The sequence below is a fragment of the Desmodus rotundus genome, chromosome 12, assembly GCF_022682495.2.
Source record: "Desmodus rotundus isolate HL8 chromosome 12, HLdesRot8A.1, whole genome shotgun sequence".
Taxonomy (NCBI): Eukaryota; Metazoa; Chordata; class Mammalia; order Chiroptera; family Phyllostomidae; genus Desmodus; species Desmodus rotundus.
The window spans coordinates 46,603,031-46,724,926 of record NC_071398.1 but is presented as its reverse complement, the minus strand read 5'-3'; the positions used below and the strand labels follow the sequence as shown (position 1 = coordinate 46,724,926).

The following is a 121,896-nucleotide window of genomic DNA, read 5'->3' as shown; positions in this document are numbered from 1 at the left end:
CGCCCCCCTACTGGGTACCTGGCCTGCAACCCAGGCATGTGACCTGACTGGGAATCCAACCAGTTACCCTTTGGTTCGCAGGCTCCCGCTCCATCCACTGAGCTACATCAGCCAGGGCTGATGTTGACTCATTTGTACACATTCCTACTTCGCTCTGAAGCTATCGAAACACCGTTTCACTTAAATTTCACCCAAATTCCTCTCTTTCCCCAAATCCTATAGCTCCATCACAGCTCCTCCGCTGGAATGTGATCTCCTCCACTGCAATGGGTCCGTAAACCTGGCTGTAGTTTGTCTGTGGTGATTGGGTTAGGGTGGGTGAGTGGGTGGATGGATGGATAGATTGGTAGATATAAAACAGTGGAGGTCAACTGCTAACAATAGATAAATCTGGGGAAAGGATGGTGTATAAAATACAACATACTACTTGTATTTGTGTAAGTTATCTGTAAGTTCAAAATTATTTACAAATAAAAAGATTTTTTATTTTTAAAAGTTATGCTGGTTCGGACCAGCGCTCAGCAAATTTTTGCAGGCAAAGGAAAAATTTTTACTTAATAATTTAGTACTTAGGCGCTCCATTTTTTTTGATAAATATTTCTAACCATTTTCTATGAACTTATTTCACTTATTTTGAAAATGGTTATGATGTACCTATAGGAATTCACCTGTACTTTGAAAAACTTTTTGTGGGAAAGATCTGAGCGCTGGTTACAATTCTAAGCCGAAACAAATGATAGACCCTGCGGCTTTGTGTTTTTCTACTGGTTGATACGTGACCGGACTACATTTCCCATAGTACCTCGGGGCGAAGCCCGATTGGGGGCGGGGGATGAGAAGGGAGTGTGAACCCTGATTGGAGACTGCTGAGCTCTGAAACCTCAGATGGGCGTGGTCCTAAGCTTGCGGGGGAATTGTGGGCTATCCCCACGTGAAAGGAGGGGGCAGGGAGTGCGGAAGGACCTGCGTGAGGCGCCCCATGGCTGCCGGGAAACGTGGTTCTGAGAAGGCTTGAGGGGGGGCTGTCGCTCAGCCTCCTGGGATTTGTAGTCCTGACAAGCCCGTGCGGCTACCAGGATTTCTTCCCCCAGCTGAAACATCTCCGGCCTTGCGTCTTTCCTCCAACACTTCCCTAGGATCCATTAACGAATCGATCCCAATCAGTTGCTGAGGCTTTCTCTGGTCCGCGGCTCCGAGCTGTCAACGCAGGTGCTCCGCGGAGAGCCAGGGAGGGGGCATTGGCGAATGTTGCCCCTTGACTGGTCTGGGAGGGCTTCTCGGAGGAGTGGTAAGGGTCTCGTACACAGACCTGAGTCAGAAATCAAATCAGAATGCTGCGTACAGGAGCGCTGATCTGATGCATAAACAGTCCTAGCAAATGCCCTCCACTCACCGCCTCTGACCTCTCTATGTGCCCCCACAACTCTGTCTCTGGGCTGGTGTGACAGTCATGCACCACACAGTAGCATCTAGAGTGACGGAGGGTGTGATGGGGAAAGCCTCAGACCCTGTGGGAGCCCGGGGGAGAGAAGCAGTTAGAGATTCGACTCATCTCGGGGTCCGGGACCTGGCCCCACACAGCCATCTCCCATTCAACGGGCTCCCATGTGCCAGGGTGTGCTGAGCACACGGAGTTGGTCATACCCAGCTCCGCCCCACAGCGGTCCCCCCTGAGTCGGGCTGATCAGTGCAGACTCAGGAGAGAAATCTCCCTCGAGTTTGCCCAGTAGGAAATGGCCTAGGTAGGACTAGAACTCGGGCCATCCGGCTCCAGAGTCCAGGCAGATATAACCGTGGAACTGCCCAATCCACTTAGTTTCCAAAATGTCCAATCTGTAAGGACAGACCCGTCCTGGGCAGTAGCAGATACTCATCGATGTCCTCTGGTCGCCTCACCCCCACCCTGGCACACAAGCTCAGGGGAAGAATTTAGAGCAAGGCCTTCAGTCCCCTGACTGAGGTCTTCCTGACCAGAGGCCACGCCCTCACCCTCCAGCCTCTCATTCCGCACCTCCTAGGGGAGCTGTGGGGCTGAGAAATGCCTCCTGAAGGGAGGGTTTGTGTGGTGCTCACCCCCTTTTTGGAAACAACAGGGGTGACTGTCACTGGTTGACTCAATGGTGACACTGTATCAGGGTGAGGACCATGATGCCAGTATTGAAGGAGACACTGGGGAGGTTTCTGGATGTCTTCTCTGCCCCAGTGAAAAAAGGTATGGAAAATGGTGGGGAAGGAAAGGTATCGCGTGGCTCATGTTCCTGGGGTCACCTGAACATCCCAAGAGTCATACAAAGTAGGGGTTAGGATTGTGCCTATGTTCAGATGAGGAAACTGAAGCTCGGGGCAGGGAAGAGACTGGCTGATGGCCTCACAGGCAGGGAGAGGGGGAGGGAACATGGGGAGAGAGGCTACACTTCCAGGCTGGTAGGTCTTCAGGTTTGTGTCCAACACAGGCTGCTGGGGGTGACGGAAGGGGAAGGGAAAGGGAGCGGAGGGGTGCCTGATACAGTTTCAGTACCATCTGGTGAAACAAGTGAGACCGACTAAACAATATTCAATGGGAAATTCCTGCAAAACTTGTCAGAGCCTTTAGCTCCTTTGTGATTCCAATATCTTTGATCAGTACCAAGACCTGGGACAATGACTGACAGGCCCCCGGGCCCCAAGGCCCTGAGTGGAAGGGACAATGCGGATAAAGGTGTCAGCAGCGTGTGCACTTATGTACTCCCGACATCTGTGTGCAGGAGTGGATGACTGTGTGTACATATGCACAAATGTTCTCCATCACTCTGATTCTGGGGCATCCAAAGGCCAGGTTCTTGCCTTTCCCGTCCTGCCACGAGGCGAGATAAATGCCCAGTGCTTTCCACTGCCCGCTCAAGTCAGATTCCACAAGGCTTTATTGTCGCCGGACCTAAGCCCGGTGCTCACTGCTCCCAGGAAAAACACAGGCTCCCGGGAAAAAGAGAGGGAGGAAGGGAAGGGCATTTTCGGAAGGTGCAAGGCCTCGGCAAAGGGCGGGCGGCGGGATGGAAAGGCGAGGCGGGGACCGGCCCCGCTAGAAGGGGAACTCGCAGACGTAGTAGAGGCGCCTCTCGCAGTCGTGGTCCCACCAGGAGCCGTCGTCCGAGGCCTGCGCCACGCAGTTCTCCAGCGCGCCGCCGTTGGGCTGATTGGGGCTGAGCGGGTGTGGCGCGGCGCTGGGCTCGGCGCCGGGCTCGGGGCGGGGCGCTTGGTGCCAGGCGAAGAAGGACACACGCTGGCCGTTCTCGAAGAGGTAGAGGCCCTCGGCGCGCCGGTCGTGCACGCCCAGCCACACCGGCCAGTTGTAGGGAGCCAGCGCCGCACGCAGATAGCGAGACAGCGCTTCCATCTGCTGGCGGTCCACCGGCTGTGCCAGGCTCCCGCCCCGCGCCACGCACCGCGCTTGCGCCGCCGCCTGCGCCTCGAAGTCGCGCGAGAGCAGGAAGCACTTGTGGCCAAGGCGCAGCCCCTTCAGGCAGCCTGCGGGCGGGGCGGGGTCAGGTCCGCGGAGGGCGGGGTGGGGCGGGGTCAGAAACCAGCAGGAAGGCGGAGTCAGGGCCGCCCGGGGCGGTACCAGACTGTAGGGACCGGACTGTAGGGGGCGTGGCGCGTGTAGAGTATGTTCCGCTCTACTGCCTAGTGGTGAGTGTGCCTCCGCCCGCCGCCTGCCTGCCCTCGGCATTCACCCTCCCCGCCACTCTAACCTCCGCAGTAGCCAACACACCCCAAGTCTCCAGGAACCCCGTCAGCCGTGATGCCCAGGGACCCCAGACCTCTCCGGGCCCCCTCCTCCCGCCAGTCCCCCGCCAGACCCGGATCTTCCCGCTTTCCCAGCCCCGCGCGCTGCGGACTCACCCTCTAAGCGGCCATGCTCGCGCTCGGCACGGCTCTGCGCCTCCTGCAGAGATTGCACGGCGTCGCGGGTGTCACCCACCGCCTCCCGCAGCTGCCGCAGCCCCTTGGTCAGCTCGACCACACGGTTGTCCAACACGTGCAGACGAACGTGCACCTGGTGCAGGCCTGCGTCCAGGCCGGCCAGGCGTCCCACTGCGGACGGACAGGGAGCATGTTGGACGGGGACCTTGGGAGAGAAATCGGGGGACCGGAGGCCCTGGGGGGGGGGGGACAAACTCTAAGGCCTCAGAGTTTGTGGGGGTGGGGGACCTCGGGGGTCCTAGAAGGTCTGTGGCCCTGGGCTTTTGGGAGGCAAGGCTGAGACCTCATGGGGGTGTGGGTGCGACAAACTGGGCAGTGAGCAATCGAAAGGTTACCGGGCAGTAACAGGACAGTTCCTTTTGCTAAAAATGATGGCGGAGGCCTGGGGGACAGGGCGGAGCTAATGATAACTCACAGATGTAAGTGACAGTGTCCTCCGGGGTGGGAGTGGGGCTGGGGCTTGGGCTGGAGGAGGGGATTGGCGTTGCTTCCTCTTCTTCCTCCCCCTGATGATCCTCCTCAATCTCCAGGGTCCCATTGTCTTCAGCTGTTCCCTCAGGATTATCGTCTCCCCTGGCAGCGTCCCCCCTCGCTGTGGGCAGTCCCAAGGCCTCCTGTAAATGCTGAGGCAAGGCAGGGAAAGTGGGGGACAGCCTGACCCCCCAGATGCTCCAAGCATCCTTCTCCAGCTGCAAGCTGGCTCACTGCTCTCAGGTCCCTTCTGTGAACCAATCACCCCCATCCTCTGAGCCTGTCCCATCACGACCTCTTCCCCATTTCCCTGACCCTGGAATGCCCCCTCCCAAGCCCACAGTCGTGATGTACTCCCCTGCCACCATCCCCCCCCCCCCCCCCCCCGCGCCACTTTCCAACTCACCTTAAGCATCAGGGCCTCCCTCTCCCGCTCCTCCTCCTGGGCGCCTCCCCAGCCCCCCTCCCACTCCCTCTCAGCTCCCCGAGCCCCGTGGCTGAAGCCCAGGAGCTGGGGGACCACCAGGGCCCCAAGGAGCCAGGCTGCCTGCATCAGGGTGAGCTCACAACACCCAAGGCGGCGGGCAAATGTCTCTGGGGAGGGGGTGCCTCTGGGGACTGGCGCGTGTGCAGATCACTAGCCCCTGGTCCCCACCTCTCCCAGCTCCTCCCTGGTCCCTCTCTTCCCAACTCCTGTCTCTGTTCCTCGATGTGTGTTTCTCTCCGCCTCTCTTGGCTCCCCTGAGGCCCTGCCTCTGTGGCCGGAAACCTCCAACGTTCCAAAGCCTGGATCCCGCCCTGGGTCTCCCCCCACACCCCCCTCTTCCCACTTTCCAGAGCTGGCTTCCGCCCCGTTCTTTCCTTCTGCCCAGGCCAAAGCTCGGATAGTCAGGAAGAGCATGGAGCTAGCTAGCTCTCCAAGGGATCCTGGCGACACAGCCTATGCCCTGGAACCCCCTCGGGGTTGTTGGGACTTGACCCTGCTCCCCTCTGTTCCCTGGCCACTCCTCAGCAGGGTATCTCCAAGGGTTGTTATTACCCTGTGGCCACCGCTGCCCACTGCAACTCTGCTGGAAGAGGCTTTCCCACCATTTTCAGGCTCTAGGGCGCCTTCTGCCCCCAGGTCTCTCATCCCGCCCTCCAGGCTCCTGCCCCAAGATGCAGGTGAGTGTGTGGGGCACATAGGAAGAGCATGCATGTGACTGTATCTGCAGGCCTAGGAGGCTAGCCTCTGGGATTCATTTGTCATACTTTTCTGGAAACCTGCAGGCCAGGCCTTTCATGGGGACTCCAGACAGGCAGAGAGACCATCCCACTGAGTGAGGGGCTAGGGCAGAGTGGAGGGAGGAGGCTGCGGGGTGGGGGCGGTTGGGGAAGCTTTCAGAGTAGACTGATGCTGCGCTGGGTGCACACAGAGCTCTGAGCAGCCAGTGAGGTTCTTCCTCTCCAGCCTGGACCACTGCAGTCGCTCTCCCCCTCCCCCCTCCCCAGCCCCTCCAATCCATGCTGCTTGCCGCAGCCAGAGCAATGCTTCCAAACTGTAAATCAGATCGCGTCACTCCCCACGCCCCTGCTCCCTCAGCTTCCCAAACCCTGGTCTGAACGGGCCTGGCCTGCCCTGCCGGGGGCTGGCAAGGGTAGGCCCTATGCATCTCTGCAAACTCATCACCCCACTCCCCTGCCCCGCCACGATCAAGCCACACTGGAGTGTGGGTAGCCTCTTGGCTATTTCCTGAATGCAAAGCTTCCCACCTCATAGCTTTTGCACTAGTGTCTTCCTCCTTCTAGAATAAGGCTTTGTGGCCCGGCCTCTTCTCATTTCTGAAGTCTCAGCTCCAAGAGGCCTTTCACCCAGACTGTTTTATCTGAAGAAGCTTCGCTTCCACCGGTTACTTTATTAAGACACCCCATTGTATCGCTTTGGTGTGCTCAAGACTGGCATCATCTAGTTTGTTCGCTTACGTGTTTGTGGTCTGTCACCGGCCAACGAAGGCAGGGATTGTTCTTGTTCATTGCTGTATCCCCAGAGCCAGAGCAGGGCCAACCTAGCACATAGTAGGTGCTCAGTCAGTCTGCTGAATGACAAAGGACCTAGCCATTCATGGCGGGGTAACAGCTTAGCCAAAAGACTGCAGGTTTGACTGTTGTGTATAGAGGGCACCCCAAGTTCCTGAGGCAGGGGCACAGGCAAAGGTTGCGGCAGCCAGGGTGGAGGTGGTGAAGGCAGTGGGAGGGAGACTGCACAGGCAAGAGAAGCAAGAGGCCACGCCATGCCCACGCTATGCCAGCTCCGTGACTCATGCAGGGCTTTCCCAGATTTGGCCTGGCTGGTTGCGCCAGCAAGCATGGAGCTCACTGGCCAAGGACAGAGGGCCCACTCTTCAAGGGAGGAAACCAAGGCTCCGAGAGGGGACAGCACGGCCTGCCGGAGGTCACCAGCAGGCAGGCAGCTAGCCAAGGCTTCTGGCTCCAAGCAAGAGCAGGCAACTGCCCTCAGCTGCTGGGAACCCCAGGAGGGGCCTTGGAAATCAGTGCTTCCAGGCTTCTGTTTTCCAAGAAAGCAAAGGGCAGCATGACCTTGGCCAGGCTGCTTACCACGTCAGAGCCTGGACCTCTCAGGTGCCCATTAGGGTTCTGGGGACCCCCTCACCAGCAGCTAGAGGCCTGCGACATCATGCACAGGCGGGGAAAGGCCTTGTAAACTGCAGGGCGGTGCACAGCCTCTCACTGCCGACACCAACACGGGCAGCTGTTGTCTGCCAGGGCCCAGCTGCTAACCACCTGGGCTGGTGGGTGTGCATCCAGAGGGGGGCCTCCCAGAGCTCAGCTGGCACCTGCTCCAGCTCAAACAGCAGTACCCCAGAGCCTGCCTCCGGAGGTGCAACCAGAGGCTATGTAGAGGCACCTGTGCCGGGGCTGGTGGCCCTGCAGGTGCTGGGAGAGCTGGGAGAAGGGTAAGAGTCTGAGCTATGGGAATGCTTTTCTCACCAAAGTCCTGTGGGATCTGCCCTGTCCCTGTGGGTGAATCCGAGCACCAGCAAGCTGAGCTCTGAAGGAGGATATACACCCATGGTGTTCCCCATACCAAACCACAGTGGTGTGACCACCTTCAGCCAGCCTACCTGACCCTGATCCCTGGCCCCCCCGGGTGACCTTGGGCAAGTTGCTTAGCCTCTCTGAACCCCCACCTAGCCCTTGGATTGGTGGGAGACGTTGATGAGTAAACTCAGAACAGAGCCTGGCACCAGGAGACGCTGGAGAAATGTCAGTGATAATCATGGTGGAGGGGAGCTGTGGCCCGCGTTGTGCATCTAAATGGGCCTGTGCACACCTGTGTGAGGGCTGGTGCGCTGCGGGAGTGTCATGGGGATGCACACACACGTCTCCCTACAGTGCGTGTGTTTCGGGGTTGTATGTGAGCTGGAGATCTGAGCGTGCACACTGGGGTGCACACTGGGGGGGGGGGTGCATAAATGCACGTGCTGTGCTGCCTGTATGCTCTGGTGCACAGGTGTGGTATGTGCATGCTGTAGCTGAGTGCGTTTTTGCAGATGTACGCTCAGGTAGGGCGGTCGTGCGTGGCCTGGGGTGTACAGGGGAGTACGTATAGGTGGGGATGTCTGCAGGGCCAGCCAGGGACTCTCTGCACCTGTGCTTTGGGGGAAGGGGTGCGTGTATGTTGGGGAGACAGCGCAGGAATCTATAGCTCTCAGAATCCGATTTGGGGGTGTAGAGTTCAGCATCAAATACTGCTTGCACCCCACTGTGTGTAGAGAAGGTGGGAGGCGGTCTGGAAAGGGCGTTCCTGGGGTCTGAGTGTGGAGCAGGGTACCCTTAGGGGGGCGGGGCCCCCATCGTCGGGGTTTGGAAGCAAGCAGGGGTGTCGTCCGTGTTTGGGATCGGGTGTCAAAAGGGAGTGGTGGGGGAGGGCAGGGGGAGGGGGCGGAGCCGGTGGGGGGATGGGCGAGGTTTGGGGGCGCGGGGAGGGGCGAAGTCTCCACCGCCGGCTCCCGGAGGGAGGGGAGAGGGCGGAGGGAGGGGAGGGAGGGAAAGAGGGAGGGAGGAAGAGAGAGAGAGAGAGACAGGGTGAGGGAGAGACAGCGAGAGCGAGAGAACGAGAAGGGAGACAGAGGAGGTGCGGAGCGGGCGGCGGCGCGGCGGCCTGAGGAAGAGGAGGAGGAAGAGCCGGTGGAGCCGCGCCGCCGGGAGCCTGCCGGACGGAGCCTGGGGCAGGCTAGCCAGGAGGGGCGCGGCGGCCGCGGCTAAAGGGGGGCGCTCTGCGGATGGCCAGGCCCGGTCCGCGGGGGGGGTGAGGCCCGCGTCCCCCCCGCCCTCCCCCCCCTGGCCCCCGCCCGCCCCCTCCCCGGGCCCGCTCGCCCCCCGGGGCGGTGGGGCATGGCCTGAGGGTCCTCCGTCTCCGGGGGGGAGGGGGGTGGGGGGGGAGGGGGGAGGGGCTGCGGGCGCCGCCGACCGGGACTCTGCAGCCCCGCCAGGCAGGTAAGGGGGCCGAGAAGCTGGGGGTTTGGGGGTGCCGCGGGGCGCGAGCCGCGGGAGGGGGCGGGGGCGCCCGGACGTCCTTGGCCGCGCGCCGGGCTCCGGGCCGGGGCATGCGATGGGGGGTGGGGGCCAGGAGGGGAGCATCCCCCAGGCAACATCAAATTGGGTTACACTCCAGTCCCCGGTGCCGGGTCCCAGATCGCAGACTGGATGGAAGGATGCGCCCCCCATGCCCCGCGAGCCCCCAGCCCGAACTCGCCTGCCCCGCGCTCCACGCCCAGGGCTCGGTCGCCGCACCCGCCTCCGGGCCCTGCCCCGCCACTCCCCCGCCTCGCTCCCCCACTCGGCCAGCCGAGCCCCGGACCCCTGCAGCGGCCATGCCGCGCGAGGCGGCTCCCCGGGTCACCCCGGCGCCCACCCCAGCCTGCGGGGTTCTGGGCCTCGGCCTCCTCCGCCCCCTTCGACCCCCTTCGAGCTCCTGCTTCTCCTTTCAGGCCCCTGCAATTCGCTCCCACCCCCTTCACAAGCCCCCCCCTCCCCATCCGCACCCCGTCGCTCTCCCTCTCCGGCGGCCGGCGCGCCCCCTCGGCTCCCGCCCCCAGTCCCGCTCCTGGGTGCCTCCGCCCTCTCTCCCGGCCCGGGGCTCCCCCCCACCCCGGCTCCGCGTTCCCAGCCCTGGCTCCCTCTCCCCGCCTCGCCGCCTCCTTTCGTTCTCCCGGGTCCCGCTCTCAGCCACGCCGGCCGCCCCCCGGCCCCCGCATCTTCCCAGGGCACCCCCTCTCTCCCCTCATCCCCCCCGTCGCCGATTCCTCAGCGCGTCTCAGTGCCAGCTGCGTGCCAGCTATTCTTAGCCGCGGAGCGTTTGATTCATGCCGCCCCGGCGGAGTGTGCCCGCTCCCTCCTTCGGGGCCGGAGGGGGAGGGGCCGGGGCTGGTCCTGGGGGTTGGGGGCAGCTGCGGGCGCGGGGGTGCAGGGGGTGCCCGGCCAGTTTTGCTTTCATCCCAATGGCCACCCGTTTAGTGCCCAGTGTAGGCTGGGGGTCAGCTAGGGTCAGCCGAGGGGGAGTGGCTGCGGGGCCCCCCCAGAAGGGAGGTGTGAGGTGGAGCCCAGCGGAGAGGAGGAGGCCGGGGGTTCCGCAAGGGCGAGGTGGGGCAGCGCAGCCCAGTACCTGGAGGGGGAGGGGGCTTGGTAGCCCTGGGCACGCTCGGGGGAGGGGTTGGCCGGCCGGTAGTGATGCTGGCTCACCCACAGCTCTTGGAAGTCTCCTTCTCATACACACATTTCCAACCCCCCAGCCCATCCCCACTCCCCCAAAGTCAGCAGTACCCTCCACTGCTTCCCATCTCCATGGCAACGGCGCGGGAGCTGGGCCTGGTGTTGGGGGGAGGGACCAGACCAGACATTCTGTTTTCTGGTCCTGGGGGGTAGGAGTCGGGGAGAAGATGAGCCAGGCGGACCCCATGGGGGACCCAGCTTCCTAAGGGCTACCTCGTTGGAGAAGAGGAGGGATCGCGAGACGACTTCCCATCCCAGTCCCCCAGACCCTCACCCCATTCCTTGTCTCTCCCAGCACCCCCAGTCTCCCTCAGAGTGGGGCTGCCTGTCCCAAGCAAGGCTGATGTACCCACCCTGAAGACGCAGTCCCCCAATGTGCCCAGGGGTCATCATCCACCCCACACGGCCACAGGCCACCACGCCACAGTCACGAGCTGGGCACTCCCAGGTCCAGCCTCTCCGGCCACCCACACGCCCTCTTCAGATGCCCCCAACAACCTGCACAGGCCACCTCTGGTGGTTCCGTCTCAGGGACACCCCATGCATGATGATGCTCTGTCCAATGGCGTCCCCACCCCGGTGCCGGCACCCCCGGGACACAGGCTCTCCAGCCCTCTGCCCACATTGTCGGGCACACTTCGCTCAAGTCACCAGCTCCGCCAGCTCCACCCGCTCACTGGCTCGGGCACCACGCGGCCTCCTGCTCCTGCTGCCCTGGGTTCATGGCCCCCCCTCCCCATTACTACATCTCAGCACCCCTTCTCCAGCTGTCCAGGAAGAGGATGGGAGGGCTTTGGGTGAGAGGCCAGGCTGGGGCCAGGAGGGCAGGGTGCCGGTGGGTCGTCCACCTGTCTGTCCTCGGCTAATTTTAGCTGCATTTTCTGTGGCCTGGCAAAGTGGGCCAGTAGCTCCCGCGGTGATTCTGCGGTTTCTGGGACACTGCCACACTGGGTCAGCGGCAAAGTGGGGCGCAGGAGGGGCGGGGGCTGCAAGCAGGGCCAAGGGCAGGGAAGGAGACGTGTGCTGGCAGCGTGGCAGGGATGGGGGTGTGTGCACCAGGCGGCAGGAGTGTGCAGGGGTGTGTCTGGCCTCCTTCCTGCCTACCTCTGGCAGTGCAGGCAGGGCCTCTGCCCTGGACCACGGGGCCACCGAGTATGCCTGTGGCCTTTGAGGGGTTGGGTGGGGCTTCCAGCCTGACAGCCGCCCTTGGCCCCCCACCACAGCGACCTGTGATGCTGCCGTCCCCCATCGCCCCGTGGCCCCACGATGACCCACAGCCCCGCCTCAAGCGAGGACGAGGAACGCCACAGTGCCAGCGAGTGTCCCGAGGGGGGCTCAGAGTCCGACAGCTCCCCAGACGGGCCCGGGAGAGGCCTCCGGGGGACCCGGGGCCAGGGCAGTGGGGCACCTGGTAACCTGGCCTCCTCGGCGGGAGGCCTGCAGGGCCGCTCCATGTCTGTCCCGGACGACGCCCACTTCAGCATGATGGTCTTCAGGATCGGCATTCCGGACCTGCACCAGACAGTGAGTGAGCCTGCCGCCAGGCAGCAGGGCCACAGGGCCCGGCCCCGACCGACCGGGAGGCCTCTGCTGCTGGGCCTTGCTCCCAGACCTGCACACACCTGCTTTCCCAAATCCTCCCCCCCACCTGCTCCCAGAGCCACCCCCACGCCCTCCCCCAACCACCTGAGACTCCTTCCCGTCACCTCCCCCCCAGAAATGCCTGCGCTTCAACCCCGATGCCACCATCTGGACAGCCAAGCAGCAGGTGCTCTGCGCCCTGAGCGAGAGCCTGCAGGATGTGCTCAACTACGGCCTGTTCCAGCCCGCCACCTCGGGCCGCGACGCCAACTTCCTGGAGGAGGAGCGGCTGCTGCGGGAGTACCCCCAGTCCTTCGAGAAGGGGGTGCCCTACCTGGAGGTGAGGCCTGGGGCCTGCCCAGAGGACAAGACAAGGCGCGTCCCGCCACGCAACTGGCCACGCCCGTTTTTTTCTCCCAGCCAACGCCTTAGCCAGGGATCTTCCAGATCTCCAGGCCCAAGAGTCAGAATGAGTCAGGGGGGCCTGAGGTCAAAGTACTGTCCGTTCTCTGGCCAGCAGAGTGGCCTTGGGAGAGTCACTTCCCCCATTGCAAGTTTCTCCTCGCCTGTGAAATTGGAGGATTCCTAGTTATAGCAGGTGTTCCAGAACATTCCCTGTGGGATCCAGACTCCCTCTCCTTCACGTTAGGGATCACAGTCTGCATACCAGCATCACCACCCCGCCCCCAGCAGGCCTGCACCCCACTGCCCACCCAGCCGAGGCTGGGGCTGTTTCCCCACCCCCCCCCCCCCCGACCCCGGCTCAGGAGAGCGTCCGGCCTCCTCCACAGCCTGACTCTCAGTCTCGGTCTCTCCCCTCACCCCACCCCTCGCCTCAGTTCCGGTACAAGACCCGAGTTTACAAACAGACCAACCTGGACGAGAAGCAGCTGGCCAAGCTGCACACAAAGGTGAGCGAGCCTGCTGGCACCTACGGCCCCCTGCCCCGTCCTCCACCCAGAACCCCCTCCCCAGCCACTTCCTCTCCCACCTCTTCCTAACGGCCCTCCACCGCATTCCTCAACCCTTCTGTTCCTCTGCCAGGGTCCCCATTTGGGGACATGTGGGATAGCCCCAAATCCCCCCTCTACCATAACTCCCTCTTAACCTCCCTTTTTGCTCTTCATTCCTTTGCCCAGGCTCCCACTCTCTTTCTTTTTGTTATTGTTAGAGAGAGAGAGAGAGAGAGAGAGAGATTTGTTCCACTTACTTATACATTCATTGGCTGATTCTTGTATGTGCCTGGACCGAGGATCGAACCCACAACCCTGGTGTATCAGGATGCCGCTCTAACCAACAGAGCTACCCGGTCAGGTCCTGGCTCCCACTTTCTTCATCCTTAGACTCTCCCGTCTCATCTCCTGGTCCCTCATACTCACGCAGGGCCCCTTATCCCCCTCAGCCTGGACTCCGACGTCCAGTGTCCCTCTGCCTGGGGCCATTTCATAGATGCCCTGCAGTCCCCCAGTCCTGTGGCCTCAATCTCTAGCAGATCCAAGGGTGACCCCTGCCTAGCCACACCTATCCTCCAGCCACCTTGCCTTCCAGTCCTTGGACCGTACATCTGCATATCTCTCCTGGTCCCCTAAGAGCTAGGAGGAAGCCTGGGGGCTCTTTTGTTCAGTATCGAAGTGAAGGATTCTTGTCACATGGGGTAAAAGCCCCCCATCCCGTTCCTCCTCATCTCCCACCGCGCATTCACCCTCGTCCTCCCCCAAATGCCCCATCCCTCCACGCTTGCGCTGTCCACTGCAGGAGCCACTGGCCACATTCAGTTCCCGAGCACTGGCAGTGTGGCCGGTCCCCAAGCTTAGCCCGAGTGTGAAACGCACGCCAGGTTTCAAAGACTCTGGATACCTCCCCAAAAGTAAAATATCAGCCTAATAAATGTTATACGTATTACGTGCTGAGATGGTGGATATAGTAGGTTAAAAGAGGGGTGTCGTTCAGGGGGATTTCAACACCGTTGATAGTCCCTCTTCTTTCTTTCTTTCTTTCTTTCTTTATTTATTTATTTATTTATTTATTTACTTTGACGTTTTTACTGAATTTATCAGGCTGACATTGGCTAATAAAATAATATAGGTTTCAGGTGTACAAGTTTACAGTACATCTTCTGTATATTCTGTTGTGTGTTCACCATCCAAAGTCAGGTCTCTTTCCATCACCATTTATCCCCCGTCTATCCTCTTCTACCTCCCGCACCCCCAGTTTCCCTTCCTTTCTGTTAAAGATTGTATTTGTTGGTTTATTTATTTTAGAGAGAGGGGTAAGGTGGGAGAAAGAGAGGGAGAGAAACGTCCAGCGGCTGAACCGACCCAGCGGCCTTTGGGTTTGCAGGGTGACGCTCAACCCACTGAGCCACACCAGCCAGGGCCCCTTCCTTTAACAACAACAAAAAAAGTAGCTACAAGAGACTGACTTGTTGATGTCACAGCGGCTCGCTGTGTATTTCACTGGACAGCGCAGAGCTCGAGGCCTCATCTTTTCTTTTCTCGCTCCCCGGTCGGCCTGTCCTCTGTCTCTCCTCCACGTCTCAGACCGGCCTGAAGAAATTCCTGGAGTACGTGCAGCTCGGCACGTCCGACAAGGTGGCGCGACTGCTGGACAAGGGGCTGGACCCCAATTATCATGACTCGGATTCAGGAGGTAGGGAGTGGGGTGGGGGGGCTCGGGGAAGGGGGGCGCCCAGCATGAGGCCTGGGTGCTGCACATGACTGGCCTTGCGCCCCTCAGAGACCCCCCTGACGCTGGCCGCCCAGACGGAAGGCTCTGTAGATGTGATTCGAACCCTGTGCCTGGGCGGAGCCCACATCGACTTCCGAGCCCGGGATGGCATGACAGCCCTACACAAGGCCGCGTGTGCCCGGCACTGCCTTGCTCTCACGGTGAGATGCCAACTCCCCCGGGGCTCTCCACAGATGAAAGACACCCCCAAATTGCCATGTTTCCCGCACAGACTGTGCTGGGCAAAATGCCCCAGACCCTCCTACCTTCCATTATCACCCCTCTCAGTGAATCCGAGTCCCCCTCAGACCCTCAGGTGCAGCCACTCTCCCTGGCTCACAACCAGCAATAGCTGATGGTCACACGACTTCCTTATGCCCGCGTGGATGACATGATTCTGCCCACACTCAGACACTGGTGTCCTCCGTCTCCCCTGGCCCAGCCCAACACCAGCCCCACCACTGTCTCCCCGAGGGGTAGACCCTCCTTGTGGCCCCTGAAGTGCACTGTGAGGTCCCTGGTTTGTCCCCAGAGGCCCTCCTCCATACACACCCTGCAAACACAGCCCCTCAACCTGCCTCCCTGGGCACTGGCCGAGACACAGCCCCCTGCAGCCCTTCCCCTTCTCTCACGTGCACATACAGCCCCCTCCTCCCAAATAGATGAACCTCTTGTACCCACAGAAAGCATACACAGAGTCAGCTGGCACTCTTATTTTAAAATATTATTTCCTTCTCTTTTTTTTAATTTATTGATTTTAGAGAGAGAGCCATTGATTTGTTATTCTACTTATTTATGCATTCATTAATTGATTCTTTTTTAAATAAAGATTTTTATTTATTTTTAGAGATGGGGAAGGGAGGGAGAAAGAGAGGGAGAGAGAAACACCAATGTGTGGTTACTGTTCGCCCACTCCCTACTAGGGACCTGGCCTGCAACCCAGGCATGTGCCGGGACTGGGAATCGAACTGGCGACCCTTTGGGTTCGCAGGCCGGCATTCAATCCACTGAGCTACCCAGCTGCGGCTGATTGATTCTCATATGTGTCCTGACCGGGAATGAAACGTATAACCTTGGCGTGTTGGGATGATGCTTTAACCAACTGAGCTACCTGGGCAGGACTGCCATTTCCTTCTTCCCACCCCCTCCCAAGGGTTAAGGGTTAAGGGTTATTTTTTTAAAGATGTTATTTATTTAGTTTTAGAGAGGGGGAAAGGAGGAAGAAAGGAGAGAAACATCAATGTGTGGTTGCCTCATGCATGCCCCCTACTGGGGACCTGGCCTGCACCCCGAGCATGTGCCTGGACTGGGAATTGAACCAACAACCCTTTAGTTCTCAGGTCAGAGCTCAATCCACTGAGCCACACTGGCCAGGGCTCCTCCCAAGGGTTCTTGATCCCTCTTCACACACAGGTCAGCATAGACTGCCCCAGAGATACAGAGCTGTGGATAAATACCCCGATTCACAGATGCCCCAGCTTAATAAACCCTCCTTCCCCTTCTCCAACCCTTTCACCAACCACAAAGACCTCTCATACCCCTGGAACCCACAGACCCTCTTACGTACCCCCACTGCATTGCCCTCCCCCAGACCCAGACCCGAACTGGCCAGTCTAGTAGCCACTAGCCACCTGGGGCTGTTGAGATTTAAACTGGTCAAAGTGAATGAAAATCAAACCTTCAGCTTCTCGGGCTCACCAGCCACATTCAAGCACTCAGTAGCCAACGTGTGGCCGCCGAGTTGGGCGGTACAGTTGTGACTGTGCCCATCATCATGGAACGTGCAGCTGGACAGCGCCACCGCGGCCGTGCTTGCACAGGGCCACTGCCAACGCTGTCCTACTAACCATGGACACTGCCACCAGCCTTCTGTGCCCAGAGCTGTTCCCTGAGTGGGACCACTCCCTGGCCCCAAGCCCCTGGCCTTCGGGAGGCTGGCCTGCTGCCTCACCCCGAGCTCGCTCTTTCCAAGGCCTCCTCCTGTGCCCCGCCCTGGGGGCACAGAAGTAACAGCTTCCACTTGGCCAGGGGCCTCCGGCCACCAGACTCACTTCTGTCGTATGTCCCCACAGCCATCCCACTGAGTAGGTGGGTGTCCGCTGTGGAGGAAGGGCAGGCTGGATGTCAGAGCGAGAGGGTCCTCTGCAGGCCTCTCCCCAATCCCCTCCTTGTTCATGGGATGGGAGAGGCTCGGAGAGGAAGGGCCAGGCTCAAGGTCGCACAAGGGCATCGTGGCAGAGCTGAGGTTGCCATTGGCCAGGGGAGGCCGCCCAGGACTCCTGGTCCTCGTCCCACTGGCTCTTCAGAATGAGCCCGTGCCCCCGTGACTGTCATCTGCCTTGTCTCCCCTGCCAGGCACTCCTGGACCTTGGGGGCTCCCCCAACTACAAGGACCGCCGGGGGCTGACCCCTCTGTTCCACACGGCCATGGTGGGGGGCGACCCCCGCTGCTGCGAGCTGCTGCTGTACAACAGGGCGCAGCTGGGTGTCGCTGATGAGAACGGCTGGCAGGAGATCCACCAGGTGCTCCTGAGTGGGCGGAGAGGGGTGGGTGTGGGGGCGGGGCTGCCTGGGCCCAAAGGGGTTAGGGGCCAGGGACCCTGGTCCAAGGAGCTGGGGAGGTCCCCATAGAGGGTGGGGGTGAGGGTCCATGGTGTCCAAAGAGGAAAAGATGGGGGTGTCGACACTGGAACCCTGAAGGAACATGGGCTGGGGGACTGGACTCCTTGACCCCTGATGTGGGTGGGGGTGGCCTCTTGCGGGGCAAGGCTGGACGTGGAATGACTGGTGACGCTGACGACCTGGGTCTCTGAGAAGGAATGGGGGCTGAAAGGAGAGGGGGCGGTGGCTACAGGGCTCCCCGACCTCAAGGGGAAGGATATAGACAGCCGCCATGAGTGGAGGGTCTGACCAGCCTCCTCGGCCCCTGTCGTCCCCAGGCCTGCCAGCGGGGCCACTCACAGCACCTGGAGCACCTGCTCTTCTACGGGGCTGAGCCCGGAGCCCAGAACGCCTCGGGGAACACGGCCCTGCACATCTGCGCCCTCTACAACAAGGTCTGCCCGGCTCTCCTCCTGACTCCAGCCCTCTGCCCCTTCTCTGTCTCATTCATTCATTCACTCACTCATTCATTCATTCATTCAACAAGTATTTACTGAGCATCTTCCCTGTGTCGGACCCAGAGCTGGACGCTGAGGGCCAAGTAGTGAGTGAGCGAGCAGGACAGCCCCCAGTCAGGGCACATCTGCTGTCACAGTCCAGAGGGAGCTCGCAGGGAATGCAGGTCCCTATGGGACCCTGCCTGTGGGCGTGGGCTGGAGGCTGGGGGGGAGGTGGCTGTGGAGGATGTGCCACACGTGCTAAGGTGAGCAGGAGTCAGCCGGGTAGAGTGGGGGTGGGGGGAGCATTCCATGCAGGGGGCCAGACGGTGACTCCGAGGTTCTCTCTCCCCTGAGTCTCTCGTTCAGCTGCCAGTGCCTGGGTAGGGGGCAGCCAATGCAGGGCACAAAGGAAAAGCCAAACAGAGCACAGTCCCCAAGGAGCCAGAGTATGGTGCAAGTTGTAGCCATTCAGGGCTGGGTGGATGGTCCCCACTTCACGAGTGGAGGTGACCAGTGAAGAGCAGGTAGTCGGGGATCTCACATTCCAGCTCCAGCGCTGTGTGATGGCCAGTTGGGCTGGCAAAAGCTGGGGACTTTCAGCCTGATGACCCCAGCCCCTTGCTACTTGTGTGACAGGCAGTCCTGGGCAGATCAGCCCCTTCAGGGCCTCAGCCTCCCTGACCCACTCCAAAAGGCTCCCTGTCCTTGGGGGGTTGCCACGGGGGCTTGGGAGGACAAGGCTTGGCTCACGGCTGCTGCTGGCTGGTCGTCAGCCCCATCCCCACCTCCCCTGTTCTGTCTTTCAGAACAGCCCAGCCCCTTCTGCCTCATCAGGACGTGCAGTGCTGGGGATGTGGCAGGTAGCCACATGCCGCCTTGTGGCAGCAAGCAGTCTGCTTGGCGCCCGCAGAGGGAGAACTCAGTGTTTGTCAAACCCAACCAACACGGTGCCGTCACTTCCCCTCCCAGTGTCTCTCCTGCTCCCCGACACGGGCCTGGCGCCCAGATTCCCTGGCTCCACCTCCTGTGGGCACGGCCTGTGGGCTCCCCGAAGGAGCCCCGTCCCTTCCGCAACGCTCCGTCCTCTCCCCGAAATGGGAATCACGTCCACTGAGTGAAGGGGATGAAAGAAAGTGTAAATTAAGTGCTCGTCCCTCGAAGGCAGCTATAATAATCATCATCATTGTCATGATCGTAACCATTAACAGTCAGGATCCAGTCAGGAGGTGGAAACCACACCATTAATTTGAACGGGGAAAATTTAATATGAAGAATTAATAGCAAGAGCAATTATTCTTAGCAAGTCAGAGGAGCCAGTCATGCCCCCTGCCCCCCGCCCCCCGCCTGGGGCACCCTCTTTCTGGTCTTCGAAATGGGTCAATAACAAAGGACCAAGTGGGTGAATGTTTGCTTGTTCTTGGCAAGGTGCTGAATGGACAGATGCTTGACCCACGTGAGGTCTTTTTCGACTTCTCTCCCCTTGTCTGCCCTCCCAGACTTTAAGGTTCCCGAGGCCCAGAGCTGGGTCTGACATTTCCTCACTGTGCTCCCCTGGCCCCCTGGCATGCCCATGCCGATGGCCAGGTCCATGTCTAGGCCCTGAGATCCTCACGGCTTGGGACTGCCTCATCAATCCGCTGTCCCAAAGCCCTAGCACATGGTAGGCCTAGAAGCATCTTTGCTGAGTGAGGGAAGGAAGGAAGGAAGCAAGGAAGAAGGGAAGGAAGGAAGGAGGAAGGGAATGAAGGAAAGGAGGGAGGAAGAAGGAAGGGAAGGGAGAAAGAAGGAAGGGAGGGAGGAAGGAAGAAGGAAGGAAGGAAGGGTCAGCCACCTTGGATTTCCCCCAAGCTCAGCACCGAGCTCAGAACATTTAACAGGTGTTTGCTTCCAGATGGATTGTGTAACTCAAGGGATGAATGAATGACTTGAGCAAATGAATTTTGAATGACTCAACACCACATCCTCTATCTACATCCTTTCCATGCCTGTTTCTTGAGTACCTACTGTGTGCAGAATGGGGGATGAATCAGACACAGCATGGCGCCTGCCCTGGGGAGGGGGAAGGGGGAAGGGGAAAGGGGAGTCGAGGTCAGGCAAAGAGGCAGACGAGTAAACAGATAATTGCAGAGCTGAGACATAAGCGCCAGGGCACCAGTAAATATGGGGTTCTCGGGGAGCCGTTTGAAGAGCTGGTGGAGCTGGTGTTGATGCTGTGGCCCTGTGCTAGGCATGCATGCGGTGGTTGGGAGCATGCAGAGATGCAGAAACACACCTGACCATGGTTAGCAGTCTATTTGGGGGGGGACAGTGTGTGCACAAGGGTGCACACACACACACACACACACACACACACTCACAAACACACTCACAAACACACCCAGAAGCTCACCAGGCTAGTGTCGCTGCCCAGCAACTGACCTGGGCCACGGGAGTTGTGCTGTCACAGGAAATAGATAAGCGGTAGGATTAGAAGGAGTCTTAGCTGCTCCACTAAATGGCTGTGTGACTTTCGGCGAAGATCTGCCCTCTCTGAACTAGTGCTGCGAGATGGGGTCATACAAGCATTGCTGGTGGATTTGTCATGTGGAGAGGGTCAGACCCAGTCGGTTCTTGGTGAATGCAGGTTCCGTTGGTATCTGGGGATCTAGAGAAGAGTTGAGTGGGAAGTGAGGGGAAGGTTGGCTTTGGCCAGGTGAACACAAAAGGCAGAGGGCCTTCCCTGCTTCAGCACCTGCTTATTGAACAGCTCCTAGGGGCCAGATGCCATTCCAAGTGGTGAGTGCCACAGACAGAATCATGCCCCTACGCAATGGACAAGGTAGTGGGATGCTAAAGAGACAAATAAAATAGAAATGGAATTTTAGAGAGACAGTGTTATGAAGAAAATGAGCTCATACTGGCTTGGAAGGATGCCTGGGATGTAGCAGGTATCATAGAAGTAAAAATAAAGCAGGGAGAAGGACCGGGGGTTATTTTTGACAGGGCGGTCAGAGGAGCCCCCTCTGAAGAGGTGGTGTTCGAGAAAAAACCTGGGTGAAGCGAGAAAGTGAGCTATGCAAAGATGGCGGGGCAGAGAATTCCGAGCAGAGGGAGTAGCAGGTGCAAAGGCCCTGGGGCAGGAGCGTGCCGTCAGAGGAAAGCGTCCACTGTGGCTGGAGCGTGGGGAGTGAAGATGAACTTGGCGAGACTGGGGGTGGCGGGGCAGGGCAGATCAGCTGGCACCTCCTGCACCATGGGAAGGACCTTGGGTTTGATTCAGAGCGAGAGGGAGCGACATGTCGTGAGTCAGCCAAGTAAGGAATTGATCTGGGTGTGGATGGCATTTCTACCCCACCACCCCCTTCCTTCTGGCTCTGGCAGGGTGTGTGATGAAGCGCATAGGCTCCAGAGACAGACAGACCTGGGTTCGAATGTGGACGCAGATCCACCAGCCCCGTGACGTGACCTTGACCTCCTTGTCTGTTGGGCAGTTCGGTGAGCTGCTGCTTCCCAGGTGCAAAGCACCTGGCCTGCAGCGTAGTAAGCCCTCCATGAGGTCTAGATGGGTGGCTCTCAGCCAGGATGCTTCTACCCCCAGGGGACATTTGTCACCGTCTGCTGACATTCTTGGGTGTCACACCCGGGAGGGGATACTACTGGCATCTAGTGGTAGAGGCCAGGGATGCTGCTCAACTCCCGTCCGTGCACAGGATGGCTGAGAAACCCGGTTTAGATTCACACCACCCAAGTCACAGGTGTAATTTTAAATGACTCAGGAGCCACATTTAAAAAGAGAGAAAAGAAATAGGCGATGTGAATTTTAGTAACATATTTTATTTAATCCATTGTATCCAAAATAGTATCCTTTTAACATGTAATCAATAGAAACATTACTGGAGAAATTTCTTTCTTTTTTTTTCCATGCTAGACCCTTGAAATCCAGTGTGTATTTATCACATACATGGCCCATCTCAGGCTGGCCACACAGAAACTCGGCTCAGGAGCCACACTTGGCCAGTGGCTGCTGTCCTGGGCAGGGCAGGGCCAGGTGAGGTTGCTCCTGAGGTGCCTCTCATAGCGAATTTCGCTGTCTTTCCTTCCCCTTCGCCCTCAGGAGACTTGTGCCAGGATCCTCCTCTATCGAGGGGCCAAAAAGGACGTGAAGAATAACAACGGACAGACCGCCTTCCAGGTTTGGGGCTGGCGGGGGCTGGCAGCGGGTGGGGGTGGCAAGGAAGTACTACACAGGAAGTACTACACAATACTCACAAGGAAGAGTATTGTGAGCCAGGCTTGCAGCCCTCCCAAGTGCATGCAAGGGGTGAAGGAAGGTGGAGCCATGAGGTGTGCTGGGAGAGAGGGAAGGCAGAGTGTCTGGGGTGAAGGCCTGGGGCAACAGGGGCAGAGGGAGCAGCCGGCAAGGGACTGGCCAGTGCGTCCCATCCCCTCTCCTGGCGCCTGGGACACCCCAACCTCCCTGTCTCTCTCCTTCCAGGTGGCCGTGATCGCTGGGAATTTCGAACTGGGGGAGCTGATTCGAAACCATCGAGAACAAGATGTGGGTGAGTGAGGGGTGCTGGGATAAGGCAGAGCCTAGGGTGCTTGGGGATTTCGTGGTAGGATCAGGAGTCAGGGGACCTGATTTGGGGCCCAGGATGGGATTGAAAAAAGCCTTGGATGGCCTTGAACGTCTGATTAGTAAGGGGCGTGATTCCTGGCCTCCCACACTCTTTCTCATCTCCATCTTTCTTCCCTCATGCCTCTCCCCATCATCCCTTGCCCCTTCTGTCCCCTGCCACTGTACCCTCTCAGTGCCCTTCCAGGAGTCCCCCAAGTATGCCGCCCGGCGGCGAGGACCCCCGAGCGCTGGGCTGACGGTGCCCCCCGCACTGCTGCGGGCCAACAGTGACACCAGCATGGCCCTGCCCGACTGGATGGTGTTTGCCGCCCCGGGGACCTCGTCCACCGGGGCCCCGGGCGCTACCTCAGGGTCCCAAGGCCAGTCACAGCCCTCGGCTCCCAGCACCAAGCTCAGCACTGGGACCCTCCGAAGTGCCAGCAGCCCCCGGGGTGCCCGGGCGCGCTCCCCATCCCGCGGGAGGCACCCCGAGGAAGCCAAGAGGCAGCCCCGTGGACGGCCCAGGTAGGGGAGGGCACAGCCCTGGTCCCACCACAGACCCCAGCCCAGCCAAGTCCCCTCTTCAGAGCCACAAGGCCCCAGGCCAGCTCAGCTGCCTCCCTCCTGTGCCACGTACCTGCCCCCACTACCAGGCCTAGGCATCTCTCCCAACCCGTGAGGAAGGAAGAGTATTGTGAGCCAGGCTTGCAGCCCTCCCAAGTGCATGCAAGTTCAGCCAAGCACTTGCTCGACACCAGAGGCCTGGGGGCACCCCCCGACATGTTGGTCCTAGCCCCTGAGGACAGACAGAAAGAGAGGGTGAGATGAGAAGAGGCCAAGCAGGGTGGGGGCCTATCCAGGGCCTTAGGGGGAGGTGCCTGAGATTGGAGATGAAGCCAGAGGAGGGGTAGGTGGGAGGGGAGCGGAGAAGCCACTCAGGGCAGAGGGGAGGGTGGGGAAGGGCACTGTGGGGTGAGGAGGCCCGGCTGGCTAGGCTGGCTAAGGAGGGCGAGGAGGGGAGCTGGGGCGGGCCAGCATGTCCTGAGGACGTGGGAGGAAGATCGTGGAGGACTGGGAATGGCGGGCAGAGAGGCTGGACCCAACCCAGGAGGAAGCAGGGAGTCCCTGAAGGCCAGGGAGCAGAGGGATGGCGTGGGCGGGGCTTAGCCTCAGGAGGCGCCATCAAGGTGGAGCGCGCAGGACCGTGGGAGGGGGCAGAGCTGAAGCCAGGAAGCAGGAGAGGGGTCTGGGGGGGCAGCAGCAGACACAGACAGAGGGAACCCCAGATGTCCTCTTGCCCCCGGTACTCCCGAGCCAGGCAACCCACTCAAACCCCCTCCCCCACCCCAATGCTCCGTCTCTTCCCCGCCCCTCCAAGGACCCCTGTTCCCCCAGAGGTGCCCCCTCCCTCCACTCTGCCCTGCCTCTCACACCCTCTGTGTACGCAGCTCCAGTGGGACGCCCCGGGAAGGGCCCACCGGGGGCACCGGGGGCTCAGGGGGGCCCGGGGGCTCCCTGGGCAGCCGCGGGAGGCGCAGGAAGCTTTACTCAGCGGTGCCCGGACGCTCCTTCATGGCCGTGAAGTCCTACCAGGCTCAAGCCGAGGGGGAGATCTCTCTGAGCAAGGGCGAGAAGATCAAAGGTAAGGGGCAGGCAGGTGAGCTGACCACTCCGGGAGGGGCAGTCAGAGCCACAGTTCTAGAATGTTCTGTGCACTCTGGAGGCCTCTGAGAGCCAGCCCCGAGATGCCCCTTCTACCCGGAGGGGCACAGAGTGTAACTGAGATGATAAATCTCTGAGGGGGCGTTGCGACTCCTCCAGGCGTGGTCTCAACTCACTCACGACCCCCCTTGCAGCAGGGCCTCTGGACCCTGTCGCACAGTTGAAGGCAGGTGAAGCCACTTGTCCCAGGTCCCCCTGCTGCCCTGTGGGAAATGTGAGGCCGAGCCGCCTGCCTTCACCTCCTGTCTCAGCCAGGACCCCTGTCTGAGGAAGGGGGCGGGGCCTACGTTCGGGGGCTCCCATGAGATGGGGGGTGTGAGTGAAACCGGGTCCATGCCCAGGGCTCCCCAAATAGGGACTGCTGTGGTGGGCACGCGCCTCTCTCTGGGTTCCCTGTCTTCATCTAGGAAATGGTGCCAGTAGCCCTCACGGGCAGACGTGCGTTCTTGGACCAAATGGTGCTTTGGAGACAGGAAACAGGCTGTAGTCCGGGTAGTCAGCACGCTTTGGGAGAGCCAGTCTTTGCCCAGCTCTAGGCTACAGAGGAGCGGAGCAGTATAGGGATTGAGAGCCAGGCAGCTGGGGTTCAAATCCTGCCTTCACCTCCTCAGGCAAGGGACTTCTCTGGGCCTCAGTGTTCTCATCCATAAAATGGGACCCTTCTGAGGATTGAAGGAATCCTCTCACTGAAAGCACTTAGAACAGTGTCTCTCACAGAGCACACACAGCCGATGTTACCAAAGTGCCCCTCCCCCCACTGCAGGCACTTAGAGGAAAGAGACCCCGGGGAAGCTGGGAGGGTCCTCCCACAGTGAGGGCCCAGCGTCATCCCTTTGTCCCCCTGCAGAGAGCCGCCTAACAAAGCACAGAGGAGACTGATGTGAGTGGGTCAGGGGTCAGAGCGTCAGGCGGGGTTGTGCCGGTGCCTCTGTTTTGTGGTCTGTCTGCCTGTAGCCTGAGTTCCTGAAGGCGAGGTCCCGTGACATTGGTCTCCGGGTCCCAGGGTCCCAGTTTCCTGACAGAGTGCACAGGAGGCCTCAACGTACATCCGATCAGTGAATGAATGAATGAGTGAATGAATGACCAAAGGCAAGGGCTAAGGGTGGGGGCCACAGCGGTGCCTGCAGAGGAGAGACGGACTGTGTGTGTTGGGGGTAGGGGGTTGTCTGTGAGTGGGAGGGTGCGAAAGAAGAAAGGGAAACTGAGGCAGGGGTGAGGGACTTCCCCGGGCAGGCAGAGGGAGGGCCCTGGGCGGTATCTGCCATGCACCTTTCTGAACTTCAAGCCCAACACTGCTATGCGGGGAGAGGAGATACCGCTCCATTTTTAATATCCGTCTCTTTCATGAAAAGACACTTCGTTGCCTCAAAGTGTGCCCACCTGTACGATGGCACGGGGTGTCGCCGCATCTCACGAGGTAGCAGAGCTCCCTCTGCTCGCAGGATCCAAGCCCAGCGCCTGGGCCCAGCCTACAAGGCGCCCCCGCCCCCGCCCACCCACCTCATCTCAGGCCACTTTTCCTTCACCCACAAGGCTCCGAAGGCCATATCCTTCTCTCCATTCCTCAAATGCCCCGAGCCCTTTTCCACACCAAGCGCTTCGCACTGGCTGTTCCTTCTGCCTGGACTACGCTTGCTCCCTCTCATTGTGTCCTCCAGTCCTAGGATCCTTCGGGTCTCAGCCCATAGGTCACGTCCTCCCGGACGCCTCCCAGGTCGGTCTCTCGTGGCCATCCCACTTACATGCTCCCCTCTGGACGTCCTCTCTCCAGATACCCACTTTCCCTTCAGCGCTGCCCTCCGTTTCCGATCACGAGGTCACCTGTAGACTTACACCTCCAGTGGGCACTGGTGTGGAAGCTCCGTGAGGGCAGGGACACGTCTGCATGCCCGACAGCTCCAGCTCGTGATTGTTCAGTGAGCGAATAATTGATCCCCAGGCCACCCAGCCAAGCAGGGCAGAGCCAGCGAGAGCCCAGACTCCTCGCCACCCATCTCCTGTTCTTCTGTGACCTTGAACGTCTCTCTCTCTCTCTCTCTCTCTCTCTCTCTCTCTCTCTCTCTCGATCTCACCTCCCAGATCCTCTCCAGGCAGGCAGCTGGTGCAGGGAAAAGCATCGGATGGCCTTCACTCAAATCCTAGTATGACTTGAGGCATCTCTGGGCAAGGGACTTCTGGGCTCTAGCTTTTTAGCTGCTTCATCTCTGAAGTGGGAAGTCAGGTGTTAGCTACCAGGGTGGGCGTGAGGGTTGAGGGAGGGAGGTGGATGAGGGGCCGTGTGTGGACAGAGCCATGAAAACGCTGAGGGGAGGGAAGGAGGACTGTGTGTCGAACAAGGTACTTGAACAGAAAGAGAGCAACCTTAGTGATCACAAGCGTTCACTCTCGAAATGCACAGAGCTGCATTCGAAGCCAGCCTCTGTGTATTAGACGCTATGTAACCTTAGGCAAATGACCTGGGATCTCCACACCTCTGTTTCCCCATCAGTAGAGTGGGGCTAATACAAGCAGCCCCTCTAAGGGTCCTGGTCCAGAGTGAGAGCTGGATAGACGGGAGCGCTCCCTGCCGTCCATCTCTGAGTGCCAGGGCCCAGCTCAGCAGCACCGGGCATGCCACAGGCTCCCGCTAAACGTGGGCTGATGGCTTAAGAGGTGGGGCTGGCAGGAAGGGCCCTGCAGTTATGTGTGGTGGAGAGAAGGAAAGAGGTGATTCTAATCTCTTCCTTCTAGAGTCTGGGGAAGCAAAGAGGTGGAGGAGGGACGGGCCTGGGAGCAAATGACAAAAGATTAAGCAGCGAGGAGACTGCCAGAGCAGGCAGGGCAGTGACTGGGCTGCCTGGGAGGATTGAGGGAAATTATAGAGCAACCGAACTGTAACCCGTCACCAGGGGAGATGAGGGCCAGTTGTGGACGTGTCCCTAACCTGTGAGGCAGCACCATGGGACACAGCACTCTTCCCCATTGCCTCTGGATGTCCTCGTTGGATCTGGAAAGCTAGAATGCAGGAGTGACATGATTTGCTTCTCCCCCCCACGGCCTCGCCCCTCCTGGGACATTTATTAAGGATGCCCTGTGGCCAGGACCTGCGCCAGGTGCAGGAATTATGAAAAGGTTGGGCATGGTGTCTTGGGAGCAGGAGCAGCATGGAAACGTAGAAATGTTTCTCTGTTCCTGCTCCCCGCCCACCCAGTGCTTAGCATCGGGGAAGGAGGCTTCTGGGAAGGCCAAGTGAAAGGTCGCATTGGCTGGTTCCCCTCTGACTGCCTGGAAGAGGTGGCAAACCGCTCCCAGGAGGGAAAGCAAGGTAACGGGGAACCCTGGACTATGTCCGATTTACCCTCGGGTACTTATTCATGTCCTTTCCTGTCCCCTTCCTGGTGGGGTGAGGCCTGGGAGGAGGATGGGAAGGCTTGGGCTAGGGGCCCTGGAGGTGGGCTCCTGGTTTCCAGAGTGAGGGCCCAAGTTCGTCCCTCGTCCCCCTGCAGAAAGCCGCAGTGACAAGGCGAAGAGACTCTTCCGGCATTATACCGTGGGCTCCTATGACAGCTTTGATGCCCCAAGGTAAATGTCCTTACCCCCTTGGGGGCCCCCCACCTCCCTGTCTCATCTGTTCCCTCTAAAGTTTGACCAGGGGCCGGGGAAGGCAGAGGTAGCTTCCCACCACACAGCCCAATGCCCAACCTGCCTTGGCAGCCATGGAGACTGCTCAGCTCTGGGGTAGCCGAAAACCAGTAGGGTGGGTGGGGCTGGGTGGGGGAGGGGAATGCCTGGGGGCCCTGGGGGTCTCGTGTATGGCTGGCTGGAGGTCACGCAAAGTGGAAGTATATGCATCCTAGGCCGGCCTCGCACTGGGTGTGGGCAGAGCCAGGCCAGGCCAGGTGGGGTGGGGGTGGGGAGAGGGGCACACTGACACCTTTCCCCTCCCTGGCTGCTGGCTGACTTGCTTCTGAAGCTTGATGGATGGGATTGGCCCAGGGAGGTGAGACAGGAGGGGATGGGAGGGGATGGGGTCAGGAATGGGAAGGAAGGGGTGCCTGGGGGTGTATGGATGTGTATGTGTGCACGACCAGAGCTGAAGCTCCCTGTGTGTGAACAGCTTACACAGGCGAGTACCCTTGTCCTGTTTCCTGGAGTGTGCTCTTGCCCTCGTGTCTCTGTAGGTGCACAAGACCTGTGTCCGTATGCATGTGTGACTGGAGGCCCCTAGACGCCTAGCCCTGTGCATAAGCCCAGGGGAGGCCAGAGGGCCTGCCCTGCTCTGTAGAGATGGGTGCCTTTGTGGCTGTTGTTGGTGGCTGCACGATTGTGGCTAATACTGCAGTTGGCTCCGCACATCTGTGTGTCCCTGAATCTGTGTGTCTGAGAATGAGGGCAAGTGTTTCTAGAGATGGCAGTGTGTCTGCTTACCTCGTAGGGACAGGTGGGTCTCCACACACACCTGGCCCTCTCTCTGCATGTCCCCGTTGGTGCACAGGGGCCCACACAGTTGTGTGCATGCGTTTGCATCTGTCTGACCTGGAATTCAGGACCTGTGGTGCTGGGGGATGGGGCCCCAAGAAGGGAGGACTCCAGGAGTTGGGCTTCCGGAAGGGCAAGGCTGTGGGGGAGGGGTGGTCATAAGTGGGCGTCCGAGATGACACCCTCTCCTGCTGCTCCTCCCACCCAGGGAAGGGTCTCCTTGTTCGTGGCATCCTTCCATTAAATGTGTCCAAACCTACGTGTCTGTGTTCTGGCCAGTGGGGACGAGTTGGGGTGGGGAGGAAGACAAATGACACATGGGGACAGAGGGTGGGGCTGGGGTGCCACCCTGCGCCCCAAGTGTCCGAGGCGCTTGACCGTTGTGCGTGTTCGCCTGGCACGTCTCCGGCTCTGGGCAGCGGGTGAGTATCGAGGTTCCTCCCCACCCGAGTCGCTCCATCAGCCTCTGCTTCTCTCTCTTGTCTCTGTCAATGTCTCTCTGAGCGTGTCTCCTTGGCCTTGGTCTTGGGGTCACTTGATCCGCCTGCTGCTGGATGGGGGCGGTCCCTCTGGCCCTCAGGTCTGTCCTGTCCACTGCATACCCCTCCCTCCTTCTCCACTTCCTGCACCCACTGGAATGTGCTGCCCTGTCTGTGGTGTGTCTGAGGCTCTCCTGCCTCACCCCTGCTCTGCCCAACCCTTTCCGTATCCTGTGTTCTGTGCCTTGCTCACCCCCCCCACCCCCACCCTCAACCCCCCCATCTGTGCCTCCCTCTCTCCTCTCCTGTGGGTCTCCAGTGCCAGGTAGTGTGTGTGTCCCTCTGCCTGGGATTTTTTAGAGCGGAGGGGTGTCTCTCTCTGCCTTGAAGCCCGATCTGAGTGCCCTGGCCTTCCCTTTCTGGTCCTTCCAGATTGTGTTGGGGTGCTTTGTCTGTGTTGAGGGGGCTGTGTGTCCCCTCCTGGGGCCTCTCTCACCTTGATGTCCCTGCCCTGGAAGTGGGGCTCGGTCCGCGCGTTCCTGCACGAGGTTTCGAGGCATCTTGTGTGGTGTGCGTCCCTCTCCCGCTCTCCCTCGCTCTGCACCTGCGCGGGAGGGCTCTGGAGGGGGGGAGGGGGGTTAAGGGGGGGCCCAGACCGGAAGTGCCTCCCCTTCTCCCCCCCCCCGCGCCTCGCCCCTCCCCCTTCTCCCGCCAAGGGGGCCCCCGCGTTCCCCTCCCGGCCCCCTCCCCCTTGCCCGGCCCCCTCCGCCGCCCGGCGCAGGACGCCAAGGGGTTAAGCCTCGCGCCAGCTGCCCGCCTCCGGAGCTGTCCGCGGTGCTGAAGCCCGCGCCGGCCGCGGTCCTCGCACTCCAGCGGCGGCCCGACCCCGCGCCCCCGCGCCCCCCGGCATGTGAGCCCCCGGCCCTGCCCTCCCTCCCGCGGGAGGGTGCGCGCCCCCTCCCCCTCCCCCCTCCCGGCGCGGGTCAGCATGAGGCGGGGCCTGGGGGCCCGGACACGGGGGTTCGGCCGAGCGGGGACGGGGACGCGGCGGCGGCGGGGGCGGCCGGCACCGGGACCCGGGCCGGGGCCGCGGCGGCGATGGCTTTGTCTGCGGTCGGCGGCGGCGGGGGTCTCGGGGGCGGCCCCGCTGGGGGCTCCCTGCCGCAGCCGCCCCCCGCGCTCTCCTCCAGCTGGCCGGCCCTGGGGCCCCGGCGGCGCAGCGTCTGGTACATCTACAGGTAACGGAGCGCGCTGCCCCTTTCCCCCGCGGCCCGGCCTGGAGGCCCTGGCCCGCTGTGACGACCCTATCCCCCGCCGCTGATCCCTCACCTCTGGGGCTCCTCCTCATCCCCCAAGCCGCCCCCCTCCTCCAGTCCTCTCCCCTAACCTCCTCTGAACGCTAAACGCCTATAGGGCCCCTCTTCTCAACCCTTCTTTCATCCCTTCCCTTGGGCCACGCTTTCTGAGTACCCCTCCCAGCTCAGGAATCTGTCCTCCACCCCCTCACAGGCCCTTCCAGGCCCCCCTCTGCTCTTCCTCCAAGACCTTCTCCTCTGCTAGGCCCGCCAACGGACCCCGCGTTGGGGTTTGGAGCCCATTTGCCCTTTCTGCCGCCCTGAGCACCCCCACCCTGTGGAGCCCTCCCCTTGGGGAGCCACCGTGGCTCTCCCTCAGGCGACTCCACCTCAGGCCCCGGCCCCACTGATCCCCGCATCCCCACACCCCTTCCCGGAGTTGGCAAGTCCCCCCATTCATACCCCTCTCTCCCATTCACAGTCATCCCCCACCACCACCACACACGCATCCCGCCCAGCCTCCTCTCCCCTCTGCTTTTTCCGCTGCGTGTCACTGAGCGACTGTGTGGCTGTGTCAGTGTGCGTGCGTGTGTGTGACTGCCTGCAGCTGCGTGTGTGAGAGAGGGAGAGATGGAGCGAGAGAGAAGGATGGGGAGATGGGGGGCTCCCAGCCCACCCCCCCAGCTGTGTCCATCTGTGTGTCTCTGTGTGACAGCGTCTATGTCTGTGTGTGACTTGGAGCGACAGAGAGGCTGTCTGGGGACTGTGTGTGTGTGTCTGTCCCAGGCACTGCGGCTGTTTCCCCACACCCACCCTCCCGTGCCAGGCCTGTCCCCTCCCCCACAGCCCCCCCACCAGTCCCTCTGTGTGTCTCTGTCCCGGTGTGCTCCTCTCCCTGCCCCCAGGGGTCTGTGCCTGTGAGGGGCACGTGTGCCGAGCCATGGCTGAGCTTCTGCATGGGGAGCTGCATCTGCTGTGTGTACCACTTCTCAGCATGGGAGGGGGCTGGCTTCCCTGCATGGGGGCCTCGGTGCCAGCCATGGAGCTGCCCGCGGAGATGGGTACATGGGGAGGGGCCGAGTCCCAGAGGGGGGTGCCATGTGCAGCAGCAGGCTCTGGGCCATGGGATCCTGGGTGTGTGAGAGGGACCTTCAGGGTGGGGGTGGGGGGAGTGGAGGCTGCTGCAGTCTCCGTGTGTGGGATCCAGTGAACAAGAGCCGGCTGCTGAGGCCCGGAGGCCGCTCCGGGTCTCTGAGGGATGGCCTGGAGGCACATATTGTGTGTGTTCCTGCAGGGCAGGTAGTCAGCAGCACAGCAGTACCGCTCGGATGGTGAATGGGGTGCTGCTGCGTGGGTAGCAATGCTGGAGCAGGGGGTGGGGTTAGAGGGTCTGGGAGGGAGGGTGTGGGGATGAGAACAGAATAGGGGAGAGTGGGGCACACTGAAGTGGAGGCACCAGAGCAGGGAGGGTACGTGGAGTGTGTGGAGCAATGGGGTAAGGAGGGAATGCAGGGAAAGCAAGGGAGATTGCGGGGGGGGGGGGGGGCGGGTTAAGCAGTGTAGACAGACGGTGCAGGAAATGCAGTTGCAAGTAACAGGAGGCGGAAAGGTGTGTGATGGAGTGAGTTGAGGGTGCAGAAGGAGGAAGATGCTCTCACGGATAATGGGTGGGGGGAACCAGAGAGTATGAGAGGAGCCTAGGGTGCTGTAGGGGAGCAGAGTGGGATTCATGCGGAGGTGTGGGCAGGGTGGGGAGTGGGTGAGATGAAGGCAAGGGAGGGGGCGGGGCCATGAGAGGAAGGAGAGGTCACAGGAAGACACTTCGGGAAAGGGGGTGGGGGTGTGCCTGCAAGAGCCAAGTGGGAGGTGGAGGGGTGGCCCCATGGGTGTGATGAGGACCTTGGGAAGTGAGGGCCGAGGGTGGTCAGGGCGAGTGAAGCTTTCAGACGAGATGGAGGAGCCGGGAGCAAGGTGCAGAGAAGGGGAGGGGACCCACAGGAGCCAGGGAAAGGGAGCATACAGTCGCAGAAAGCTGCGGGGGCAAGAGTGCAGTCGGAAGTTCAAGGATAATGTAGTGGGATGAGGGAGACGGCAGGTAGAGCTGGGGACTGGGTGAGAAAGTCACAGGCGTGGGGAGGGGAGGAGCACATACGTGGTGAGGGCACTCGAGAGGGAAGGGAAGCAGGTGCTGTGATGATTTGGGGGGGTGTGGACATTGTTGGGGTATGTGGGTTGGCAGTGAAGGATTCCAGTCCTGGCTTTGACACTGTTGTAGCTGGTGCGGTTTTGAGCAGGCTGTGTCTCTGTGCTTCAGTTTCTTCATCCATAAAATGGGAAGAGTTGGCCATCAGCCCCAAACCCCCTGGGAGTGTTTTGAGGACTAAAGGCGTACATGTACAGTGCTGGGAACTCTGGCCGGCCTCGGCTGTGGCTCACTGTCTGTTTCCTGTTGCTGCCATGCTGTTGGCATAGCTGGGGATGGGTTTCGGCGCCAGAAGGGCATCGTGGTGTGGTGGACGTGGGGCAGGTGCACACGTGCTTGAGGTATTTGGGTGCTGTGCACAGTGCAGGGTGTCGCTACTGCAGTGACCCAGGTGCTTCCTTGGGGGCTGTTGAAGAGTGTTATTCACCCTGAGACCTCAGGCAAATCGCTCCCCCTTTCTGTGCCTCTGTTTCCCGACTTGTGAAGTAGAAACAGGACGCGCGCCTCCCTCAGACAGAGGATGGGAGTTATTTAGCTGCGAAGGTTTCAAGAACTGCCTCGCACGTGGCAAGTGCTGCTTCTCGGCTTGTGCTGGATATGGGAGTTTTCTTGAATTATGTTGGAGGACTGGGGTATTTGGGGGAGGCGTATGTGTGGACTGTCAGGATAATGTGGGGGTAAAAGAGAGATTCCAGGGCCAGGGGGAGGGTGTGGGGACCCTAGAGGCTTGTGGCATGCATGAAGGAAGGCGACCTGGCTGTCGATGAGGAATAAAGGAGAGCTGAAGGGTACCACTGGCCCCTGGGGACGCCCTAGAGACCTGGAAGGGATATGGAGGTAGCAAGGACATGAGGAAGTTGTCAGGGTATGCGGTGAGGACCAAGGTGTGGTCAAATGCATGGTCAGGAGCAGGCAGCCCTGACCTCCCAACCAGTTTCTGCCGGCCCTGTCCACTCACTGTTCCAGCCTTCTGGGCCTCCCTTCTCCCCGCCCAACCCATTCCCTTCCCTCCGTCACTCCTTTCAACCCCTCCCTCCTCCTCTTCCCCCACCCCCTCCACCCAGCTACAAAGGTGGCTGATCCCTGGGCTGAATGTAAAGGAAGACAAAGTGGGTATGGCGTGGCCGTGTTTGCTGGACCGTGGTGAACTTTGAGCAAGGGCAGTTGCAGGGAGAGTCTGCGTGTACACGTGCGTGCTGTTGAGCACCCGAGTTACAACAAGGGGGCGGGGGCCAGGGCTGACATACTTGCGCAGGAGCAGAACGCTGTCGCCAGGGTACAGATGTATGAATTTAACGGTGGAAGTCGTGGGGTGTCACGGGCGTGTACAGGGTGCTTGTGCGGCTGGGCAGGGGTGGTTCCCGTGATACAACGTGTGCTGAGACGTGTTCAGGGGGCGTGTTGCGGGAATATACTGAGCTCAGAGTGAGGGGGAGTTATTATTGCAGCCTACTGGGGCGTGTGGGACTGTTACTGAAATATACTAGAGTATTCGTGGAGGGCTGTTTTGCCGAATCTGTGGGGGTAGGTAATTGGAGTGTGTGAGGGGCAGGCACACTATTATGGGCGTGTGTTGGGGCCGGTGGAGGTAAGAGGAATATGCTGAGGGGGTCTGCGTGTGCACTGGATGGGTCTCAGACACCCCTGCGGGGTGCTGGGGCACAGCCAGCCATGGGTTGTGCTTATCTTGGAGTTCTTGCGTGTTCTGAAGGGGGGGGGTTGGAGCCAGGGTGTCTGGGTGTTCCTGTTGTATACTCGGGTGCCGGGAATGGAAAAGGTGTGCAATACTGAGGTACACAGCAGTGACATCGAGGTTCGGGGGCCGCATCTGAGCGAGCCCAGGTGGGTATGGGGATGCACGGAACACAGCTGAGTTTCCTGGGTGTGGGAGCAGACTTCTGTGGCCTTACTGAGAACCAGCCCCATATTCACCAGTAGCTTGCATTTTAGTAGAAGCTGCCCACTGCATGCGGGAGATACATTTGAGCTATGCCAGAGAATATAGAAGTCAGCGTTGCCCACTAGAACTTTCCTCAGCGATGACAGGCTCTGTGTCTGCACTGTCCAGCGGGGTAACCACTAGCCTCAATGGCTACTGGGCCCTTTGACGTGTAGCTAGCGAGACTGAGGGGCTGAATTTTTCAATTTAATTATTTTAAAGATTTTATTTATTTATTTTTAGAGAGAGGAGAAGGGAGGGAGAAAGAGAGGGAGAGAAACATCAAGGTGTGGTTGCCTCTCGCACGCCCCCTACTGGGGACCTGGCCCGCAACCCTGGCATGTGCCCTGACTGGAAATCGAACCAGCCACTCTTTGCTTCACAGGCCAGCGCTCAGTCCACTGAGCCACACCAGCCAAGGCTCCACTTAATTTTTAATTAATTTGCATATAAATAGCCACACGCAGCTAGTGGCCACCATATTGGACAGTGCCGAATAAGCAATGTTACAATATGTTTGGGGACCTGGGGAGGTATTGCTATAGTGTATATGTAGTCGGAGTCGGGAGGGGTATCAGCGAAGTACGCACGTGCTCTCGACTTCAAAACTTGACCGGAGACCTCGAAGGAATTCTCCTGAGCGCATGTGATGTGCCGGGCGCTGTGCTGAATACCGTCTGTACTTGGCTACCACAGCAACCTGTCACGAGGAACCTCCTATTGTAAATGAGGAAACTGAGACCCAAAAGGTTAAAGTCGCAGGCTCAAGGTCGCAGACCAGAAGTGGCGAGCGGGGGCTCGAGCCAGGCTGTCTGGTGATCCGGTGGTGTGCCTCCCGGTCCCTTGATCCATGCCTGCTGCACAGTGGGCTTGGTAGCTGCTTGCTGAATGGATGGGCGGATGGATGAATGAGGAGAGAGTGAGTGGGAGAGCAGGCACTCTGAGCTCTGCGGGGGAGGCCTGTCAGAGGTGCCGCCAGCAGACGCTCACTCCTGGAGTGGGTGAGGGAGATCCTCCGTGCCATGAATGGTCCGGGAGTAGGGGTGCAGGCTGCCGGTGGGGCCTGGCTCCGAGTCTCATGATCCCTTCTCCACCCCCCCCCACCATCCCTCCCTGCCCTCCCCCCAACCCCCCACCCCCCGCCAGCGATTACATCATTAAGGAGAAGACAGTTCTGCTGCAGAAGAAGGACAGTGAGGGGTTTGGGTTCGTGCTCCGGGGGGCCAAGGGTGAGTGTCGACCAGGAGGGGATGGAAGAATGGCTCTCTGACCCAGGGGGATGGACAGGGGAGGGGACCCCAGCCCACCTACTACCCCAACCCCAGGGTGCTGGTCCCTCAGCTACGGTGAGGCCTCCGTGACTTGGGTCTGAGCCCCATCCCCTGCTCGGCCTCTCCACCCCCTCCCCTCCGACCCCGCCGGCTCCTCCCATCTGCAGCGCAGACCCCCATCGAGGAGTTCACCCCCACCCCGGCCTTCCCGGCGCTGCAGTATCTGGAGTCGGTGGACGAGGGTGGCGTGGCATGGCGCGCTGGACTGCGCATGGGAGACTTCCTCATCGAGGTGAGTCCCAGCCCCCCGGCTCCAGGGGCCTCTCCGAGCCTCAGCCTCTGGCCCACCTGCCACAGGCACCTCTCTCTTCCCTGGGACCCTGGTGACAAATCCAAAGGCCCCTTGTGATGCACACCAGGGTCTGGCTGCCCCAGTGCAGATTCTCCTTCAGCACCAGGCACCCAGCCTCTGCTTTCTTCACGGATTTAATCTCGAGGCCTTTCTGAAGCATCTCAAAATATGACACAGCTGTCCCCAGATGCATGCACATTCTCTCTTTCTCTCTCTGCAAGGAGGACAAAAAGGGGGAGAGGGGGTGAGCAGGGTGGGCCCAGCCAGGAGAGTTACAGGAACCAAGACTTGGAGCCTTGTGAAGGAAGAGAGCAGTGGGGAGGGTCTGTCTGAGGACAGGAGGGACTCTGAAGGGGAAAGCACCCCTCCCTCCCCTCCTGGGTGTGACTTGGGGGTGTCTGTGCCACAGGTGAATGGGCAGAACGTGGTGAAGGTTGGCCACCGACAGGTGGTGAACATGATCCGCCAAGGCGGAAACACGTTGATGGTGAAGGTGGTGATGGTCACCAGGCACCCAGACATGGACGAGGCCGTCCATAAGAAAGGTGATCCCCTACCGTTTGGCCAAGCCCGGCATGCCACTGCCACCAGACTAAGACCCTTGGGAGTGTCCCCCCACACCCCCCACTGCTGGCCTTCCCTTCCTCAAAGCTGCTTGTCTGGGGACCCTTCTGGGGAGAAACTGAGGCAGGGAGAGTCCATCGTGCTGATGGCGGCTGTCTTCTGAGCTCTGGAAGCACTGTGGTGGTGTTGGAGGGGGGTCACGGGGCTCTCCCCCTCTGCGGTACTGATGCCTGACCCCCCACCATCCCGTCTTCAGCACCCCAGCAGGCTAAGCGGCTCCCACCCCCAGCCATCTCCCTGCGTTCCAAGTCCATGACCTCAGAGCTGGAGGAGATGGGTGAGCCTGCGGGGCTGCTGGGGCCCAGGTGCTGAGAGGGGAAGGGGCAGAGGGGGCGGCACCACCCTCGGGCTTGTTAGTGTCGTTAGTGACCAGGGGTCCTCGTCCTCCTCCTGTCCCCCGTCCACAGGCCAGACTGTCTCTGGCCCGCGTGTGTGTGACTGGGACGGGGCATCTGTCTGAGAGTCGAGACTTGCCTCTGTCCTCTTGTATCTTGTTTCGTTGTTGGAGTCTCTCTGGGTCTGTCTGTCCCTTTTTGAGGGTCCGTTTCCTCTCTAGCCCCTCTCTATCTATCCCGCCCCCTCTTCTTCATCACCCCCCACCAGTAGCCGCCACCCCCACTAACAGAAAGGAAGGACAGCCCCCTTGCTCCAGACCTAGCGGACCTGGGGGGTCCGGCATCAGGCATCGGCTGACAGGGGCGGGGCAGGCAGCCGGCAGTCCCCACCCCGGGGCCCTGCGGGAGGCGGGCGTTCCAGACAGGGGGCCCTTCACCTCCCCCTGAAGTCCTAACTCTTGGCTCCTCTACTGCCTCTCCCCCGGGCTAGTCTCCCCCTGGAAGAAGAAGAGTGGTGAGTGGGCACAGGACTGGCGGGAGGGCCCCCGTCCCGACCCCGCCGGCGGACTCGCCCCTCCCTGCCCCGGCCCCTCACTGCCCCACTCGCGCTGCGCACGCCCGCTGGCCACGCCTGCGGGCGGAGCCCGCTCTGCCCCGCCTCCCGGGGGCGCCCCTAGGCTACAGCGGCCTCCTTTGCCCACAGAGTATGACCAGCAGCCAGCACCAGTGCCCAGCATGGAGAAAAAGCGGACTGTGTATCAGATGGCGCTCAGTAAGATGGCCCACCCCTGCAGTCTACCCCCACCCCACCAGCAGCCCAGGGCCCCTGACCCCGCACACTGGGCGGTGCCGTCCACTCTGTCCCTCTTCCTGCCGCTGATCGCCCTCATTCCCGGCCTTCCCCCAGCCCTCCGGTCTGAGCTCCCACCTCCCACCCCGTGATGGCCGTCCTGTTCCCCACGTGCCCACTCCTGCCCATCGCCAGGTCCTGCCTGCTGGGCTGGACACTGCGTCTCCATCAGGGCTGCCTGTCCACCGGGGTGGAGGCAAGGGTGTCCTTTTCTGGTTCTCACAAGCCGCTGTGCGGGCTCCCGGCAGCCCTGTCTCTGAGGCCAAAGCGATCTCCATTGCGCTGTGTCTCCGCCCCTCTTCTGCCTCCCCCCAGACAAACTGGATGAGATCCTGGCCGCGGCTCAGCAGACCATCAGCGCGAGCGAGAGTCCTGGGCCTGGTGGCCTCGCGTCCCTGGGCAAACACCGGCCCAAGGGTTTCTTTGCCACTGAGGTAGGAGGCCTGGTCTGGGGATCGGGGTCTCGGGGGAACGGAACTTGAGGGGTGCACACGCCAGCCTGAAGCCTCCATCCTTTTCCTTGCAAATACTTCCTGATCTGCCACATTCAATGCCAGTCCTGAGGGTACCCCTCTTCCTGGGGTGCACTCCTTTCTCCCCACTCTCGGACCTCCTTTCCTCTTTGCCCATCCTCTTCCTCCTTATTCTCGCTACCTCCCTAGGTCCATCTCTCATTCCGCACTCCACTCCCCATTCCTGCGCCTCACGCTCGCTCCCTCCCTGTCCGTGTCTGTCCCACCTCGAAGGTCCCAGGGAACATAAGTCAGTGTCACGCCGGAGGCCCTGGCACAGGCCCAGCACACACTAATGGCTGCTCCGCAAGTGGCAGTTACTGAAATATTATTCATGGTCTCTGCCTCGGCCCCGCCTGCTCCACCCTACGACCAAGGCTGACTACAGCGAGTGTTGATAGTACTTTACACAGTGCATTTTACATGAATCACGTCGTTCATGCCTTAGAATCACCCTGTGAGATGCGCATGGTAGCCCACTTACAGAGGGGAAACTGAGGCTCAGAGAATGAGCCAGGCTTTCAACCCGGGAAGTCAGGCCGCTGGATCCATGGTCTAGCCTCAGCCGTGGTTCTTCTGGTAGGGCCCTGCTGGTCCCTCCCTGGCTGTCATCCCCACTGATCTGTGTCCCTTCATGGGGACACCCCTCCCCCAGCTCTTCCCTTCACCTTCTTCGCTGCACGGGCCCTGCTCTCTGACCTTGGCCTCTGAACCCCTCTTCTCTCAGGCCATACTCTCCACCTGGTGGCCAAGGGACCATTTACTCTAAAACTAGGTTCTTTGGTTTGGTGGTGGGGGCCGTGGACCTCTTTAGTGGGCCAGCATAGTGCTGAAAGTTATGCTTCTAGAGCCCTACAGTAAAATGTCTAAGGCAACAAAAGGAGTCAATTACACTGAAATACAGTTATCAAAATATTTTTTAAAGAGCAAATTTATGATACAGGAATGCCAGTTCCCTTTCGTCACGGTAGCCAGCAGGGTCTGGTGGTGGATCTTAACGACTCTAATTTCCAAGACAGAAGGAGCATAAAATACTATTCTGAGAAATCGCCGCCACGGCGACGAGACAGGGAAATATCTGTGACTTCCGTTGAGGATGTAGTTGCAGGTCTTGCTCACACCACCGTGGTGTGTGGCCTACATTTTTAATTGAGGAAATGTTGCATTTTAGTCGGAGGATAGTGAAAATAAAGATGTAATTTCTCTTCCGTCCAAGTGCACAGCCTTCTCTAGAGGCTCTGGTACTTTTACAAGAACCAAAAGCAGGTGGGACGTTTTGTACCCAGGCTGCAAGAACTTCCTTCCTGTTTAGAAGTGGAGGGTCCTCGGTCCGTTCCCAGGGCTTGGCAGAGCGCCCTTCTTATCGTAGATTCTCACTCCACGCCTGCCCTTGGTGGCTCAAGGGATTGGAGGTCCTTGGAGCTCTTAGGGTTGCCTTCTGTTCCTACTTGCCCACCAAGGTCAGGGTAAGAATCACCACATGGGCCGCCACAGGGCCAGGCAGGCCTGCTTGCAAACCCCAACTTCCTCTAGCTTCCTTGGACCACTCTACTTAATTTCTCTGTGCCTCAGTTTCCTGTTCTGTAAAATGGGACAAAAGCCAGTCCTGCTGGTTCTTCCAAAGAATGAATGAGATCAGCTCCTAACACACCAGGTTCCCGACAGATGGTGAGCACCCTCGGCTGCAAAATAGCAAACTTGAGACCCCCTCATGGTTCTTGCACCCCAGGGACCCCACAGTAGCATAGCTGGCTCAGTGTGGAGTCTCCTCTAACAGATTAGAGCATTTATTCAGTGACTGGAGCCCCCATGAGGTGCCCAGCAGCCACAGTGCCAGCCCCTCTCTGCATAAAAAGATCCTGCCTCTCACAAAATTCGCCCTGTGAGCTCCAAAGACACCCCTGGCTGTGCCCAAACACTGGCCCACAATAACAGCAGCTGCCTGCCCACCCCCACTCCCCCCCCACCCCCTGAGGTCTTCCTTAAGGCCTCCCTTACCTCTGGGCCCTGGAGGCCAGTGGTCATTTCCCCCATGGGGCCTCCCCTTTTCTTCTCTCCCCCCTGGGGTCTACCTCTGGGCCTTCCCCAAGCCCTCCCTCTCATGTTGGGGCTCAGTCTTTCCCTTCCCACCAGCCGTCCTGATCTTCCCCACCTGTGTCACTGTAGGGGCCCCTTCCTGACATTTCTGCGTGTCCTCTCCACAGCCTCTCTCTTGGTGTGTGGCCTTGTCCTCTGTGTCCCCATCTCCCATTTGTTTCTGTTTCCATCCCCTCTTCAGTCTCCCCCTTGCACCCCTCTGTACTAGACCAGAGGGGGCAAGTGGGCAGGGTGGGGACCCAGTGTGGCCCCGAGGCCTCTTTCATCAGACCTGCTCAGCAGTGAGCAAGAGCAGAATGTCATACAAGACGCCACTGTTCTGAACTTCCAAACGGGGAGATTTCGGCCCTCCCTCAAAGACACACCTCTGCATAAAACCTCCAGGGTCAGGGAAGACCCTCTTAGTGCCAACAGTGGGGGCACGGACCCCAGGCCAGTCCACTGTGGGTCAGGGTGCTTCCTGGGTTCTGTCTCCTCCCAGGGCTTTGCTGTCCAACCATCTGGCCTCCCCTCTGTGTGGCTTTGGCTTCTCCACAAATGTCTCTGCTACCTGGTCACTGACTCCAGCCCCGCACACGCCAGGGGGTCCCCTGCCCATCCTCTCTCCCCCAGTCTTTGTATGGGTGTGGGTTTCAGCCTTTCTCTGGACGCGGTTTCTCCCTCTGATTATTTTTATCACAGCTTCTTAGTTGCATTCTTTGCCTCTGTCTGGCCCCGGGGACAGCTTTACCCTCTCCACTGCAGGGTCTCTCAGGGCCGACTTTCCCGCCTCATCGCGTCCTTCTTCCTTCCCATCGCTGTTTCATTTCCCCTCCTGTCTCTCAATCTCTGTCTGTCCTCCCTCTGGACCTGAATCTCTGCCTCATTTCTCCCTCATCTCTCTCTCTCTCCCATCTCTCTGTCTCTCCATCTGTCTCCCACTCCTCTCTCCCCCATGATCCCTTTGGGGGGCTGTCTCCGTGGCGCGAATTTCCCAGCCCATGGTCAGCTTCCAGCCGGTGTTCAGCGCCAGGGCTCATACTCTCAATGAGGCACCAGACCTACAGACCACCCAAGAGGTGGCACAGCGGGAGGCTGGACCTCCGGACCACTCGCTGGGGAGGAGTCTGCCTGGCAGCTGATGATGTCACATGCACCTGGCGCCCTGATTGGCGGCCTCGTAGGCGCGGGAGCAGATGCTACGTGTTTGTTGATGGAGGTCAGCCTGTCCCACCTGGAGTCAATCCGCCCCTCAGGTAGTCAGTTCGCCTCCTCAGAATCAATTATGGATCCTTTGTTAGTCTGACATCTCCCCTGCCACTGTGACGCCTTATGACGTCAAGCTAACCCATTAGTTGATCCCTCCCTTCCAATTCGAAGTGTCCCTCTGTCCGTTTGTAAATCTGTGGCCTCTCTCTCCACTCTGCGCCTTCTTCAGTTAGGGGCACTCTTCCCCTGTCACTGGGACTCCCCCTCTACCTCTCTGACCCCTCTCCTGTCCCTCGGAGCCCTCCCATGACACTCTGACCCCTCACCCATCCCCAGGCCCCATAAAGGATGCGGTCCCCGCCTTCCTTCCCTCCTCCCAGCTCCCCTCTCCCCTGTTCTCCCAGGGCTGGACTATACTCCGCGTCCTCCCAGCCTGCTTCTGCCCTGCAGTGGTCCCTGCATCCTTTCGGACAGGTCACAGCCCTTTTCTTTGCCCTTCCTAACCCTTCTTCTTCCCTCTTACTTAACCTTAGCATTTTCTAGTCACTCCAGGCTGCTTTCTATAGGAGCTGTGTAACCTCCTCTTACTGGCTGACCTAGGACATGATCTTTCTCCTCTGATCCCCAGCCTCTTTCACCATCGCGGAAATAGGTGTAACCAACCCTAACTCACAAGTCTGAGGATCCAGTGAGGACTTGTATGTAAAATAGCTGGCAAAAGGGCTTGCAGAGAAGTGGCTCCCTTCACTTTCCTTCTCTCTCTCTCTCTCTCTCTTTCTCTCTCTCTCTCTCTCTTCCTCTGCATCACCACCCAATCTGCCCTCTTTTGCGGGCTTTGGCTCCCTGATACCACACAGATTGTCACGAGCTGCAGGACAAGATGGAAAACCAAGCAGGATGTTCGGCTGAGGCTTAGGGAGAAATGGCTTAAGGAGGATGTGTGAGGAAGGCATGCAGCAAAGTCAAGAAGAGTTGGGAGGCTGAAAGTTCTGCTAAGAGAGGATCAGATTGGGGGAGACCAGCCAAAATGGGCATGCCTTCAGAAGACACTTCCTGACACCTTCTCGGGGCCGGCCGGCTGCTGGTTCATGGGGGATGTTCAGACAAACAGGACAGGGGGTTCACCTTCAGGGCGCTCCCCCCATCTTGTTGTGAGCTTGTATCACTTCCAATCAGTCCTTCATTCTTCAAATATTTATTGATCGCCTACTATGTGCTGACCTGCTGCTGGGCCCTGAGGGTGTAGGAGTGAACTAGTCAACCAAAGTCACTTCCCTTAAGAGTATTTACATTTTGGGGGGATTGTGTAGAATGGGGTACCGCTGTATGTAAGGGATACCTCCAAATAACAGTGCCTGACATTGGCTCTTTCTGAGTCTCTCTTTTTTAAAAAAAGATTTATTTATTTTTAGAGAGAGGGGAAGGGAGGAAGAGAGGGAGAGAAACATCAATGTGTGGTTGCCTCTCATGCACCCCCTACTGTTGATCTGGCCCGCAACCCAGGCATGTGCCCTGACTGGGAATCAAACTGGTGACCTTTTGGTTCACAGACCAGCTCTCAATCCACTAAGCCACACCAGCCAGGGCTCCTTCTGGGTCTCTTATTCATTTGACAGGAGCTTATGGAGCATCAGGCCCTGTGTAGGGACTGAGGACCCAGCAGACAAGTCCCACAAAGTTGCCATCCTGAAGCAGTCATCCATGACTTCCATGGGCCTTTGGCAGTTTTGCCTTTATGAGCCCCGACCTCCTTAAAAAAAAAAAAAAAAAAGTTAAAAAATCTCTATTTTATGACTGTGTTGGTACAAAGATGAACATTATCCAGGTTGATTATATATTTTCCCCTTCTGATTTTAAAAGAAATTAAAAACATTTCCCCTAAAAGGATCCTGGGCCCTCGAGACGGTAGCCCATCTCACCTGGGATAAAATGTGGTGCCTTCAGGGACCTGACATTCTAGGCCGGGAGACAGACAATAAGCAAGTAAAGGAAATCATCTCAGACAGAGAAAAGAGCCAGGAAGAAAACAGGACAAGGGACATGCAGTAGACCGTGGCTGGGAGGGGACAGTGGAGCGGAGAACTTAAAGATGGAAAGGACCTGTAACGATCACGAGGAAACCATTGCTGAGAGAAGATCCGGGACTTGCAGTCTTTTACAGCCCAGATGGACCTCAGGGCCTGGGGGAGTGGGGCAAGGGGGATGTGGTGCGGCCAGAGTGAGCAGGAAGGAGGTACAGGTGGGACTCGATCATACAGGGCATCTGAGTCTGGGTCTTCTGCCAACCACAGGGGAACCTGTAATGGAGTAAGGGAGGCCCAGTAGGCTGCAGAGGACAGCAGACCTGGTCCCTCGGAGAGCTCTGGAGTGTGAATTGCACTTGGGGGTTGATCCTGCCATGGACCTCCGGAGGTGCCAGTCAGCTGCAGGTGGCCCCCGGAAGTGGGGGCATGTAACAGCTTGGGCACTCCGCTCCTTTGGGGGTGGGTGATTCTTCAGAGCAAAGGGCAGGTGACATCGCAGCTGGGGGTGGGCACGGCGTCCCAGTCAAGGGGACCTGGGGGGCTGGCGCTGGCAGTGTCTGCAGCAGCAGAGGGGTGCAAAGACCAGCGCTGGGAATTCCCTTTCTAACCGCTGCGGGATGTGACTGTTGGATTTGAAGCAAGAGAGTAGCATGACCTGAATTACTTTTTGAAAAGTTCCCTCTGACCCCTGTGTGGAAAGCAGACCAGAAGAGGGTGTGTATGGCGGGGGCGGGGGGCGGTGGACAAGGATGGCCGCAGGGAGACAAGGGAAGAGTCTACCGCAGCCATCCAGGCAGGCGAAGGTGATAACTCAGGCCCGGGCAGCCACAGCAGTGGTGGAGACAAGCACCCAAAGGGGTGACAGTATGGGAAGCAGAGGCGGCCAGGACAACTGAAAAATCTTTCTTTTCCTTCCTTTCTCCCCACTGTCCTGGCTCAGAAACCTTTCCCTCTGCCAGAACCCACTGCCGCCTGCTCCTGGCCCCTCTCCCTGCCTGCAAACACTGGGAGAATGGATGGGGATGGCCGTGTACAGACGGCGTGAGTCTTCCTGCCCTGACCGTTCTCCCTCTGCTGTCTTTCTCTCCCCTCTCTGACTGCCACCCCAAAGTCGAACTTTGATCCCCACCACCGCTCGCAGCCAAGTTATGACCGTCCTTCTTACCTGCCTCCAGGACCTGGGCTTATGCTCCGGCAAAAATCCATCGGTATGTCATGGGAAGGGTGGGTGTCCACCGGGCTGCGGGCGGGGGAAGGGGACACTGGGAGGGTGACTGTTCACAGCAGGAACAAGGGGGCCTGGAAATGTTCTTTTATGCTTCCATATGTGACCACAGCTCCGTGAAGTTAGGCAAAGAGCTCAGGCTTTGCTGCTGGGCAAACCTGGCTTTAAACCCTGTCTCTTATCCATCCCAGCTGTGTGACCTGGGGCAAGTGGCTTTACTTCTCTGGGCCTAGGGCTCTGCATCTGGAAACTGGGGAGATTATTGCCCCTGCCCAGATGCATTTGAGTCACCCCCACCACAGACCCTTCTGTCTTATACTTGACTCCATTCATTCATTCCATTCATTCATTCATCCATCCAGTCTACAAATGCTTATTGAGCACCACTATAGGCCAGGTTACACTGCAGGGGATAGGTCAGTGAACAGAATAGGCCACAAAGGGTCCTGCTTTCCAGGAGCTTACAGGAAGGGAAGAGAGACAACATGTTATAAAGATAAAAAACAAGGAAATCATACAGGATGTTAGATGTGCGACGTGCTATGGAAAAACAGAAAAAGTAGAGTAAGATAAGAGAGGTTGCAAATGCTGGAAGGGACAGGTTTGGGCTGAAATTTGGGGATGAAGCAGGGAGCCATGCAGACTCCAGAGGTAAGGCGTTCCGGGCAGCAGACCAGTGCAAAGGACTGAGCTGCCATTTGCTAAGATGGGGGAGACCGGGGGTGGAATGAGATCAGGAGCTCCACTGGGGGTCTGCTGAGTTTGAGATGCCAGTGAGACATTAAGTGGAGGCGGCATTTAGCTATAGGAGCCTGGAGCTCAGGGGAGAGGATTGGGCCCGAGGCAGAGGTGGGAGTCTTCAGCAGAGAAGCAGTGAATGAAGCCGAGGCACCGGGCAAAGGAGAGGGTAGCCAGAGGCTTCAGACGAGGGTCAGAGGCTGGGCCCTGACAGTGGATAAGCAGGCAAAAGACTTCGCTCCTCCAGTCTTCCGAGTGGTGTTGCTAGTTGGATCTAGCTTTTCCTCAGCTTCCAGGGTCCACAGTCCACCAGTCTGGACCCTTGCATCCGTGAGGTCTACCTGTATGTCATCATTGACCTAATGTCAGCCACCTATAAATCTGCGCAACATCGCATACCTACCAGTCCACTTCCTCTTATTATAATCATTAGCCTCATCCTGAGCAGTTCTGTCTGGGAAGCCACGGGGGTGGAGTGCTAATTGCCTGTCATGTCTGTCCGTACTTGAAAAGACATCTGTAACGATGCACATAATCATGGTATCTCTTCCTGGCTCTAGCTGCTTTTGCTCACCCCAAGCCACCACCACTAATACCCTGCTTTTGTGTGAGTTGTAAAGGGCGCCCCCTCCTGGCCGTGGGTGGAAGTTCAGCTGAATTTCGCCCCAGCCCTTTGCTTCTTTGGCTGTTCGGTGCTGTGCGGCCTACAGGCTGATTTGGATGCACCAGCGCCGCGGAAGCTCTGGGTTAATCCTTATGAAGGTCTTCTTCCATATAGGGATGCTATTATTATTATTATTATTATTATTATTATTATTATTATTTTATTTATTTATTTATTTTAACCGATAGTTGTAGTTCTACGGGATAGGGTACCAGGGAGACTCCCACCCCCACCTCCACCCTGCCCCACTCCTGGCTCCTCCGTGTCTCCCCAGGGGCTGCAGAAGAAGACAGACCCTATCTAGCGCCCCCAACCATGAAGTTCAGCCGCAGCCTGTCCGTACCGGGTTCAGAGGACATCCCCCCGCCTCCCACCACGTCCCCCCCAGAGCCCCCGTACAGTACCCCTCCAGCCCCCTCCATCTCCGGCCGCCTCACGCCCTCCCCCCGCGGAGGGCACTTCAACCCGGGCTCAGGTGGCCCCCTCCCTGCCTCTTCCCCCGCCTCCTTCGACGGGCCCTCCCCTCCCGACACCCGCCTCGGGGGCCGGGAGAAGAGCCTGTACCACGGCGGCCCCATGCCCCCCGCGCACCACCACCCGCCACACCACCACCACCACCACGCCCCTCCCCCGCAGCCCCACCACCACCACGCCCACCCCCCTCACCCCCCGGAGATGGAGACGGGCGGCTCCCCCGACGACCCCCCGCCGCGACTGGCTCTGGGGCCCCAGCCGAGCCTGCGTGGCTGGCGGGGCGGCGGGCCAGGCCCGACCCCGGGCGCCCCGTCCCCGTCGCACCACGCCAGCGCGGGCGGCGGCCCCTCCCAGGCGCCGGCCCTGCGCTACTTCCAGCTGCCCCCTCGGGCGGCCAGCGCGGCCATGTACGTGCCCGCCCGCTCGGGCCGCGGGCGCAAGGGCCCGCTGGTCAAGCAGACCAAAGTCGAGGGCGAGCCGCAGAAGGGCGGCGGCCTCCCGCCCGCGCCCTCCCCGGCGGCCCCCGTGTCCCCCCAGCCGCCGCCGGCCGCGGCCGCACCGTCAGAGAAGAACTCCATCCCCATCCCCACCATCATCATAAAGGCTCCGTCCACCAGCAGCAGCGGCCGCAGCAGCCAGGGCAGCAGCACCGAGGCCGAGCCCCCGGCCCAGCCCGAGGCCGCCGGCGGCTCCTCGGCGCCCAGCCCCGCCCCGGTCATGTCGCCGGTGCCGCCGTCCCCGTCGCCCGTGCCCACTCCCGCCTCGCCCAGTGGCCCGGCCACCCTCGACTTCACCAGCCAGTTCGGAGCGGCCCTGGTGGGGGCGGCTCGCAGAGAAGGGGGCTGGCAGAACGAAGCCCGCCGGCGCTCCACGCTCTTCCTCTCCACCGACGCGGGCGACGAGGAGGGCGGCGACAGCGCGCTGGGCGCTGGCGCGCCCCCGGGCCCCCGGCTGCGCCACTCCAAGTCCATCGACGAAGGCATGTTCTCGGCCGAGCCCTACCTCCGGCTGGAGTCGGCGAGCGCCGCGGGCGGCGGCTACGGGGGCTACGCGGCCGCCAACCGCGCCTACGGGGGCGGCGGGGGCAGCAGCGCCTTCACCAGCTTCCTGCCGCCGCGGCCCCTGGTCCACCCGCTGACGGGCAAGGCCCTAGACCCAGCCTCCCCGCTCGGGCTGGCCCTGGCGGCCCGCGAGCGGGCGCTGAAGGAGTCCTCGGAGGGCGGGGGGATCCCCCAGCCACCTCCCAGGCCCCCATCGCCCCGCTACGAGGCCCCGCCGCCCACCCCGCACCACCACTCGCCCCATGCCCACCATGAGCCAGTGCTGCGCCTCTGGGGGGCCTCCCCGCCGGACCCCGCCCGCCGGGAGCTGGGGTACCGGGCGGGGCTGGGCAGCCAGGAGAAGCCCCTTCCGGCCAGCCCGCCAGCTGCCCGGCGCTCCCTGCTGCACCGCTTGCCCCCCACAGCGCCCGGGGTCGGGCCCCTCCTGCTGCAGCTGGGGCCCGAGCCGCCGGTCCCGCACCCCGGGGTGAGCAAGGCCTGGAGGTCGGGAGCCCCCGAGGACGCCGAGCGGCTGCCTTTACACGTGCGGTTCCTCGAGAACTGTCAGCCTCGGGCCAGTGGGGCGGGCGGCAGGGTCCCCCCGTCGGAGGACGGCCCAGGGGTACCGCCGCCCAGCCCGCGCCGATCTTTGCCCCCCTCGCCCACCTCCCCGCGGGGCAGTGAGGAGAACGGGCTTCCCCTGCTGGTCCTGCCGCCCCCCGCTCCCTCCGTGGACGTGGAAGACGGCGAATTCCTCTTTGCGGAACCGCTGCCCCCACCCCTGGAATTCTCCAACAGCTTCGAGAAACCGGAGTCGCCCCTCACCCCGGGGCCTCCGCACCCGCTGCCGGACCCGCCCACCCCAACGACCCCATTGCCCCCTGTGCCAACCCCTGCCGTCGCCGCGGCCCCTCCTGCCCTGGACTCCACCGCATCCAGCCTGACTTCGTATGACAGTGAGGTGGCCACGCTGACCCAGGGGGCCCCCGTGGCTCCTGGGGACGCCCCTCCACCAGGCCCTGCCGCCCCCGCTGCCCCCGCCGCCCCAGCCCCGCAGCCGGGGCCAGACCCTCCCCCCGGCACGGATTCCGGTATTGAGGAGGTGGACAGCCGCAGCAGCAGCGACCACCCTCTGGAGACCATTAGCAGTGCATCCACGCTGAGCAGCCTGTCTGCCGAAGGTGGTGGCAGCGCAGGGGGGGTTGGTGGTGGTGGTGGTGGTGCCGCCAGTGTGGCCAGTGGTCCGGAGCTTCTGGACACGTATGTGGCCTACCTGGATGGCCAGGCCTTTGGGGGGAGCGGTACTCCCGGCCCACCATACCCCCCACAGCTCATGACTCCTTCTAAGCTCCGAGGCCGGGCCCTGGGGGCCAGTGGAGGCCTGCGGCCAGGCCCCAGTGGGGGACTCCGCGACCCTGTCACTCCCACGAGCCCCACTGTCTCAGTGACAGGGGCTGGAACTGATGGGCTGTTGGCCCTGAGTGGTTGTTCAGGACCCTCGGCGGCAGGTGTGGCTGGGGGTCCGGTAGCTGTCGAGCCAGAAGGCCCACCAGTGCCCTTGCCGTCTGCCTCCTCCCTGCCTCGGAAGTTGCTGCCCTGGGAGGAGGGCCCGGGCCCACCGCCACCACCCCTGCCCGGGCCCCTAGCCCAGCCTCAGGCCTCAGCCTTGGCCACAGTAAAAGCCAGCATCATCAGTGAACTCAGCTCCAAGCTTCAGCAGTTTGGGGGTTCCTCGGCAGCCGGTGGTGCTCTGCCCTGGGCCCGGGGAGGCAGCGGGGGAAGCGGGGACAGCCACCACGGGGGAGCCAGCTACATCCCAGAGAGGACCTCTTCCCTGCAGCGGCAGAGGTAAGCAGAGGCTGGTCATTGGCAATGAAGGCCAGAAGGGCTGATGCTCTGGGTACCAGAGTCCACCTTCCCCATAGCTGTGTCCCTTTCGGGTCCCTGGTGGTAGAAAACAGAAACCAGGCTGGCTCTGGGAGGTTTGCCCTCACAGAAACATGCTTTCAAGTGCTTTAAACTTCCTTTTATCTCAGTAGCATCTGTGGTCTCCCATCACCATGACAACCCGCATGCCATGATGGACAGAGTTATTAACAAAGGAGGTTGGAGCACAACTTGCTGATGTTTGTTTCCTTGGCGGGTTGTCAGTTCTGAAGATCCCTGAAATCTGCACGTCCCTTGAACCCACTGTGGCTCAAGACAGCATGCTTTAGGGCACAGTGGTTGCGTGTGTGATTCTGGAGCCCGGCTTCTTGTGGTTCTGGTCCCAGCCCTGCACTTTCTAACTGGGGGACCTAAGGCTAAGGAGTCCACCTCTCTGTAGAAAGGGCAGCATAGTACCCACCTAAAAGAGTTTTTGAGACCATCGTTATGAGATGAGGGGGAGGGGCCCAACGAATATAGCTGGAGAAACGGAGGATGCCAAAGTTTTCCAAAGCAGCTAGCTAGCTAGCCAGGATTGCCACAGCGTTCAAGCTCATTCAAGACTTAGCTCTAAGGAAAGTAGAGTCACATGTCTGATTCAGACGCAGAGAGAGCAAAGAGAGGTTTTCTAATCCCCTTGCCCATCTGCAGAGTTCACTCTGATTCTGTTTGAAGGCCTGATGTCCTTATAGTTGGTATTTGAACGTGGATTTTGTCAGGCCTTTGAGATCTTAGGGCAGCTCATTGAGTATTCTTAAGTATTCTGGGTAGAGGAAAGGATGCTGGATTTAGGTGACAGCTGAACCATTACTGGTTTCGCACCTACTGTGTGCTGAGAGCCGTTATGGGTGAGAGGGGCCCACAGTGGACAAGACAGGCAGAGTGTTGCCTGCGTAGAGTTCCTAGTCTAATGAGACAGAGGTAGAGGCCAGGCAACAAAATAATTTAAGTCATCGGGGCGAAGGGGATACAAATATGGGTTGGGTAGAGGAGGTTTCCATGGTGAGATGAGTGGAGACTGGAGGAGGGGAGGAAGCAAATGACAAAGCTACTTGGGGGGGAGCAGAGAGCCAGGCAGAGGGAACAGCCAGTTCAAAGACCCTGAGGCTGGACTGTTCTGGAGGGAGCTAAAGGGATGAGGGGAACCTTTTTCTCCCCTTGTTTCTTCTCTCTTTCATCTCCCTCTCCCCATCTCTCTCTCTCTCTCTGTTCCCTGTCCCCTTCCATCTCTTTCTCTCCCCTGAACGCTCACCTTCTTTTTGTTCCTCTCCCACCGTCTCCCTGTCTTCCACTCGCTGTGACTGGCCATAACCCAAAAGGCAGTATAGAATAGTGGTTAAGAGCTCAGACTTTGGTGCCATATAAACGGGCTCTGCCACTTCCTGGCTGTGTGTCCTTAGGCAAGTTACTTAACCTCTCTGTGCTGCTGCTGCTGATGATGATAATAGTAACCTGCATCGGGGCTGTGGTGGGGATTAAATTGAGATGCAACCTGTAAAGCACTTAGAACAATGCCTGGCACACATGAGCGTCAGTAAGTGGTGACGATTATTATTATTATCACTTAATGTCTCTTTTTCTTTCATTTCTCTTGACTATCGCCCTCTCCCTGTCCTCATTTTTCTCTCCCTTCATTTCTGTCCTGGCATCCGTCTTACCCCCTCACTCCTTCCATCTCTGCCCATCTCTCCTCTCCATCTCTCCACCCCCACCCTTACGTCTTTCTTCCTCTCTCCCTGTATCTTGACCTCCTCCTGTTTCTCACCCTGTCCTTACCCCCCAAACTCCTGTCCTCCACCCCGCCCCTTGTCACATTCCAGGCTCTCAGAAGACTCCCAGTCCTCGCTCCTCTCCAAACCTGTCAGCAGCCTGTTTCAGAACTGGCCCAAACCACCTCTGCCGCCACTCCCCACAGGAACTGGGGTCCCCCATTCAGCTGCTGCGGCCCCCGGGGCCACCTCACCCTCAGCCTCTTCCTCCACGTCCACCCGCCACCTCCAGGGTGTGGAATTCGAGATGCGGCCGCCTCTGCTCCGCCGGGCACCCAGCCCCTCGCTGCTGCCCGCCTCGGAGCACAAGGTCAGCCCTGCGCCCCGGCCCTCATCCCTGCCCATCCTGCCTTCTGGACCCCTCTATCCGGGCCTCTTTGACATCCGCGGCTCTCCCACTGGAGGGGCAGGAGGCTCGGCTGACCCCTTCGCCCCTGTCTTTGTGCCACCACACCCGGGGATGTCTGGGGGGCTTGGCGGAGCCTTGTCGGGAGCCTCCCGCTCCCTCTCGCCAACCCGCCTGCTTTCGCTGCCCCCCGACAAGCCATTTGGCGCGAAACCTCTGGGGTTCTGGACCAAGTTCGACGTGGCTGATTGGCTCGAGTGGCTGGGCTTGGCCGAGCACCGGGCCCGGTTCCTAGACCACGAGATCGATGGGTCCCATCTGCCCGCCTTGACGAAGGAGGACTACGTGGATCTGGGTGTGACCAGGGTGGGCCACCGCATGAACATCGACCGGGCTCTCAAATTTTTCCTGGAGAGGTGATGGCTGGCTCGGGCGGACCAGCCCGTCCACCGAACCCTTGAGCCCGCTGGCCTCTGGACCTTTGACCCCTGACCCTTATTCTCTCCCTGGGCCAGGGACTCTGCTAAAACTGTGCCCTGCCCTCATCTCCCAAGGCTGGAGGTCACCAGGTGGCCTGATTCCGGCCAGACATTTGCACCTCACAGGAGGGGGCAGCTGATACTAGACTGTGTGTTTGAAGCTGGGAGCAGAGGGAGTGGGAATGGAAGAAATCTCAGAGGGGATGGAGAAGGAGGGAAGGGTCGATTCTGGGAGGGGGGGGACAGACAGAGCCATAGAGGGCCAGCCCTGAGCCTGACTGGATGGGGGGTCATCCCCCAGGCCGCAGGGGAAGGGGGTGCCCTCAGATTCCACCACCTGCCGCCCCTCTAACAACCCTTCCCCCCTCTCCAGGCCCCTCTGTTCCCTCACTTCCCCCTGCCTCTGGCACACACAGCAGCCCCCCCCAGCCTCTTGCACGCTCCTTTGCACGCCTGCTTGCCTCTTCCCCCTCCCTGGGCTACAATTTTGCACAAATTTGCCCTCTCGCTGTCTTGCACACTCCGCCTTCACTTCCGTCCAGTGAGGCCCTCTCAGCTCTGTTTCCCTTGCACACTTGGCATCACTTTTCCCACTCTCCGTGTCACCCCCCTACTCTCTCCAACTCTTGCTTACACGCTCTTCCCTCGGCGTCCACCCTATCACACCTCACTTCCGAAAATCTCTGGGCCCTTGCTGCAGACACACTTGGGACACCCTTTCCCTGACCCACTCACAGGCTCCGTGCACATATTCATTCTCTGGAATACCCTTCTCTTCGTTCAACCCTTGCACACTCACTATCCCATGTACTTCTCCTAACACGCTTCACTGCATTTTCTTTAAGCACTTTCTCCTCTTATTCTTGAACCCCAATATCCTTACTCCCCCCCCTTGCCTGTCATTGACACTCCGATGCCCCTCCTTACCCCACCCCCTCTCAGTCACTTCTTACCACATGGCTTGCACACTTGCTCCCCAGGAACTGTTTCTCAAATGCTCCTTCCTCTCCTCTTTGCCAGGCTCCCATTCCCATGCCCCCTCTTTTTCCAAGTCTTTGTCCATCTCCATCGACCCTCTTGTGGACCTTCTTGCACGCTCTCGCACACGCATCCTCCCCAGCACTTCCACTGCTTTTTTGAAGCCTTTTGCTTTCCTTTAACAATGTCCTTGCACACTGTGGCTTTGCTGCACACTTGAATTTCTACTTGCTCTTGCCCGCTCCTGGGCAACTTTCTCCATCTCCCTGGGGAACTCCGCCGCCTCTTGCCTTTTGCACACTTGGCTCCCTGCGCACTTCTGGCTTGTACTTTGATTTCTCTTCCTGGCAGGTTTGTTTTCTGTCCCTGTGAAGGAACAGCTTCTGCGGCCATTCGCAGTCCACCTGTTCTCTCCTGCCTTTGCGCTCTTTTCTCTTTCTGGCAAGAGAAGACCCTATGCACACTCCCTTCTTGCTCACCGTCCTTCCTGCGGTCCCTGCTCCAGTCTTTGCTCTCTTGCACATCCTCCCTCCTCTCATCCTTCCTGGGCCATCTGTCTTTCCATTTTGCACGAAGACCCCCACCCCCCATCACTTCCATCTCTCCAAAAACTCCTTCTCCCTCCAGCATGGCTCTTCTTCCCGCACGCGTCCCCCCTCCCTTTATTCCTGGGGCTTGGAAATTTTAAACCACCCCTTCCCCTGGGTAGCCCCCTCCCCTACTGTGGGTAAAGGGGGGAGGGCATTGCCCTCAGGTCCCCCCATGTTCAGCTGCCAAAGAAGGGAGCTCCCCCTCCTTCCCCCAAGCCCATTCCCCCTCTGTTGCCCCCCACCCCCTGGGGGAGGGGGGGCTCCGTCCATGTGGGGGAGGGTGCTTGCAGCCCTCTCCCCTCACCACGTCAGGGATCTGCGGGGAACCTTGTGGGAGGGTCATGGGAGGGGGGAGGGATGGCAATGAGGGGGCGGAGGTCGCGCTGGGCTCCTACCCGCCCCCTCCCCCTTGTCGGATGCCCCCGTCCGCAGGGGGCCTGCGCGGCGCCTGTCTATCAAGGGCTTGATCATTCTGGATGGGTGCCGCGGGGTTGGGGAGGGTGTAGGGGGTGGGTTGGGGGGGAGGAGAAGTCTGGGTGGGGAGGGGAAAGGGATTGGATGGGGGTGCAGCGCGGGGCGGAGAGGAGAGACAAAGCAAAAAGAGTTACAATAACAAAAGAAAATGCAAAAAAGAAAAAAGTACCCTAGAACTCACACACACAAAAAAAAATCCAGAAAAAAAACCTGAAATAAAAGCCCGGAGAATTGTCTTCCAAGGAGGGGGTGGGGGGCTGGGAGGAGGAACAGGAGGGAGGCGGATGAAGACCTCTAGTTCTCGCTGAGACAGGGATCGGCACGCGTGGAAAGCCCCGGCGCCCAGGTCCTCCCTCTCGCAGGCCTCAGTTCATCCCTCAAGGAATTGGGACCTAGGCGTCCATTTGCAGGGACTGGGGGAAGATTAGTAAAGCGGGATTATATTATGGGGGTTCGTCCCTACCCCCCATCATCTCCCCTGACTCCCCACCAAGATTTTGCAGAGAGAAATGGCTTTTGTACCAGGTCATTCTTTATAATTAAACTCACAGTATCCACCCCCTCGAGCTGGCCCCGCCTTCTTCCTGGGGAGGCAACGCCCCCTTTCCTCCCGGGTTCCGCGCGAATCGTCCGAACCAGCTGGGCGGTGCGCCAGCGCAGCCGGAGCCCATCCCCACTCGTCAGTCTTCCTCGGTTGGCTCCGCCCCCAGGGCCTCGAGCATGCGCCGTCGGACCAGGGAGCGGCGCAGGTGCAGGCGGTAATCGCTCAGCAACAGTTCGTCGTGGCGAGCTAGCGGGTACGCTAACCCGCGGAGGCGGAGCCCGGAGCGCAGCAGGCGGGAGCGGGTCTGGAAGTCCGTGACCGTAATGAGCCACCTGCGAGGGGGCGAGCCAAGAGAAGCGGGGGAGGGAGAAGAGTAATGGCTGGTGGTCCCAGCCCCGCCTTTGATTGTCGAAATGTCCCTGCCTGGACCCTGTGCGTTTACCGACTCCGGTCCCTCAACCCATCACCCCGTCCCTAAGCTCTCTCCAGCCCTGACCTCTCGCCGAGGTCAACCTATATACTTTGACCCTCACCTGGGTCATTCTAGAACCCGTCTTCTCTCTTGCCTAGTCTTGTCCTCTAATCGCGGTCAAACCATCCCTTTCAAACTGCTGCTCAAGGCCAGAGCATCACCCAGCATTTCCAGGCTCCTCCCCCTTCTTAATTTAACCCCACTGTTTTAGTGTAGCTCTCAGGCCCATGCCTGGAATATCCATCCCTCCTGGACATGGCCCCAACTACACACCAACCGCTAGGCCCCGCCCCTAAAATGCCCTCAGTTCAGGCTTCGCCCCGTCCAACCCCGGGATGGCTGGTCTCCGTCTTCACCGGAATCAGTCAAAGTTCCATCACCTCCAAGTCCCGCCTTCTCTCTGATCTCACCTGGCCCGAGACCCTCACCACACTCACTCTCGGCTCCGCCCCTTCCCTGTGCCCACCGTCAGCCGCGTCGGCTGGTCCCCACATCAACTCTGCTCCTCTGGAGTCTCTCAAGGCCCTGCCCCACCCATACTAACTTAACTTCCCGGACCGCCCACTCGTCCCTTAGCCCAGACTCCACCCCCTCCCTGCATTCTCAGTGGACACCAACCCTCAACGGCCCCGCCTCCTCTCCGCCCCTAGGCCCCGCCCTTCATGGGCCCTCTAGGTCCCGCCCTGGCTCTCCGTTGGCCCACTCCTTCCCGTCGCTCCAGGTCCCACAATAGCCGCGGGCTCACCGGTCCCTGCGCCCCGCAGTCCCACAGATGACGTTCATGTTCTCAAAGCGGATGCTGCTCACGCGGCCGCTCTCCATAGCCCCGGGTAATTCGGCCTCCAGCGCCTCCAGCACCTCCAAGTGGGTAAGGTCCTCCTCAGGCTGGGAAGTCAGAGAGAGAACCTCAGCCCATGACAGCCGGTTCACTGGGAGTATGGAAGTCCCCACCCTAAGCCCTACCTGCAGAACTTGCCAGAAACCCAGGTGGCATTTGAGGGGCAAGTATCACACCTGATCAAAGGGGCCTGTCCCTCTTGGCAGAGTGGGGAGGACAGGCATCTCTCAGGTAGAAAGGCATCTACTGTCATTCAGGGTCACTCTCCAAAAAAATCAATTCTCACCAAGCTGATTTGTCAAAAGTCAATGAACAGTTGGCCGAATGATTCACCAGTTTGGCCAGCTTTGTCAGTCTACTGAAAGCCCCAGCAACCTGCACGAGTTGGCAGCCTTTTAGCAGCTCTTGGAGACTTCCGCAAGGATTTAAGTCGCATACTTTTCCTTTTATATTCATATTAGCATTAACATTTTAAGGAATGTTCAGTTGTCAAAAACTAAGGATCCTAGGGGGTTTTGACTTCTGGTGAATCTATTTAACATTCAGAAATATATATTAATCACCATCACATTTTCAGCATGTCGAAGGTAATGCCATGGTCACAGTGTGTACAATTGCTAAGGAACTAAACTGAAGTCGTGAAACTGGTCTCCTCCAGAAAGGCAAGCCTTGGGTGCGTGTGTGGGAGGAGAGAGGGTTCCATGTTCAAAGCCATGAAGAAGAGGAGCAATGGGGTGGGCATTTGTCCCTAAAATAACGACAGCAATCCTTGTGTTGGGGTGAAGTCACCCAAATCAGCTGAGGGGCACACAGTAAATGTCCCATTTATGTCCACTCTTCTCACTTAACTTTTGCACGAGTGAGACCCTAATTGAGATACCTCCTCTGACTTCGCTCAGGGATTGCCAAAGAATTTGTACACTGAATGACCAGTTCGCTTGACTCTGCTAAAAATATGGAACATTGGTATGTTTTTGCTGGATCTGTAAAGTTTACAGAATTTCGTTGTAGATGAATTACCAGGACTCCCTTTGTCCTCAGTCTCCCTTCTCTTTGCCTTTTTTTTTTAAGATTTTATATATTTATTTTTAGGAAGAGGGGAAGGGCGGGAGAGAGGGAAACATCAATGTGTGGTTGCCTCTTACACGCCCCCTACTGGCCTGCAACGCAGGTATGTGCCCTGACTGGGAATCAAACCAGCCACCCATTGGTTCACAGGCCAGCATTTAATCCATGGAGCCACACCAGCCAGGACTCTTTGTGTTTCAGTCTCTCCTCTTCTGTAGCCCCCGTTGTCTCTATCTCTCTGCCCCTCTGGGATCAACAGTGATACATTTGACGATTGAGTCTGACAAATTCACAGCCAATTTTCAGCAACCTATCAAGGTGCCAAGCCCACAGCTGGTAAGCCCCAGAGCCTGGATTCAGACTCTGTCGACCTGGCTTCATAACTGTGCACTTTCCACCACCCCACCCAATGCCACAAGCGCTGGGGGCCACTCACCAAGGTCTCCATGCACAGGCAGAGGGGCTGGGCTGTGGGTGGCATGGGGAACTTCCGGATGCACGGGAGCTCGCGATCTAGCGCCTCATATTCTGCAAGGACCCGGCGCAGGTACTGCTTCCTGAGGAGAGAGCAAGCAGGCAAGGACCTCCAAGGCCAGGGGTCACTGTCATCGCACTCCAGGGAGCTGAAGTCAGAAATCGTGGGGCAGGGGATCACTCACGAGGCCTTGGTGGGCCTGCTCAGGCTCCAAGCCTGCATCTCTTCTGAGGTCTCGGGGTCCACAAGGAGGGCTCCTGAGGACAGAGAACCCAGCATCAGCTGCCCTGAGTACTCCTCACACATTATCCCGCCTAAATGGGCATCACCAAGTGCTGTCCATGCCACCCTCAGAATAGCTCTTGTTAGTAAGCTACTGTCTCTCAGCTTCAAACGCCACCCTTCCACACCAGGCTCTACCAACCCTGTTTCGTCTCTGACAGCTGGGTTCTTGTTAGATTCCTACTAGCCTCTGCCTAAAGGTGGTGCTGGAGGGAGACTGAAAGGCGGGAGGAAGAGGAAGGGACTTCACCTTTCTTTGCTTCCCATTGCACAGTCACCCCAGCCTCGCTTCTTTACAGTGTCGGTTTGCTCCAGCAGCATCATTTGAATCCAGCTTGTGGGTTTTCCAACACTCTCAGAAACTTCCTTCTGATTAGAACTTGACTGATAACAGCTCTCAAATCTGGGCCCTTCTAGACAACCCCACAGTCAGCTAACTGGTTCTTTATGACTGGCTGCTAGTTGCCCCACATAGGCCATTTTTCCCTTCTTCTACAATCCTAGAGTTTTACCTGCACATGGCTGCCCAGCTGGAGACAACAGTTACCAGGCTCCCTTGCAGCTATGTTTGGCCAAGTTCTCACCCACAATGTTAGAGGGAATGAGGATGCCTCTTTGGAGTCATTTGCTTAAAAGAAGATTGTTTATCTACCCTAGTTTCCCCTTCCCTTAAACCAGAATGCAGATGTGGACATCAGCCAGCTTCAACCATGCTAAAGGTGACGGAGCCACAGAGCGGAGGGAACCTGGGTCCCTGAGTCATCTGATGGGATGACGTGTCTCACCCATCTGGAACACTTGCTTCCCATTACACAGGAGAGAAATAAACTGTCTTCTTAATACCGTTGTGTTTGGGGATCTCTTTGTTACAGCAGCTGAACCATGTGGAATGCAGCCCCTGCTAGCCAGGGGCTGGCCCTGCATCCCAGTCTGGCTCTGGTGCCCTCCTGTTGACGTAAACAATTTCACAGGACACCAACATCCCCCAAGGCCACTCTGTGACCATGGTGGATGGAGATAAAAATAAGATCACTCCAGAATCATGTCTCAACACAACAAAATGTGAACACTGCCCAAATCACAAAAAAATGACCGAACGGCCTCCTCTTGGCTCAGAGCTGATGCTGCTTCTTTTCCAGTCAACTCCATTCACTTCTGCCTCCATGTCCTGCCAGCATCTGACCCAGAGCCCAGCCCTGCTTCCCCAAACCCTCCCAAAGTCACCTAAGTCAGCCCAGCTCCTATAAAATTTTTCTCTGACACCCCCTTACTCAGCTGTTGCATGTGTTAGGGTCTCCTTCATCGCAAGTCAATACATTCAGCGGCGTGCTCCCCCCCGCCCCCCCCCAGACTGTAGCACATGTCAGTTTGCATTATGTCCATACTCCCACCACAACCAATTTCATGCCGCTCACAGTTTTAACAACCAGTTTGCAAAACTCAACAATGGGCTCTTGTGAGCCGGGACAGGCTGTTTCCAGCACTCAGCTATGTCACAACTATGCTCCTGGGTGGCTTTGACTTCAGGGCATCGACAAAGCTTAGCTTGTACCCCAGTAAGTCCCCTTTTCTGACCCCCATCCTTCCACCTCCCACGTGTTCCCACAGGGCAGCTGGGGTGATTTTCACGTCTCTGCATCCCATGCTTACCAACCCTCAGAGGCTTCCTTTTGCCTTCAGGGTCAAGTCTCCTAGTTTGGAACATAGCATTTCAGGGGCCACCCCAGACCTGCTGGATCAGAATCTGCATTCTCACAAGATCCCCTTAGAAAAGCGTCTGCCCTGTGTGTGCTTACCCCGTCCACCTCTCCGATCATTCTCCTCCAGCCATGCTGGCCTGCCCTCCGTGTCTCCCACACAGTCATCTCCTCCTAGAATCTGTCCACTTGACAATAAAAATAACTATGAGTCTACAGTCCCTCTTAAAAAGCCAAGCACTTTCTTTCAAAAGTTGTCTCACAGCAACTTTCTGAAATAACATAGTTTAATAAATGATGAAACGGAAGCACAGGGAAGCTAGGTGGTTTGCCCAAGGTCACAAAGCCCTGATAGAAATCAGGATACAAATCGAGGTGTCTGGATCCAGAGTCTGTGACCCCAGCCCCTCAGTCTCGTGCCTTACACCCCACTCTTGTCTAAACAACAGCCCTCTAATTCCTCTCTCTCTCCAGTCATCTCATCAGAAGAGCATTTTGAAATATACATCTGATCATACCACCTACTCCCTCCCAAGACTTCTCAATTGGAGTATCCCAATTATCCTGGAGGCAAAGTAAGTCCAAAGTTCTCCCTGTGGCTCACAAGACCACACCTGATCTGACCCTGCTGTTGTCAAGCCTGGTCAGGCACATTTGCTGCGTTCCAGAAGCACTGCCCTTCCGTGACCGGAACTCCCCATGTCCTCGCCTGTCTCAGGATGCTGGTCTTTTTTTTTTTTTTTTTTTTTAGATTTTTAATTTATTTTTTAGAGAGAGGGGGAGGGAGAGAGAAAGAGGGAGAGAAACATCAATGGGCAAGAGAAACATCTATCAGTTGCCTCTCACACGCCCCCTACTGGGGACCTGGCCTGCAAGCCAGGCATGTGCTGGGACTGGGAATCAAACTGGAGACCTTTAGTTTCTCAGGCTGACTGACGCTCAGTCCACTGAGCCACACCAGCCAGGGCAGGACATTGGTTTTTAAACAAAAGAGAATATGGTCATCTGCAGAAACTTCCCAGAATTTTCTTCAGCCCCAAGACTCGGGAGCACTTATGGGCATCTTAGGGTATTAATTATTCATGAGATGATGTGTTTCATGTCTGCCCGCCCTGCATATGATCAGGCTGGGTCATTTCATTCATTTGGCTCTATAGGCAAAACACTTGGGACCACCCACGAGCTTTCTGATGGCCTAGGCCAAAGTTTGCAACCTGATAAACTAAAAATGTGATTGGTTCCAAAATACCACTAAGAAAACCACAAAGCTCAAAATGAACAAATGTTGATATTTAAAACCAGCCAACTGGTCGACTCAATTCCACTCAGCTTTCCAGGAACTATACACTCGGGTGAGGATATGTTTATTGATTTTAGAGAGAGAGAAAGAAACAGGGGCAACCAATCGATGTGAGAAACATCGATTGGTTGCCTCCTGAACGCGCCTGACCAGGGATTGAACCCACAACTTTTTCGTACACGGAAGGACACTCCAGCCAACTGAGCCACCTGACTAGGGCTACACTAATTATATTGATTAGGTAAGTGCCTCAGGCTAGATTAGAGATGGTGTAAGGTGGGGTCTCCAGAAGAAAGGGTCCTTCAAAGACACTAAAAGAGGACTCAGGGCAGAGGAGTGGTGTGTTTTGCCACCAGGGCATTTGTTACGCCTAGCACAGCACCTGACACAGAGTAGGTGCTTATAGAAGGCACCCGGAAAGGACACCCCCTTCGGCCATTTCTGTCCTTCTTCCCTCACTTGAAGGTGGGGAGTCCATTCTTCACCCATGAGTTTCAAGGCAGGCTCACTGATCTCCAGTTCCCTCCAGTATATCCCGTCCGGGTTAAACCAATGCGTTCCAACCCCAGTGTTCTTCACAATTACCCAGTGAACATTCAAAACATATAGATGCTAAGACTCCAGTCCTGTAGATTTAGGTTAAGTTGGATCTGAAGGGGAATTAGGTATAGTTGTTTTTTTTTTTTAAATACTCCCACCTGATGTGTAGCTAAAGTTGAGGACCACTGACTAAAAGAACCATGATAATGTCATTCCTTTTGCCACCAATTGAGATAAGAGCGAGCAGGTGACTGAGTGCTCATCAATGAAATATGAGAAGTAATCATTTGGGAGTTCTTAAGATGAAGACCTCTAGGAGTGATGCCTGGAACTGTGGCAGCCATCTTGTGACCATGAGGTTAGCTGGTGTGCGAAAGGGAATATCTCCCTGGACTAAAAAAGCATGGAAGTAGAAACGGGGTTCTCAATGACATCATTGAGCTGCTCGCTCAACCAAACCAAGCCCCACCTGTGGCTCCTTTTTGGTGAGATGACTTTCTTATCCTTTTTTTTTTTTTTAAGATTTTATTTATTTATTTTTAGACTGAGGAGAAGGAAGGGAGAAAGAGAGGGAGAGAAACATCAATGTGTGGTTACCTCTCATGCACCCTCTACTGGGGACCTTGCCTGCAACTCAGGCATGTGCCCAAACTGGGAAAACAAACGGTGACCCTTTGGTTCGTAGACCAGCACTCAATCCACTGAGCCACACCAGCCAGGGCCTATTCCTTACACTACATTAAGTCTAGTTTTCTATCACCTGATAGCCAAATGAATTCTTACAGAGATATTACTCAACAAACGTTGAATGAGTGAGTGAATGAATGCACTGTGCTAAAGCAGAATGCAAGTAGGGAGCTGTGGAACCTAAGCCTGAAGTTGTCCGCCGGTGTCAGGACACACGGGGCCTCGAACACCAGGCGGAGGATCTGGGACTCCGTCCTTGGAGGGACAAGGAACAACAGAGAGCTGTGAGCAGGGGAGAGATGGAATCGGCCAGCACTGGGGTCAAAAAGATCCCTCTGGAGGCGTGTGGTGATGGTTGGAGGGGAGAAACGGGAGCCCAGGGCGTTAGATGGAGAAAGGGTCCATGTGGAAGAGCACAAGACAGGAGCTGGGGCTGTGGGCACGGAGAGGCAGGGGTGGGGCAGAGAGAGTAGGCAGGGAGGTGGGACTGGGGACTGATGGCTGTGGGAGGGAATGGGGGGTGCAGCTGGCCCAGAGACGGGGTCAGCGGTGGGGCCAGAAGAAGATGGCAAACAGGGAGGAGTTACTTTTGGGTAAGACGCTGAGCTCAGTGTGGGTGACAAGGAGAATGTGAGGGACCAAGGCAGGGGTCTAAGGGAGACAATGGCCTCAGAAGAGCAGTCAAGGCCCCAGAGGTTCATGGGAATTGTAGTTCCGGGTCCCCAGAGAACAGCAAGGGCTCATGGGAAATGTAGTGTGAGGCCCAAAGGGTACCACTGTTCAGGAATCTGGTAGACCTGAGAGTCTGGGTGGTTCTCTCTCCCGAAAGCCAGTGACTCACTGGAGGCCACACTGCAGGCCAGGGCTACGACACAGTGCATGAAGAAAACCCCCAGCCCAGCCCCCACCCACACACATAGACACCCGCACAGACAGACAGAAGGACGAGGCTCAGTACCTGCTTCCCTGTGCATGCTGGGGGTGCCCATGGTGGAGCCGCACAGGGCCTCCACATCTTGCTGCATCCTGGGAAGGCGGGTGGGGGTTGTCTCAGGAGAGTGGAGGGTAGATCTCTGACTGGACCACCCACCCCCGCTCCTTCTGCCCCCTGCTGCCTCCTCTTCCTTTTTGAAGCCCCAGGGAACCCATGCGGAAGAGTCAGAGGGCCGAGACCACATCGGGATCCTGGCTCCCTTGAGCTCGGGGAGCTCCCCTGTGCCCCAATTCCTTCTTTCCCGCTTTCCTGTTTCTTCCTCGATCTCTCCCTGACTCCTGGAGTCTCTTCTTTTACCTCTCTGTCTCCCTCTCTCTTCCTCATTCTCTCCCCGTCCCTCTACCCGCCTCCCTCTCTCCCTCTGTCCGCATCTTGTTCCCCTGATTGCTAATCTCTCGCCCCATCTCTTCTCCACTCTTTCCCTTGAGTTCTCCGCCCCCTTCCTCCCCACTTCTCTCCCCTTCCCTGGTTCCATCTCCCCAGTCTCCTCCTCTCTCAGTTTCCCCAAAATCTCCCCTGCCCGCTATCCCTCCCGCTATTCCTAGTTGTCTGCCTCTCTCTGACCCTATCACCCTCACTCTGCCTCCCTTCCTCTCTCCCCATCTCTCCCCAGTTTCCTTTTTCCACCTCTCCAGGTTTCTCCTCTCTCTTGGCTGCCCTCCCCTCTAGCATCCCCTTTCTGTCCCCACTTGCCCTGCGCTCATCCCTGTCTCACGCAGGAACTGGTTAGACTCAGTTAAGATTCAAACAGAAACTGGATTCTATACGGGGGAGGGAAAGGTGAGGGGGGCAGGGCTTGGTTGCCATGGTACCTTCAGGGGGGAGGGGCTGGGGACTGTGACTTGTGAGTCTGAGGGAGGAGTGGGCTGGGAGGCTGGATTCCTGGGCCCCAAGTGAAGGTGTGAAGGGGTCTAACCATGTAGGTGCCCACTACTCATCCCTTTCTTTGTGTCTGCAGAGCTCTGAGCAGGAACTGTGCCAGGGGAGGCTGGACTTTCTTAGTTTTTCCGTCTGTCCTCCCAGTGTGTCTCTGTCCCTGTGTCTCTAGTTCTCTCCACTCCCAGATGGTCTCCATCTGGACTGTCCACTATTCCTGCTTGATAAGCATCAGTTCCCTGCTCTCTAGGTAGTAACACCTCGATTTTCTGTGTGAGTTACTCAGGGGTGAGCTTAGAAATCAATCAAGGAAACAATGCTTGGCCTTTTGCTGAACTTGTTATTAATGAGGATCTTTGTGTGTTTCCACTGAGGTTGCCAGGCTGGTTGGAGTCTGGATTGGAGCTGCAGGGGGCCATCACATTGCCATATGGTGAGGAGACAACCTGCCTGAAAGCAAAGGCCAGAGGAAAGCAGAGACCAACAATGCAAACAGATTCCTGATGAGGATTGGGGGTACCTGGATCCAGCTGTGCCTGAAACCCTCATCCATACAATTAATTCCCCCTTAATGTTTAGATCATTTATGTTGTTGTCATTGGCAATGAAAACAGTCTAGACTGAGTCCATTTCTGGACTCAGTTCCTCTGTTTCTTCATATCTTTGTCTCCCATCAGGCTGTCTTCCACTTCTAGTTGCACTCCCATCCCTATAGGACAGAGAATACCTTTCATTCCCACGACCACAGGTACAGCGAGCCCCCAGAGCCCACCACTGCCCAGGCTCCATCCCTTCTGCCCCTTGACTATGCTTCCTCTTCTCTTCATTCCTATGGCCAACACCTACTCACGTTTTGCTCTGTCCTGCCTGGACCCTCTTCCCCAGCCTCCCTCTTGCCCTCCCACCCTCATTCTCTTCCCCACAGGCTTCCAGAAGGCTCTCTCTGCACCCAGAGCTGCCCCTCCCCTGCTCACAGCTCCCCAGACATCTCAGCACCTCACCCAGGCATCTGAGATCCACATGATTTGGTCCTACTCCCTTCCCATCTCACCCCTTCACATTCTCCAGTCACCTTTTATGAATTATTTTATTTAACAAATGCCTCCCAGGCCCATTCCTCTCTCTGTTCTCCACATGCTGTGCCTTCTAGACTGCCCTTCATAAGTGCCAGAATGCTCTCATCCTCTGATAAGAAGCTCAAATGCTCCCTCCTCCAGGAAGCCTTCTTGGACTCCTCATCCCCCCAGTCATGTTTTCCGTATTCTTCTTCTGTGTGTTCTTTATCTGCTCCTCTCCCAGACCTCTGAACCCTCTCCACTCCACCTGTCTTGTCCAGGGATTTAAACTTGTGTCTGCCTCCCCCCACCAGACTGATAGCTCCTAACTCCCCTCTGGCTCTCCAGCATCACCTTACTCAGGGAAGCGCAGAACATGTATTTTGCATGAATAAGTGAGTGACTCCCCCTACCGCTGTGCCCAGACTCAGCAGCCCCAACCCCATCGTCCCTGTCCCTTCTGGTCCTCTCCAGGCAACAAAGAGTGAAGAATAGGACAAGGATTCTGGAGTCAAACAGAACAGCATTGAATGCCACGTCCAGCCTGTGCAACCTTGGAGAAATGTCTTGTCCTCTCTGAACCTGAAGCTCTCTCTTGCTTCCCTCCTTGGAGGGATCCTGTTTCTCTCTCTCTCTCTCTCCCCCCCTGCTTTCCTTCTAAAATCTGCGTTTCTCCATGTCTCCATGACTTTATTTTTCTACCCCTCTCTCCACCTGTCTGTCTTTGGAACCCTGCCGCCTCTCGCTGTGTGTCTGAATTTGAATTTCTATTTCATGAGTCTCTATCTGATGTCTCTCTGTGTCTGTCCGTATACCATTCTGCGGTTCTGTCTGTGTATGTATGCTTATCTCCATTGCTCTATTTCTCCATCTCTGTTGATCTGTGTCTCTCTAACTCCTTCCCTGTCTCTCTGCCTTAGCCCCACCTCCTTCCCTCTGCCACTCACCCCATCTCTCTCAGACCATATCTGTCCCACTCCCTGGTCTGGCACACAGCCTGGGACACAAATACCTGAATCAGCATTTTCTTCCTATTCCAGATATTATGTCAGTGCCGCAGTGGGAGGAGGGGCTGGTGGTAGCCTGGTCTGAGGGTTTGCCTCCCTGCACCCTCATCCACGCAAGCCCTGGCCAGCTTGGCCTACCCTTCCTCCCAGTGTCTGTTCTCTGCAGGGGGAGCACCAGGAGAAGAGGTGTATCTATATTTAACATACGTGTGCATGTCTATGGGTGGGAGCCTGCATTTAGTTCCAGGCACATTTGTGTGTGAATCCATAGATATTTTTGCAAACTCCTGTATTCACTCATGCATCCACGCATGCAGCCCTGCAACCATCCACTCATCCGTCCATCCATCCATCCATCCATCCATCCACCCATCCATCTGTCCATCCACCCATCCATCCGTCCATCCACCCATCCATCCGTCCATCCATCCATCCACCCATCCATCCACCCATCCATTATTCATCCATCCATCCATCCACCCATCCAACCACCCACTCTTCCTTTTTCCTTCCATTCCTTCCATCTATCCATCCCTTCATATTTCCATCCATCCATCCATCCATCCTTCCTTTCATTTGTCCATTTCTTCATCCATCCATCCATCCATCCACTCATTTATCCATCCAATTTACCCATCCATCCTCCTATCCCTCTATTTATCCCTCTACTTGTTCATTCATTTACTCATTCAACCAACCAATAATTTAGTGCCTACTGTGTGCCAGGCACCATATCAGGCAGGGGGGACACAGCAGTAAACGAAAGTTCTATCCTCATGAAGTTTATGTGCTCAGCAGTCCCCCTCCATAAGCCAAACTCTCTCCTGCCCCAGGACTTGCACAGGTGGTTCCTTCTCCCTCAAACTGTTCTCCTCCCCCTCCCATCTTCACCTGCCCCATGCCTACTCACCCTTCTGAGAGCTCAGTGAAAGTGTCACTCACTCTGTGACCTCCTTCTTACGCTCACAGCACCCTGGACTTTCCATCATGCCCCCCTGTCCCAAAGCTGGGGTTTGCATCTGCTGTGTTCCCAGCTGCGTGCCTGGTGTTTGGCACGTACCTGTCAAGCGGCTGCATGGATTAAACTGAATGAATGCAGAAGACTCTCTTTGTCTCCTAGGTCCCCATCCAGTGCTCCACACTACTCTACACTCCCGCTGGCGATGACCATCAAGATCCTCATGCTTCCTGGATGCAAACAAAGCAGTGGCAGGACCCCAGGCTGACGCTTCCCCTCTCTGAGCCGCAATACCCTTGTTTGTAAAATACAGTTGAAGAGCACATAAGAAATCCTGACTGATGTGGCTCAGTGGGTTGGGCGTCTTCTTGCAAACCAAAAGGTCATGGGTTTGATTCCCTGGTGGGCACGCACCTGGGTTATGGGCCAGGTCCCCGGTTGGGGGTGAGCAAGAGGTGACCGATCGATATTTCTCTCGCACATTGATGTCTCTCTCCCTCTCTTTCTCCTTCTATTCCCTTCTCTCTAAAAATAAATAAATAAAATCTTTTCGGAAATGAACACATGAGCAAAGCATGTAATTAATAATTATGACAGTACTACTAAATACTAAGCATCTTTTCACCTCACGTACATTTAATTGAATCCTCAAAATAACGAAATGACATAGAAACTGGTTTTTTTTGTGTGTAAAGATTTTATTTATTTATTTTAGACAGAGGGAAAGGGAGAGAGGGAAACATCAACTTGTGGTTGCCTCTCGCGCGCCCCCTACTGGGAACCCAACCTGGCCCGCAACCCAGGCAAGTGCCCTAGACTGGGAATAGAACCGGCGACTCTGATTTGCTGGCCGGCACTCAATCCACTGAGCCACACCAGCCAGGGCAGAAACTGGTTTAAAAAAAAAATCATCTCATTTACAAATAGGAAAAGTGAGGCATTGAGAATATAAGTAATTCATCCAAGGTCACACAGTGCTGACAGAGCAGAGCTGGAAGGGGAACTCTGGTATTTTGCACCGAAAGTCTCACACCCTGATCAGACAACTACAGCTGCCTCTCGGTGTTTCGGCAGCCTCAGAATCTGAGCGTCTGGGAACGTGGCACGGGAATCTGGCAAGCCCATCTGTGCACATGTCTCTGAGTGTATGCATCGTAGCCCACTTCCTTCCGCGTGTCTCTCTCTGCGGAACGGGGCTGCCTGTGCATCACAATTGTGACTATCAGCTCTGGAACTTCTCCAAGGAATTGACCCTCAACGAACCTCACTTGTTTCCCCTGTGAAATGGGAATAACAGAACTGCGCCCACCTCATAGGGCCACAGTACAGATTAAATGAGAAAACGCTTTCGTAGCACTTAGCCCAGTGCCCAGATCAGAGTCAGGGCGATTATCATTAACTGCAATTAATACACCAGTTACTGTTTCTGGCTGCTTTTAAGAAAGGTTCATTAAGCACCTACTTGATGCCAATCTGTAGCGACCGATCCCTTCGGAATCGGGTTTATGGTCCAGATTTTGTTAATGAGGAAACGAGCTCAAAGCAAAGAACGCAAGATGACAGAGCAGGAGCCGGCTCTGGCAGGATTCAAACCCAGGTGCTTCTGGCACCTCCGCGCTGGGCTGTGGCGCCCCCCCCCCCCCCGCGGGCTCTGAGGCCCCGCCTCCCCTCCCACCGCCAGCCGCCGGGAGACTCGCAGCCCGGGTCCTGCGGAGGTGGGGGCGGGGGCGGGGCTGGGACTCCCGGGTCCCGGAGTTGGAGAGGGTGGGCGGAGTGGATTCCTGGATTTGATGGGGGGAGCTCCGTATCCTAGGTTCTGGGAGAAGCTAGGGGACTGGGGTCCCGGACTTCTCTGTTTGATAGAAGAGGGGCCGTGGATTGGGTCCCCTGGATCCTGGGGGAGTAGAGGTCAGGAAGAGCGCTGGGGCTCTGATGCTTCGGTCCCGGGAAGTCTCCTTCCTTCCTCCCGGCGGCCGCGCGATTTCGGCTTTGAAGCCGCAGGTTCGGAGGGGGAAAAGGGGGGGTGCAGGGGAGGAGCGGCGGACCTGCGCCAGGGCGGGGGGAGGAGCCGAGCGCGCACCGCGGCGGGCGTGCGGAGCTGCTGCGGCGGCAGCGGCGGCTCCGGTGAGTCCGCTCCTCCCCTCCCCCTTGCCCCAGCCCCAGCCCCCGCCCCAGCCGGATCCTGGGGGGCAGCCCGGGCGCGTGGGGGCGGGGTAGTTGCAGAGGCGCGCCGATCTCGGGCCTGGGAGTGGTACTGCTGCAGCACTCGCTGACTGCCCCTGGGAAGGGCACGTGGCCCTGGAAGGGGGGTTCCCGAAACACCGGGGTGTACCCCAACCTCGCCCATCGATTCCCCTGGGCGTGGGGATCGTTTATGTACTCCACGGCCCCTAAAGTCTTAGGACTCTGCGGCCGCTCCAGGTCCCAGACTTCATTCCTGTCCCCTGCAGTGCTTTGGGACCCCGGCATCTCATAACCCCCCCACCTCCAAAAAATTCCCATCCTTTCTGCGGCGGGGAGAGGCATTAAGGACTTCAACTCCCGGGAGACCCTGCAGCTCTGGGCCTATAAAGTTGCTGCAGTGCAAGCGCAAGGCCTGCCGGGAATTGTAGTCTCTAAGCTTAACGGGAGGTGGGGGCCCGGAGGTGGGGGGGGGGGTGGCGGGACCTCCCAGGGGTCACCTGGGGTCGAGCAGCTCGCCAGCATAGGACAAGATGTGAGGTTCAGACAAGCTTTTTCTCCGGGCCCCAGCCATCAGATCCCGCACTCCCTCTTACCACCTGGCGCGCGTGGGGGCGGGTCCACAGACCCTTGTCCGCCCTCCAACCCCCATGGGCTGCCGCCAGCCGCCGCCTCGGCAGCCACCCAGGACACGACAGGGATAAGCGCAGGTGAGTCTGACCATGCCTGACTCAGACAGAGTCCTGGCCTTCTGCAGAGCCCCCACGCCACCTGTCCATCTGTCCATCTGTGAGCCCTGATCTGTCTGTCCCCAGTTTCCCCTGCACTCTCCTTCCAGTCCTTCCCTGGCCCCAAACCATGTGTCGCTATTTCCCCTCTCCCCGCGTCCACCTCTTTTTCCTGGTCCCCTCTTATTGATGCTCCCCCCATCCAACCTTGCTGCTGAACCCCTGCCTGTGTGCCCAGCCCTCTGCTGTATCCCTTTGTCCAACTGTGATCTCTGGCCTTTATCTGCCAGTCTTTCCTTTATTTCTGCCTCCCATCCATTCTCCAGTCCACTGTTCCTCTCTCAGAGATACTGCTGTCCACTGTCTTGCCTGGCCCTCCTCACTGCCCCTCCGTCTGCCCATCTCTCACACTCCAAAGAATTACACACCAGTCTGTTCTCGGCTCTCCATTCCAAGTCTCAGTCCCTGACTTCTGTCTCTCCATCCCTCTGTTCTGAGCCCCAGTTTGCCCTTCCCATTATCTCTATCTCCCGCCCCTCATCTCTCCCTCCCTCTGCTTGGTCCCTATCTCTGCATCCTGCAGCTTCATCTCTCCCCAGCCACCACCACACAGAACCGCCTGTTATCTCTCTGCCTCCCCCCATCCCTCTTCCCTAGTCCTCTCCCCTGTCTACTCCCATCCAGCCTCCTTTCCATCCCTTGGACTCACCAAGACCTTTCCCACCCTGGGCCATTGCTCACGCTGTTCGTGCTGCTTCGAATGCTTTTCCCCACTCCAGCCCCTCTAGCCAGCTCCATCTCACCCTTCAGGTCTCAAAGAGCACCCCCTATCTCCCCGCTGCCACCCCATGACCGCCCACCTCCCAATTCCTTTGTGGCACATCCACCCACTAATTTTTTAGAGCACTTCTCACAGTCTGAGAGTGTTTAGTTGTTTATGTGTGTCTGTGGATTCGTTTACTCTTTGTCACCTCTCAGTGGGTGGTGACCCCAGGAAGTTAGGGAATGCATGGGGTTCGTTCCCTGATGGGCCTGCAGCCGCTGGCATAGTTGCTGGCATGTAGTCAACGCTCCATGAATATGTGTTGAAAGCATGAATGACGAATGACCGTCCCCTTGTCTGTCCATCCCTAAACTCCATCTGTTCACCTCTGCACCCCTGTGTCTCCTTGTCTGTTCACCCCTTTTTTGTGCATCCTTAATTTCTGCCCCTTGTGGCCTCCCCAGTCTCTTCCTCCTGGTCCCTTTGTCCCCATTTGCTGCCCTCTTGTCTGCTCACGCCCATCTCTGTCCCCTTGCCATTCTTCCTTTTCTCTTCCTTTTTCCACTTTATCCACTCTCTCTCCCCCATCTCGTTCCTCACCTGCACCCTTGCTGGCCCCTCCCAAGCGCAGGACCCCGCCGGTCACCATGTCAGGAGACTACGAGGATGACCTCTGCCGACGGGCACTCATTCTGGTCTCGGACCTCTGTGCACGGGTCCGAGATGCCGACACCAGCGACAGGTGCCAGGAGTTCAACGACCTGCGAATTCGAGGCTATCCCCGGGGCCCAGATGCAGGTCAGCACCCTCCCCACAACGCCCCGCTGTCTTGGCCAGCCCCCTGCCTCCTCCACAGCCAGGATTTTCAGATTCAGAGCAGACCCACTCAGCTTTCTGGTCCCGGTGGGGGCCAATCCCTCTTAGAGTCTTGCCTCCATCCTGCCTGCTGCTGGTCCCCCAAAATTCTGACCTAAGGAGAAGGAGCTTGTGGTCCATTTAACCCCGGACCTTTTGCATTTTGCCCTGGGGTCCTCTCCCATCCTGCACTCTGTTGCCATATATCTCCTACAGTTATCTGTGTACATCTCGCATAAATGCTTAAAATCTCAGGCTCTTGAGTGAGACTGACCTGTCTGCATTCAGGCCTTGGTGCCCAGGGCTTGTAACTGAGGCTCAGTCATGTAGACGTGGCTGGCTGCCCCTGTGGCTGACCTTGGTCTCCAGCCCCACCAGAAGTCAGCAGCTACAGCGTGGCCCTAGACCCCCACCATCAACTGCATTGTTGCACAGACTACCTGGTGTGACTCAAGGTTTCTCAGGTGAACGAAACTGCTCAGACAGGGCGTCCCACAGGCTTGGAGCTTCCCTCAAGGGCCCACCGTTCTCTGGGCAGGGGGAACCTTTCACCACACAAACCCATGGCCTCACCTCACCAACCCCGTGGCTCCCTGGCCCAGGAAGGAGAAATCTGGCAGAGTTTGAGGACTGAAGCTTTGAGAAGCTTTGATTTGCAGAGGGCCTGAGTCAGGCTGACGATGGGGAGAAAGATGTCTGTTCAGGTTTCTCCTCTCTTCTCTGTCTTGTCCTCTAAAACGACCCCCTTTTCTAAATTCTTCCCGTGTTCAGGAGGCTGGAATGTCTTTTTTTTTTTTTAAGATTTATTTCTTTTATTTTTAGAGAGAGGGGAAGGGAGAGAGAGGGAGAGAAACATCAGTGTGTGGTTGCCTCTTGGAGGCCCCCTACTGGGGACCTGGCCCACAACCCAGGTATGTGCCCTGATTGGGAATCGAACCAGTGACCCTTTGCTTTGCAGTCCGGCGCTCAAGCCACTGAGCCACACCAGCCAGGCCTTTTTTGAGAAACTCCACTCCTGGTACCAATTACGGAATGAGCCAGAACCTTTGGTTCAAGAACTGGGCTGTACTTGGGTTTCTCGGGAAGGCACAGCAGCACCCAGTAGGCACTCAGAATGTGTTGGCTGTAGTAGTGGATACACAGGGTGCAGCAAGATTTATTCTAGTAAAAAGTCACATTCGAACTCCCACTTCCTAGGACATATTGAGGGATGGTAACATAATGGTGGAGAACAGTGGGCTTTGGAGCCAGGCACCCCAGAGAGGCAGGACTGATTTTTCTATCTGGAAAATGGGGGATGTAAAGCTCAGAGTGGTTAAGATATTTTCCCAAGGCCACACAGCAAGCTGGGATTTGAACTCTGACCTGCCTAACTGCGCCATGCACTCTTTTTTCTTGGATATTCTCTGAGTATTTGGGGGGACTTTGGTCCTATCTCAGACGGTGTATCCCCTTACAGAGAGGCATTGCATGCTAACAACAAAGAGAATAAAATCTGGAGACGGACTGCAGAGTTCAGACCCCAGATCTGCCACCTGTGCAGCCTTAGACAAGTCACTCAGCCTCTCTGTGCCTCAGTTTCCTCGTCTTTAACATGCTTACATAAAAACACCCAGTTTTAATAAAAGAATCTTCTTTAAAAAAACATTAAAAATAAAATATTGACTTTGTAGGGTCATGGAGTTTAAATATATATATATATTGCTTTGGACAATGTACAGCAAATACTAAAAGTTATTTTTTAAAAATTATTTTTCAGCCCTGGCTGGTGTAGCTCAGTGGATTCAGCGCAGGCTGTGAAGCAGAGGGTCACCAGTTTGATTCCCAGTCAGGGCACATGCCTGGGTTACAAGCCAGGTCCCCAGTGGGGGCCACGTGAGAGGCAACTACACATTGATGTTTCTCTAATTCTCTTTCTCCCTCCCTTCCCCTTTGTCTAAAAATAAATAAGTAAAATCTTTTTAAAAATTATTTTTCAAAGCTCAGTTCTTCGGGGATTGCAGTGGGAAGATACATTGTGGCTGACCCCCACCCTGACCCCTGACCTCTGTCCTCACTCTCCCCAGACATCTCTGTGAGCCTGCTGTCAGTCATCGTGACGTTCTGTGGCATCGTCCTCCTGGGCGTCTCCCTCTTCGTGTCTTGGAAGTTGTGCTGGGTGCCCTGGCGGGACAAGGGAGGCTCGGCAGTGGGCGGCGGCCCCCTGCGAAAAGACCTGGGCCCTGGGGTCGGGCTGGCGGGCCTGGTAGGCGGCGGTGGGCACCACCTGGGGGCTGGCCTGGGTGGCCATCCCTTGCTGGGGGGCCCACATCACCACGCCCACACCGCCCACCACCCACCCTTCTCGGAGTTGCTGGAGCCGGGCAGCCTGGGGGGCTCTGACCCCCCTGAGCCCTCCTACTTGGACATGGACTCGTATCCGGAGGCCGCGGCGGCAGCTGCAGTCGCCGCGGGGGTCAAACCGTGCCAGACCTCTCCGGAGCTGCCCTCCGAGGGTGGGGCAGGCTCTGGACTGCTCCTGATGCCCCCTAGTGGTGGGGGTTTGCCCAGTGCCCAGTCCCATCAGCAGGTCACAAGCCTAGCGCCCACCACCAGGTAAGACAGGCTGCCGGGCTGGGGGTTAGCTCTGAATATCTGTTCCTCCTGTGTGTGTGTCTCCCCGTCTACGGCACTCCTGAGTCCTGGGGCAGGAGCGGGCTTGAAGTGTGGATGCCTCGATCCTGGGGATGAAGGAGGCTGGGGCTGCAGACTCCTGGGTCTGGGAGAGGAGGCGGGGAGGAGCCTAGGGCCTGTGGCCTGAATAGGGGGCAAAGGGGCGGCGGCTGGAGGCCTGTGCTCCTGGATCCAAAAGAAGAAGGACGCTGAGGACGGGACTCAAATTTACGTAGGTGGAGAGAATGAGGGTTAGCCCCCCACCCCCACCCCCACCCCAGGATCCTGAGGCAAAAGGCATTTCACAAGGCCTGAGTGCTGGAAACACAGAGGCGAGCAGGCAGGCTGACCCCGCCCTCACGTCACTCACAGTGCAGGGCGGGTGAGTCCCCAAGCCAGATTCTTGGTCCAGCCAGCCGAGCCAGCGCGCGCTGCAAGGCAGCTCAGGGAACAACCGCTGCGGGGTGTGCTGTGCCCGGCGGACTGATTTATGGATGTCGAACCATCCTTGCATCCCACTCGGTCCTGGCGTTTAATCTTTTTCGTGCATGTGGAATCGGTTTGCTAATATTTTTTTGAGAATGTCTGCATCTGTGTACGGCAGGGAAATTGACCTGCAATTTTCCCCTTTTCAGAGAAAGGACGGACAGGTCAGGGAGATCTGGAGAAGGGCAGGCAAGGGCTGAGCGGGTGCAGGTGGCGCGAGGCAGCGAGGAGTCTCCCAGGCCTTCGGAAGCAGAGATCAGAGCCACCCGCCACACCTTTGTCTTCCCCTCCCCTCTGCAGGTACCCAGCCCTGCCCCGGCCCCTCACCCAGCAGACCCTGACCCCCCAGCCGGACCCCAGCAGTGAGGAGCGGCCACCGGCCCTACCCTTACCCCTGCCGGGCGGCGAAGAAAAAGCCAAGCTCATCGGACAGATCAAGCCGGAGCTGTACCAGGGGACTGGACCTGGCAGCTGGCGGGGCAGCGGGGCCCCGGGCTCGGGAGAGGCTGGCGCGGGCGCACCGTGCGGCCGCATCAGCTTTGCCCTGCGGTACCTCTACGGCTCCGACCAGCTGGTGGTGCGGATCCTGCAGGCCTTGGACCTCCCCGCCAAGGACTCCAACGGCTTCTCAGACCCCTACGTCAAGATCTACCTGCTGCCTGACCGCAAGAAAAAATTCCAGACTAAGGTCCGGGGCGGCGGGCTGGACTGTGGGTCCCACGGAGGAGGGGCGGGTCCCTGGACTCCTGGGTCCTGGGGAGGAGGGGCCAGTGGGCATGCTGTCTGTCTGTCTGTCTCCACCGCCCCCCAGGTGCACAGGAAGACCCTGAACCCTGTGTTCAACGAGACATTTCAGTTCTCGGTGCCCCTGGCTGAGCTGGCCCAGCGCAAACTGCACTTCAGCGTCTATGACTTCGACCGCTTCTCGCGGCACGACCTCATCGGCCAGGTGGTGCTGGACAACCTCCTGGAGCTGGCCGAGCAGCCCCCCGACCGCCCGCTGTGGCGGGACATCGTGGAGGGAGGCTCGGTCAGTGGCCCCTGCGGCCTCTTTTGGTTTGCAGCCTCCGCAGCGCGGGACTTCATAACCTTTTAACTTCTTGGCCTGGAGTTTTCTTTCTTTCATTCCTTTTTTTTTTTTTTAATTTTTTAAAAACTGATTTGAGAGACAGAAAGAGAGAAACATCGATTTTGTTATTCCATGCAGTTACTCACTCATTAGTTGATTCTTGATGTTTCCTGATCGGACATCAAACCTGAAACCTTTGGTGTATCGGGATGATGCTCCAACCAACTGAGCTATCCGGCCAGGGCGGCCCTGCGTTTTCTTTTAAATTTTATTTTATTGCAAAATATTGCAAGTATACAAGAAAGACTAGAGCCCTGGCCCCCAAGCCCTCCACACATAGTCAAATAGTAACATCATGCCTGGGCCCCAGATTTCCCAAATTCTGACCCCCCTTGACATCTGATGGCAACAGATAAACTATAATAGACGCCCATGTACCCATGACGCAGCTTTATCAAAACTTCATGCCATGACCCCGTGACTTCTGCCCTCTGACCTCAGCTTCCTGATCCTCCAACCTCCTGGCCCCAGAATTCCGGCTTTTGTTTTTCCAACTTCCTTCCCCTTCCAATCTCCTGATTTTCCACTTCCCAGACTTCCTGAACCCCCAACCCTTCCCATCTCTGGTCATTTTACATTTCCAACCCTTGACCTCCAAACTCTCTAATTGAATCTAATCCTGCTTCTTCACAGTCTCCGCCTGAATCCTCACGGCCTGACACCCCCAGGCCTTAGACATTCTGGGATCCTAATGTCCTTACAGCCCCAACTCCCCAGCATTCAGATTGTGAGACCACCGTCCCCCTTCCTCATTTCTCATGATCTCACCTTCTGGGACCTCATTCTCCTGGGCAGCAACCCCTCCCGCAGCCTCACTCCTGGGTCCTTGTTGGGTGTCCAGACCCCTCCCTCCCTCAAGACTCAGCCCCCTCAGTTCCAATCTGGGGATTCCCAACATTTCAACTCGGCCAGTCTGGGGAAGCTGTGTGTGTCAGGGGATTGCGGGGTGTTGGGGGTGAGCTCTGTCCTCATACCACATGATGGCCATGCTCAAGGCCCTCTTTTTCTCCAAGCCTCAGTTTCCCCGTGCGTACAACAACATAGTGGAACCAGTGCAGTGGCTCTGCCTGCAGTCCCCTTCACGAGACTCTCTGTGGTCTGCTTAGTCCAAGCCCAGCCTCTGAGAGCCATGTGCCTAGTTCCAGGATCCTTGTCCCCAGGGCCCCCATCTGTCCTCTGTCTCCCTGTCATAACCCAAGGCAGTCCCACACCCAGACCTCTCCCTGCATCCATCTTTGTCTCCTGTGTCTGTCCTTTCCCATTTTCTCCCTCCCTTATTATTACTCGGGGTCTTCACCCATTCATGTATTCATTCATTCCTTCAACAACCGGGTTTTTTTTGCAGGGTTGGGACCTGGGGACCTCAAACAGTCCTCAGGAGCTCCAGGTCTAGGCTGTCACACAGCTCACTGTCAGGGGCCAGCCTTAGGAGGGACAGGAGGATCACCTGCTCAGGGCTGCAGGGGCTCTGGGAACTTGTGGGAGGAGGTGACAGCTGAGCTGAGGCTTAAAGATTTTGAAGAGGGAACAGCCTGGGACAAGGGGAATGAGTGAGTGGGGGGACCAAGGTCCGAGGCCTCCTTGGTCAGTGTGGTTGGGAGGCCAGGGGCCTGGATGAGACTGCAGCTTGGGGCGGGTCGTGGGTCCTGGCTAGCTCTGGCCCCTGCTCTGTGTCTGTCCGTCTGTCAGCATGGGAGGCTCTGTCTCCTTTTAGCCTCACTGTGGCTCTGCGTGGGTCTCCTGCCCCCACTAACACTGCCTTCTCTGCATCTCTTCTTGGTCTCAGTCTCGGGCCTCTGTCTCTTTCTCTGGGGAGATCTCTGTTTATCCCTCGCGGTTTCTGCACCTCCCTTCTCATTCTGGTCTATCTCTCTGGGTCTCCATGGCTCCCCACCAAGTCTCTGCCCCCCTTTCTCTGCATCTCTGGTCCTGCCCCTTGGGGCTCTGGCTCCTCCCCGGGGCTCTGTCACCCCCTCTGCAGCCTCTGCTCTCCCTCTCTGGTCCTGGGCCTCTGACACTCTCTAGGTCTCCATCTTACTGGGTCGGTGTTTCCTACTTGAGAACGCTGTGGGTCTGTCTTTCTAACTGCCTCTCTCAGTGTTTTGGTCTCTGTCTCAGTCTGTTTCTGTGTGTGTGTGTGTCTCTCCCGCTCCATCCCCCCGCCCCCCAGCCCCTGCTCCTGCCTCTGCCCATCTTCTTCCCTGCAGAACAAACAGGCTTTGACTGGGGCAGGCAGCTGTGGCTGGGGAGCTACCAGGTTTGGCCCAGAGTCAGATTGTTCAGTGGATTGGAAATCTGAGCCCTGGATGGGTAACAGGGAGGAGAGTCCTGGAGGCTTCTGATGGGACAGGAGTCAAGGAGAGGTGGGGAGACACAGGTGGGGCATGTGGCTGGACCCCTTTCCCCACCTGCAGGAAAAGGCAGATCTTGGGGAGCTGAACTTTTCACTCTGCTACCTCCCCACGGCCGGGCGCCTCACCGTGACCATCATCAAAGCCTCTAACCTCAAAGCCATGGACCTCACTGGCTTCTCTGGTGGGTCTGAGGGAGGAGGGACTGAGGGGTCAGGACTCCTGGGTCTGAGGGAGAAGGGGCCTGGGGGAGAAAAGGCTGGGGACCCAGACCCTTGGGGGAAGGTGGAGGAAGGGTCCGAGGTAGGAAGTCCTGGTTCAGTGCTCTCCCTGCCCACCCCCAGACCCCTACGTGAAGGCCTCTTTGATCAGTGAGGGGCGGCGGCTCAAGAAGCGGAAAACCTCGATCAAGAAGAATACGCTGAACCCCACCTACAACGAGGCGCTGGTGTTCGACGTGGCCCCCGAGAGCGTGGAGAACGTGGGACTCAGCATCGCAGTGGTAGACTACGACTGGTGAGGGGCGCAATCTGGGGGCACAGGGCAGGAGGGGGGCGGGTCACTCCCAGCCTATCTGGATGCTCATGGCCTACACCCCACTCCACCCCCAGCATCGGGCACAACGAGGTGATCGGCGTTTGCCGCGTGGGCCCTGATGCTGCCGACCCCCATGGCCGTGAGCACTGGGCAGAGATGCTGGCCAACCCCCGCAAGCCTGTGGAGCACTGGCATCAGCTGGTGGAGGTGAGTGGGGCGCCATTCACCCAGGGCATCCCGTCTCTTTGGATTTCGGAGCCAAATGACCTAGGTTCAAAAACGTGCTCTACCAACGTTTGCTGTGTGACTTAGAACCAGTTACTTTCCCTCTCTGTGTCTCAGTTTTCTCTGCTGGGAAGTGGGGCTGTTAATAGCATTACCGTCAGCACAGATGTGGGGATTCAGTGAGTTAATGCAGGAATAAGCATCTGCCAATGGTCGCCTACTGTTCCTATCATTTCTCAAGATGCTGAGGCCAAAGTAAAGGGGAAAAACTGAGTGATACCTTGGAACAGCAGGGTGTGAAAATTTGTAGGTTGTGATTTACTGGATAAGGATCAACAATTTTTTTTAATGAATAAGAAAAGAAAGTCAAAATACAACAGAACAGAAAATTTCCCGGGGCAATGCTCATTGTAGGGATCACTGTGTTGATTGATTGATTGATTTGATTTTTTTGTCCTGTGGATTGTGATCCAACAACTTTGAACATCTGGAAAGTGGAAAGAATGTGGGCGGAGAATGGGCCAGCCCCTTAGAGGTTCAGGGAGGGTCTCTAGAAGGAGGTGACATTTGAGCAGAGGCCTGGGGGTTGAGAGGGAATCAGCTCAGGTGGAGGTTTCAAGGTGAAGGCTTCATGGAGCGTGCAGCCGGCATCCTCAGAAGCAGTGCAGAGGCAGAGGCCAGAGGTCAGTGCAGGTGGGTGAGCCTGGAGCAGAGATGGAAGGGGGCAGGGCCGATCACGTGAAGCCTTAGGGGTCTCAGGAGAACCAGCTAGACAATTTTTTTTCAAAATTAGAAGCCTCAGCTGGTGTGGTTCAGTGGACTGAGCGCCGACCTGTGAACCAAAGGGTCGCCGGTTCAATTCCCAGTCCGGGCACATGCCTGGGTTGCAGGCCAGGTCCCCAGTAGGGGGTACGTGAGAGGCAAACACACATTGATGTTTCTTTCCCTTTCTTTCTCTTTCCCCTCTCCTCTGTCTAAAAATAAATAAATACAATCAAAAAAATAAATTTTAAAAAAATCCTTTAAGATAGTCACATGGTCCAGAGAAATTTTCAAATGTGGCCATTCTCTCATTTGAAACCAAGAAAAACAAAGCAGCCAGTTTTGTAAAAAATTATTGCTGAATTCACTACCAATAAAGCACAGAAAGTAAAAATTATACTAAATTCTGTTTAGGGTATAAATAAGATTTAAACTTCAAGTTATGTGGATTTCAATAGTTACTCTTCCTTTTTTCAATATTTTTCCATTATTTTAACTGTACACATCGGGGTGCATAGTTTTGTTCTGATAGGTCACGGGTGGCTTTCATTAAATTTTATATTTTGTTCATCGTGGATTTTTTTTCATTAATTTTGTTTTTTAAAAAACATCGCATTCCAATAGTATGCATCTTGACTGCTGAGTCTGGTTGGGCACATCTCACATTTTGCGCCCTCAGTGAATGCCTCGCTTGCCTCGCTCTAGACCAGCCCTGCGCTGGGCTTTTTTCCAGGGCTAGGGAGGGATTTCTGCAGCTGAGTGTGGACTCAGATTTGAGTTTTCAAAAGACTGTGACTCTGCTTAGACCGACAGATGGCAGCTACTCCCTCCTTCTGGCATTCATTTTTCTCCTAACTCACTCATTCATTCATTCCGCTGACTTCAGAAGCTTCTGTGGGCCGTACTCATACTGGACAGTGTTGGGGGCACAGAGAGAAGTTGAACCCTGGCTGAGTCTGGCCTTGACTCTGACTTTCAGGCAATAGTCCTGTGTGGCCTCAGAAGGTCATTTTATCCCTAGAGCTGACCCTGCCCCCTGTCTGCTCACAGCCCTATTATGGGTCCCTAGCCCCCAGGATAGAGTCTCAGCCCCCCTGAGGCCCTACACAGTCTGCCCCATTCACCCCTGCGGCCTCATCGCTCCTCACATTTCCAGTGACTTTATTTGGTGCTTTAGTCTTCCCGTATTTAGAATGGGATGGTCAATCCACTCGCTCCGTCACTTCGGAGTTGAGTGAGGATGAGCATTGTGAATGAGGAAAAGCAGGACGGTGTCTTATTGTGTTGATTATTAGTGACTGATTTGCCTCTGCCCCCCATTCCTGAACTTCTGCATTTTCTACTTCAGGAAAAGACTTTGACCAGCTTCACAAAAGGCAGCAAAGGATTGTCAGAGAAAGAGAACTCAGAGTGACGGGTAAGGAGCCCGGATGAGAGGGAGGGGGGCTGGGGATCCAGACTCCTGGGTCTGAGGCAGGAGGGGCCCGGGGTCAGGACTCCTGGGTCTCTGGGGTGTGATGGAGCTATGGCAGGTCATGGGCTGAGCCCCTGCCGTCGCTGACATCTCCTTCCTGCCGGGTCCTGCAGGTCTGGCCTAGGCTGGGGATCGGACCAGGCCCCCTCAGGACCCCATCCCTTCCTGCCCGGACCGTGAATTCATCTCCTCGAAGCCATAACGTCCGAGCTGCGTGGTGCGGGGCGGTCCTGGGCCTGCCCATCCTTCTACCCCCAGAGGTGTGAGAGTGGGAGGCAGGCGGGCCCAGCTCCCTGTTTCAGGGTGGGGGCATTCAGTCTCCATTGTGTCTGTCTGTCCTTCCCTGGGGCTCCCCTTCCAGTCGAGGGGCCATGCATGTCTGGGGAACCCCAGCCCCCCGAAACCCTCCGTCTGTCTGTCTGTTTGCTGTTTGTTCAAGACTTGGTGTCTGATCCTCATTCTCACCGTGAATGTCAGTGGACCAATCCTCTGTGTTCCCCCAGACACAGACGGCACACACCTGTGTCTGCCCCTTCTGTTTGCCACACCCCACGTCTGGCCAGTCCACCCACTGCTGCTGCTGTCAACCCCAGAATAAACACACGTGGGTCTCACTCCCTGGGGCTCCTGTCCTCTTTGGTACCCAGCAGCCGGGCAAGAACAGCCTGGTTCTGCGTTCAGACAAATGTTTCATCCGCTGGCTGGATGACCTTTGGCAACTTGATTGATATATTTAAGCCTTAGTTTGTAAATGTGACATTGACCAAGACCACTATGGTTATAGGACACAAATGCAACCCAAACTACCATAACCACAAGCAGAACTGGAAGACCTCTACATGTGGCAACTCTGAGAGTATAGAAGGATTTCAGGCATGGTTGGATCCAGGTGTTCAAGTGACTCTGCTTAGCTCTTTATTGGCTTTATTTTCCAAGTAGGTCTTTGCAATGGTAATAAGACAGCCATTTGGAGCTCCAGGCTTATAATGCTGCATCTGTTATGATGCCTTCAGCTGCATTTCCAACAGAAAAAGCTGAAATGACAGAGATTGCTTTTGCTCAAATAACATATCTTTCAAAGACACAGAGTCCCAGGGTTAGTTCCGCTGCAGTGGGTTGGCCTCTCTGAGAGTCGTTTTGCCTTCCCCTCATGAGTACACAGTGTGCGCCTTCCGCTCAGGAGTGCACACAGCACACGCTAGCACCACGCATTCTGTTCTCACACAGTGGCATCTAGAGCGGGACATGTGGGCAGGGGCCTTCCCTTTCGTGTTTGTCTTTTTTCTCCCCGGAAGTGTTCTCCTTACTTCTCATTTGCCAGAACTGAGTTCACTGGCCACCTGAGTCTGGGAAAATGAGCATCTATCATTTCTAGTCTCCATCCATGGCGGGCGGCAGGCGGGGGGGGGGGGGGGGGGGGGCGGTCTTCACCAGCGAGGAAGCACAGAGAGGGGAACAGGTTGTTAGGGAGGAAATTAACAAGACCTGCTGCGGATCACCTTCAAAGCAGATAACTTCAAAGAAAACAAAATCAGGATCTCTCCCTCCCCCTCTCCCTCTCCCTCCCTCTCAAACACACACACACACACACACACACACAGGAGAGTGAGTCAGGAAAAAGATTCTGATTGGTTGCACTTGGGTCTTGGATGACCACCTCAAGCCAATCATGTGTCCAGTTAGCAAGCTTGCTCTTGGGCCCACCTCCTGCCATGACTGACTTGCCCTCCCCTGCCCATCTCACCTGGGATTGGCTCAGGACCTCAGCCTTTCTTACTCAGCTGTGGATTCATTTCCTGAAGTCGTACAGCTCTTTACTAGAGAACACGTGTCCCTTGATTGACAGCTCCAACAGAATCTTGTGGTAGTGGGCAGGGGACAGTCCTTCAAAGTCGTAAATGCTAAGTACATTTCCTCTCTTGCCTACTGGGCATTAATTCATACCCACTTGCCCATAAACATCGTTTCCAAAAACAGTAGCATGAAAAATGGTAAAACCACTACATTAGTTTGCAAGGTAGGGCCCTGCCATAACATATTAAAAACTGGCGGGCTAGAAAGAACAGAAATTTATTCTTTAGTAGTTCCGGAGGCCAGAAGTCTGGAGTCAAGGGGTCAGCAGGGGTGGTTCCTTCTGAAGCCCAGGGAAGGAATCTGTCCCACGCCTCTCCCAGCTCCCGGCGCTGTCAGTGATCCTCGCTGGTCCCGGGCTTGTAGACATCTCACTCTGCTTCTGTCTTCACATCCTCTTGTCTCCTGTGTTCCCCTGTTTCAAATCTCCCTCTGCCTTCTCTCCATATGTACATATAACACTATTTTTTTTTTAAGATTTTGTTTATTTATTTTTAGACAGAGGGGAAGGGAGGGAGAGAAACATCAAGGTGTGGTTGCCTCTCGCGCGCCCCCTGCTGCGGGCCTGGCCCGCAACCCAAGCATGTGCCCTGACTGGGAATCAAACCGTCGATTCTTTGGTTTGCAAACCAGCGCTCAATCCACTGAGCCACACCAGGCAGGGCATAACACTAATTTTTTAATTGCACTAGGAGCATATATTTACTCTATTTTCTCAAGGAGCAAGCTGCACTTTTCAAACCCTAATAAATGTCAAGGTTATAAAACTACAATATCATTTGTAAAGTTTAGCTTAAGGGTGAACAGGGCAGCCTATTAGCATCCACAAGAATTGCAGGTTAATTTCAACCTAATAAATATCTTGAAAATAGACATGAGAAGAAGACATTCCATCATGTCAAAGAAACTTAACCTTTAAATTGATGTCATATTCTACTGGTTTCTTGGGCAGGCTGCTGGTTTATTCTTTGTAATATTTGATGGTGCCACCACCTTCAGCAAGAGTTTATCTGGAATGCAAATGAGCTTTGAAGTCAGACAGCCTAGAATAGAAGTCCTGCTCCCCACATATGAGCTCTGTGAGTTTGGGCAAATTGTATAACCAATCTATGCCCCAATTTCTTTAACTGTAAGATACACAAAATGATAATGCCTACTTCGTAAGAAAGTGACGAAGACTAAAATAATGCAATGAGCCAGCACAGTATTTGGCATATAGACATGTGACTCCAAAGTTTGCTATTAATATTGATAATAATGGTGAGTAAAATTGCTAATGATTGTCATATGGGAGGATCCTCCCCAAAACGGAATTTATTTATTAAAAAATTGTGTATTTATTCTTAAATGTTTCAACTTCAGTCACCTTCAAAGGACTCTCCATTTGATGCAATACACCTATCGAGACATTTTTTCCACTGCTTAAAACAGTTTCTGAACTCGTCAATTTTGATGTCTTTTAGTGCTCCTGTCGTTTTGTTTGTTTGTTTGTTTCACCTCTTCCACATGGGCAAAACGTTTCCTTTGGAGGACTTTTGTCATCTGGGGAAATAAAAGAAGTCACTGAGGGCAAGTTTGGGTGAATAGGGAGGGTGGGGCACGGGGATCGTGCTGTTTCTGGTCAAAACTGCTGAACTTTCAGGTCAGGGAGGGCAGGTGCGCTCATCAGTCACCATCATGAAATGGGCAAATGCGTTCAGAGTCTTCAAAAAAAAAAATTCACCGAAGCCGAATGCAGCCTCATGCAACAATGTCAGCCGGTACACTGATTCAAATGGATTCCTAGAACACTCACCTAGCAGGGAAAGCCTGTATTACAAGGGGTCTGCCCTCCAAAACATAATTCCAGGTTTTTTGGGTTCCAACTCATATATTATTAGCATATGTTTGTGCATTAGGAATCTTTTTAATAACTTTAATATTGACTGGCCTAATACATATCAGCTGTTCCAGAAGGAAGCAAGATGTTTGCATACAGGGATATGTAAACAGGTAAAAAGGACAATTTTTTTACCACCAGTTTGCTTTGAATAGGTAATCATACCTACGTGTCTTATTTTTTTCTGCCTTTCTCTTATAAGGACACCTGTCATTGAACTTGGGACCACTCTAAATCTGGGATGATCTTATCTGGAGAGCCTTAACTTAATTACATTTGCAAAGGCCCTTTTTCCAAATCAGGTCACATTCATAGGTTCTGGGGGATTAGGACATGGGCATATCTTTTGGGGGACACCATTCAACCCACTGCACCCACCTTGAAAAATAGTTTATCATTAACATAAATTTTAAATTAGCCCTGACCAGTATGGCTCAGCTGGTTGGGTTTCATCCCCCAAAGCAAAAGGTTGCTGGTTTGATTCCCAGTCAGGGCACATGCCTGGGTTGCAGGCCAGGTCCCTAGTAGGGGGTGCATGAGAGGCAACAACACATTGATGTTTCTCTCTCTCTCCCTCTTCTTCCCTTCCCCTCTCTCTAAAAATAAATAAATAAAATATTTTTTAAAAAAAGACTTCAAGTTGGTGCTTTCAGTATTTTCTTAATTGTGGGAAAATGCAACATAAAATTTACCATCTTAACCCTTTTTTAAAAGGTATTTTTAAAAATATTTTATTTATTTGTAGAGAGAGGGGACGGTAGGGAGAAAGAGAGGGAAAAAAACATCAGTGTGTGGTTGCCTCTTGCACACCCCCTACTGGGGACCTGGCCTGCAACACAGACATGTACCCTGACTGGGAATCGAACTGGCAACCCTTTGGTTTGCAGGCCCACACTCAATCCACTGAACCACATCAGCCAGGGGAAGGGCTCAACCTTTTTAGTGTACAGTTCAGTAGTGGTAAGTACATTCACATTGTGCAACCGATCTCTGAACTCTTTTCATCTTGCAAGACAGAAACTTTATACCCATTAAACGACAGCTCCCCATTCTCCCCCCCTCCCTGCCACCATTCTACTTTTCGTCTCTGAATTTGATGCTCTAGGTACCTCATATAACCGGAATCATACAGTATTGCCCTTAATTGTAACAAACATACCACACTAATTCAAGATGTTAATAATAGGGTTCCATTATACCATATACCCATTGGAGTATATGGGAACCCTCTTACTTTATGCTCAATTTTTCTGTAAACCTAAAACTGCTAAAAGAAAAGCCTATAATTTTTTTTTAAATCATGGATAACAGATGTTAGGCAAACACAACAGGTGTCTATTACACGGGTCCATAGCTTCAGTAGGTGTCCTTTCTAATAATAGTTTGCACGTCTGAGAGTGATTATGGAGATTAGAAGAGATAATAAGGGTGAATTCCCGTTGCATATTTAAGTATTCGAGATCAAGGTCATAACTTATTCCTGGGCACACAGTTTCCCTCCTACGATAAAGCTCTCTAAGGCCTCCCTTATGACTTTGCTATTGCAGAAAGATGTAGCCAATCAAGAGTGGATCGCCAGTGACATCACCAGTCACCAGGCCTCCAAGGGCCCAGCACACTGTGGCGCCCTCTGGCGGGATAACGGAAGACTGTACCTGAAAGAGCCTGTTTGGTCCCCTGACGCCGGCTGTGTTTCAGGGCCCTGTGCGACACCCCTCACGCCCCCGGCGACTCAAGTCACTTTGTATTGCCCGTGCTTGTGGTGAGACACCCCACCAGAGAAGAGAAATGCTGAGAAAGAAACATCAAAATTCTCTGGCATCCAATCACACAGGCCTTAACTCAACAAACATCCAATGAGATTAGCATATCCAACCAAATAGCTCAGGTATCCAATTAGATGAGGTAGAGTTGCCATGACGACACGACTTTTTCGGGGTCTGTGATCTCAGGAGCTGAGCGCCACCTGGTGCTTGGCAACGCTTGGCTACCTACTCCAGCCACCGCGTGCTGGTTGAGACAGCCAAGGGGGCCGGCTACAGCCTCCATGACGTCACCAGTTGCCGAGCAAGCCGCGGGAACGTGCGAGCTCGCGCGCGAGTTCGCAGGAGCTCCCGCGAGCCCGCAGGCGGGGTGCACGTACCTTCTAGAGTGCGGCGCTTGCTGCGCATGCGCTCGAGTTTCGTTGTCGCTCGTGAGGAAGCGATAAAGGCGGGAAAGGGTGTAAGGAGAGGTGTGAGGCTGGAGGCGCGACGGGGGAAGATGGGCTAACTAACTGGTGGACTGAGGTGGGCCTTCCTGTCCCAGAAAAGTTCTCAAATTCTCGTCAAGAAACGAAATGCTGAAGAGATACATCCAGAGATGGACCTGGAGAAACAAGGCGCCAAAGGGACAGAGCCTCCCTCACACACACACACACACACACACACACACACACACGCGCGCGCGCAAACCCCTAGGAACAGAAGACGACTCACAAACAGAAGGAGTAGAAGCGGACAGAGCAAGAGAGCGAGGCAGCCAGGGCCCAGAGGCGAGGCGGACGGTGAGGTGATCGGCCAATAGAGGAGGCTTGTTCTGGTCAGGGAGCCGCGGTGACCGATGGAGGGCCGGAAGGCAGAGGGGACCTGGGCCTGGGGCGGGGTGGGGCACAGCAGCAGAGAACGACAGCAGAGACTGTGTTGGAAGTGAAATCGACCCTGACGAAGAGGACGGTCAGAGGCAAAGGAGAAGACTCTGGGCCAGGTAGGGGTGAATGCTGCAGAGGAGATGCAGAGGCGGCCAGCAGAGGCTGAGGGGACTGAGACAGAGACCCCAGGCGTCCTGGACAGAGTCTAAAGGGTCTGAGAAAGAAGGGACAGAGACCAAGAGGACAGTAACAGAGACAAAAAACAGTATCATGAACAGAGAGGAGACAGTGACAGAAAGGACAAAGGCCAAGGGGTCAGTAATAGAGGGGAAAGATAAGGGGGACAGTGGCAGATATAGAGAAGGTGACAATCATAGCGACAAAAGACAGAGACTCAGAGGTGACAAAGATATAGGGGACAGTGACAGAACAGAAAACAGACATAATAGAATGACAAGGGACAAAAATAAAGGAAAAATTCAAGAGACAACGTTGGAGGCAACAGTGACAGAGGCAAAGAGGACACCTGTGGACAGAGAGGGCGGGGGTGAAGGTAATGATGTCAGAGACACGAAACAACAGGGGATGGGGAGTGGACCAATTTCCAGAGGGGACAGAGGAAGAATGCAAAGTGGCAGAGCAATGGAGGGAGCAGAAGCAGAGGGGATGGAGACAGACCTGAAGGTTCAAGGCAGAGAGGGGACTATGACAGAAGAAGAGGAAACAAGCAGAGTTGGGGGCAGACATGGAAGGTTCAGGACTGGGGGAGGCAGCAGAGACAGAGACAGATTGAAAAGGAACAGCAGCAATGCACAGACTTAGAGTGCAGAGCGATAGTGGTGACAGTGCCAGAGTGGGAGTAACAGAGCACATTCAGTGACACGGTGACAAATGAAATAAAGGCAGAGGAGCTGGTGACAAGAGGGACACAGTGACAGAAGTGACACAGCAGAAACAGAGTATAGAAACAGAAAAGGCATAGTCACAAGAAAGGGGAGTGGGGCAGAGAAAGAGAGATTGGTGACCAGGATAGAAATTGGCTTGGCAGACGTCCTGGACACAAAGCTAGGGAGGAGGGGTGCGGGCAGAGTCAGAACCATTGGGGTTGCATCATATAGAAGAGGAAAGAGACAGGAGGAGAACTTGACCAAGACACAACAGAGAAAGATAGGGACACAAAAACAGAGACGAAGTCATAGAGAGACAAGAGCAAAGTGAAAGGAAATGGGAGGGTCACAGTCACCTTAGTCTCAGTGAGAGGTCAGGATGACAGGCAGGCAAAGATGGGTGAGGAAGTAAACAGAGTCCCAGAGAGAGGCAAAGAGACACGCTAACCGATGGGTACCAACTGCAACCCCCGAACCAGCCTGATCCCTGAGCCTGGGAAGCACTGACAACCAGGGAGCCTCACGCTCACTTCTTTACACCACTTCGCTAAATTGCAACCTTGACTTGGGATTGTGCTTTAAAAGGTCTTCATACAAACTCTAGATTTGTGTGACCATGTTTCTGAATCCCCCAGTCATCTTGCTTTGGTCCACTGTAATCACAGCGTAAAGAGGTTGCAAAATTGCCTTTTTTCTCACTCATCCATTCAACAAATGTTGAGTAGTCACTGCCTGCCAGCCACTCTTCTGGGTGCAGGAAAACAGCAGCAAACAAGACAAAGCATATGCACCCATGAAGCTTTCAACCTAGTTGGTGGACAAATAAATATACAATGTCAAGTAGCGTTACATGCTAAGAGGAAAAATGAAGCAAAGCTAAGAGGACAGAGTAATTGAAGCTGTTGCTAATGGCAGGCTAGGTTATTCAGCTCAACCCTCCCACTGAAACAACTAAAAATGCTGGATGAATTTTTTTTTAAGTCTTAAAAGCATTGACGTTTTTCCAAGATGTATCATTCCACAACTGAAGAGAAAATGAGAAGCCAGAGAAGTAATCAGAGTACATCAGCCCTGAAGAAATTTTACAATCCTGGAAAATTTGAACTTTTACTTTGATGGCTTCTCAGAAAAGGGTAATAAAGAAAAGCTCAGGGCCCAATGGAGGTGAAGAGTCCACATTAAACTGGGAAAGCAGTGGCTATACCTTCAGGGTAAGGGAAACCTGAAGGAGACCCTCATTGTGAATTTCCAACCCATTACATGGGTTGGCCCAAAAGACCTCAAGTTGTAACTTCAGTTTAGTCTCAGACTGGTAGTGTTTCCAAGCTTTTGACAATAAACACACACAGGAAGCGCTTTCTGGTGAAAAGATGCTTCATGGAAGGCCTCAAATCACTCCTTTAAACATATTTTCAAAGAAAGAGGGTAGCACACTGATATAACCAAGGAGAAAAAGTTCCAGAGCAAGAACCAGCAGAAATTAGAGACACTAGAATGCACTAAATACCTGTGATTTTGGAATTTATATTAGACAAAAACAATAGACTTTTATATAAAGTATAAGATTGTCATTTTTGCACAAACCGAGGAATGCTAAAAATCTAGGTGCTTTGAAAATGACAGAACTAGTAAAAACTGAAAACTTTTTGAATAAGTTTAAGGTTAAAAGCAACAGCTGAATAGAAAAATAGTGAACTGTAACATAGGTCAAAGGAAATTATTCACAATGCACCATGACGAGACCGGGTAGAAAATATATTGTATAAAAGAAGTTAAGAGACATGAAGAATGGAGTGAGAGGGCCTTATCTATATTTATTCCAAGTCCCCAAAGGAGAGGTGCATGAGAATGTGGCAAAAGGAATATTTAAAGATATAATGGCGGAATTGTCAAATTTTACAAAATTGATGAGAAACTAGCCTGAAGATACAAGAACCACAAACAGGAAAATATAAAGAAATTCACACCTAGAAACATAATTGTATATTTGAAGAATACCAAAAGCAAAGATCTCAATAGCAGTTATAGGAAAGAGATGTTCTTCAAAAAACCAATCATAGGTAGCAGACTTCTCAACAATAACCGTGGAAGCCAAAATAAGATCAACATGCTGATAGAGACTGCCAATTTTATACCCTAAAAAATAAATTTCAAGAATAAGATCAAAATACATTTTTGGATTCAAAAAATGGAGAGTTCACACTAGCAGCAGATCTTAGTAAAAAAATATTCTAAAGGATATAACTTAAACAGAAAAACAAAGTAATCCCAGGTGAAATATTTGAGATGGAAGAAGAAATAAAAGTAAAGAAAGTGAAAAATATGTGAGTAAATCTGAATAACTTCTGGGTGTGTAAAACAATAATAATATCTTATATATTAAAGAAAGAACATAAACACAACAAAACATAGGAGCAGTTAGATGTTTTAAAGTATTCTAAAGTCCTTGTATTGTCTAAGAGATAAAGTTGTTGATTAATTATAAGCTTTGTTAAGTTAGTCTGAGTTTTGATTTCTTGGACAAACACTAAAAAAAATAGATTATTAATTTAAAACTAATATATAGAGTAATGAAATGATAAAAATGAATTTGAAGGGAAAGAAATGCAAAAAATAGAGCAGATAGAAAAGTTGTGCAAAAATATAAGGAGGAAAATTTCAACTCAGATATAAGAATAATTTTATTACATGTATATGGACTAAATACTCCTGTTAAAAGATTGTACCCTGGATATTTTACAGATACAACTATAGATAGTTACAAGATACATTTAAAACAAGAATATAGAAAAGCACCCTGGCTGGTGTAACTCGGTGGATTGAGCACCAGCCTGCGAACCAAAGGGTCACCAGTTTGATTCCCAGTCAGGGCACATGCCTGGGTTGAGGGCCAGGTCCCCGAGTGGGATGCACAAGAGGCAACCAGTTGATGTATCTCGAATACATTGATGATTTTCTCCCTCCCTTCCCTTCTATCTAAAAATACATAAATTAAAATTTTAAAATATTTTTCAAAAAGAATTAAAAAGGGACATTTGTACAGGTGCTACAGGTATCAACAAGGTGAAAACTGGATATTAAAAACAACTTTATACTAATAAATTTGAAATATAGATGAAAGACAAATCCCTAGAAAATTAAAACCTTACAAAAACAACTTGATAGTATACCATTCAATTAGTTATAAAAACATTCAAACAAATCAGCAAGTTTTTTTAACTTTTTAATAAAGATTTCATTTTTTAGAGAGAAGGGAAGTGAGGGAGAAAGAGAGGGAGAGAAACATCGATGTGAGAGAGAAACACGGATCAGCTGCCTCTCATACAAGCCCCAGCCAACTGAGCCCCACCAGTCAGGGCTCAAATCAGCAACTTCAAAAAAAATTAACTACGAAGAAAATTCTGGGTCCAGACATTGTCACTGGCAAGTTCTGCTAAACATTTAAGGAAGAAATAATTCCAATATCATGCACACTCTTCCAGAAACTCAAAGAGTGCCCCTCTCTAGCTCAGTGTATGAGGCAAGCCTAACTTGGACTCCAAAACCCGACAAGGAGAGTATAGAAAAGAAAATTCTACACCAATATTTAAGAACACTAAATGATAAAGTGAATGTAAAGGAATCCATGTTCTGGTTTTGCCCTTAATGGCTTCTTGCAATATTAAATCTTTTCAGAAAAAAATTATGGAGAACCCATACTTTGCTGGTCCTTGAACAGGTATTTGGTTTGCCTCTTGGTTTATCCAATGTTGACTCCAGGCAGAAGGAAGAACAGGAAACAGGATGCATGTTTTGGCACATTTGAGGGACAGAAAGCCAGAGCAGCTGGAGGGAGCATAATGAGTGAGGGGGAGGGGAGCTCAAAATAGAGGCAGGAGCCAAAGTGTATAAGGCCTTTGGCCACAGTGAGACGTGTCTTCTTTACTCTAAGAGGAAAGGAAGGACTCCTAATATGTAGAAGGGCCAACGAGGCCAGAATTCAAAACCTTCACACATCTGCTGTGTATCTTGGGCAATGCACTCTACCTTTCTGATCTGTAGTTGTCCCAAGTGTGGGAAGAGAAAAAAGAGAGAGAGAAATGACCCAAGAAGGAGATTCAAGAGGTGCTGAATTTTTTCCCATCCTACACCCTCCCTCCAGGAGATTCCAAAAGAGGAGCTGAAAGATTTCCCTAAGAGAAGCTAAACGTGAAGCGATTCCCAAAGACCCTTTTGCACCTTCCGCAGAGAGTGCCCACCGTCCATTCCCCGACCCAGTCAGTTGACTATGACCCAAATCACAGCTGTTCTGCAGGAGTGGGGGGAGGCGTCCGGGACTCCCTAAAGACATGCTCTCTTCTCTGCCTCTCTTTGATGCCTCGCCGGCGGCATGTGTTTGGAGCAGAGCAGGACTTTATAACCTGGGGCCTGACTAATTTAGGGGCTCAGAAGTCTCCCTGAAATTGTTGACAAGCGGTTGTCTGCATGTTTTTCTCTAGAGAAAGGATCTCTAGTTCATTAGAATATCAAAGGGTTGTTCTGTTGCAAAGGATGAAACTCCACTTCAAATTGACTTTAAAAGGGAGGTGTGAAGGTTTATTGCCTCATCCAAGTGAAAAGTCGGGGCTGGCCCAAAACTTGGAGCACTCTCCAGGTACCCCCATGGCGTCACCAGGAAAGTGTCTCACATTTCTGAGGCCTGACCTCCTCTTCATCCTCACACTGGCTCTCCCCTGCTGGTGGAAATATGACCTTTGGTTATACTGCTTCCCCCCCACCCCCAATCCAGGCTACTCTGTCTTACAGCCTGTTCATCAACAACCTTAATTCCATCAGTGACCTTAATTCTCCTTTGCCATCTAACCTGACATAGTCACAGGTTCTGGGGATTAAGACACCTTTGGGGAGCCATTATGAGTACCAGAGAAGGGGCTAAAGCCGAGGAGGCAGCCACCACAGTCTGACTCCCAGGTGAGAAGCAAGGTCAGGGTTAGGAGCAGCTGGGAAATGGGCAGGATGGGAATTAGCATTTAACTGAACGCATACCACCTGTGAGACACTATTCTTGGGACTTTATGTACATTATTATTTGTTTTTTATGACAACCCTGTTTAATGTACGTGAGCAACCCTGTTTTACATATGAGAAAACAGATATTCAGAGTAGCGGAGGCACAATTTGCACTCAGGTCTGTTTGCCTCTAAAGGACATTTAAAACAGAACCTTAGACCCTGGCTGGTGTGGCTTAGTGGTTGAGTGCCAGCCTGTGAATCACAAGGGTCACCAGTTCAATTCCCAGTCAGGACACATGCCTGTGTTGCGGGCCACATCCTCAGTAGGGGGTACGTGAAAGGCAACCACACACTGATGTTTTCTCTAAAAAGAAATAAATAAAATCTTTAAAAAAACAGAACCTTAGGTTTTTATACATAGTATGCATGTATATATGTCCATATATATTTCTTTCCTTTTAGAAAATTATTATTCCATTGGACAAGAAATGTATGGATAAATTGCCTTTGCTTTTTATTTTATTTATTTATTTATTTATTTATTTATTTATTTATTTATTTATTTTAGAGAGAAGGGAAGAGAGGGATTAAGAAAGGGAGAGAAATATCTATAGGCTGCCTTTCATATGCTCCGACCTGGGGACCCAGCCTGCAACGCAGGCAGGTGCCACCACCGGGAATTAGGAATTGGAGTGGCGACCCTTCGCTTTGCAGGATGATGCCGGACCCACTGAGCCACGCCGGTCAGGGCTGTCATTGCTTTTTAAAAACAGTATTACAGATAAAGCTAAAGTCCCCTTTGATCACCTCTTTGCAACCTAGGTCTCTGTCCTGGCAGTAACCATGGTTATCAGCTTATGGTGGGTCCTCGCAGACCTTCGTCTGAAAGCGCGGATCCAGCTAGGACTGGGGTGTGTGCATAGTATTGTACAGTAAATGGGTACTATTGTTTTGAGCAAGCATGGGAGTGTGTTTTAACATAAATTGGACTACACTGTATATATTGTTCTTCAGCTTGCTTTTTAACTCAACAATATGTCTTAGAAATCTATCCAGATTTATTTAAATCACTCTGTACCATTTCTTTTTAAGAGCTGCAATGATATTCCAGAAAACTCATGTTTCTCTTTCCACTCTCCTGTTGCTGGACATTTAGGTTATTTTCGGTTTCTTTGCTCTTACAGTGTTGCCGTGACCATCTTTATACAGGTTTCCTTGGGTACACGCGTGTTTCCTTAGGGTCAGTAAGGAGAGGTGGGATCCTCAAGGGCATGTGGGCATATCCATTTTAATTTTAATAAGCACTTCCTATAACTTTCAACTATTGCTATACAATGAATACCAGAAACTCCGCAACTTCAAATAATAACCATGTGTTATTGCTTAGGTGCCAGCTGATCTAGACTGGCTTGTCGAGGGCTGCTCTGCAGTAGGCTTCAGGTCTGGCTGGCTCAGGGGTGCTCCAGGTGGCCCACTCTGGGACCTAGGCCCAGGGCAGGTCAGCCACGACAGAAAGCCTCTCGTGCCCAGAGCAGACACACAGAGGGCTAATGGCAACATGCAAGGCCTCGTAAGTCCTAGCCTCACAATTGACACTGCTGTTTCCACCCAATGCCATTAGCCAAAGCCATCACGTGACCATGGGCAGAGTTAAGTGGCCCCCAGGCATGAGAAGCTGCAGCAAGGTTGTGGAGGTGGTGGAGGCATACCAGTTTTATTTTAAATATTTTATTTAATGTGTGGTTGCCTCTCTCATGCCCCCCACTGGGGACCTGGCCTGCGACCCAGGCATGTGCTCTGACTGGGAATCAAACTGGTGACCCTTTGGTTTGTAGGCTGGTGCTAGTCCACTGAGTCACACCATCCAGGACCATTTTTATTTCCGAGAGTGAAGAGACCGAGGACCTGCTTTCCCACATCCTCACCAGCTCTTGATTCACCAGCCAGCTTGGTTTGGGCCAATCCTGTGGGGAGAAATAGATGGGACTTTTTTCCCCCCAAAAAATGCTTTTATCGCTACTGTCAGCCAAGAGGCTCCACAAGAGGAAAAGCACAAATGGAAATCAGAAGAACCACTGATAACTCCTCTTGCGGCTCCCAGTTTTAACGTTGCTTTCTCTGTGAAGATCACAGCTTACCCATCTGTCAATGGAACACAGGTCTTGGAGCCAGATAACCCGAGATCCAAATCCCAGCAGCATTTGGACAAATCACTTAATCGCTCACAACTGCCATCATTGCAGTGGTAGAATGGGGTCAATATACTCTGCCTTCCCTACTTCCTGTAGCAAATACGAAGCACTGCTAACTCAAGCCTGTCATTTTAGAGTTAAGTAAACAGGCAGTCCGTAGGGGAGAAATAAGTGTGTGGAGCAGAATGAGAAGCTAAAGTTAGCAGCCAGTCCCGTGCAATTATCAGTCAGTTCTGTTACACTTGCAAGTAACAGAACCCCGGTGAAAACTGGCTTAAGAAAAATAAATAAATAAATAAATAAATAAAAGGAGGGCGGGGCAGGAGAGAGTGCATATTTCTTGGTTCACGTAACTGAAAAGTTCACAAATGGAGCCTGCATCAGGAATGGCTGGATCAGTCAGGAGCTTGTCTTTCTGTCTCTCCTGCCTGCTTTCCTCTATTCTCGGGCAGCCTCTTCTGTACTATGCTAGGGTCACCAGCTGTCTTAAGGGAAAATTACAAAACAATGAAAAAAGAGGCCTCTGGGATGAACAAATGACAGAAGCCACTACTACTAGGTGGATACATTTTTAAAAGGCATCCCTTCCATCCCATCCTGGCACAGTCCTGCACCCAGGAGGGAAGGGTTGGCAAGAGGAGCTCAGGCTGAGTTTGTGCAGATCACAGATTGCTCGAACAAGGTCACAACCCTGAGTGTAGCAGGACGGTCCCTGGCAGCTCCAAGTTTCATTTCGTCCCACTAACCCAGCCCAGTATTAAAGCAACCCCAGAAAAAGTCCCGAGATTGGTTGTCATTGATCAGGAGAAGAACCTTCACCTAGTGTCTAGAGATGGGTTAGCTCCATCAAAACCAGAATGAGAGTAAGACAGGGAGAGTCCCCAGAGAACATTATAGTGCTGTTACCAGGAAGAGGAGGAAATACACGCTAGGCCAACAAGAGTTGTTTGTCTAATTCCCCCATTTCAAAGATGGGAAAATGGGGTGAAGCGATCCTTCAGTGAGACGGTAATCATTTTTTTAAAGTATTTATTATTTTTAGAGAGAGGGGAAGAGAGGGAGAAGGAGAGGGAGAGAAACAATGTGTGGTTACCTCTCACACACCCCCAATGGGGGACCTGGCCCACAACCCAGGCATGTGCCCTGACTGGGAATCAAACCGGTGACCCTTTGATTCACAAGCCAGCACTCAATCCACTGAGCCACACCAGCCAGGGCGGTAAGCATTTTTGATCCCCCCTCTTTGGTTCATCGCTCTATCCCCAGCTGCCAGCACAGAGCCTAATCCATACAGGGGAGGAATGAATGAATGATTAATAAATAGATAAAGCAAGAGTGATTGGAAATGTAAACAATAGCGCACGGTTACAGCGACTTCCCCAAGACCACACATGCTCTATTATAATTATCTTTACCACCGAAGTTGCTTTCCAACTGCCTATTACACGATGCTATGGTTCGCCTCTTAGAGTGTATACTTGTGTCTACCTCTCAGATTATTTCTTTAATGGAAGTTCCTAGAAGGTGAATCACTGGGTCATTAACAGAACTCTGCAGTGAAAGCTAGAGCGATTTTCACATTAACTGTTTTGTGTGGTTCCTTTCGACAAAGCCCATGGGCACAGCATTAAAGCAGCCCAGTGGTTCTTTTCTCTGCCCATCAAATGAACAACAAATGTTTGAAGGTTCTACTGAATACTGGCGAGAGTACGGCGAAACCAGCATTCATGCCCACACAGCGTCGGAAGGGAAATTGCTACCACCCTTCTGGAAAGCAATTTGGCAGCAGATGTCAAGGGCGGGAAAAAACGCTCCGGCTCTGAAAGCCTGGGAATGCACCTGAAAGCCAAGCAGAGACTTAGAGGCGAAGAGGTTCACCATGAGGTATTTATGATAGGGTTTTTTTTAATGAAATTACCAGGGTACCCAAGTAGAAGGGAATGGTTAAGTCAAGTCACTCAGGAGAATATTACACAGCCATTTAAAATGACATTTTGAAGAATGGATGGAGATGCTGGTGAACTGATGTTCAATGAGCGAAAAGCAGAATGTACACATTTAATATAAAGTATGAATGCAACTGTGCTTTTAAAGGCTATGTAGAAATGCACCAAACTGTTAAGGAGCGATTCTATTTGGAAGGTGAGAGTATGGAAATTTTTTTCTTCTTCTTTTTTTTTTTTTTGCCAGCTGGCTGGTGTGGCTCAGTGGACTGAGTGCCGGCCTGCAAATCAAAGGGTCGTTGGTTCGATTCCCAGTCAGAGCACATGCCTGGGTTGCAGGCCAAGTCAGGTCCCCAGTAGGGGGCGCGTGAGAGGCAATGGCACATTGATGTTTCCCTCTTACTCCCTCCCTTTCCCCTCTGTCTAAAATAAATAAAATCTTTAAAAAAATTTTTTTGATTGGTTTTAGAAAGGGAGAGAGACAGAGGTGGGAGGAGAGGGAGAGAGAGAGAGAGAGAGACATCAATTTGTTGTCCCACCCATTCATGCATTCATTGGTTGGCTCTTTTTTAAGATTTTATTTGTTTTTAGAGAGGGGAAGAGAGGGAGAGAAACATCGATGTTCGAGAGATACATCAATTGTGGTTGCCTCTCGCACACTCCCAGCTGGGGACCTGGCCCACAACCCAGGCATGTGCCCTGACTGGGAATCCAACCGGTGACCTTTAGGTTCGCAAGCTAGCGCTCAATCCACTGAGCCACACCAGCCAGGGCTGATGGCTGATTCTTGTACGTGCCCTGACCAGGGACGGAACCCACAACCTTGGTGTAACCAACCAAGCTCCGCAGCCAAGGCTTTTTTCCCACTTTTCTCTGTTTTCCATCTGTTCTCTCAGTCACTGTGGCAGTTTGTCCTGCCCACGTGCTGATCCCTGGAACCTGCAAATACGCTGATCTCCATGGCAAGAGGGACTTTGCAGATGTGACTAAATTAAGGATCTTGAAATGGGAAGATTATCCGGGACTATCTGGGGAGCCCGATGTCATTAAAGGGTCCTTAGGAGAAGGAGACTGGAGGATCAGAGTCAGAGAAAGCAATGCGGCCATGGAAGCACAGACTGGAGCGACGTGAGGCCACATCAGGAATGCAGGTGGCCTGCGAGAGCCCCCAGAGGGAGCACACCTTGACTGCAGCCCAGTGAGACTGACTTTGGACTTCTGGCATCCAGAGTTCTAAGATATTACATCTGACCCTGGCTGGTATGGCTCAGTGAATTGAGTGCCGGCCTGCAAATCAAAGGGTCACTGGTTCAATTCCCAGTCAGGGCACATCCCTACATGGCGGGCCAGGTCCCCAAAAAAGGGACACGTGAGAGGCAACCACACATTGATGTTTCTCTCCCTCTCTTTCTCCCTCCCTTCCCCTCTCTAAAATAAATAAATAAATAATATTTTAAAAAACAAAACAAACAAACAAACAAAAAGATGTTACATCCAGTTTTTTTTAAGCCACTAACTTTGTGGTCATGTGTTATAGCAGCAATAGAAAACTAATATACTCACGAATTACTTGACTTTAAAAAGTAAACCTTTTGCCCTGGTCAGTGTGGTTCAGGAGGTTGGAGTGTCCTCCCATGCACCGAAAGGTCATGGGTTTGATTCCTGGTCAGGACACATACCTAGGTCGTGCGTTCAATCCTCGGTCAGGGCACGTATGAGGGGTGGGCAACTGAGCAATGTTTCTCTCTCTCTCTCCCCCTTCCTCTCTCTCTACAATCAATGAACATATTTTTTAATTTTTTAAAAGATTTTATTTATTTTTAGAGAGAGGGGAAGGGAGGGAGAAAGAGAGGAAGAAAAACATCAATGTGTGGTTGCCTCTTATGTGCCCCCCTACTGGGGACCTGGTCCACAACCCAGGCATGTGCCCTGCCTGGGAATCGAACCAGCAACCCTTTGCTTCACTGTCCGGCGTTCAATCCACTGAGCCATGCCAGCCGGGGCATATTCTTTTAATTTTTTAATAAGGTGGACAAGGAAGGCCCTTTTGAGGTGGCGATATTTGAACTAAGACCTGAAAACTACGAGGAGCCAGCCATGTGAAAATCTGGGAGAGGAATGCTTCAGGCAGAGAGTAGCTAGTGCAAAGGCCCTGGGGTAGGAGTGAGCTCGCCGCAGTGGGAGAAGCTGGAGTGTAGTGAGCAAAGGGGAGAGTGACAGGAGATGAGGTTGGAATGGTGTCAGGTCCAGACTTTGCAGGACCTTAGAGGCCACCATAAGGAATGCAGATTTAACTCAAAGTAGGGTGGGAAGTCCTCAGAATGTCTTAAGAGGAGGGATAACAGGATCTGATTTACACTTTAACAAGGTCACTCTGGCTGCTGGAGGGAGGCGGGAGTGGCAGGAGGAGGGCCAGTGAGGACACTGTGGGAGAGAGGATGGTGGCTTTTGCTACTGTGGTGGCAGAAGGGATAGGTAGAGCCACAGGACTGGCTGGTGGATTGGATTTTGGGGTGAGGAATAAAGGGCCACGGAGAACGAGTTCTACATTATTTCCGTAGCCATTGTGACAAGGGTGGCCCAGTTTGCTGAAATGAAGGGAGACTGGAGAAAAAAAAAAAGGAGGGGTGGGTGGGGATGGGGGTCAAGAGCTCTGTCTTGGAGGTGTTACATTTGAGACGGTGGGGGGGGCAGGGCGGGTGGACAGGAGCCCTTTGTGTGTGGGCGGAGAGGGCAGCACCGAGGTCAGGCCTGGAGACCACCCTGGGGAGTCAGTCATCAGCTGGCTGTGGGGTTAAAGCCAAGAAACTGGGCGAGGTCACCTTCGGGGAGAGAGTCGAGCACCAAGAGGGTCTGGCCCTTGAGTCTGTCTTCCCAAGAGCGGGGGTGGGGGTGGGGGAGGAGGGTGGGGGGAGGGTGTCCGTGGGAGGAGGGAGAGGCCAAGCCAAGGTGGAGAAACCTGGCAAAGTTTGCAGAGGGAGGAGGAAATCAAGGAGAGACTGGAGTCTGCAAAACCAGAAGAAATGGTTTCAAGGGGTCCCGTGTCAAGTGTTACCAAGCACAATGGGAACAAGGACGAGAAGTGGCCCCTGGGTTTGCCACATGGAGGTGGTTGGTGACGTTGACAAGCACAGCTTAGTGGAGCGAGGGGCAGAAGCCCAGCTGCCATTTGAGGAGAGAGTAGGACCTGAGGGAGTAGAGCTAGTGAGTCTTTGCACTGTTTCAGAAGTTTGGTTGAAAAGGACAGAGACCAGGGTGAGCTGCAGGAAGACGTGGTGACAAAGGAGGGGGCTTGAGTGATATATATTTTTAAAGATTTTATTTATTTGTTGTAGACGGAGGGGGAGGGAGGGAGAAAGAGAGGGAGAGAAACATCCATGTGTGGTTGCCTCTCGCACGCCCCCTACTGGGAGCCTGGCCCGCAACTCAGGCGTGTACACCGCCCGGGAATCTCATCAGCGACCCTTTGGTTCACAGGCCTGCACTCAATCCACTGAGCCTCACCAGCCAGGACTTGAGTGATACTTTTAAGATGAGAGCTACCAGGGCGATCCTAGTGCCTGCGTAGAAAGGGGGCAATTGTTTATGCAGGAGGGGGAGGAGCTCATTGCAAGAGAAACCTGCCCTAAATGTTAATTCTATCAGCCAACCCCTCCCACCGTTTTTTTCTGGAGATTGTCCAATATACAGAAAATTCGGTGGGGGTGGCGGGGGGGAATTTAATGAGCATCCATGTACCCACAATTTCCATTCAACAATTATTAACATTGCAAATGCTGGATTGTCTGAAAGTGAGTTGCAGATATAACCACGTCAGCATGAATGCCCTAAAAAAAGAACCTTCTCCTACATACTCCCAGTATCATATCATTATCACATCTGAGAAAATTAACTTTAATGCCCAAATGTTTCTAAGGTCAAGTCCAACTGCACATTTTCCCAATTGCCCAGAGACTATCTTTGAGGGCTTTTTTTTTTTTTTAACACAATGTTTCAAACTAGGATCCAAAGAAGAACTCATGCATTGCATTTGGTTGTTATAACTCTTTAATCTCTTTTAACCTAGAGCAAACACTCGAGCCTTTCCTTTCTCCCCAGGGGCACTGACTTTTTGAAGAGGCCAGGCTGATGATCTTGCAGAATGCCCCACATTTCCAGATTTGTCTTATTGTTTCTTCCTGGTGTCTTTTAACTTGTTCCTCTACCCTATTTTCTGTAAGAAAGGAAACGAGGTCTGGAGCAGAGGTTCCCCAATATTCTCACCGCACAGCGCCTCCAATATCTCAGGTTTTGTGGGGGGGGTTTCATGGTGTAGCCAGACCCAAAAGAAACCCCTAATGGTTCCATTTATTAAGTAGTTAGGTCCCTACAACTTAAGAAGTATTTATGTCCTAACAATTTAACACCACTTGAAAAAGTAAAGCGCAACAGTTGAAAGAAAAATATTTTATTTCTGATTATTTATTTTTTTTATTTTGAAGATTTTATGTATTTCTTTTTAAAGAGAGGGGAAGGGAGGGAGAAAGAGAGGGAGAGAAATATCAATGTGTGCTTGCCTCTCACATGCTCCCAACTGGGGACCGGGCCCACAACCCAGGAATGTGCCCTGACCGGGAATGGAACTGGCAGCCCCTTGGTTTGCATGCCAGTGCTAAATCTGAGCCACACCAGACAGGGAAAAGAAAGATATTTCATTGCATTCACTTTTTTAAAGACCTTATTTATTTATTTTTAGAAAGAAGGGAAAGGAGGGAGAAAGGGAGGGAGAGAAACATCCATCAGATGCCTGTTGTCACTTGCATGCCCCCCAGCTGGAGACCTGGCCCTCAGCCCTGACAGGGAATCAAACCAGTGACCTTTTGGTTCACAGAATGACGCTCAATCCACTGAGCCACATCAGCCAAGGCTTTTATTGCGTTCCTCAGTGACACTACTACTAACGGGAGGTGTGTACCTGTTGCGCGTGGTTCAACCTCTCAAACTTCAGAATCAGATTGGACATCACCATCTTCAGTTCCTGTTCCATACACATTTTCGGGGCGCTGCTCGATTTCCATCGGAAACCCAGCTTCCCGGAGATTCATCTTCCCCAATAACGCAGCGTGAATCTAATCCTGAAACCGTTGTCTCCTAGATATCAAGTGTCACTCGAAAGTGTTAATGCTTTTTTTAATGCTCACCGAGGGTATTTTTTTAATTGATTTTAGAGAGAGAGGGAGGGAGAGAGAAACATTGGTTGGTTGCCTCCCATACACACCCTGACCGGGGATCCACCCCACAACCTTTTTGTGTACGGGACGATGTTCTAACCAACTGAGCCACCCAGCCAGGGCTCAAATTGTCCCAACGTTGCCAGTAGGAGCTCCTTAAAGCTGGCCATGGTGTCCTTTTAATGTGACACCCCATTAGTCTTTGAGCACTTCCTTGCCTTTTTGTCCCAAAAGGTGTCCCAGGCTTTCTTTGTACTCGCCCTGCCCCAAACCTGGAAGCAGTTACTTCTCCAAGGGGTCTGGTTCCTTTGGCTGGGAGTGGGGGCGGGGGGGGGGGGCGAATAATATCTAGAAACCAGGACCAGGGTGATACACATGCTAATTTCAGCCAGACTTTCAGCCACTGACAGCAGCAGATGCTTGGAGACTGCCGTAGCTGGTAAGGACTAGAATGCTGTTGTTCTGTGTTGCTGGCTGCTGTAGTTATCTATGTCTGGGTAGCAAATCACCCCTGATACTTAGTGGCTTAAAGCAACCAAGTCAGCCCTGGCTGGTGCGGCTCAGTGGATTGAGCTCGGGCCGGGGAACGAAAGGGTCGCTGGTTCAATTCTCAATCAGGGCACATGCCTGGGTTGTGGGCCAGGTCTGCAATTGGGGTCATGTGAGAAGCCGACATGGGACACTGGTTGATGTCATTGGTGTTTTTCTCCCTGTCTTTCTCCCTCCCTCCCCTCTCTCTGAAAATAAATAAATAAAAATCTTAAAACAACCAAATCATTTCAGTGTCATGTAAGGTTTCTGTGAGTCACGGATTTGGCCAGTGTGGCTCAGTTGACTGGAGCATTGTCTTGTAACTGAAAGGTTGCAGGTTCAATTCCCAGCCAGGGCACATACCTAGGTTATGTGTACAGGAGGCAACCAATTGATGCTTCTGTCAAGCATCAATGTTTCTCTCTCTCCCTTCCTCTCTCTCTCTCTCTCTAAAAAAAAAGCAAGGATTCTTAAAACACTTTTTAATTAAAAAAAAAGAATTTGGGGGAACTCTGCCGGGCAGTTCTGCAACACAGGAGAGCTAAAGCAACCATGTGCTGTCCCAGCCTCTGTCCCCGTTCAGTGTCAGAGCCTGTGCACATGGGTTAGTTGAGCTTCCTCCCAGTATGGCAGCCTCAGGGGCCAGCAGTCGGCTTATACAGCCGCCAAAGGCTCAAGAGCAAATATTCCAGCAAATAAAGAGAAAGCTGCATCTCTTTTATGACCTGGCCTTGGAAGCTACACAGTGTCACCTTTCGCCACACACTCCATTGGTCGAAAAAGTCACAAAAGCTCTCCCAGTTCCCAGGGAAGTGCTGGTGGAGGGGTGGCCGTGTGGGGAGTGGAAGAGATTGTTGTCACCATCGCCATCGTTGTGAAACACGGCCGGCCACACTCACTCAACACAAACACAGATGTTTCGGAAGCCAGACCGCAGTAAAGGTTCAGCCCCCAGCTCCAGGTTTCTTTTTCAGTGGCTGCCATCTCTGCTAAGAGGCTGAGCGCTTGGGCTGCTAGGTCAGAATGGGAGGGAAGGTCTGGGGCCTAGCTTAGCATCCACCGTGAGGTTCCCCCCTTTCTAGAACTCTTCTCCCTCGGTGACAATCTTGATTATTTGTCAGCAGAGGGGAAGGCTCACAGCACTTGCTCAGTGTCCGCATAGTGAACAAAATGCATGAACGCCAGGGGGTCCCACTTTGAAAGAGTTTTCTGAGCGAACCAAACTACATTAAGAGATTTTCCTCCCCCCCCCCCCCCGCCCCCTACATCTTTTATTCATCAAAGGTGTACCTAACTGCCCAGAACTTTTGATCAGGCTGAGACAAGCAGTTAAAACACAGAGTGGATTAAAAACAAATTTTTTTACAGCCTGAAGGGAAGAAATTCGGTGTGTGATTGAACCTGTAAAACGCCATTCCAGAGGAGATCTGTGGCTTACCTTTGTTTGAAACAGTAAACACGCCTTTGAGTCCCTCCTGATGGGGGTGCCTGGGTCCCTGCCACTCCTTCTTACATAATAGTTTCTGGGGCACCCGAAGCCCCAGTCCACGTCACAAGCATGAGTGAAAAGTGAGGGTCAGGTTTGGGTTGCTCAGGCTGCGGCTTGAGTTAAGCTTTAGGGCAAAGTTTAGGAGGCAGAGAGTAACCCTGCGGTCTGGTTTGGTGTTTGAGCTAAACCTGGGCCTCCATCCTCCTCTTGCTCCCCTGTCCTGGCCTTTCAGCGTCCTTCTGCCACACAGGTCTTATTTCCTCTCTCCCACAGGCCAAACTGGCTGCCCTCCCCAGGGCTCCCGCTCTCCAGCCTCTCCCCTGCACAAGCTCATGGCTGCCTCTTTCTCACCCTTTAGATCTCATCTTCAAAGCCCTGGCTGGGTGGCTCAGCTGGTTGGAGCATTGTTCACTAAACTGAAAGGTGGTGGGATCGAATCCTGCTCAGCGCATAGGGCTAGGTTGCAGGTTCCGTCCCAGTAAGGGCATACTCACAATCACATCTCTCTCCCCCACTCTCTAAAATTAAAAAAACACAACAACCGAGGAGGACCCTCTTGATCAGACGTCCCTGTCTTCCCCAGGGCTCTCTTCTCTTTCCGAGATGAGTCCTTGGGCTACCTCTTCAGAAAGGCACACTCCGTGACCACAGAGACCAGCTCTGCCCTGTTCTCCAGCTGGTTCTTGGGGTCCCCACCAGCACCTGCCACTGCTTAGGCCCTTCGAACACCGGTGGTTGGTGGCAACTCATTTCTCCTTCAGTCACACAGGGACAGCCCCATCCCACGGGCAGAGCCTCAGGCCCATCTCAGGAGGTCTCACGGGTTGGGAAGATACTGAAGTTCTTCCCTAGTTCCCTGCTCTGGTCTCTCCCTTCAAACCGTCTAGTAACCAAATGGTTAACGCTGGGCACAGCAAGCCAGTGCCCACCAGTGCCCGCATTCCCAGGAGTCAAGTTCAGGGTGGCTGTAGGGAATAAATGAGGTGTTCCTGAAGTGCTCCGCAAAGCATCTGACTGTAGCAGGAACACAGACACGCCGGCTGCTCTTATTATTGTTTCACCGGTGTTGCCGTTGACCTTGAGTTTGTGCTGGACTGCGCTCTGGGGTGCATGTATGTTCACTCTCCAATCCCCTAAACTAGATCTGAGCAGCATCCCCGTGGGAACCCAACGCTCCACAAGCCACCTGTTGCTCTCTGGCCCTCAGCTGCCTCTCCTGCCCTCAGTTTCCCCTCTCAGTTGCTCTCGCATCTCTTGGGTTCACCAGCCCCCGTCTACAGCTGTTCTGATGCACCCAAATGTGACCCCACTTGTCCCATGAACTCCAGGTCTGCGGGTCTGTCTCCGGCTCTGGCTCATTTCAAATGTCTGTTCGGCCCACTTTCCCTGCCTGCATCCCAGCCCCCCTCACTCCCCAGACTGCCTCCACTTTGCCCCATTTCTGCCCCTGAGGTGAGGGGCCACACTCTCCCCACCCTGGGGCTCTCAGAATGACAAGGACCAAGAGGGAGGGTCACGCTCTGGGAACTGTTATCTCTTCTCTCCCTGACTGTTTGAAGGGACAGGGAGGAGATGAAGTTTCTGTCCTAATTTCAGAACCTGGAAGAAGATTCAGTGCCCCGGACAGGGGCTGCCTCGTTTCAGCCTTCGTCTGGGTTTCTTTGCCCCTCTGATTCCCGATGCCCCATTGGTGCCCAAGCCTTTGAGGGTAACAGACAGGGGGAGTTGGTGGGGGTGGCCAGGTGACCTCTCCAGGCCGCTGCATCCTCCCTCCCCCTCCCTGCACCCAAGGTGCTGGCTTCACAGTTCTAAATGCATCCCCACACCCGCTGCCACACCTGGGGGAGGTGAGAGAATGGGGGGCGCAGGCTGCCCGCCCGCTGGGTCCTCCGCCCCCTCCGAGGCGCCTCCACCTGACAGGTCTGGGTGGGCCAGGGGCTCCAACCAAAGGCCCCACTTCTCCTAGCTCCATCCAGATACCCTCTCCTGAGTCCAAGACTCTGGGTTTGGATCTTTTTGGTCTTGCTGACTACCCCTTTCCCTCTCCCCACAACGCCCCAAAGTTTTGCCTTCTCCTTTCCTCCAGTCCCCTTTCCTACCTCCCCTTCCCCCCACTTCCAGCTCCTGGGCCAGTCCTAGCCTGGCCACCCCGCTCCTTCCCTCCACCCTTTCCCTGGGACCCTGCCTCCCCTTCCCTCCCGCATTCACAGGCATCCGCACGCATCCACCCAGGTGGACTCACCTCCACTCTCTCCTCCCAGGGGCCCTCCCCCCCCTCCTCTCTCTACCTCTGCCCTCCTCTCCCCTACTTTTTCCCCCTCCCTCTCCTTCCTTCCTTCCTTTTCCCCTTCCCTCTTCTTTCTTCCCTTCCCCTTTTCCTCCCCCTTTTTCTCCCGCCCTCCCCCAGTCCTCTCCACCCTCCCTCTCTTCTCCCTCCCCCCTCCTTACCCTCCCCCTTCCCTCCCTCACCCATCCCAGCCCTCTCTCTCCCTCCCCTTTCTTCCCCCTCTTCCTCTCCCTCTCCTCCTCCCTGCCTCCCCCTCCTTTCCTTCCCGGGCAGCCTCCCCCCGCCCTCCCCTCCCTCCCGCTCCCCCTCCATCATCAGTATTCCGCTCCCGTCTCCGCCGCTCTCGGCTGCTCCCGGTCGCTGCCGCACCGTCCCAGGCGGGGGCCGGGGCCGGGGCCGGGGCCTGGGGGGGTGGGGTGGGGGGAGAGCGGCGCCGGCGGCCCGCGGAGGGGGAAGGAAGGAGGGAAGGCTGGAAGGAAGGAAGCGAGGAAAGAAAGAAGGAAAGAAAGGAAGGCGAGAAGGAAGGCGCGCGGCGGGCCGGCGGGCGCCGGGCGGGCGAGCAGGCAGAGCGGCCCCGACCCCCGCGCCCCGCGCCCCGCGCCCCGCAGCGGCGGCGGCGGCTGCCGGAGCCCCCGCCCCATCCCGGAGCCGGGGCGGGGGGCGAGCGCGCGCGCCCCGGGCCGGCCGCAGCCCCGCCCCCCGCGCCTCCCCGCAGCGGGCCCGCACCCCACGTCCCCGCGCCTCGCTGGGGGGGTCCTCCCCCCGCGGGCCGGGCATGCTGCCCCCCGGAAGGAGCCCCTGTCCTCGCTGTGAGTAGACGCCGAGGGGCGCCGGGCCAGGGCGGGGGGTGGGACGTGGGGGGCGCGTGGGGGGCCTTCTCTAATTAGGGGACCGCGGTCTCGGGCCTCCTCGGGGGTGGGGGGCGGCGGCAGAGGACAGTGGGAGGGGCCTGATGGGGAGCCGGGGCGCGTGGGGGAGGCAGTCGGGGGGGGGGGGTTCTCCGAGCTGGGCGGGTTCTGCGTTGAGGGGTCGCCGCTGCCTGGGGACCGGCAGGGGTGGGGGTGCACGTCCCGCGGCCGCTGCGTATCCAGCTGTGGGGTTGAGGATGCAGGCTTGAGGGGAAAGGGGGGGCTCGCGGGTGTAGGTCTGGGCCCCCCTTTCTGGGGCGGGAGTCCGGGTTCTTCCCCCCCATTGCCCCTCCCACCCTCTACACCGCTGCTGCTTGGGGTGGGGGGGCACTCCAGTGATGAGGAGGGGGGGCGAGGCGGGCACGGGGTTTCCTTGGTGACCGCGCCTGGCAGGAGCGGTTGCCTTGGCAACCGGGGAGAACCGGGGAGTTTGGGAAGTGAGAATGGGAAAGATGGAGGGGGTGACTGGGGAGCGAGACAACCCCCTCCCCAATCTTCAGTCCTTCCCTCAGGGCGCCCCCTAACCCCTGCTGGTCAGCAGCCGAACCCTCTTCCCAAGCCCCTCTTCTTTGACCCGGTTCTGCTCCGAGGCCTTCTCTCCTTGGGCACGTGTCTCTCCGGGACCACTACCTTCCTCCCTGAGTCCTTAGCCCTCTCCCCTCGGGGACCTCCCCTCCCCCACTTGCTCCAGAGCCTTCCCACCCTCACACCGCTCTTCTGGGACCTTCTAACTGCACCCCAGCTTCCCCTCAGGATCCTCTCATCCCCACCGTCTCTGACTCCTCCCCCCCAGATACTTCCCTCCCTTGTCCCTCTCTCCAGGAGACCCCAACTTCAGCCTCTCTCTCCGAGCACTCCCCGCCTCCTGTCTGTCCGGGACCCCCTTCTACAACCTTCCTTCACGCAGCGCCCCTGTCCTTTCTCCTCACCCCGGGGACCCCCAAATCCCAGACCTCTCAGTACCAGGGCCCTCGTCCCCGGAACCTCTCCTTCTCCAAGCCTCAGCTCGTTCCAACTCCCCATCAGTCCCACAGCCAGAAGCCCGGGCTCTGTCCAGGGTTCCGTCCCCGTTTCCAAGCCCCCTCTTTCATGGACTCCTCTCGGGTCGGGGGCCCAGCCAGTCTCTCTCCGGGGCCCGAGTCCCGCTTGCCGGACGCCACCTCGCCCACCCACCCCATCCCCGTCTCCCTGCCACTCCCACCTGACCCTTCGCTCCCCACCCCCACCTCTGCTTCTCCTGCCCTGTTCCCTTCAGCCTCAGGCCGGCTCTCCGGAGGAGGCGTTCTCAGGGTGGGGAAATCCTCTGGGGAGAGCCCAGCTGGGAAGAGGGAGGGGGGGGAGCCCCAGGGCCGCCCCTCAGCCCCCACCCCGCCCCCTCCCCAGCTGGGAGCTGCAGTCGAGCCTCCGCAGCGCCCCATTGCTATGCGCCTCACATCCCGAGTCCGGGCCGCGCAGCCGCCAGACAGGAGCTCGGGCTCCAGCGGCAGCTGGGAGTAGCCAGAGTCGCTTCCCTCCGCGTCCAGGCAGCCCCGAGCATCCTCTCCCACACCCCCACACGCCCCCCCCACCAAAAAAAAACTCCCCCTCCCAGGACCAGGGCCAGGATCAGCCCCTCCCTCTTCCTGGAGCGTCTTCTGTCTCCCCGCTTTTTCTAACCTGCATCTCACAGCCTGCTCTTCCCCTTCCCACCTTCCTCCTGCTCTTCCCTGAGTCTCCTCTAATCCCGGCCACCTGATTGTCCATGTCCCTCGGAATGAGGGGCAGAGGGTGGAGCAGCAGAGAGGCCTGAGAGAGATTCTCAGTCGAGGCGGGGAAGGTGGGAGTCAGAGAGCCGAGGCACCGGGAGAGAGGGGCCCCACTGACAAACACACGCATACAGCCAGACACACACGGAGTTACTTAATTTCCAAAAGAAAGGGAGAATCAGGGAGACTGGGCAACTCCACCGGCACACACAGTGGAGGCGGGGGAGCGGGGGGGGGGGGGGGGGGGGGGAATGGAGGCACAGCGTGTGATGGCCGGAGGGACCCGGATCAGCCACCGGCACAGGGCGGGAGTGTGAGAGAGAGACACAGTGGCCCGTGTAGGCAGAGGCGCACACAGTCATTCGCTGGCAGCCAGAGACCCCGTGTGGCACCAGAGACCCGGTCACACCCGTGGCTGCGGTGCCCAGAGTCAGCCAGGGGCCGGGAGGGAGCCCTGGAGTGCGGTGTACACACACACACACACACACACACACACACACACACACACACAGACACGCACAGCCCCTCACCCCGAGGCCTGGAGGAGAGACAAAGGCCGCCCCTCGCGGAGAGAGGCGCTGGCCAGAGAGCTGGGCTGGAGACCTCACGCTCACAGAGACACAGCGAGAGGCACAGGAGGGGCCTCAGCGCGACGGAGGCGCAGCCCGGTGCTGCAGATGCAGTCGCAGGGCCCAGCGTGAGGGGCGCACGTGTGAGCTGGGGCGGGGGCCAGCCTCGCTGCACCCCAGCAGCCACCCTCAGTCCCAGCCGGAGGCAGTTGGGAACTCAGAGCGCTCCCAGGGGGTGTCCTTGCTAGCTGGGAGGACAGCGGAATTAAGACCTTAGGCGTTAAAGGGCCCCTGACACATCTCTTGAAAGTAGAGCCGGGGCTCCGCACACGGTGCACGCGCACTCTTGCGCACCTGCGGAGGCCCTGCTGAATTCTCGGCCCCTTCCAGGGCCCAGGCTCTGCGCCCAGCCCAGCCGAGGCCCTCACCTCTGTCTGCCTTCCTCCCCACCCCCACTGCTCACCTGTCTGCCTGCTGGGACCGTCGTCATTTCTCCACTCTTTCTTCTCTCCCCCACCTCTCTGGGCTGGTATCTGTCCTAAGGTGTCACCTGGACCTCCTGTCTCTATCAAGCCTCTCACCTGTCTCCACCTGCCCCATGGGCTGACCTTCACCCCGTCCCCCAGCCCACGCTTTCCTGTCCTCACTCATCTGTCCTTCTCTCTCCCAGCCATCTGCTGTGAAACCTGCCTCTGGTTCTGCCTAGTTTAGCGGGTCTCCGCCCCTGGGTCACTCTCCCTCACCTCCTGCTGCCTCCTCCCTCTCCTGCCCTGCACAGCTGGCCCCACATCCCTGAGCCTGTACACTGGTGTCCTGGGGGCCATGAGTGTGATTTCCCCCAGGGCTATCAATGGGTTTCATTTGTCACTAACTTTTTTCCAATAGATTAGCAGTTTCACATAAAAATCCATTCTCACCCTGGCTGGTGTGGCTCAGTGGCTTGAACACTGTCCTGTGAACCAAAATGTCACTGGTTCGGTTCCCAGTCAGGACTCATGCCTGCACTGGGGGCCAGGCCCCCCATGGTGGGCGCGTGAGAGGCAACCACACATTGATGTTTCTCTCTCTCCCTTCCCCTCTCTCTAAAACTAAATGAATAATTTTTTTTAAAAAAAAATCCATTTTCATCACAGGAAAAGAAAACTCTGACGGGAGTGGTGGGTAAGGAGACCCACTGAGGTGATCAGGGAACCTTTATACTGTTCACGTGAAACTAAGAATGTCACGGCAATGATTTCTTCGAAAAAATCCAGATGACCAGCTTTTTTACTTTTATAAAAGATTTTACTTATTTATTTTTAGAGAGAGGGGAAGGGAGAGAGCGAGGGAACATCCGTGTGTGGTTGCTTCTCATGCGCCCCCTACTGGGGACCTGGCCCCAAATCCAGGCATGTGCCCTGACTGGGCATCGAACTGGTGACCCTTTGGCTCTCAATCCACTGAACCACACCAGCCAGGGCAGATTACCAGCTTCTTTTGAAACCCCCAACCCCAGCAGCAGGCCACCAATCCCTCCCCTGCTTTCATTCACTGCCTCACCCATCCGCCTCACCTGCTGACCCACAGTCGGCCGGGCCTTCCACCTCTGCTGTTTCCCTTCTCCTACCTCTCCACACGGCACGCTGTTTGCCTTATCTCTCTCCCCACACTCCTTCCCTGGGTTCCCTTCCAGACTGCAGCACCTTTGCCAGGGGTCTCGGCCTGCCCCGCATCCTTCATTGTCCCCAGTTAGTGTTGCCCTGGCTCCGCGCTGCCCCGGAACTGGGCCCTGCTTTGGGACCAGGCTGCAAAGCACACACAAGTGCTCCTCTAATCCTGGCCACCCGATGGGCCACTGCGGGCCCTGCCAATGTTCCACAGTCCGCGTCGCGTGAAGCCACCACATTGCCGCCAGGCCAGCCACAGACCCCACATTCCGGCCCCCAGCCGGCTGTTAGGTTGCCAGATCTCACGCCAGCCAGGGCAGGGGTCGGTTTCTGTGTGTGCGGTGTGCGGAGTGGAGATGCACCACCGGGAAGTTACTCAGGCTGAGTGCAGGTCTCAGAGGATGGGGGGCTGGCACGGCCCTTACGTCAGCCTGCAGTGACAGCCCAGGACCCTGTTCCAGAGGTCTCAGCTGCAGGTCAGGGGGCAGAAGATGGCAGGGCTCAGAGCCACTGTCACCTCCTCAGGTGCAGCGAGCCTGTCCCCACGTTGCCTCTGGCAGGGTAGAGAGGAACGAACTCATCTCTCAGGCCGGGAACCCTCCACCTGCTGTGGGGAGAAGCCCCTTCCCTTCCCCTTCCCCGTCCCTGAGAGTGGGGTGGCTCCGCCACACAGCCGGGTGGCAGGAAAGTAAGAAGAGAGGTAGGATGCCCCTCGTTGCCTGGAAACCTACTCGCAACTGTTGTCAATGCGGGCGGAGGCGGAGGGGCTGCCTGGGAGGCTTGGGAGATGGGCCATCGGGCCCTGCAGTGTGGGGGGGGGGGGGGCGCAAGGGTTGGAGTCTGTCCCCCTGAGGGGGGTCAGTGGGTCTCCAAGAGGGCTGCTGAGAGTGAGACAGCTGGGTCCTGGTGGGCGAGTGGGGAGCCTGTGTGTGATCCAGATGCTAGTGGGGCTGGGGGCAGAGCATCTCCACACCCTGTCCCGGCTGTGTCCTGCAGAACCTCTCAGCCCAGGTCCTGCCCAGGGAGCTGAGCGGAGGCCCAGAGCACTGACACAGGAAGGTCCAGGAGTGGGGAGGGGCAGACCCCAGGCATGAACGCAGAGATGTGCCCCTCTCTGGCCTAGAACCCTCGAACAAGGGGCCGGAGACAGTAATGATGACCTTACATCGCTGAGCGTCTCCCAGGAGCCAGGCTGTGTGCTGAGCATCCCGCAGGAATCCAACCATGTGTCCATTTGCTCCTCCTAGCGGCCCTGCGAGGCGGGCACCGCCGCCACCCCTAGTGGGGAAACTGAGGCCCAGAAACATGCCCGAGACCACACAGCTGGAAGTGGCAGAGCTGGGCTGCAAGTCCAGGCCTTCCCCAGTGTCGATCCCCGCTTTCCAGAGGGGAAACTGATGCCAGTGCAACAGGCCCTCCCAGGGGAAAGCGGGGACGTTGCTAATTACAACAATTAGACCGTTAGTAACAGCAGACTCAGGGAAGATTGGCCTTTCAAAGAGACACGAGTTGCTCCAACCCAGAGGCTCTGGCCTCTCAACCCTGAGGCTCTCTCAGCTCCCCAGGGGAAGGGGCCTCCCCACCCGACTCTCACAGCGGAGTTTGCGCACCCAGGTTGGGGGAGGTCCAATCCATGTCCTGCCATGGGGAGGGGCGAAGACTCTAAGGGCCCCCCAACCTGATGAATGAATGAACGGTTTTGATTCAGCCCGAAAAGCTGGAGTTATGCTTGGGAGGCGGGGGACAGAGTGACAGAATAAGGCAAAGGTTTGTTCTTCGGAGCCAGTGGTAATAACGGTAACTTTTCATATTGCTGCCCTTCAGCACTGAGCATGTCACCACAAATCCCCTCCCCCAAGCTGGGTGTCATCACCTGCACAGACAGAGCCTGGGGGGCAGCAAGGAAACCCCCTCGGGAGTCAGAGTGCCAATCGAGGATTTGCTGACAGCAATCTCTCTCTACCTCTCCGAGGGCTGGTGTGCACAGCTGTCGAATAATTTCACCGAGAGCTTTCTCTGCGCAGGGCACTGTGCGCGGCCCAGCTCGGGGAGCAGACCACCGAAGCCCCACCATGCTAGGAGCTAGATGAGCTATTTTCCCCATTTTACAGATGGGCAAACAGAGGCCCTGAGAGGCGGTGTCCCCTATCCAAGACCATACAGCTAGTCATCGTGGCAGTTGAGGTTCTGACTGACTCTGGCCCATCCCTACATAGAGCAGGGCGGGAAGGTGGAGGGGAGGTCCTTATTCCTCCTGAAGACCCTCGACCCTTCCCTCCTCACCCCTCCATGACCCACCAGCTCAGCACCTGTGTTCGCCCAAGGCCCCCAGGCCATCCAGCTCCCAGGCTCCCATTGATGTCTGAGAAACAAAAGTTGCCAACTTTTTGTTACCTGCAGAAGCATCCTCCCTCTTTTTTCTTTTTCTTTTTTTTAAGATTTTACTTATTTATTTTTAGAGAGAGGGGAAGGGAGGGAGAAAAAGAGGGAGAGAAACATCAGTGTGTGAGAGAAACATTGATAGATTGCCTCTCTCCTGCACTGCAACCAGGGACTCGGCCAGCAACCCAGGCATGTGCTCTGACCGGGAATCGAACCGGCGACCTTTTGTTTTGCAGGATGATTCTCAACCAACTGAGCCACGCCAGTCAGGACAGTAGTACCCCCTGCCTTTTTAAAAATAAAATAGTAGTGCACCCCGTGAGAGAGAAAATGGGTTTCAGCATTGGCCTTCCAGGAGACAGCAGGGGCAAAAAGGAGCAGAAGGAGCAGAGGAGGCCAGACTCAAGCTAGCTCGCACCCTACCCCTCCCAGCCTGCAAACTCTGCCTCAGGCACCCCTGCAGAAGCCTTGGTAATGACCTTGGCAATGACCTGTGTTTTGAAAATCACCAGCACCAGGCCACGCCCTGCGTCACACTCACACCCGAGTAGACTCAGTTCAGGGGTGTTAAGCTGCCCCCACCTCCCAGAGTCAGGCAGCGTGCAGGGAGCCTGGAGGATTGGCCTGCACCTGGAGCCGCCTGGGCCTGGGTGTTCCTGGGTACAGCCTGGACCTCGTCCTGCCTCAGTATGGAAATGGACCTTCTGGAAATGGAGCACGCAGCTCCCTCAGCACCTCCCATGACACAGGCATGTCACACTCAGTCAAGTTCCAAGAAGTTCCAAGTGTCTGGCTTTGGTGTGAGAGCCCCACACAGTAACAAAGCAGGTGTCACAGCAGGGACCTGAGCTGGGGGGACTCGGTCAGCAGCTGGTTCCGCTGGGACACGGTTACCAGTGGTTGGACCCACACTGTCTGACACAGTAACCACGACAGCCACAGCCACGTGTGGCCATTTGCATCTAGATTAATTTCAACTAAATGAACAATTCAGTCCCTCAGTCACACACTCACCAGGGGTGGGGGCAAGAGCGGTGGCCCGCCGTACTGGGCAGTGGGTGGCAGAGAGCATGACAGACAGCGAGACACCTGCACACACTGGCAGTAAACAGCTGCGCTCTCAGGCCTCCCTGCCTCCCCGACCCCTGCCCTCCCTGCCCTGGCTCATATGGCGCCTGTTATTAATGCCCATTTCTCAAGTGAGGAAATGGAAGGACCGCCAGGGACTGTCACCGGGTCCTGCTTTACAAAGGAGGAAGCAGGAGCCCAGGATAGTGGTGACCAGCCTTCCCGACCCGTTTATTCCTCCGCCCCTCCGTCCCTACCCTCTCCCTGTAAGAGCCCTGCCCCTCCCCCTCCCTCACCTCCCACGGCTCCTGTCCTCTGCTAAGTTCTGCTTTCGCTGTCACTTTCACTCGTTCCCTCCTCTCTGTCCCCACGGTCCCCACGGCCCCAGCCATAGCCGCCTCCTCTCCCCCGGACCCTTGACCCAGCTGCTCCCCAGCCTCCAGCCCATTCAGAGGGGTCTTTCCAACCCTGAGCTGACCCTGCCTCCTCATCCCAGCCCCCACACCCCTGCCTCTGAGCCCAATTCCACAGGACTCCCCGACTCCCACCTGCCGCCCCAGCCAGCGGGCGTGGGCACACGTAAGGCCTGTCGGCCTCCTGCAGGTCCTTCCGGGCTCAGCCTCGCTGCTGTCACCACCCCCAGGCCAGGGGCAGTACCCATCTGAAACAGTCCAGGCCCCGCCCCCCATGCTTAGTCCTTGAATGTTACCCACGCAGTCCACTAACTCCCTAGAGACAAAAAAAAAAAAAAAAAACAGGACTCATTGGCCCCTATACATGGGGCGCTGGCTCGCTCATTCTTTGTTCAGCAAGTATTGACTTGGGGTGGGGGGTGTCCTAGGCATTGGAGACCGGCAGTGAACAGGCCACACAAAGCCCCCTGCCAGGGGTGCTCACCTCCTAGTGGCCAGACTGTAAGCAGAGAACAAGTCGTTGGCCATCAGGCGACGCTAGGCCATAGGAAGGCTGTAAAGAAAAGCACCGGCCCCAGCTGGTGCGGCTCAGTGGATTGAGCGCAGGCCTGTGAACCAAATGGTCGAAGGTTTGATTCCCAGTCAGGGCACATGCCTGGGTTTCAGGCCAGGTCCCCAGTAGGGGGCGCACGAGAGGCAACCACACATTGATGCTTCCCTCCCTCTCCTTCTCCTTCCCTTCCCTTGTCTCTAAAAATAAATCAATCAAAGAAAAAGAAAAGAAAGAAAACCCTTTTAAAAGGAAAAAAACAGAAAAAGATGATGTGGGGTGGGGGGAGGGCGCGAAGAGGCTCTCTCCAAGGTGGCATTGCAACAGGGACAGAGAGAGCCCGCTCAGGGCAGAGGCGGCAGCAGAAGCAAAGGCCCTGGGGTGGGAATGTGCCCGAGGTGTGGGAGGAGCCTCGGAGGCCCTGTGGCCCCGAGCGGGGGCCAGGAGCCACTCAGTAAGTGCTGGTTAAATGAGCACAGAAAGACCAAATAAACGGATGGTCAGTGCCTCTGGGCGGGTAGTTGGGGAAGATAGGACAACCCCGCGCCTCCGAGCAAGCCCCGCCTCCCCAGCTCCACGCTGCCTTGGGAAGCCCGGCCCTGCTGCCCAGGGGCCTGCAGCCCTGTGCCCTCAGCAGCCGCTAGGAGGGGGCCTGAGCAGCCCTTCTCCCAGGGTTCTTCTATCTCAAACGTTAGGGGCCTGTCGATTCTCAGGGCTTTGGGGTTACTTTTATTTTAAAAGCATTTACGACACTGGCTGGCTCCGAGGGACTCACATGTGAAGTTGTTTCATCCATCCCTGAAGCCTGAGCTGCTCGTACCCTCCCCCCACCCCACCGCCCCCCTTAACAGCTCGGGGCCTTGCCCATGCGACAGGCATGGAGAGAAGTGTTCGGCTCTACCTGGCTTTGATGTCTCACCTCCCTTCTGGCTCCCTGCTCCACTTCTGCCACAGTCCCTCGCAGTCGGGAAGTTCTTCTTTAGATCTCACCTCCATCCCTCTTGCTGCGAAGGCAGTCAATTTCCTATCTTTTCTCTCACCTTCTGAACTTCCCCCAGAAAAAACGAATACGCCTGACGAGAATGCCCTCTGCCTCCCTTTTCTCCTCACCCCGCCTCCCCTGGGCCACCCGAATTTCCCATCTGCCATCAGCCTGAATGCGCTGGGGCTGGAGAGGATGCCAGACCTCGGCCCCACACCGCCAGTGCTGAAGCCTTCACCCCACTGCCTTCTCTGGATCTCAGCTCACTCCCGGCCCCCGGGACTCTCTGACTCTCTCTCTCTGACACTCTCTCTCTCTCTCTCTCTCTCTCTCTTTCCTGCCCCTGTCCCCTGCTTTCTGCCTTTCACACCTCTTCTCTCCTCAGGGCCTCTTGCACCTGTGTCTCGCACCAGGTGGGGTGGACAACAGGTGTGCAGGGCCTTGGATTAGAGAGGCACTGTGGTGACCTGGCCAAGTTCCGGGCCTCAGGTCCCAATGCCAGCTGTCTCCTACAGGTTGTGTGACCCTCGGCCAGTGCCTGCAGCCCTCTGGATCTGCCTCTCCGTCTGTAAAATGGACACAAGAACAGTCCCCTTGTCCCTGGGACACGGAGAGAAGCCAGCGGCCTGAGGCTCGGGTTGTATTTAACACGGCCCTGGGCACGTGGCAAGTGTTCAGTAACTGCTTCCTGTCTAACTACTAGGGGGCTGTGGCCAGTGGAAGGGTCACAGAAGGCAGGTCACAGAGCCTCCCCATCAGGGTGTGGGGCAGGGACGAGGTTGTCACAGCCTCTGCAGTGGAGGTGAAGGCAGGGGCTTTCTGGGGGACGGCTCTTGTTCTACGTGCCCCACAGGGGACCTCAGTGGGACTGTCATTAAGCGTAGGGATCTCTGGGGCCCCTCTGGCGAGGCTGACCAGGAGGGACCATTCCTAGCTGTGTTGGCCTCGCCTCCGTGCCTCAACTTCCCAATCTGGGAAATGGGCAGGTGGGGGAACCACAGAACGGGGCCTGGTTGGTGCCAGGGGTGCGGCAGATGTTTCGTGATTGGCAGTGGTGTTACTCAAGGTGTTGTACAAGTCAGGGGTGCACGGGGTGCCTGGCTCTGGGAACACACTCAGAAGAGGAGGGGTGTAGCTCACCCGGGGGGGTGGTATCCAAGAGGCAGCTCATTGCAGGGCATGGCATTCAGTGGGGTGCACCTGCAGTTTGGGATCTAGGGCGCACTAGCCGAGACCAAGCAAGCCAGGTGGCGCCATGGTCTGGGCTGGAGGCAGCTGTGTCTGTGGCCTATGGATGTGCTGCCTCTGCCAGGCAGGCCTCCTGGCAGGGGAAAGGACCTCTGACTCGGGGCACAGCTGAGGTGTGAGCCCCAGGTGGGCAGCTGCTGGCGTGTGTGCTGCCTGGGTGTGCAAAACGGGGGACGTGGGGGTGGGCGTCCCCCCCCCCGCTCGGTGTGACCATGTGAGGCATGTGGTGTAACGGGGGAAATACAGACTGACAGCAACAACCCCTTATCTGTTCATTCCTGACAATTCCTGAGCACCCACCATGTGCCGTAGGCACTGGGGCCTCACAAAACAGACGCAGCCCCCGTCCTTGGGGAGCTCCCGCTCCAGGGTACGGGCTCACGAGAGGTCGATGGTGAAAAAACATTATACAGAAAAGCAAAGCAGATAAGGCTCCAGAAGAGGCTGGGGAAGGGGGAGTGAAGGGGGGACTGTGTATGAGAGGTGGTCACGATGGCCCCACTGAGAAGGTGACATCACGGCGGAGAGAAGACAGGGACACTGAGACTGAGGGGCCCAGGCAGAGGGAAGGGCAAGTGCAAAGGCCCTGAGGTGGCCAGATGTGTGGGCAGCCTGTCCTGGAACCGGGGAGGGGCGGCAGCGGAGTTAGAGCAGCAGCCTGGCCTGGGGAGAGGGCCTCTGCCCCTGACACCTAGAGAGACAGTTGGTCACAGCAGGAGAGGCTGCCGATTGGAGGGCAGGGTCTGACAGGATCTCATGGAGTCACACCGAGGCTGGGGGGGGGGCACCCTCCCCCAAGTCCCCCGCTCTGCACACCCAGGCAGCACACACACCAACAGCTGCCCACCTGGGGCTCATGCCTCAGCTGTGCCCCGAGTCAGAGGTCCTTTCCCCTGCCAGGAGGCCTGCCTGGCAGAGGCAGCACATCCATAGGCCACAGACACAGCTGCCTCCAGCCCAGACCATGGCGCCACCTGGCTTGCTTGGTCTCGGCTAGTGCGCCCTAGATCCCAAACTGCAGGTGCACCCCACTGAATGCCATGCCCTGCAGAGAGCTGCCCCTTCAATACCACCGCCCGAGAGTGAGCGACACCACTCCTCAGATCAGAGGAGGCTCGCCGATCACTGCGGGAGATGGTGGCAGGCCAGGGCAAGGGGGGGTCCGCGTGTCTCGTGAAGGGAGAGCTACTTACTGAACACTTAGCCAGTCGGCCCCTCAACGCCTGGTGAGACAGACACTACCATTGCCCTGGTTCATAGCGGTTCTCTGCAGCCCAGACACACAAGGCCCTGGCCAGAGGCCACACAGCAAGCGCTCCAACCCGGCCCTGGCGCTGAGCGGCGGTCTCGCCTCTTGCTCCTTGTCTTTTGTGGCCCGTGGCTGTCCTGGGCTCCGAGTGTGGAGGTAGCATTTGTCAGTACCTACACCAGTGTGTGCATATAAGATTGGACAGACGGACGGATGAGTCAAATGAGCAAATGCAGCCTCACTGCCCATTTTGCAGAAATGTACCAGGAGGTGGCCTCCAGGGCATGGCTGAGGTGTGGGGGGGAGAGCGCGAATGGGGGTGGGTTTCTTCGGGCATGAACGGTCAGCTAGTTGAAGGACTGGCGGAGTGGGATGTGTGTCCCAGTGTGCTGGTATAGCAGGGCTGGGGGTGGAGTGCATGGCCCCGCAGTGTGCTGGGGGGGTGCTCTAGGGGCCCCTGGGGTCCTGGAGGAGGTGCCTGCAGAGGAGCCTGGGCTAGGTTGTCTGCCCTGGCGCTGGCGGGTAGGGGCAGAAGGGGTGGCTGTGGCCCAGCAGTGGGAGGGGCGGTCAGCCTGGTTCTGCAGCCCACGAGGCTGCCTGTGCCACCAGGCCAGGCTTGGCAGGGCCCAGGCCCCTCCCAGGGCAGCCCAGCCAGCAGCGTCCTCCCCCTCCCCCCTCCTTCCCCGACCTTCCCTGCTGCCCAGAACCAATGGGTTAATTAGATAACAGAGCCTTTGATTAGCGGGGGAGGGGGAGGCCTCTGGGCACCGGGAAGGGGGGCCGAGGAGGAGGGAGGAGAGGTGCCCTCCCCGTTCAGAAGGAGAAAAAGACGGAGGGAGGGGTGAGAGGGAGGGAGCGGAGGCACAGCTTGGCTCTGCACTGCCGTGTGACTAGAAATTGTAATCGCGGAGAAAGAGAGAGAGAGAGAGAGACAGAGCCTGGCCGAGAGAGACCAAGACGGACGGACAGACGGACGGAGAATCTGACTGAGACAGGCTTCCGGAAGACAGGAGGGTGATGGGGATCGAGCGAGAGTGAGGAGGAGATGGAGGAGAAGGAGAGAGGGGGCCCGGTGGTCCCAGGGGAGGCCTGGCAGTGAGGGGACAGTCTGACAGGGCTTGAAGCCTGAGGAGGGGACGGGACCAGAGGCAGAGGGGCTGAGAGAGAGAAGGGGCCGGGGATCTGCAGCGGGTGGAGAGGAGAGAGGCTGTCGGTGGGGGGAGAGTGGAGGTAGAGGTGGGGGAAGGGGCAGGGACCAGAGGAGGCGAGTAGGGAGGGGAGGAGGAGACTGCTGCAGTGGCCTACGACAGCCGCCCCCCGGGGGTGGGAAGGGTGACAGGAGACAGGGGGGGGCGCGGGGAGACCCAAGAAGCCCCTGCGCCCCCCCCCCCCCCCCGCACGACCTCGACGGAACCCAGAGAGCTGGGGAGGCAGAGCCTGTCGGCAGCGGTGGCTGGAGGCATGTGGGAGGGGGGGCCTGGGGTGCAGGGAGAGGCCCAGCGGAAGCCGAGCCACCAGGGTGAGTCCCCCCTCTGTGGGAGGGGACAAGGACGGAGAAGGCGAGGGTGCAGAGGGAAGGGGGGAGGCCCAGCCGCTGCAGAAGCGGTGATGGGGGGGACGTGGGCTGGCAGCAGGAGAAATGGGGACGGATGAGGATGTAGAGATACAGCGGCCAGCCGGGACCTGGGGCGCAGCGGGCTCCCACCGTCCCAGGGGCGTCCTGGCCCGCGGCTCCCTGAGCCTCAAATTCTGGCCCCATTAGGCTGCACCAGTGCCTTGGCTTAGAGGGTGTGGGCTGGGTCCTTCCCAGTCTTAGGAGGTGGGAGCGAAGCCGTGGGCGCAGGACAAGGACGGAGCCTTAGCCTCCTCTCACACTGGGGAAGGGAAGACCCCACCGCCCTCTCCTCGGATAGAAGCACTCCTGGCCCCCAGCCCTCGGGGCAGAAAAATGAGTTCGGGGTACAGACAGAATTAACACCCCTCTCTCCATCCCTCTGTCTGCCTGTCCCTCTGTCTGTCTCCCTCTGCCTCTCTGTCCTCTCTCCTTTCT

The 121,896-nt window shown here is 56.0% G+C and overlaps 5 protein-coding genes across 11 annotated transcripts in view; 3 read left to right on the top strand and 2 right to left on the bottom strand.

Annotated features, from left to right (window-relative positions):
• Positions 1-2,889: 2,889 nt before the first annotated feature.
• CLEC11A (C-type lectin domain containing 11A) lies at positions 2,890-5,145 on the bottom strand. Its single transcript, XM_053915032.1, has 4 exons — positions 4,838-5,145; positions 4,376-4,583; positions 3,880-4,071; positions 2,890-3,504 (listed from the first exon to the last, which is right to left on the bottom strand). Exons 1-4 carry the CDS (start codon positions 4,982-4,984, stop codon positions 3,059-3,061), a joined length of 993 nt encoding a protein of 330 aa, XP_053771007.1. The 5' UTR covers positions 4,985-5,145; the 3' UTR covers positions 2,890-3,058.
• A 186-nt stretch (positions 5,146-5,331) lies between these two features.
• On the top strand, positions 5,332-54,256 carry SHANK1 (SH3 and multiple ankyrin repeat domains 1). The gene is made up of 23 exons (XM_053915075.1): positions 5,332-5,595; positions 11,427-11,727; positions 11,921-12,124; positions 12,624-12,695; positions 14,325-14,433; positions 14,521-14,672; positions 16,867-17,034; positions 17,451-17,567; positions 21,706-21,783; positions 22,087-22,153; positions 22,404-22,734; positions 23,658-23,851; positions 27,122-27,235; positions 27,417-27,492; positions 35,452-35,534; positions 35,744-35,868; positions 36,338-36,473; positions 36,749-36,829; positions 37,591-37,659; positions 38,053-38,171; positions 44,670-44,766; positions 46,460-49,547; positions 51,446-54,256. Exons 2-23 carry the CDS (start codon positions 11,470-11,472, stop codon positions 52,158-52,160), a joined length of 6,453 nt encoding a protein of 2,150 aa, XP_053771050.1. The 5' UTR covers positions 5,332-5,595; positions 11,427-11,469; the 3' UTR covers positions 52,161-54,256.
• A 406-nt stretch (positions 54,257-54,662) lies between these two features.
• C12H19orf81 (chromosome 12 C19orf81 homolog) lies at positions 54,663-63,189 on the bottom strand. Of its 2 annotated transcripts, XM_024566271.3 has the most exons (5): positions 63,123-63,189; positions 57,843-57,915; positions 57,620-57,740; positions 56,023-56,162; positions 54,663-55,137 (listed from the first exon to the last, which is right to left on the bottom strand). In XM_024566271.3, the coding sequence occupies exons 1-5, from the start codon at positions 63,187-63,189 to the stop codon at positions 54,942-54,944; spliced, it is 597 nt and encodes a 198-aa protein (XP_024422039.1). In that variant the 3' UTR covers positions 54,663-54,941. The 2 variants fall into 2 exon arrangements, 1 of the variants encoding a protein (XP_024422039.1); XR_006656327.2 differs by lacking the exons at positions 56,023-56,162; positions 57,620-57,740; positions 57,843-57,915; positions 63,123-63,189 and adding an exon at positions 55,744-55,804 and having other exon boundaries at positions 55,012-55,137.
• A 5,671-nt stretch (positions 63,190-68,860) lies between these two features.
• On the top strand, positions 68,861-81,815 carry SYT3 (synaptotagmin 3). Of its 5 annotated transcripts, none has more exons than XM_024566372.4 (11): positions 68,861-68,962; positions 69,806-69,945; positions 71,358-71,524; positions 73,648-74,176; positions 75,020-75,407; positions 75,531-75,749; positions 78,263-78,383; positions 78,544-78,715; positions 78,811-78,943; positions 81,072-81,140; positions 81,311-81,815. In XM_024566372.4, exons 3-10 carry the CDS (start codon positions 71,374-71,376, stop codon positions 81,135-81,137), a joined length of 1,779 nt encoding a protein of 592 aa, XP_024422140.2. In that variant the 5' UTR covers positions 68,861-68,962; positions 69,806-69,945; positions 71,358-71,373; the 3' UTR covers positions 81,138-81,140; positions 81,311-81,815. The 5 variants fall into 5 exon arrangements, with proteins under 5 accessions (XP_024422140.2, XP_045056369.2, XP_053770908.1 ...); XM_045200434.3 differs by lacking the exon at positions 68,861-68,962 and adding an exon at positions 68,977-69,055; XM_053914933.2 differs by lacking the exon at positions 68,861-68,962 and adding an exon at positions 69,122-69,178 and having other exon boundaries at positions 71,353-71,524.
• Positions 81,816-107,402: 25,587 nt separating this feature from the next.
• The window catches only part of LRRC4B (leucine rich repeat containing 4B), a 36,699-nt gene continuing 22,205 nt past the window's right edge, over positions 107,403-121,896 (top strand). Inside the window, exon 1 of one of the 2 annotated variants that reach the window (XM_053914929.1) lies at positions 107,403-107,895. The gene's annotated coding sequence lies outside the window, so the exon portion shown is untranslated. Of the gene's footprint in view, positions 107,896-121,284; positions 121,366-121,896 lie in introns of those variants that run through there. The other variant, XM_053914928.2, reaches the window with a different exon arrangement.

Bases quoted from the DNA above. Each gene is read 5' to 3' on its own strand.
- CLEC11A (XM_053915032.1), bottom strand. From the start codon at position 4,984: ATGCAGGCAGCCTGGCTCCTTGGGGCCCTGGTGGTCCCCCAGCTCCTG. The intron at 4,584-4,837 runs GTGAGTTGGAAA...GCCTTGCCTCAG, and splicing joins GGGAGGCCCTGATGCTTAAG to CATTTACAGGAGGCCTTGGG. The intron at 4,072-4,375 runs GTGAGTTATCAT...GTCCGTCCGCAG, and splicing joins GGACACTGTCACTTACATCT to TGGGACGCCTGGCCGGCCTG.
- SHANK1 (XM_053915075.1), top strand. From the start codon at position 11,470: ATGACCCACAGCCCCGCCTCAAGCGAGGACGAGGAACGCCACAGTGCC. The intron at 11,728-11,920 runs GTGAGTGAGCCT...CCTCCCCCCCAG, and splicing joins TTCCGGACCTGCACCAGACA to AAATGCCTGCGCTTCAACCC. The intron at 12,696-14,324 runs GTGAGCGAGCCT...TCCACGTCTCAG, and splicing joins TGGCCAAGCTGCACACAAAG to ACCGGCCTGAAGAAATTCCT.
- C12H19orf81 (XM_024566271.3), bottom strand. From the start codon at position 63,189: ATGCAGCAAGATGTGGAGGCCCTGTGCGGCTCCACCATGGGCACCCCC. The intron at 57,916-63,122 runs GTACTGAGCCTC...CTCTGTCCTCAG, and splicing joins CAGCATGCACAGGGAAGCAG to GAGCCCTCCTTGTGGACCCC. The intron at 56,163-57,619 runs GTGAGTGGCCCC...CTGACTTCCCAG, and splicing joins GCCTGTGCATGGAGACCTTG to CCTGAGGAGGACCTTACCCA.
- SYT3 (XM_045200434.3), top strand. From the start codon at position 68,987: ATGCTTCGGTCCCGGGAAGTCTCCTTCCTTCCTCCCGGCGGCCGCGCG. The intron at 78,716-78,810 runs GTGAGGGGCGCA...CTCCACCCCCAG, and splicing joins GCAGTGGTAGACTACGACTG to CATCGGGCACAACGAGGTGA. The intron at 78,944-81,071 runs GTGAGTGGGGCG...TTTCTACTTCAG, and splicing joins ACTGGCATCAGCTGGTGGAG to GAAAAGACTTTGACCAGCTT.